We start from the raw sequence: 144,179 nt of genomic DNA, 5'->3' as shown, positions 1-144,179 counted from the left end.
TGAACGTATGTGGGTAGGAGATTTTTAAAGAGCCATGGCAAAAACCGTAGATAAGAATGAAAACCGATGGACTATTTATAAAATCAATTGGGTTTGCCAATTATCAAAATCTACTCTATCAGACAACCAAGGGGTTTTGAGCATTTCTAAACACATTTAGAAGTCAGTGCGATAAATATGAAATGATAGCAAGTGTAAAGTAAGCCAGGTTGTGCGGTTTTCGAGAAAGGGAAAAGCTAAGTTAAATATGAAAAATGTGCTTATAAACCTAAGCAGGGTAACAGTTTCCTTATCTCGGAAGTGTTATGAACTAAGATTGCCAAAGTAGTAGGGGCATAAAAAGGGGAAGTACGTTGGGCAAAGTAGCTTTCGCAAGGAAGGGGAGTTGATGACGTGGATGTAGAGTAAGGATGTTTAGAAAATGCTCATGAAAACATTGATATGGAGCATGTTATTTTATGGCGCGTGAGCATGGAATTTGAGGCAAGATTATAGGCGTAGATTTGAGCCTTTTGAAATGTGGGGGAAGAAGAGGAGAGAAAAGATGATATGGACAGGAAGGGAAAAAAACAAGGAAGTACTAGATATGGTAAGAGTAAATGGAGTGATACATGAGGCTCATAGGCATAAATCCAAAGAAGACAGGGGAGTTGGATGCAGGGAATTTCGATTGGTAATAGTATATTGAAGACCGCAACAGAGGGGATAAATTTAGGCAAAGGAGAAAGGGGTAGTAATAAGGTAGGCATTTCGGCCGTAATTAATAAGAAAAAAGGGCGCCATTGAAGCAACTTACGTACTCGAGTCACGTGTCGATATTATGCTGTGTTATGCTGAGAGAGGAAATTGCGTTAGTGTGTCCTGTTTCTATATATACACACAAACACACACTTCCTTTGTTATAAATATAAATAAATAAAGAAATATGTATATATATACATGTATATATGTGTATATATATACACACAGGTATATATATATATATATATATATATATATATATATATATATATATATATATATATATATATATATATATATATATATATATATATATATATCTATATATATATATATCTATATATATATATATCTATATATATATATATATATATATATATATATATATATATATATATATATATATATATATATATATATATATATATATCCCTCCCCGGACTACAACCTTGACGTGGTGGAAGGGGCTAGTGCGTTCCGATGACCCCTTGAGCTGTACTGGCGGGAGTAATAATAATTGCTCCTGGTAGGGTCACCCATGCCAGATAGGTCGACGGTTCGGAGCCAGACGAAAGGTAGTCCACGCAGCGTCTGTGCCTCAGTGAGGCGGCTGCAATGGCGTCTGACCCCAGTGGGGCGGCCAATAAGTGATGGTGTCACGTTAAAAACACTATTGAGGAAGGCAACGGGAAAACACCTCAATTATCATTCCCAAGATTTGTATGAAGGACAATCCAGAGATTTTGAGTCCTGGCAACTACGGGGCTCGGCCCAATCGGCCGTGTGCCGTGCCCGGCAGCGGGGGAGGCAAGGCTTCCGCGGTCGTCATCCCACGAAACCCTTGCGGGGGAAAACCAGCAGCAGCAGGACAGATGACGCAGGAGAAGAAGACCAAATTAGTTAGAATAGGAACGTGGAATGTTAGGACAATGATGAGGACAGGGAAACTGGAGAATGTTAAGCAGGAGATGGAATGGGGAAAATAGATATTTTAGGTCTATGCGAGGTGAAATGGAAGGATAGCGGGGATTACTGGAGTGATAATTGTAAAATAATATACAGCGGCGGGGACGAGAACCAACGAGGGGTTGCCATAGTATTAAATGAAGAGGTAGGAAGAAGCTTAGTCAAAATAGAGCAGGTAACGGATAGATTATTACTAGTAGAGATAAAAGTAGAACCTACGAACTTGGTTATTATTCAGGTATACATGCAACCGAGCAACCATAAGGAAGAAGAGGTCGATAGGATATACGATCAGTTAGAGGACATAATCTCGTTTGTTCCTGCAGGGAAACATTTGATAGTGATGGGGGATTGGAATGCGACGGTAGGCGAAGGAAGAGATGGTGATGAGGTCGGGGACTATGGTTTAGGCACGAGGAATGACCGCGGGGAGAAAGCAGTTGAGTTCTGCAGGAGACAGGGGTTAGTCATCACCAACACTTGGTTTAGACACCACAAAATACGCAGGTAAACATGGAAAATGCCAGGTGACTCAGAAAGGTATCAGCTAGATTATATCCTGGTTAGACAAAGGTTTAGGAACAATGTGATAAATTCACACAGCTTTCCGGGAGCGGATGCGGACTCAGACCACAATTTAGTTGTGTTGAAATGTGGCATCCGTTTCAAAGAGATAAGGCAGGGGCGGCGAGTTAGAAAATGGAATGTAAAAGCATTAAATGGTTTGAAAAGGAAGGAATACAAACAGGCGGTAGAGGAAATCAGGGAGGATGGCAAAGAGCTAAGTACTATCCACGAAAAATGGGAAAGTATCAAGAAAGGGTTGTCTAAAGCCGCCAAAGACACTATTGGAACGGTTAACGCTTAAAGGACTAGGAAACCATGGATCACGGATGAGATGATTACAAGGATGGATGAGCGGAGAAAATGGAAGAATGTAAATACAGAGTTAGGCAAAATGAAATAAAAAGAATTAAACAATAAATTGAGGCGGGCAACAAATAAGGCAAAAGAAGGATGGTGGAAGACGTAGTGCGAGGATATGGAACTATTTAAATGTTTATTAAAATGTGGGAGGAAGAGGCTATATGGGCTGATTCGTAGTATTTATGAGGAAAGAATCTGGCCGGAAGATTTTGTGAGATCAGTTTTAGTTCCTATTCCGAAAAAGGTAAAGGCTACATCATGTGAGGACTACAGGACGATAAGTTTGATATCACACGCAGCTAAAGTGGTTCTCAGGATCATAAACAAAAGGATAGAGAGGAGTGTAAATGATTACTTAGGGGATGATCAGTTTGGGTTGAGGAAGGGGAGAGGTACGCGTGATGCCATTGCAGTAATGAGATTATTAATCGAGAGGAATATAGAACACAACCAGGAGGTATTTGCCTGTTTCGTAGATTTCGAAAAAGCGTTTGATAGAGTGAATTGGGAAAAAGTAATGAGTATATTGCAAAAAATAGGAATAGATTGGAGGGAAAGGAGGCTAATCCGCAACCTGTATATGTCTCAGACTACTCAGGTGCGAGTGGGGAACAGGGAGTCTGGATGGGCAGTTTTAGGAAGAGGTGTAAGGCAGGGTTGCCCATTATCACCGTTGCTGTTCAAACTGTATGCAGAGGAAATGATTAAAGAGGCATAGGAAGAACTGGAGGTAGGAATGAAGGTGGGCGGGGAATTCGTAAAATCAGTTAGGTTTGCTGATGACCAAGCATTAGTTTGTCAGTCAGCCAAGGGGCTGCAAGCATTGCTTAGTGAATTGGAAATTCAGTGCGACAGGTATGGGATGAGAATCAATATTGATAAAACAAAGGTTATGCGATTTTCTAGAAAGAAAAAGGCTAAGCTTAACATTAAAATAGGAGGGCAAAAACTAGAGCAGGTAGAACAGTTTACGTATCTCGGAAGTGTTTTGGACCAACACGGTCAAAGTAGTAGGGACGTAAGGAGAAGAATTGCGCTGGGCAAAGGGGCTGGAGAAGGTGAAATGGACAGAGAAGAAAACAAATGAGGAAGTACTTGGTATGGTGGGCGAAGAGAGGGGTTTGTTGGGAGAAATCCTATGGAGGCAGGAAAAGTGGATGAAAGGGGTATTGACCGGCAGTGGGATGTTGAAGACTGTGATTGAGGGGAGAATGTTAGGCAAACGAGGAAAGGGAAGGAACAGGATAGGGATGTTGGACGGGATGAAGGGAGGAAGAAAGTACTCAGAGATGAAGAGGGACCTGATGTAGAGTGGGATGTTGTTTTGCTAGGGGCCACAAATTGTTGAATTAGTAATTTTGTCCATCCAAAAACCTACCTTAACCGGTAGATTACCTAATAATAATAATATATAAATATATATAAGGTTGGGAGCACCTAAATAAGACAAACACTGATACGAATAAGAGGAATAGTTACCGAGTTATTCGGAGCTAATAGTAGGGAAGAAAGACGAAGTGTCGAAAAGTAGGACGGAGTGTGGAAAAAATTGAGCTGTTGAAATATTTTTGTAAAGATAACATCCTATGCAAGAAAACTAAAATTTTGTAATTTATCAAAAATAACTACGTACCATAGATACAAATTGATTGATACTAACTGAATATTATAGCTCGCAGTTGATGATAGATTCTCCCACTGCATCTCAATCCACAAATGGATATTACGAAATACATTTTTATTAATTTCAAAAGCAGTATCATTCAATAGTAATATTGATGAGATTTTATGGAATAATATATTTTATTTTTATAGAGAAAGTAACGGATTCAAAATAACTAGTAAGAGAAAAAGAAGAACCTAAGAACTTGGCCATTGTCCAGGTTTACATGCCACCAAGCAATCATAGAGAGGAAGAAGTCGGTAGGGTTTACGACTAATTAGAGGATATAGCCGGTTTAGGCACAAGGAATGACCGCGGGGAGAAAGTAGTTGAGTTCTGCAGGAGACAGGGGTTATTCATCACCAACACTTGGTTTAGGCACCAAAAAAGACGCAGGTATGCATAGAAAATGCCAAGTGATTCAAAAATGTATCAGTGACATCATATTCTGGTTAGGCACAGGTTTAGGAACAGTGTGATAAATTCGCACAGCTTCCCGGGAGCGGATGCGGACTCTATTCACAACTTAGATTGGTGAATTTTAGCGTCCGATTTACAAAGATAAGAAATTAAGGTTTAGGAATGGAATGAAGAAGCATTAATTAAATTGAAAAGGGCGTAGTACCAGTAATTTCTAGATAAAATCATAATAAGGGAAAGGATCTGAATACTATCAAAGAAGACGTATGAAGCCACAAAACGAAAATATGGGAACTGTCAATAGCAAAAGGATGAGGAAACCAGGGATTGCGGATGAGATGATAAAAAAAGATATGAGAAGGAACTAGAAGAACGTAAATGTTGGTAAAAATGGGAGATAGGTAGAGGTAAGTACTCTGTACAGAGTAAGGGAAATGAAATAAGTTCGGAGGAGTAGACAATATTAATGCGGAGCTACTCAACGGTTGAGCAAAATGTAGGAGGGAGAGTTGTTATGGACTAATTCCTAGCATTTACGGGAGAGGAATTTATCCGGAAGAATTTGTAAGATTAGTGTTGAATTCTATAATGAAAAAGGTAAAGAGAAAAACATGAGAGGATTATGTGTAGATCAATAAGTTTGATTTTTCTGAGTACTGTGGTTAATGTGGTTCTCAGGATTATCAAAAAGAGGATGAAGAGCGGGCCAAATACCAACCAGGGGGTGATCAGGTTGGGTTCAGGAAGAGGAGAGGCAAGTTTGATGCAATTGTGATAATGAGGGCAATGATAGACGGAACATGCAACCAGGATGTATATGCCAGTATTTTAGATTTCAAGAAGGCATTTAATGGTGAATTTTGAAAAGTAATAAATATATTGAAGAAAATAGGAGAATTTTTAAGGGATGTGAGACTAATCCAAAACCTACAAATGTCTCAAAATTGTCAGGTGCGAGTGACGGATGTAGCGTCCAAATGGGTGGTGTTAGGAAGAGGAGTTAAGCACGGTTGCCCATTATCACCGGTGGTGCAACGCAGTTTTCGAGGAAATTACTCTCGAGGCAGAGTAGGAACTGGAGACAAGAAAGAAATGCGTAGAACAATGCAGTGGTGCAGTGTTATGCACCAAAATGGTCAAAATAGTAGGGACCTAAGGAGAAAAATTGAGTGAGGCATTGAAGCTTTCACGAGGAGGAGAAATCTGAAGACAGAGTCGTTGAGTAACGATATTATGAAAAAGGCTCTTGAAGACTTTCATATGGAGCGTGGTTTTGTACGGCTCGGAGACATGGTCACCATAGTAAGATGATAGGCGTAGGTTGGAGGCTTTTGAAATGTGGGCGTGAAGATGGATGGAGAAGGTGAAGCGGACAGAAAGGAAAACAAATGAGGAAGTGCTGAGGTATGATGGGCGCGGAGAGGGGGTTGTTCGGAGAAAACATAAGGAGGCAGGAGAAATGGATTCAAGGTATATTGATTTGCGGTCAGATGTTGAGGACGGTGATAGATGGGAGAATATTAGGCAAACGAGGAAGGGGCAGGAATATGATAGGAATGTTGGATGGAATGAAAGTAAGAACAAAGTAGATGGATTTGAAGAGTGGATTGTTTCAGTAGGATATTTGGATGTTTTATTTTATTTATTTATTTATTCAGTATTAGTCCGAAAACAGCACACTTTGGCCTTTACATCGAACTATTAACAACGATAACAATGGACACATTTACAAACACCCAAGCCCTAGATGGAGGGAAGCTCACCCAGGCGGGAATCGAACCCGCGACCCTTGGAATGGCAGACGAGGACGTTACCCCGCCGCCACCGGATGTGTTTTGTTCGTAAAGACGAGTATTATCTGGTATCTTTGTCCATCTAAATCCTAATTCAATTCGGTGATAGCCTATATTATTAATAATAACAAAAATCATAATTTTTTGTTGTGAAAATTTGATGGATTAGTAAAACATATCTGCGAATATTGAAAATATCAATATTAATTATCAATTATTCATTTTTCCGACAAACTATTCGGTTTAATTCTCCAAAGTGGATTTTTTTGAGAAAACTATATCTTGAATATATAATATACACACACAAACACACACACACACGCATATATACATATATATTTTATATACATATATATATATATATATATATATATATATATATATATATATATACACACACATAAATAAAGCAGTACATGGCTTCTACGAGCTATTCCTGGAATAATAAATACGCTGACCAAATAGTTGACTCATCATCAACGCAGGTCCCACGCTTCGATGGGTAGAAAGTGTTTATATATTGCTGGTGTGCTGGTCTGAGCAACACATCTATTATGCTGACATACATTTATCAGAAAAATAAAGCCCAATACAAAGTTTATTTTTCCCGTCATTTACAGTCAAGAGTGAAGTGGTCTCTTTATACGAATATACGCAGCGGTATGATGACAAATTGCCCAAACCGTTTCTTAAAGATTGGATTTTAGTCGCCATTCCACCACACTGTCAAAATTTTTGCTAATCATCCCACCGAGAGCCATTACGGAATCACACATCTTTCTTCCGAGTTCATCAATGTCATTGAATTGTAAAAGATTTAATATTACGTTGCTCATGGTGAATGCGCATTGATTGATGTGATGATTCAGTGAAAAATTCTCAATTTACAAATTGGAAAAATAAAGAGAAGCATGCAATTTCAATCATCATAATGTTAAATTAAAAATCAATGCACCGTTTACTGTATTCGATTACCATTGAAACACGTGTTAAAACTACTATTTTAGTAAGCTAAATCAATATGACGTATATCTGAGAGTTACTGTAGTTATGTGTTTACAAAAAGTCATTACTTCCATTTGTTATTGTCTTCAAGATTTATGGAAATCAGAGCTAAGCTACATAACTGAATTGAAGTGATTTTTTTCTGTAGTTCATCATATTAAGAAAATAGAAAAGGAGACAAAGTATCTTTGGACAAATTCGAAGGATAGGAGGTGAGGTGTCAAAAAAATACTTAACCGGTTTGCTCGTAGTCGACATTTATTAAAATTTTGATTATTTCCCAGATGTACAAAGCAATCTCTTGACAAAGGAATTCTTTTCATTCCCAACTGCAAAGTTGTCCGAGGCGTCAAGAGAGTGAAGCAACCGACCCACCATTTGGATTAGGGAATGAGGGCGAGAGGAAGATGGAATGAGAGAGACGGAACAGCCGAGAGCATTAAATTTACGCCCTTCCGTCACATCTGTTAGTGGTTTCCCTTGATCAGGCAGCCAATGGGAGCACGCGAAGGAAACCGCCATTTAGTAATTAAGATCCATTTATAGAAGGGAGGGAATCTACTGTTGAAACATTTTGTGTCGACGCTGAGCCATGTTCAGGCTGCCAAGCGGCTTGTCTTCACAGCATCCCACACGTCGGCCGCACTGACGGCTCCCGTTGGCGCCTCAAGTCCTCTCTCACTGATCGTCATCTGCCTGTCTCCCGCGTCACTCCCCGACTCTCTTTCTCCCTCCCCATCAATTTATTCTTTCGCTCTCTCTCTATCTCTCTTTCTCCTCTCTTCCTCCTCTTCCAAGAGTTAGTGGCGTTTTGACGGCTTATACAGTGATTGTTTACAATTCGTTACAATTACAATCGCAAACACTTCACTCGTTTCGTGCTTTATGACTGTAAAAATGGCGGCAGGTTCTTGGAAGGATGTATTCAAGCAGTGTCAGTGTGAGCACTATTTCTCCCTTTCCCAACCGAATACAATAACATTTTCACTTTTTAATCATGCCATTCTTTGATTCGATTAAGTAATTTCCTTCATTCACTCTATGCTCGCTCGGTGGTAAATTTTTTCGATAATTCCAAGGAAGGACAATGATTGTTTTGAATTTTTTTTTGAAAATATATAATTACATCATTTCGGTTTTAACCTCAAATATTGTGAATTTAGTTAATTTTCATGGAGATTTACTAAAAATTACGTTAATCGAATTAATTACAAGAAAAAGACGAAATTCATTGATTTTTGCATTCATAGGGACGGATCTGGAAAAATCTGGAGTCGTGTGAAATTTGTGCCAAGACTCCATAAGTGACACCAAAGTAACGGTGAGCGATTTGAGTGGCGAAGAGATGTTAAAAACTGTGGTAGAGATGGAAACGTTAGCTTGGCGAGGAACGGGTAGGAAAATGATAAAGAAGTTGAAAGGAAAGAAGGAAGGACCTAATAGATATAGTCTCCCATTAGCCAAGTCCTCTAGGTCATCGGCACTTTGACATTAAGACGCTAACGGGAACGCTGGAAAACTGAAGGAACCATGGCAATAACAAACTCGGAGAAATTTGGGACCTTGCAGAATTCGTAATGAATAATAATACCATTTCGAAAAACTTTTGGTAATAAGTTTTATTTAATATAAAAAAACTCCATGAGGAATAAATCTACTAAAATATATATAATCTAATAAAAGTAATTTATCACTTATGGAGTCTTGGCACAAATTTCCCTCTGCTCCCTCGCCATGACTAGCGCTTTCGCATTTGCTACTATTTCTGCTCATTACACCTTTTCTATCCTTTTCCACATCCACATTTCAAAAGCCTCCAAATTCCGCCTATCACCTTGCTCCAGCGATGATGTTTCCACGCCGTAAAAAATTCTCCATCTCAAAGTTTTAATGGGTCCTATCTTAGCCAATTTACATTCTTGTCATCAGTGTCCTCCCCCTCATGAAACTTTATTTGTCTAACACAAACTTTTTTCTTATTTGTATATATCCCTCCTACTTTGACCCCAATGATCCAAAACACAGCCAAGAGAGGTTAACTGTTCCAGTTGCACTAATTTTTACGCTCTTCTTTTTAATTGGCTTCCTTGTTCTCAAAAACCACATAACCATAGTTTTTTTAAAAATTGATTCTCATCCCGTTGCTATCCCATTGCTTTCTCGATTCGTGCAGAATTGTTCGCAACCCCTTGAATGACTGACAATCTAAATCTTCATCATTCCTAAACCCTAATAAATTGATGATATCCCCAACTACTTAGAATTTTATCTCCAACTCTTTCCACGCCTCTCTTGCTATAACCTCTAATTTGATGCTGAAAAGCATCGGTAATAATGGACACCCTTGCCTTACTCCTCTTTCTAACACTACCCATACTGACTCTCCATCCACCTCTCACCTGAGCTGTCTGAGAAATGCACAGGTTGCGGATAATTATCCTATTCATCTAACCTATTCGTATATTCTGCAAAACCTTCATGGATTCAACCCAATTGTCTCTATCAAACGCTATCTCGAGATACAAGAAACAGACGAATGTATCGTAATTGTATTCTTTGTTCCTCTCTGTCATTGACCTATGGCATCAAGCGTGGCCCTTCCCTTTACAAACCCTAACTTACGCCTATGTACTCATTAGCCCTTCTTTCCGTTCTATTATTGATAATAATTGTCTCCGCTTAAGCTTGGAGTGAAATCAGAACTATAATTATGAAGCTCCCACATAGATGGCCTTTCCCTTTTTTGAGATAGGAACAGGTACTGATATTACAAAGCTTCCTGCTAAATCTATATCTCTAAAATGCTAATAAGTAACCCTTAAAAACTCTTTATTTCATACAAATTGAGTAGCTTCAGGCGCGTTGTGGTGGAAGTCGAACACAATGAATAACTGATCGTAGAACTTATCCACTTGAAATCAAGTGGAAATATGCTGCGATCAGTTATTCATTATTCATCTTTATTTTATATTTTGATATAAACCGTTGTAGTTGCATGTGAATATTATTATTTCCCAGGGCCTTATATGATTTTAATTTCCTTACCGTCTGTTCTATCTTGATGCTAAGTATGATTGGAATCTCTACTTATGTCATATTCTCTTTATATCTTAATGCTTACTGACTAATAACTATGTAGATCCTATTATATAGATCCTATAGCTATAGATCCTATAACTATATAGATATGCATTCATTCTTTATCTTTTGAATCTATCCTGGTTACAATACTAATTTTCCTGACATATCATTTGCAGTGCGCTCGCAATAGCCTATTACAATTTCCTAGAAGGATTTCAGCTTTCTGTATATCAAAGGATTTTAATCCACTTACGATCGACACGCTTTTTTGGACCTATTATTTTCTCGCCCGGGGTTTGTCTCTTTGTGGATTATAAACCAAATTTCATTTATCTACGAGTATAATACCATTTCCTTACATTTTCAATCTTTCTAATAAACACTTCTGTAATCTATGGTTCCCTTTTCCTTTCCTCCCGATTGCTTCGTTTGCGGCCTTCGATATTCCAGTATATATCTTCGGTATTCCAGTATATATCTTTCTTCTAATGCAACCTTCCCCTGTCCTCAATCATATATTGCTTCCTTGTACTCCTTTCTTTCCCCTATATGGTAATGCTTCTACATATCATTTCCGTAAGTGTCGTTCCTGTTTCATCCTTTTGAATCTAAATTTACATCTCGTTAATAATATAGTGTGGTCTGAAATTACATTCACTCCCGGAGAACAATGAGAGTTAATCACTCTATTCCAAAGTCTACCCATAACCATAATATACCCTTAATGATGTCTCTCAATATCTTTGCTTTTTACATGCTTGCCTAGCTCTATTCCAATTTTAAAACCAAGCGTCCCATTATGATTTAACGCTACTTTCCGGAGAATTACATCGTATACCGCTTTCTCCCCGAGATAATTACTTGTCCAAAGATCGTATTCCCTCACCCCACTCCCATCATTTCCTTCGCCTTTCGCCGTTCTCCAATCCCTTTATACTGTCATTTGTTCCCCTCCAGAAACATTCGTGGTTATGTCCTATCACTGACCATAATTCCTATCAGCTTCTCACTATCTCAAATTACTTGGTAGCATGTAGACCTCAACAATAACCAAATTCGTTGGTTCAGATGTTACTTCAGCAAATAATATTCACCACTTTGCTCTATATTTACGGCTCTTCTCCCTACCTTTTTGTTCAGTATTGTAAAATACCCGCTTTTTCATTATATCTTTACCAATTTTCGTCATCACTTTTCGGATTCGGCATAAAACTTAAATTAGAATGATAACATGTCATCATGCATTAAATTTAATACAATTCAAAATAGCATATTTAACATAAAATGATAGAAATAACGTACCACAATCATATTACATTAATTTCTCAGAGATATATTAAATTTAGAGTAAAACACTTGAAACCATTTTTGGCAATCCTTGACTTAAAAAGTGATAAAAATTGAGTGAATGTGATTAATCAAGCGTTTTCGGCGTTCCTCGTCAGATAATGTCTTCAAAAGTAATTTATTTGTCTATTGAAATATATTGATTTTATTAATGATTTTCCAGACCGTTCATAAAAAATTTCAGTTAAGGTTCATTGTGTGTCAGGGTCATTTGAATGGAAATTCAATTTCTCAAAATCACCAAGCCTATTTCCTTGTCCTATTATGCATTAACTGAATGAAAGTTTCTGAATTTAATTGGGATTACTTGAATATATTTGGTAATATCAGGTATTATCTTACTATGGATAATGAATTTTCCAACCTAATATTCAATGCTGTTTATAGGTTTAATATGTTAACATATTTACTTTGAAAATTTCAGAATAATCATATGTCTACCTATGATTATATATATTATTATATTATGATATGATTATATTATATATATATATATATATATATATGTGTGTGTGTGTGTGTGTGTGTGTGTGTGTGGGTCACGGTAGTTCAGGGGGTAGAGCGTTGGACTACTGACCGGGCCCGGGTTCGATTCCCGGACAAGCCACGAAGGGTACCTGCAGCTCCACCTAAGCTTTGTGATTTTTCGGGTACCAGTTCTTCCTGGGAAACCATAACCGGCACAAGAAAAGGAACTGGCCCCCCTACCCTGATGTGTGAATTTCACGCGCCTTCGGGCTTAATACTGGGTGAATTCTGCCATTACCTACCAAACCGACCTTCGGGTTGATTACTATGTTTATATATATACACACACACACATATCTTTAAGAAAAGTTTCAAAGATGGGAATAACAATTTAAGCGGAGAAACGAGAGAGCGCTAGCGGACAAAAGCAGATACAAATGAAATAAACACGTGCTCGTATTCCGAATTTTCGGTGGGCAAGCCACCTTCCTCTGGAGAAATAAGGCAATCAGGATTTTCAGTCCCTTCTTTCCCTAGAGGAATGTGGTTTGGCCACTGAAAATTTGGAATAGGTGCGCGTTTCATTTGTATGTGCATCTGTGTTTTTTTCGCTATCACTATCTCGCTTCTCCATTTAATTTATATGCATATATAATCTACCGGTCAAGGTAGGTATTGGACGGACAAAAGCTACTAAATAATTTGCTTGCTTTCCCAACAAAACAAGCCCAACATCAAATTCTAAAATAAATCCTTCAACAACTCCATATACTTCCTTCCTCCCTTCATTCCGTCCAACATTCCTATCATATTTCTGCCCCTTCCTCGTTTGCCTAATATTCTCCCATCTGTCACAGTCCTCAACATCCGACCGCAAATCAATATGCCTTGAATCCATTTTTCTTGGCTCCTTATGATTTCTCCGAACAATCCCCTCTGGACGCCTACCATACACCAGTACTTCCTCATTTGTTTTCCTTTCTGGCCGCTTCACCTTCTCCATCCATCTTCACGCCCACATTTCAAAAGCCTCCAATCTACGCCTATCATCTTACTATGGTGACCATGTCTCCGCGCCGTTCAGAACCACGCTCCATATCAATCTTCAAGAGCCCTTTCTCAATATCCTTACTCATTGACCCTGTCTTCAGATTTCTTCTACTTGTGAATGCTTCTTTGTCTTACTCAATTTTTCTCCTTAGGTCCCTACTACTTTGACCATTTTGGTCCAAAGCACTTCTGAGATACGTTAACTGCTCCAAGTTCTCTAGTTTTTGTCATCCTATTTTAATTTTACGTTTAATCTTTCTCTTTCTGGAAGCCTGCATAACTTCTGTTTTATTTATATTTATTCATCCCATTTCTACGGTGCTGAATTTCCAATTCTCTTAGCAATGCTAGCATTCACTTGTCTGGTTGACATGCTAAAGCTTGATCCTCAGCGAATCTGACTGATTTTATGGACTGTCCAACGTCTTTCATTCCTTTCTCCTGTTCTTACTGTGCTTCTTGAATAATATCCTCGACAAATGCGTTGAACAGCACAGGTGATATTGTGAAACCCTTCCTTGCTCCTGTTTCTAATACTCGTCCCCCACTTCTTCCCCCACTCACACCTGAGCAGTCTGAGACATATAAAGGTTTGGGATTAGTCTCCAATATCCCTAATCTATTTATATTTTCTTTAATATATTCAAGAGTTTTTCCTACTTTACTCTATAAAACGCCTTTTTCAAATCCGTTCTGATTGTTTTTGAAGTTCTCTTCTATCGGTGACCTCATTACTGCAATAGTTTCACGCGTGCCTCTCCATTTCTTGAACTCAGACAGATGATCTCCGATGTTATTATTTTCCCTGCTCTATAAGTTGATGATTCTGAGGACCTCTCTTCAGCTTCGTGCGAGATCAAACTTGTCGTTCTGTAGTCTTCACATGTATAACATTTAACTTTTATGAAATTAAAATAACACTGATCAGATTAAGTCTTTTGTCCAAATTCCTCTCTCATAAATACTACGAATTAGTCAATGAAAATTCTTTCTTCTACACTTTCCTAAACCTTTGACTAGTTCCATAGATATGCTGTTTACCCCGTGGCTTTATTTCATTTCATTTACCATATTGTCCTTTCTGTCCTACCAGCGAGAAAGGCTGTACCTAAGCTATCTTCATGTACGTCACATTCTCCTTCTATGTCTAAAGTTGTTGGCCTAATTTCTTTGCCAAAGTTATTTCAAAGTCATAGTTCAAAGGTATCCATCTTTTCTTCCAATATTCTTCTATCTCCTTCCATATTTATTGAATCTTTACTGTTTCACCTATTATCTTACCCGTCTGATCTCTAACTGTTAACGCAGATTTTCCCTTCTCACTTTCTGACAGTGTTTTAACATTCTTGTACAGGGCACCATTTGCACCCTTCCTCGGCAAACTTTCCAAATCCTCGCACTGCCTCGTCTTCCATCTAGTTCCTTTCGCTCAATTTTTTTCCTGTCTCAGTTCATTATTTACCATTTTGTAGTTCTTTCTATCTGTCTCTCTATTTACATTTCCCCATTGCCTTCTCTCCTCTATCTTTCTAATCATTCCATTCGTCATTCTTGGCTTCCTTGTCCATTTCCTATCAACAGTTACTTTAGTTTCTGTTGCGGCTTTCGGTATTCTTTTTTTGATATATTCGCATTTTACCTCGATGTTAATCAGCTTCTTTCCCTCACTCATTCCATTCCATTCCCTCATTCATTTCTCTACAGCCTGCCAATAACCCTTCCTTCTAAATTTCATAAATTCTTCTAAATTCCGTTACCTTAAGTTACTGGAATCCTGGCTAAACCTTCCTTTAACATTGTCTCCGATCTTAAAACAACTTATGCCATCGTCTAGTTGTAATATAGGCAAGCCCAGACTATGTTAAAACCTCTTATAGCATCATAAAGCCCTCGGCTGATTAATGTTAGGGCAAAAGGAAACATTTCGCGGTAGCTTATTGCTCGTCCTGCGTTACTTCCATAGTTGCCATAGGCGAATTCGGCATGTTTGAAATTGCAACTGCTGCCTCTGATGTCAAATTTGAGTCAAACCAATGCAATTTATGCTTCATGAAAAATTAATTACTTAAGCTGGCAAGAAAAAATGATATTTTTTTCTGATAGTTAACTCCAAAAATTAATGTTTGCGGTTTATTAAGCAGTCCTTGTGCATTGAAATTCCTGTATTTCCGATTTTTGCATATTCCCATTTATTTTGGATTGAGTCTTTGGCTGTTGATACTTATGTTTTTCGTATGTAAATTGCACAATGGCTTTTATTTGAATTCCTATTCCATTGATTCGCAAATATTGTTTCCATTATTTTACCGTTGCGTTTAACAGAATTTGTGTCGAGTTTAATTGATGGTCCATGAAATAATTATGGTTTTTTTTTCAATGATCAAATGGTTTTCATGTCACCAGTATGTGAGAAATTCAATTTCGTATAAAATACATGTGTGAGCATTCCGATCGGTTTCCCGCAAAGCCCTAGTTAATAGGAACTCGCACTGCTTGCATTGTGAGATGAGGTCGTCCAAACCAATGACGGACGTGATTAGAATAAAAAGCTCCTCGTTTGGTGGCCGATCAGTCGGCCCACTGAGGTGACTCATAAAATTCGTTTTGCCAGTAATAGTTGATAATTGTATAATTTCAATTTTTATTCGATTTTCGCTGTAGGATTTGGATAATACGTATTTTTTATACCACCTTATGTCTTCATTCCGTATATCTATTACATTTTATTCTAAAACAAGTTGAAAAATAATACAATGTTTGAACATAAACTTCAATACCATTCAATGCCTTAGAGAAATTGGCAACCATCAACCGAATGAAAAATAAATAAGAAAACTATGGACGAGGTGTATACCCTCGGGAAATCCCGAGTAAGAGACAAATTACAGATTACTACATATATTGCACCTATCCAAAAATATATTTTTCAAAACTTCTCGGAAATTTATCGTTAACATGGAAAAGTTAATGCATTTACTTTTCAGTATGTTAATAGTATCGCGACTATCAAGCATCGTTTTAATCATCTTGAAGAGGATTAATATTCTATTTCATTCATTCTATATAAGTATGCATTAAAATTTGACCCAAACGCTTCAGGGAATGATATTTTCTATTTAAACATAAGGTAAAATGTGATATTTAGTAGAAAATGTACGTTCTTTCAGGAGGCGGAGAGCCGTCTTTTAAAATATGGTCATGAAAATTTGTTTCTTTTTCACTTGAAGGAAACCTATGTCCATTTAATGACGACTCAGGCTTAATCAATGCTACAACTCAGTTATTAAAGAAAAATGATTAGTGATCAAGGACCGCGCCTTGACCAGTGTTCAAGCTAACGCCCTTAGAATGTTTTATTGCTCGCCGTCCCTGTCAACGACTAAGGTGAAACTTAATGAGCAGGTGGCATTATTGATGGGATGCGCTCATTAAAACTTTCCACTAGCCTTTCATGACAACCTTTTAACGCTGCAGCTTATTACAAAATAGTTTTATAGACATGGTGATGTGGACAAGGTAAGCCAGGAAAAAATGTATTCTCAAGCAATAACCTGTTTTGTTTCTTGGCGTGACCGTGAAGGAATTGTGGAGTGAGGTCTGAATAATTTGCATTCGTTTAGAAAATTAAATAAAAAGCAGGAGTTTGTCGCTATAATACGGCGAATAAAACTAATTACACCATAATCTTAGATGAATGCGATAACATTTAATTTATGATTTCAAATTAATTTTGTTAGGATTCACAATCATCCCCAATTCCTTCTTCGGAAAGCCAAATTCTTCGTAGTTTAATGAATGTTTTTTTTCAAATCACAATAAATCATTCGTAAACTAATTAACGATGAAATGTCTACTTAACTAGTGATCAGGAAAAATGTTTTATGCATTACATTGTATGAGTTGCACACTCAGTGACTAACTTGAGTTGATATAGCTTTATTATCAATCAATATCATCCGAGGAAGAGTCATTATTATATCCGCCTTAACACGATCATGATGACTTGACCGTAATTAAGCTTACACTCATGACATTGCTGTAATTAATGGTAGGGTATACCTTATAAATCGTGTATGCAATTAGTCGATCATTTTTTTTCTCCCTTTCTAATGTAGTGCGTGAAGGATTTTCCCCGTTGGATCGGCTACCCACACGAAATTCCAGAATATGGCAGCAATGACGCAACTTTCACTCAAGTGACCGCTGGAATATTGTTTTAAATAGCACATGCAATTTGAGTGCCAAAGCAACTTAAATTGCTTTTTGCTATCTGCACAACCATATAAATATTACCTGACTGAGGTGAAAGGGAGAATTGGTGATTGAGATGACGACGCAAAATTTAGAAAAATCAGACAATTAATTATTCGCTTTAATCGTACCTTCAGCATCTGCGGTGGGTCGATAAAATACTCACCTATCGGAGTTGTTATAAATTGCCTGTAACTTGAAAGGTCGCAGTTCAGGTTCCCGGAAAGAGCATAACTTGTTTCAAGGAAATGTAACTCGCTGAATCGGTAAATAAAATTGTTTCTAATGGGTCATTTATTGCCCCTACTCAATATAATGTTCTACTTGCAATTCATTACTGCAAGAAAAGTTTTGATTTGTTATACTAAGCAGGGAAATTATTATCTATTGACCTATTTAACTTTATATTGAAAGCTACTTCATTGTAATGCATGATTTGTTTTAGACTTAAGGAAATTGAGTATTTAGCACGCATTTTAGGAAGTGAAATGAATATATCTATATACAATAAAGAAAGCATTACAGCATACAATATGAACTATGACGTAATCATGTCCTGAGAGTTAAATTTCTGTTATACACTTTGTTTCTACCTAATATGCTTCCTTCCTCTGTAGTCTCAACCTATAAGCCATGAAAAAATTGTATATCGTAAAGAGAAAATTGCGTTTAGAGGTTTGAAGCTGGATTGCGAAAGAAATTTACAATCCTTTTCTCCAGGTTTGTGAAGGAAAAGATACTGCCTGGTTACGCTTACAAGTCTTAAAAATTAATCATTAAGTAAAGTATCATAAGCTGTCACAGCTCATGGCAAGCAAGAGAATAAGCAAAGTTTTTGGCATAATAATTCTCTCGATAAAATATGTGATAAGAACTTCTGACCTCCAAAGATAGAAGGAAAAGACAGCATTGATTTCTTAAGACTCGAGAGATACAATCTTAAAATATAGCCATCATCCAGTCGGTTCAGATACGATCGGGAAATCAGAAATAATCTGATTTATGTGTCAAACGCTCTCTTGCTCTCGGATGTGATCGCTTGAGAAAGCAAATTTTATCGCGTATGTGCTCTTCAGCTATTATAATGACAAGGTATTTATTTGTACACTACTACAATGGCATTTTATTTGTAAAGTATATTAAAATGAGTCAAATGGATTTGAATTCAACTCGAGATATGTGGAATCATGAACATGGAAGCTAATAATGTTTTTCACGTTGATCAAGATTTTCTCTTCCTTAGAGTCAAACCTAATCATGAGTAACGGACCTACGGTATAATTTACATCCCTTCGGATTTGCTAGCATACCTTATGATATTCCATCATTTTGTTAAGTGTAACCACGGCTTTACCTCCGTGAAAGGATATTCAAGACGCATGGCATACCTCTAGAGAGTGGTTGGTTATATATGTTCACGCATAAATGGCTGTCCACTGCTCGTTAAGCAATTATTTCCTTAGAGATTTTATCTTCCCTTCTTGTTGTGAAAACAGGAATTCGTTGTTTGACATTTTTTGCATGTTTGTACGTTTCAATAAAAAGTTGGAGAGGTTTGCGAACGAAGAAATATACACACATTACCATCAATGTCAAAGAAAATATTAATATATGATTTTAACAGCTTGCGCTTTGTAGCATCCAAAGTCATAATATTTATAACATACTACTCCATTATCTTGTTTACATTACGCTGGAATGAGTCCTTGGTTTATAAGTCTTTTATAGATAATTTTATTTGAAATGATTTCGACAATACTCAAAGAAATAGAAATGAACTAAAAGAAAAAATATAATATTTGAATGTAGAATGTTTCTCTACCAATTTCACCAAAAAATATAATACATCTAAAGCAAGTATTAATTGTTTATATTAGGAAGGCACGGAACTATAGCAATATGCAGTGGAGTGAGCTGCAAATGCGTTTAAAAATCGATTCCAGAAAATTAGCTTTAACATTAGAGCAATAATCATAATATCAGACGCTTCTGCCAGCTTAAAAAATAGAGATTTTTATAAATCACTTTTTCCAATCTTTATATCTCCTAGTGTTTGACGTGCGATAATTCAAATGACCTTCGTGCCTGGTATTTCTGCTAAATTTCTTTTCGGCTACAGATGGACGCGTTTCAGTCAAATTCGCTAATGCCAAATTCTTCTTTACAGTGCTGTAATATTTTAGAGTAAAATATTCATTATATATTAGTATCATTTCTGTTATAAACCTCGTATCTTATTAAAAAATTACGTTGAGGCATTATTGAAGAGGTTTATTTGAGACTTAAAGCAAGCCAAACAAAAATCAGTAAGATTTTTGCATTATCCTCATGAGCGATGTGTCTGTCAACTCCATTGAAAGAAAAATGCTGTATTATTTGAATGAAAGGAAAATTATGGCTTCGATATAAATCTCTTTTCATTGAGGTAAGATTATGTAAACAATGAAGTACTCCAGTGTAGAGGATAAGAACGTTATCATTACCACCGTAAATGCGTTATGAATACTTATTATAAAACAAGCCACAATGAAAAACTGTTGTGATTATTTTGGTGAGTAATCAAGAGCCGGAAGCGGACATATTGCCTTAGCAACTACACAGAATAAACCTGAAAGGTAGTCGGAGGTCGATTATTAGTTAATAACGGGAGTATTTTTTTCCTTCGTACCCATGACTCAGTTTAAAATCTCTTTGGTGAATTTTCCAATACCAGGCGAAAATAGACCGTGAACCCTTTTGAGAAATCACTGAGAGTAAAAAAGAAAACAATTTGATTAGCCATAAAGTATATTCATTAGCCATCGAGAAAGGTGAGGGTGCATTTTAGCCTTGTATATGATGTTTTTTCCGTTGAAAACGTTTACACATCTTAATATTGCACAGAAAACGTTCCAAAAGTTAAGACTTTTGTAATCTGCCAGAAACGTTATTGTTCCCATTGATATTTGGATACGACATATGATAAAACCCGATCACATTTTTCGGTAAATCACATTTCCGAGCCAACCCTGTGATTGGTTGCGATTTTCAATAACAAATAGTAGATGTAAATAAGCCAAATTGAGTAAGAAAGATTGATTATGAAGCTGGTAATCTCAGATTATATCTCGTGATGACGAATATGAGGAATAATTAAATACAAACCTCTAGAGAAAATGTTCAGAAAGGCAGATCTGAGATTGAGATTTTTTTCTGGCTATGGATAAAACTTGAAAGAAATGATACTTATACGTGACAAAGAGATTTTATGCGTTATTCGTAGATACGGGAAGGTGTTTGATAAATGTCGAGTGGAGCTAAATGCTGACATTCCTAGTTTTATTTGGATTGAATTAGAATGAAAGGTAACCATGGTAAAAAAATAACAAAGCGAAATTAATCCGTTGTGAAGAGAAGACAAAAGACTAATTATGGCCAAAATTTTAAGGTATAAGATAGGGATGTGATTCCCACGCGCACCGTCCAACATATAATGACGGAGGACTTCACAACATGCGCTCGAACTTAATTAAGTTACTCCATCTCATAAATTACGTCAAAATTGCAGCGACGGAACGAGAATAAATGCTAGGTGTTCTGGATTGGAGTGGATCAAATATTCCAAGATATGTCAAAAAACCAGCTAAAGCAAAATGAATAACCTAGGCAAGCAAAATTGTGAAACGGATGCTGAGTCAGGAGGGAGATAATTTGGATATAAGTTTTTCATTTCTACCAAGTCAGTTGGTTAATGCAATAAATTGACCACGCGATAAGAGATATTAACCTACAGGAACTCAGGAAAATGGTTTTAAAAATGTGATTTTCACAGAGTGCACTGAGAAATCTCTCAGGGCACTCAAAAAATTGTTCATACATGTAAATTGCCCTTGTGCTAACCCCAACTATATGGTCGTAGTACATAAATTTTAGCCCCATCCAAAATTTCCAAAGCAACTTTTGGGTTGATTACTATGGCTTGGATATATACCTGCATATATAAATAGTATATATATATACATATATATATATATATATACATATATATATATATATATATATACATATATATATATATACATATACTTATATATATATACACACACACACAAATATATATATATATATATATATATATATATATATATATCTGAGGAAAATAGTATCAAATAGTAAGTATCCTTTTTCTTTCATAAATTTCCGAGTTTTATAAATATCTTTATAACTGGAGATGTCTTCGTTTTTGGTGGAGTGTATCCATTCCATTACTCCAAATTGATCCATAATACGTAAATATAGATTAGTGCATGTGGTAAGTTCCTTTATACACGACTACATTAAATGAGTAAAACGTTTTTCGGGAATATGTGTGGAAGTTTATCCATTCCACGTTAATAGCCATATGGTGGAAAAAATCTGACGAATGAGGTATCGGTAAAATTATTATATTCCCCCGAGTAACATTAAGTATGGGACTTTACACAAAAATCGAAATATCAGTCGGTCATTCTACGACTGTCACTTGGGACTCAAGTTGACCCTTGACTTATCGGTTGTAGATTAAAATCACGGGGTATGTTGGTCTTTCGGAAAAATATTGAGTGCTTTGCAAAAACAGAAAAGACAGCTGAATGAAGGTCATTTTTCCAAATGGTAGTTTTCCAAAATATCAAATTTTCACGACTTTATATCTCAGGGTGAAATCAGCCGTATAAAGTGTTGCGCGAAAAAGTCTAAAATAGACGAAACCGCGAAATTTGTCGTTGAAAGCAAACATATCGCATATTTTACATGAAAAATAAAAGCTGGTTACCCTCTTAGAAATGCACGCACTACTAGTGATGAAAGTTTTAAATGATTCGCGATTCAGATATTCTGCCGAGCCTAGATACAAAATAATACATACAGAATGTCTGCGGCTAATAGAGAATGAACTTTTCATTATGAACTGTAGTAAACTTCACATTCATTGCAACGCCCTTTAGTTTGCTTTTTTGGGTACTGCTGAAAATCTTCGATCCAATTGCGAGCTCAATGTTAAGATAAATGAGCAAAGAAACGGTTGACTAATCCAATTGGGAAAATTCAGAGGCGGGGGATGTGCAATTCGAAAAAAATAAAAAGTTTTTATTTCCTAAGGTGGTCATTAGTTCTTTAAAAAATGTAAAATGAATTTTTAGATCTAATAAAGCAAAATGCCTTAAAGTTTCCTCACGAGAAATTAACACACAAGCTAGGAAATTATTTAATATACGGAAAAGGAACGAAAGCAATAGCGTTCTGATGTATACAGGGTTTAATCACGAAGAACACTTGGTTTACAAAACACAACAGACATAACAATATATGGAAAATGGCCCGGTAATCCCGAGGGATATCAATTAGACAATATTGTCTTTAGGAACTCATTTAGAAAGAGCGTGATTATTTAGCACATTTTCCCGGGAGCAATATCCTAAAAAGTTAACTCCTCAAAATCAATCCAAATGTTCCCAATTTCCTATTCCATCTCGTTGGTGTTACTGTTGATATTTTACAAGAGTTAGTAATATTTGAATTAGCCTGAATATACTATTCTTCTGTGTTAGAGATAAAGTGATTCAAGTTGGCTTTCGTCCCTGCTCTATTTCATCTAGTGAGAGACCAAATTGTTCAATTCTAATTGAGTAATTCTTTCTAATTCACTTCCGCGTTAAGGTACTCTTGTAGCAATACAACTCCAAGATATTAAAAAGTTTCCATTTCATTTTTTTATGACAACATTATCAGTCAACTTCCAGTGAAAGATGACAGGGAAGCAAACATAATCACTTGCTATACATTCGCAGCAGCCGCAGTCTTTACCATTTACATGCTTATTTTTTAATCATAATTGTCCTCATATTAACAATATTCCTACCAATGATTTTTCTGATACGGTACCCACTAACTAATTTTTTCAGTGTAATTACTATTCTGTGTAAAAAAACCATATAAACAAAACCACTCACGTAAAAACTACCAAGCAAAGTTTGATTTTTTTAGAACTATTCATTTGGAAACATTTATATTTTTTTATATAGTATATTCTTACATTCCGAGGAAGTAAATATACTTATTCTTATGCAGTGTATAACATTTTCGTGCTAAATATCCTTCGGAAACTAATTATATTATAGTTTTACGCTAATACGAGGGTCATCCGGAAAGTAGTACCCGTTCGTGAAATAAAGACACAAAAGTAAATATTAACAAACATAAAAAATTTTATTTGAAAGAGGATACTTTAAACTACTTCTCAACATAATCTCCAAGCAAATTAAGGCATTTGTCATAACGTGTGACAAGTTTCTGTATTCCTGCTGCATAGTCCTTCGCCGCCAGCTCATTGAGATACGCGAGGGACCCATCTTGCACAAATTTTTGCATAATGCAGATGGTGTTTAACAATTTCATGAACAATTGTTCGAGAAACATTGGGAAAATGCTCACAGATGTCATCAATTGTGACGCGCCGATCGTTCCTCACGAATTCGTCAACTGAGCTCACCAGTTGGTCTGTAATGACAGACGGTCTCTCCGAACGCTCATCGTCGTGTGTGTTCCCCCTCCCCATGTTGAAGTTGCGACACCACCGCCGAACAGACGACTCGTCCATTACATTGTCTCCATATACCTCCTTTAATTGGCGATGAATATCACATGGGCGAACGTTTCTTGCATTGAGGAATTTAATCACTGCCCTCACTTCACAACTGGCGGCGTTCTCAATTTTTTTAAACATTGTAAACAATCACAGAAACAACACAGGCAATGCTAGCGTCACGCAACTTGGCTCAGAGAAGGCAGACAAGCCACTGAAGCTATCTGACCTCGTCCAGCGGCTACTCGCGTCGTCAGCACTTCATGCGTCACGAACGGGTACTACTTTCCGGATGACCCTCGTATATCTTATGGCGTTCTGAACTGCTGTGTTAAACGTTGGCTTAAATGAAGGTTCTATATTAAATTATTAAACCATTCAATTATTCCGCATGAAAAATTATTCGCTAAGAGAGGATTAATAGTCCCATCTACTCTCTGATATGGCCCAAGCTAATTCGTATCATCCTCTATGCTAGAGTCTCATTACCCACTCTTGGGTGGACGGCTGGCGTCTTTTTTGTGAAGAAAACAGTTGCCAAGACTTCTGGATGGGTGAAAAAATAACTTGCAACTACAATCATAGACGACTCATGACTCTCATTTTGGCGACGCGTTCCAAGGAAGCGTAATTAAAAAGTGTTACTTCATTGTAGTTGAACCATATCTGGATTACTTGGCAAGTATTTATGATACAAGTAAGAAAATTATAATAAAGATCCTGCTTTGAGGGACATCTCGCTCCATTTGTGTAAAATTACATCGAAGAAAAAATAATCACGAGCATGCTAGAATAATTAGGATAGGATCCTTTTCAGTGAGGGTAAGAATGACATATTTTATGCTGGGAGTATTACTATAATGGGTTCTCATAAATTTGATGGATTCCACCACCTGCATAAAATAATAAGGGTATATAACATTAAACGATTCAATTACTCGTTTTTCCCTTGCTTGATGCTTATCCATATCAAAATCAAACCTAAAATTCCCTTCTTTTTTAATTCAGACAGCAAAATCCTTCGCTCGTGCACATTTATTTTTTTATGATCTGGAATTGAATGAATGAGTTTAGGTTTACATTAATCAATTTCCATGTGCAAATATACATAAATATTTAAGTATGGGCGCATGCTTACGAAATAGCCTGCGCCCTAGGACCCTATCAACCGTCTCTATGGCATCTTGCGGGGGATTATGTAGATGTAGATTTATTTCGTGAGTAGAAGGTCGCACCACGAAATGGCGTACGCAATACACTTCAAAAAGTGTCCCAAGCTGTGGATTGCGGTGCGGCTTGCAGGATCTCGGAAGAACATTTGACAAAATGCGTGAAAGTAGCATAAATGCTGAATAGAGTCTGCACGAAATATTCTTTATTCATCCGCAGCTGATTCCACAATAAAAGGAAAAGTTTCAGAAATCTTTATTATTCCAGCTAAATAATCGTGGTTTACTTTCGATTCAAAGTATTCAACTATGATAGCAAATTTGTAATAATACATTGTTTGGTTTGCTATATTTTAATTCCTGGTTTTAATGTGATAGAAACGTTGAAAAAATACCAATGGTTTTGCTTTAATTTGGTCTGGCTTTAGTTGGTAAACAGGTATTGTAGACTGTTTAATACTTCTGCTTTTAAACTAAGTTTTACCTTCATATTTTATTGTGTATTTCTCTTTGTGTTACCGCCAAGAGCATGCATAACAGCATGTTCTCTCCGGAAATTATAGGTTTTGGTGTTTGAAGTGAGGTGATTGATATTTCGTGGCTATTATTTCGATTGGCACTTGACCGATTAGAGCGGGTTTTGTGTGGACAAAGCCTATGAGAAGATACAGCGATACATTCACTGCATATTCTAAAAAAAATAACCTGGAATCCGAGCCTACAATAAACCCTCGTACAATTCGACAAACTTCTTGTTCCATTCCAACGGACGAGGAGTGGTCAATACCGTGAGAGTAGTAATACTTAAAACTGCGATTGAAAAAATAGTTTTCATCGAACTTCAAAAATATTAATTGTGGTTATTAATGGCTGTTGTTTTCTGCCGTCCTGCGATTTTGAATGGCATATCAATTAATCTACAAGCACTGTTAAGCCGTAAATATTTGCACGGGAAATCCTGTTTTCCGAGTTTTTCATGGAAACCTTCAGCGCTATCTATTTTAATATAATAATTTTTTACCCTGTGAATTTGGTGTTAATAGGTGCAATAATAAGGACGTTAAATGGTGCAGGTACACGGGTGGTGACCTAACACCCCCCGCCACACGCCCTTGTGGCGGCTTGCGGGGTATGTGTAGATGTAGATGAATTACCGAAATCCGAATATTTGGTTTGAACCGAAATGCCCATTTTCTCGGATGCGCCTGCTCCGATTCCAAAAATATTTTTTGTGATAGTGCCTTTGTTTATTGTGTTCATTTTGTGTGAGTTGCGTGATCATCGGTAACCTCGGCCACGACCGGAACTCGAGGTTTAAACTGGATGTGACCGTTTTATCGGTTAGGCTAGCTCCGATTGTTGGAATATTAGAATTTTTTCAGTGTATGTACCTATATACGTTAATTGCTTACCTTTTGTGTGAGTTTCATAAATATCGGAAAACCTTTTTCGGAACTAGAACAATTGGCCGACCGAAAGTGGCCGTTCTCAGCTGCGTCAGCTCCAATTTGTGGGGTATTTTTAGTAAGTGTGTCTTCACATATTGCGGGCCTTTTTGTGCGAGTTTATGGAAAATCAGTTAACTTCCGCAACCGGAACCAATGCTCGAAATGAAGGCCTGTTCTCCTGACCGTGTTATGATCCGTTTATAAATGATCTCTAGGGACTGTCCCTTGTTAGGTTAAGCACATTGGTGCGTTCATGGTCCAAATTAGTGGTTCACCTTTTTAAACCGGATTAAGTGTCTGGTATTTTATATTCTGGGTAATATCCGATGCCGATTCGTATCGACAAGTGATTTTTTTTAAATTTAGGCGTGTTACAATTGGAAATCGTGTGTCAGGAAGAAGTAGTTTGTGGTGTTTCCCAGTGAAGTTTCCTTTCCGAGGCTGGGGATCTGAAACTGGAAGGGGCCGTTAGTTTCTAGTGATGACAGTTAGGGACACTCAGCAGGTATTCGGGAGCGGCTGCTGATCAGGGACGCCATGCATTAACGCAACGTATGCATAAACAATAAGTGCAAGCACTACTCCGATCAAAGAGGATCATTGCTTTCAACGCTTAACTGGTGCATGTGACAATTTCTTGATTGTGCTAGAGGTTTAAGACAAAATGTAAGTGTAAATAGTTATATGTCTTGAAACCTGTATTGGTAAATGGTTAAATCTACTTAACTTTCCTCGGAGGTGGACCAAAGATTCTTTCGCAAACCAGCTCAGTGTTGCGAGCAAGATGCAGTTGTTCCGGTTATTCAAATGCTAACCACCGCTACAATCCCATGCGCTTCGTCGCTGAACTTTGTCTATACGGGTGGGCTACGGCCTCTGTAGCCTGAATACAGCCTGTTATATTGGAGGGCGGTGGAATTCCAAATGGATTGCCAATTATCACCACTAAAAATGATATTCCAGGAGACGATGAAGCAGTTAAGCACCCTTGTTTTGCTGGGAGACTTTCAATTAATAAGAGAGCTGAGCTGCTGGAAAACCTTAGCCAACTGAACAAAGCTTTTGATGAGTTAAACGCAAAAACCATCAAAGCTAGGACTGCACTCGTATATGGACAAGCGAGAAGAACTGCAATGAACTGAAGAAGCGCAAATGGAACTGACCAAGGTGACAATTAGGACGGAAATGGATAAAACTACATTAGTTCACACGCAGCCTTTATCATTTTCGCACGCTCTAGCCCGGAAAAGGAAGGATAACGTTCGGAAGATATAACTTCCGGGGGGACAGACAATTTTGCACCAAAAAGTTCGAATATGGCTTTAGTTTACCCTTACGATGACGTCAACTCTATTGAGGCATGTGTCGATTCTAAAAACGCCCTTTTCCGGATGGTTGACCGAAATTAACGCACTATTCGTTTAAAAAGACAAATTGAAAGCAATTAAAAAGATTGGAAACGTGGTTGCGGAGACGAATGCTAAACGTAAAATGGTCTGATATGCTTTGGAATGGAATAAGGGAGCACTGCTGATAAGGAGAGGGAAGAAACCTGCTAAGAGAAATGAAAACGAGGAAGACATCTTGGCTGGGGCGCACACCACGCTGATATAGCTTGCTGACGAGTCTTAGAGGGAAAAACTGAAGGAAAAAGAGAACTTGGAATGCTTGATGGGATATGAAATGACATAATTTACAGTAAAATGAAAGAAGATGCTCAAGACTGATTTCATTCAAGGATATCCAGCTGAAACTTGTTGGAAGACGGCTCCCCTTCGGAGAGAAAAATAAATAAATAGCAATATACATCGGAGGATAGGATGCCTGCAAGGGGTGGTAGTATTATTGGCGGAAAAGGTAATAAGAATTTTAGTAAATATTAACTAGGTTGTATCAACCAATATGAATATCAGACGCATTTATGAACAGAGTAATCATATAGTGAGTGCTGTTTCCCAGTAGTGGGTTTGGATTTATATCATAATCTGGATCTATAGAATTGTGACGTCAGATTAATAAGGATTAAACATGGAGGATGAATGAAGACATGGGACGTAGAATTATTAATCCGGAAGAGAAGGAAGTAAAAGGAAGTCTGTATTGGAAGACGGGTACGTTAGAAGAAAGATGGGAACACTTTAGAAAGGAAGCATAAAAAGTCGTGAACGAAACATGGGGAAGATAGAACAGGAAAAGAATAGGTACACAAAAGATTGATCATAAGATAATTTCCAAGATTGATGAGATGAAAAAGGGAAGAATATTTACATATTTAGGTAGAGGGAAGTATATAGAGATAAATAATACCTTTAGACCAGACACTTATAGTGTGAAAGACGCATGGTGAATTATGAAATGTAAAGAAAAATATGGAGAGTTAAGATAGAGAGAGTGAATTGAGTGGACTATACAAAAAGATTAAGGTAATGTCGCAAGAAGGGAAAATCCATGTACTACTGACCGACGGGCCCTGGTTCCATTCCAAGGGATGCCTCTGGGCACTCTCAGCTTCACCCAATCTGTGTCATATTTCGGAAACGAGAACTTCCTGGGAAATCATATGAGGCAAATGGAAAGGAACTGACTCCCCTACTCCTGACGAGTGGATTTGGCTTGCCGCCGATAGGCTTAGTACTAGGTGAGCTCTTCCCTCACCTATCAAATAAGGGATCGGTTTCATAGGTGAAAGAAGTACTAAGAATTAGAAGAGGGGAAGAGGAAAATAGAACAACAGAAGAATGGTGGAAAAGCAATGTAAGGATATGGAATGTTTACATTGGAAGTGTGAAATTGGTGCGCTACACAGGAAAGTTAAATGCTCTCATGAAGTAAGAATTGACCATCTGCGTTAATAGTCAACGATAAGCCAGGAAATACACACATGTGTGAGTTGAATCAGAGAGGACCCAAGCGAGGTCGAAGAAATGCATAGTAGAACTGTATGGTAAAGATATTAGACCACTAAGGTTAGACATAGAGAGAAATATATGACGTAGATGAGGATATTTTAGGTCCACGCTTACTCGATGGCAGGATAGATAGGGAATTCGGGGAATTAAAATCTAATAAGGCATTAGGGGTAGAAAAATTTCATTTCAAGATAAGGCTACGTACATGCATTCTTATAATTTTTTATCCACGTTGGCATCTTCTGCGTTATTTATACTCTTCTTTCAGCTGAACCATTTGCTTTGCAACAGGGAAATAAAATATGATAGATTAGATTTCTGACAACGAAAGTACTATGTTTCGCAGTGAGTGGCAGGCATTACGATTTTCAAATTTAACTTGCATTAAAGGTCATAAAATGAATGACTTAACCAACTCCTAAGTTTAAAAAAACTGCATTAAACCTTCTTTGTTATGATTCGGGTCATTTAGAACCAAAACTTTGGAAATGGGGAAACACTTTATGGGACTCAAGCAGAGACTTGAGAGGAATGGTGAAGTACAGTTTTCGCCACCACGTGCAATGAATACATGTAACAGTGGAGCGGAAACGCTGAACGCAAACAGTTGCATTACCTCCTCTCGCTCTTTCCCCAAAAGACTCCTCGTCCTCTTTATCATGTTAAATTTGCAGGATTTACTACTTTCTGCTCATTTCAATAACCGTTACACCATGGGTTCCCTCACTGTACTAATCTTTCGCTGTAATTCGCATCTCTAACTTCCGAAATCCTGTAAAACAAAGCCATTATCATTCACTATAATTGATTGTTCACGGTTGGAGACACTGTGTTTCGCTTCAAAATTTCTATTATCTCCTTTCTAGCAACAGGATGCATGGCCCACATGCCTTGCAGATTTTTGTAGTGTCTTTTTGCCGAGAGGATGACACTGGTGAGGGAAAGCATGTAAATGCGTGAACATATACTTAAAGTTTTTCCAGGTTATTTCATGGGAGTGAAGGTCATTTAAAACTTGATTTCAGCTCAATAGTTGAACACATACAAATCTGCATTCAACTTGGTATCCAGAAAGTCACCACAACGGTGTGTGGTAGGGGCTGATTCCACACTAGGCGTGCGACACTAAACCGTAGATTTGCTTACATGATATTTATAGATATAAATACAAATTAATTCAGAAAACTGGGACGATATTAACCAGAGGTACGCAAACTTCGGTAAATAAGTGCAAATATTTATCTGCGCATGAAAAACGAGCTGCTAGTAGCAAAAAAAACTCAAATAAAGGATAGAGACAAAATAGGCAATAACAACATTCTAGGTATACTAGATTTGAAAAAAATAACTCTTTCTACTCGCGTAGTGAATTTACGTCATATTAATCATAATGATATAGTTATTAAATCCTTAGTGTCATTGATATCACTGATTTTATTCTCATGATATCGCCTACCGTTGCACAATGATACATTTTCCACATGGTCACTGAAGAGACCTACGGCAAATGTATGCAGAGGATTTCATCGGCAATTTATCGTATACTCCATGAGTGATTCCCTATCCAGTTCCTCTTTTTATGTATTTAAGCTACTACATTTATCATGACAAAGTTTTTCAAATCTACCTCCCACTCGCTGGACGCGAGCTAATTTGCCAATCAAACCGGCTTTGTGATCATCCCATATGCTAGCAATATTTTCTAAACGAGGCGCAACTAGAAAATATTTAATGGCTCCCAAACCCTTTTGTTACATTTCTCCAGTGTCCTCCTGATAAATCCGCCTTTCTTGCTAGCTTAGAGTAATGCCTAAGAATTTAGTCGAGTGTGCACTTGCTATTCGGGTTTTTTAAATGTTGTACGCATTAGTGAGAGGATTAAAAAATCCGAGTATAGCCAAAACTTTATGACTACACACATTTTATATTTAGTTATGATTCCAAGGAATTTAAACATTTATCCCCTGAAATATGAATATCCATGTAAACCATTCCGTTGTCGGAAAATAAGCAATCTTTTTATTAGTCACTGGGCTTATGTTGCTAATGTAAAAAAGAAAAATAAAGCGGCCAATGATAAATCTTTGAAGAACACCTGATAGGACTTTCACTGACTTTGAGCTAACAAAATCTATGACTACTTATTTTAACGAGTCCATTTGAAAAGTCTTTTATCCTGCCTCGGGTATTTTTATCCATTCCATACCTTCTTTTTTAGTAGTTTGCCGAGATGCACATTGCCGAAAGTTTTTTTAAGCATTGAAAAAAAACGCGGCAACTGGAACATTACCTCCTGAAAACCGATTAAATTAATAACAGAAAGCTGTTTCTCTTAGTATTCACCTTTGTGAAAACAAATTTAGTCCCTAATGTCTTGGGGAATCGCTACATTTGGCGAGGCACGCAAAATTATTTTTTTTTCTTTTCCTCACGAATCAAGTGATAAATCTTCCGTTCTCTTTTCATGCATCCCATGCAAAAAGGCCAACGTCCGTTTTATAGCTAGTTGTAACATGCCTTGATAGCCACCCTTTCACTATTTGTCATAAATTGATCTTTGATTTATAATACATGTCTTCTGTGTTTTGTCTTAATGAAGAATGAACCCATAGGTGCCAATAGTATTCCAGATTATCGCTTAGTATTTTCTGAGTTTAGTTTTTTGCGTAATTAATTGGTAATTGTATACACTTCTCAACTTCACAATAATGTATGAAAATACAGTCGAAACGTCATAAGACAAAATTGGTTTACAACCGAAATGGCATTCGTCCTGAGGTATTTTTTTTCAGAGTACCCTATGTTTTATAAACACAAAGTTTTTCTGGAAAGGTGAAACTCTCAACCTAATGGGTTACCACGCTTAATTTAAAGAGTACAGAGTTAGTTTGTGCTCAATTCCAATAGAAAATGATTTAAAATATTGACAAAAAAATAATTTTTAATTTTCCGATTCTCATAAGCAGTGTACATTCTCTATTAAGGGTTTTTCAGCCTTATAAATCCTCAATGTATTAGCGACCGTAGGGAGGTGACCGGCAGCAGAGATAATTTGTGCTAGAAGGAATAGGTGGGTAATCTGGAAGGAGTAGGATGTTTAGGGAATGGGGGAACGGTGAAGAGAAACCCGTCGTCGGCATTAGCCTACTGTTACCGAAAGGCGCCAGGGAGTCAACAGCTTAATGTCCTATCCGAAGGACGGCGCACCTCATTTGGTGTGCCCTCGTCATAGTACCCTAAGGTTTCGGGATACCTATAAATGCAAAGTTTGGTAAGGCTGCTGATACGGTGCAATAAAAAAATGAGAATTTTAAAAGTGACTGGTTTACTCTTTTAACTCGAGTGTTAATTGCTATACTCTATTTTCTATTATTATTCAAATGGTAATCTATATCGGTTAGGCATCATGAAATTTATTGAGCCCTCGTAATGAATAGTTTCCGTTTATACACGTAATTAAAAAAGAATAAGGATATCACTGTGAAATATGTTTTCAGTCTTATCAAATTCAGAGGACAGAGAAAATATATGCAGCAAATGTTTGCTCGGTAGATATGGCAGGTGGTATCCAAAGATGAGCGCTAGGTACTCCAATAATATTATAGCTGCAATTTCTGAAATGTAATAAATAAATAAAGCTGATACCGCCAGATGTAGAATGAAGTATTCACTGTAAGTGCTCATCAAGAAAGGCGCAGCTGTTTAAAATTTTGAGACTTTCACAGCAAGTATTTTTACAAAAATCAACGCATGAAACATCGGCCCCATCCCCGTGTTTATTATCAAAAGATAGTTGCCGCGAAACAATAGCCGGTCATCTGGCTTGCGCTGTGTTTATTGTCGGCCCATAATCGAGATCCTATTCCACATCGGCGTAAATCGAATTAATATCTTTGTCTGCTCAAGGATATTCTGGCATCCTACGCTTTATGACCCATGATTTTTCTGGTTAGTTACCTTATGCGGCCGAGTTTAACAGTAATATTTAACGAAACTAATGTTCTATACAATTTTTAGATGATTGACTATTATTTATCAAAAAGCATGAATTCGTACATGGGACTCCGGTCTATATTGAAATTCCTTCATAATCCTGATATACTTATTGTAAGCAATTTAATTCCCGAATTTCAGTGCACACGGACGTTGAGCTATTTTTTTAAATTTTAGAATTCGTAATAATTTGTCAGCCATGTACTAATTGATGTTATGGCTATACGTAATGCGCAGTAAATATTTCTTCCTAGATATAAATAGTATATCCACGAAGGAATTCAATAGCATTTAGTAAAGTGGGAAGAGTTAAATATAGCCTGTAACAAAAACAATGGAAAATATTTTACTCATGTTATAGGCGGGGATGTGGCATATTCCGAAAAATAATTGCAAAGAACTATCTTATGAAAGGAAGCTTTATCGTTATGATAGGTATTAATGTGATTATTATCATTAAAATACGTGTGTCGATATAGTTTCAGGTGGCACACAAATCCCTATCATCACAATTACACTTGAAACAGTAAAATAAAATCAATTAAAAATCTAAACTAAACTGCTACTTATTAAGGTGATCAAAGCAAGTGCAAAGCTATCACAGATGGCCCAGGGTAATATATTGCTTTAATAAATAATAATATGTTAATATATTATTTATATGTTAACATAATTATATTAAATGTTTCGATTTTGTACCGGAAGAATATGTGAGGCGACAGTTATTCCGGCGTTACTTAAACAAATCGATCGATTATATCAGGAATCATCCCTCCGCTCTGTAGTTATTATCGATATGGCACGTGGAAATACGCAGTACCTACTGCATACATCACTCGAGGATGTGCATAAATAGGTATTTTTCGATGTTTTCGTCAAAGAATAATGGCTATTTTGAAAAATTTAATAATTGTAGATTCAAATTTCTCCAGTTATCGTCTCATACCGCCATTCACAAAGTAAAAATATCTCTATTCATACAGTGGTAATTAGGCTTCAGTGCAGGGAATATTAATTGTGATATAGGTACGAGAAGGATTGGAATTTAAAAAAATCATAAATAATAAATTCCACTTCTTAACTTCGTCCTGATCATGTTGTTCATGGCCAGGATCCGCAAAAGATTCCAGTAACTTTCATCGTGGAATTCTGGTTGTAAATTTGTACATATTTAAATTTGATATCACGATTCAATATTTTTTTTCAATTTTTTATACCGACCACTGATTTTAGCATTTGAGATGGAGGGTATGAACTGGAGCAGATAGGATATTCCCTTTGAGTATTTAGGTAAAGTGTTCGACAATTAAGAGCAGCATTAGCTAAATTTGGTCGGGTCATGAAGGGTTGGCCATATTCTTAATAGAGTAATTTTATAAAGATTAGTGAAAACATTAATGGTAGAAAGGTGATGCATACTTCCTAAAACCTGGGCGTTGTGACGAGAAAATAAGTACAAACCATTCAGTTTGATTGCAGGCATTGAATGAAAAATACAGTGGAAGGAAAAGGAAACAAACGATGAAATAATGATTGGTTGGGAGAAGACCATATTGAATCGAATACTGCAGGTATATGAATGCAGGAAATATTGAGAGGCCATAGACTGTGGGCATGTAATAAAACGCTAGATTGCTGATTAAGGGATGGAATGGATAAGACTAAGAGTTTTGGAAGTCATGACGGGAGGTAAAATATATAGGAAAAATTTACTACAATAAATAAGTGATAAACAAATAGTATATTAGCTATATTTGCCGCCAAGGATTGGCATAGTTGACATCAAGTGTATATAATTGATAAAATATCATAAAATTTTTGCGACATGATAATCATATAAATAGGCTGACAGATTCTTTCTACCTAGTTGGAATGCACCCGGGTTGAACAATTATTTCCTAGTTTTTCTCACATACTGAATAATTAGTTTACAATTTCTGACAGAATTGGAAGTTCAATATCACTTAGCGCCTTTCCAAACGCGCTCATGATAAATTCAGAAGAAAGCTGCATCATGTATATTGTTTAATTAAACTACAAATTTATAAATGAATCGTATACTTTTTTGTACGGCAGTTGAAGGAATGAGGACTAAAAAATAATGGGAAGTGTTAGGGAACGAAGTTGAAAAATGGGTGGTGATATACTTCAATGATCAATAAGCCATAAGAAGGAACGGAAAATCATTTGATGAGCATTGGTCTGACGTGGTAGAAATATTGCAGGAAGTATGGTACGTAGTTTATGACTCGGATATTAAGTGATGCGAAATACGTATTCTCCTATATAGAAAGCAAAGTAGAAATCACATTTTAGCAGATAGACTACAATTTGTAGGTGAATCAGGAGAAGGTGAGGGATAGTAAAGACTTGATGAGCAAATGGAGGAGGGAGTATAGGGATAGTCAAGGTGCGGAGTTTGGCCTGATTGCAAATCGATATAAATTTAGGTTGAGACAATGATAGATTTTGTTAAGTCCGATATGTAAGCGGCAATGTTAAAGAAAAGGAGAGATATTTAGTTAAAATGCTGGCCATATTGCTTTTGGAGAAGGCCATATAGCCAATGTAAGTAGATTTAAGTGAATAATTACGAGGAAAATAGGTAGTGCGGAGGATTAGGAGTGTTTTGTTGGAGAATGATTTGGGTCTGTTGTTGGAACTTTTAACTTCTTTATGGTGCACGGATACCGAATATACCCGTTGAATGAGGGAGTGATAGAGGTTATTGAGAAATTTATTGAAGGTGTTAAGATTATTGTTGGCTGCGATTAAAAAGGGGGGTAGGGTAGTGGAGGTATCGCTTTCATTCATTCCTATTACCTGTTTTTCCCATTCCTTTTTAAGCATTTCCCCCAAATGTACTTTGAACAATAGAGGTGACATGAGACACCCCTTCCTTATTCCTCTTCCTAACACAGCCCATCCGGAGTCACCATCCACCGCTCGCAACTGAGCTGTCTGAGACATGTACATGTCGCGCATAAGCCTCGTATCCCTCCAAATGTCTCATATTTTCTGCAATATACTCAATAGTTTTCCCAATTCACTTTATTAAACCCCTTTTCAAAAACTACGAAACAGGCAAATATTGCTGATTGTATTCTATATTCCTCTCTATCAGTGCCCTCATTACCACAATGGTATCACGCTTGCCTCGCCTCTTCCCTGAGCACAAATTGATTATCCCAATAGTTATCATTTGCCCTGATCTCAATCCTCTGATGGATGATCCTGAGAGCCAAGTTTAATGTGTGTAACATCAAACAAATTGTTCTTTTCCTCTCTCATGAAGTAGCCTTTACATTTTTGAAATGGGAACTAAAACAAGTCTGACGAATTCTTTCGGCCAAATTCCTCTCACATCAATGCAACGAGTTAGTTCATAAAGAGTCTTCCTCCCACATTTCCCAAGACGTTTACATTGTTCCATAATCGTTTCCTCTGTTTGGCTAATTGATATATGATACTCTGATAGAATAAATAAAAAATCTTCTAAAATTATTTCTATTTAGAAACTTCCCAAATCATCACTAGAGCTTCTGTGAATAAAAATACTAAGTGAGACCATAAGCAGTAGCGTCACCGGCAAACCTCTAGAACATGATTAATTTTATCGGCTCTCATAAAATCTACAGATTCTTAGAGCCCGCGTCCATTCAAATGAAAGTAAACTTTACATTTCGCATCATTTGCTATACCATTATTAAATAACTAAATTAAGTGTTATTATGAATGTCTATGAATAATCCGAGCATGGAGATATAAGTTCAATGAAAACTGATACAAAATCCATATGGAATCAAAGGCACATGCAAATTGGTGACAAAAATCCTGAATTTAAAATTGAAAAACCCGAGAAATATTCAGAAAAGTGCAAACAAATTAGAATAAATGGTGTGCTTCGTAGCTTTTACCTTTCATGACCAATGCCTCCGGGATATATTCAGCATTAAAACTATGCGTTATATTAGAAACGCTCAGAAGGAAAATTTCTTCAATATAATATTCGATAAACACGAAGAGGGAAATATAATGAAGGATTATTACGATATAATGATTATTGACGCAGAAACACGCTTTATTTTTTATTATCTCTCATTTCATATTAAAACTCTTGTCTTGAGCACATCGACACAAGTGATTGTCAACAAGACTTCAAGGAAAATAATGTGATGAACACATTTGTGAGCTTCCTGTCATGGAATTAGAGCGGTGTCGGAGAAGTACCAATGAAATTGGAAGAGCGAATTGAAGGTGAGCGAAGGCTAATCATATTTGGGAGGGGGATGGCATTTTGAGTCAAAGACGAGAAAGAGAGCGTGGTTATTGAAATGACGTGAACATGGTGAGGCGGAAACGTCTGCTCGAGTCACACCAATGGAACGGTATTACAATAATGGTGTGAGAGATGGATTTACGAGTGAAATTGCGGAGTTGAGAGGGCCGATCGGTAATTTTTTTTTCAATGGCGCAAGGACTCTATGTATCGTAAACCCGATGAATGTTTGGACTTTTTTTCAATCAGATGCTTTATTCTTGAAAACATGATAAAAAACTGGTGAAGAATGGTACAAATTTTAGGTTATCTACTCTGTGAACAAATAAATGTATATTAATATTTTTTATAAATATCTAGAAAAATTTTACGAATTGTTCAATGATACATTTCTTTATATTAACGTTTCGAACCGCTTGAAAATGTGCTTTTTCGAAGAAAAAATTGAAAAAAATTGGTATATAAAGAAAGTGGTAACAAGTTACAAAGGTTTAACAGTCGCTAGCCACATGTTATATGTGAAAAAATATACGCGAATATACGTGATATATGTGAAAAAATATACGCGGAGCATGCAGCTCAGTATAAAATGTATTTTCTCTGAATACAAATTAGTAGCATCTGTTGCACTCCTTATGTACTAGTACAGTGAAGATCTCTCAGGTGAATTTTGTGTTCGTACACATATGGCATCATTATAAGTCACACTGCGATCGCATGGAAAATATTGAACTGTTAAAGAGTTTTCTATTTTGGACTTGTGATATCCATTAGTTTAAGCCTAATTGGACCATGGAATTTAAGGGGGAGTATTAAATCTTACTAGGTAAAGACTTCTGCGATGGAATAGAGGAGGGTCCTGAATTCAAATCCTATGTAACTCCTCCTCATTTACTATGTAAGCAACGTGATTTTCTGGATAAGTACTGAAACTTCTTGGAAAACGCGGGTGGCACAAGGACTGTCACTTAATTAGCCTTAGCTCGTCCTGTAATATCAACTAACACATTAATGACTCGGTATTAAACCAAATTGGAGCAAATTCTTGAATTAATATGTAATGATAAAGAACCTTTTCATTTACTAACACAGCCCATTACCTATTTCTTGATTCATATTTATCACAAAAGAGGCAATGTTACAGGAGTGGGCAATGCTCCACATGGATTAAACATAGATAAATCTGTACGCCGATTTCATAACTAAATAGACTATGAATTACGTTGTTTTTTAAATTTTAGAGCTTGATTTAATGAATACTTGATTTTTTCATCAATAGATAGTTGGTCAAATCATTTAAGGTGCTTTCATAAATCACTGCACAAAAATTCAGACACGTTTACTGGAGATAATAATGCGACATGTTTTAACGATATTTGGCATTTTGAGATCTTAATCAAGAAGCTTTAATAAGATATGAAATGTTCTGGTAAGTACCCAAAAGGGTAGTCAAACTAAATGTACTTCAAAATTAAAAGTAGGATTCAAATCGTGTTTGAAATACTTCCTCTATATTAGCTGTGAAGTTCCAATGCATGGAATGTAACACAGTGTGAGTTTCGCTAGGCATCTCTAGAGGCATTACCCGTGTTAGATTTGCCAATCCTTCAGTCCATAAGGGAAGGTTCTATCCGCCATCTTATGGATGTAGCTGACATAAATAAAAGCCACAGCCAAGGAGCGTTGGTTTCTAAGCCAAAAACTGGATTATAAAAATTGCTCTGACAACTCTGGTTTACAAAGTCCATTTCCCTACGCAGTTGCGTTCTTTGTCATTCTTGTATTTCACAATCAGTACTAAACCCCTTAAGCACAGAAAGATTAAGACAATAGGCAATCTAAGAAATATTTTTCTCTTATTTTGTGTTGACAAAATATTAAAATATTAATGTTTAATGCTATTCATTGTGTTAAATTTACTATATTTAAAAGTTTTCCTTTACTATTTATTCCTGCGTAACGCCCTCTCGTAGGTTTCGTATAGGAGTTATTTTTTTACTTATTTCCATTTGACATAGTTTCATCATTTTCCATAGTTACAATGACAAAGCTAATATTAACTGAGCATTGTAATCGAGGTCAGATCCCAGTATCGGAGAACATGGTGGGAACATCGTTGAAAGTTTTAAATAGGAGGGACAATGTATATCAATCTGTATGTTTTCGTTTAAATCCAACAGGATAGCTTCCCTTCCAAGGGCCGAATATTGCGTAGAAAACTATATTAAGAACGAGATCAAACTTGGATTCAGAAAAGAATCTATTCCTTTACTGGAGTGACTAATTGGAAACCTGTATTGGATGGGGGCGCAGCTGAGATGGCATGACCACTCCTTCCTCGGACTCTTGAAGTCGGAGAGTATAATTTTCAATCCGGAAGGCGTTGAGTACAACGCTGTCAACCCGTGGCACTCATCAAAAATATCCAGCCAGCTTGAATTCCCTTCCGCGACCGCTTTATGCAATTTACGGCCAAGGGAAATAGGGCGGGCCATAGCGTCAGAGAGATCAGCGAAATGCTGGCTGGCTGACTGGCTGGCGGTGATGGCCTGCCCGCTGATGGAGGGAAATGGAAGGCTGAGTGACACTTTAATTTCTTTCAAAAATATCTTCGGATCACGGGCGGTCGGAGGGGCCGGAAAAGGTGCCACACTCCGGAAACAGGAGGCTAAGGTTAATGTTACCTTCATTTAAATTTAACGAATTAAATCCCGAACATGCACGAAGATTGTAGAACCCGCATGATGGGAGAGAATTAAATCCCTACCAATAGGTGCAAATGAAATTTGTCTAAAAGAGAAAATCAAAATTTTTTTCGCACGTTTGGGAAGTAATTAATCGCCATGGACTTGTTGAGCTTTTGTAAGCAGCCTTGATCTAGCTTAACGGTCATCATAATAGAAAATAATACATCATAGATGTGAATTAAACAAAGTAAAAACATGTGCCCAGTCGACCGCGATGTGAGATTATTGTGTGCGGAGATTACGAGTTAATTGTCTGGCGGGATTTCAGTACATATGGTGTCAAATCTCAGAACATGAAACATGTATAAAAAATAATCCACGCAGGGAATTATGATTTCGGTGTTTTTATGTGTGTTTATAGCAAAAAAGAATTACTTAGGTTTGTACTTCATTGCAAGAATTACTTTAATAGAATTTATGTAAATTGAACAAAACTCATGTGTATGATATGTAAATGTTACTTCTAAATGATAACTACTCAGTAAATAATGTTCTTGCAATTTACATAAATTCAATTAAATTAATTCTTGTGCTTCTCGTGCTAAATGTCTGTATATATACATACACACAAACATGCAGAGCGTTGGACAACTGACCGGGGGGCCCGGGTTCGATTCCCGGGCAAGTCACTCTGAGTACCTGCAGCTCCATCCAAGCTATGTGATTTTTCGGGCACCAGATCTTCCTGGGAAACCATAATCGGCACAGGGAAAGGAACTGGCCCCCTTACCCTGATGTGTGAATTTCACCCGCCGTCGGGCTTAGTCCTGGGTGAACTCTACCATCACCTACCATCAACCTTCGGGTTGATTACTAAGTTCATGGTATATACACAAACATCTATGTTTATATGTATATATATATATATATATATATATATATATATATATATATATATATATGTGTGTGTGTGTGTGTGTGTGTGTGTGTGTATGTATATATTCATTGACATGTAAATAGATAGGAGCACACATAAACGACGAAAACAAGAGAGGTGGGGTAGGCGGAATCGAGCAGAACACAAGAGTAAAATAGAGTCTTGACCAGGACTTGAACCATGGACCTTTCGACTTGCCAGGCCGATTTGGCATTACCCACCTCTCCTGTGTTCGTCCTCAATATGTTTTCCTATCATTTTTCCTTATATTTATTTCCATGTGAATGAATATTTGTTGGTCATATGGAGGGTTTTCGTGTTTGAATGTGAATTTGGCCAATGTGGCTTCTCTCCTTCTTCTGGCTAGGTGTGCTACGAAACGTACTGTTCCTTCCCTTTACGACGTTGCATGATTGCTTTCCTAATGTCCTTCCCTCTTTTGTGTCGTCTATTTCTCTTTTGATGGGTGAAACAGCTCCCTAACACCATCTCCTGGCCAAAGAATCGGAGCACTTGGTTGCTTAATCCCCTCGCTAGTGGTTAGAGCATCGGTTAAGTTTGATAAATAAATGAATATATATATATATATATATATATATATATATATATATATATATATTTATTTATTTATTCAATTAGAAAGACATATGAATAAGGAATTTAGAATATATGGTGAATCTCATGGAACCCAGGGGGCTCTTCATCAGCAGAGGAAGAGTGAATTGAGAATGTTCTTTTTTATTTTGGATGGCGCATGTATGGTGAAAGTGAAGGTTTGGAGAGCAGAATGGTCCGGGAGGAGGAGGGATAGGCTATAATGTAACGGGCTGGAGCGAGATTTGATGCCGACATGAGGAAATAGTAGTTCTCATATTAAGAATTCGGCTGATGTTTGGAGAAGAAGAGACAATGGAGTTTAACATAAATTGTCGAGTCCTTTTCGGTTGGAATGACTATAAAAACCAGATTATTGATAATTCCGTACTTCTTAGTTGTGTAATATATGCAGTGATGTGTAGAACGTATCGGTTAGAAACGGAACAAACATTTTCCATTGAATATTTTGAATCTGCGAGGAGAATGTTCTGTGGTTGTAAAAGCGGAAGGGGAGTGCAAGTTTCACCGAAGAAAATGAGGGCCACCGGCCAGTTACCCTGGAGCAGGTGAGCCTTGTTTTCTGAAGTGTAGTTTTCGTTTGATGAATCGGAGAGTGAGCTGGTGGGAACGGGAAGGCAGCGTACGTACTCAAGGGCATGTTTTACACCGTGGCCTAAGAAATGGGTAAGAACCTGGGACTTCGAGGAAGTGGGGCAATTAGATACACATTTGGAGGAGTATGAGCTCTCTTGAAGGACTCCCCCTCTACATCACACCGAGGACTTTGTACTACTTTCAACGAGGAAGGCAGAAACGCAAGCTGTTTCTGTCAACATTTACCTTTTCAATTTATTGTTCATAAATAATTTAATATTTTACGGTGTCACTACTGCTCATCGTTTTATTCCTAAAGTGTGCGTGTGTTTGTGTATACATAACTACTTGGAAATATTTTAACGCAGCGTCCGTACACTTCCCAACTGAAGGAATGGACTTTGCCTTCTTTGCTGTGAATATTGCATTTCTCCATTAGGTGCGGGCATGTGGTGGCGTTTTATATTTTTATGATGATATGACGCCTAAAGCCCTATGGATTCTGCTGAACAGCTGCAATTGGACTAGAAACATGTCGCACGATTTCATTTTTAATCACCTGAGGGCAATCACGTCACCCAGCCTCCGGATGACGTTCTCATGTACATATTTTGTTTTAAAATACACTTTACCTAATCAGTCGAAATGTCTACAGTGTTTGAGTACTGCCACGCCTTCACTCATTAATCATCTATTAATGCCACGGATTTTATCAATGATTACTGAGGCAGGGACTTCAACAGAGCTCCACAACATTCAGCGTCACTTTCGATTTAATGAGCACTCAGCAGATTTTGAAACCATTAATAATCCGTTCGAATGAAAGGCGCAGCTACATTATGACATTATTAAATTTTTTACTAATATCTATTTACTTTTCATAGAATAATTTATGGTCATCACAAGACATTCTGTATCTTTCAGATTCGGAAATTACTTCCTTGTTTCAAACAACCGCTAAACTTTGTAATTGAGCGATTTGGATGAAGCCTAGTGCAAGATTCTTCCAGAAGTGCTAGTGGCGGAAAATAAATCATTTACGCTTCCGTTATGCCATCATTCTGACGTTTCGTGGATTTTTCAAAATGTCCTTGTAAAATCAAGAATTGTGAAAATACAATCGAGAAAAGGGCTTAAGTTTCCGTATGTTGGTGGGAACCTCCACCTCCATTGGTTGAAAAGAAGTTCGTCTCTGCAAAGTACGAAACCTCGCCCTTTCTAATGTAGATGGAAAGGAGATTTTATATTCTTTTAATTTTTGAGTTCATCATGATTGCCAGCTTATATCATATTTTATACTGGATATACGTATACAGATACAATCCATGTTAGAGACAGTATCAAATCACAGAAGCATTTAAAGAAATGTACTCACAGAGTCATTCAATATTTCGTGGGTCGGGGCGCGTTCTCGGCCATAAAATAATGAAGCTCACGGGGTAAGGGGAGAGCGAGTCTAGTGGGGATGGAAACGGTTACCAGGAGAGGAAAAATGGTGACTCGAATCGGAATGGATAGATAGCTAGTGCACCTGTTTTAGGTCTGTCGGTTCAAAAGCTCTCACCAAAACATGAGATAACTCTCAGGTTGTCAATTCAATGCGGTCAACTGATTCTGGGAGGTATCCTGTTACTGCTGCGGTAAAGCAGTCATTAAAAGATGGATTGAGGGAAACTATTTGTTTAGGAAAGGGTAATTGTAGTAGGCTGGACATTTTTTTAGTAACGGTGGTTGTTTGTTCGGATTGAGGGTTGTGGTGCTCTAGCATAAATAAAATGAGGGGATGGAACTTAAAAGAAAATTGAAATATGATTCTTTTCGATGCGCATGTGACCTTTGATGTTAGAGCGAGAGAACAAGCTATGAAACGAAAAGGGGGGGCAGCTTTTACACTTTGGGCGGTTGCATTTTGAAAAAAGTGGAGGAGAGGAAGAACGGTGCGACGTGGATTTTTTCGGATTCTAGCATGTCGCGCAAATATGTGAGATGTTGATAGTAGACGGGATTGGGATTTATGATTATTTTACTATAGGTTCAATTTTTATATAATCTTTCAAATATTGCGAGTGCCGGTGGTATAGGTTGTTATAAGGTTGAGACTAACAGGGCAGTGCGTTTTAGTCCGGAGGTTGCATCTATTAGCGATGAAAAGCGTTTTGTAAATTACTTCCTCATTTGATGAGTAATTTGCTTGGGTACCAGCGTTGAGTGAGGGATTTGTGTGGGGTATATTCGTGTACCCGCGGGGAAGTGACGTGCTTGCTTGTTTGTTGGCCGCAAAAGGAGAGTGGAAGATGGCTCCGAGCTTTTCGTGTGGGATGGCCGACAACTGTGGTTTTGGAATTATTTCGGTGGTGTTGCTTTTTTTGCGGATTGAGTTGGTGAGTGTATTAATTTGGTGGTGAGCGCCATGGTCGAAAAATGTCACATGGTGTCCAGAGATGGAAGAATTGAAGGATATTGAGATAGAAGAAATGATATTTGCCACCAAAGAGGATAGATTTTCCTGCACTTGGAGCCAAACAAGGAGAAACCATCAACGCAACGGGCCCATTAGAGAGGCGTGAGGTTTTAGAGGAAAATGTTTCCGAGGTGGCTCGAGCTTGGAATATGAAGAGATCGTGCAGGTGCCCATGGCGGTTCTACTTACCTGGAGAAAACATTCCTAATTGAAGTTGAAGGTTGTTTCGTTAATACTGTATTTTCCAGGTGAACGAGAGGTATTAGGGGAGAAATGCCCTGATAGAGGTATTAGGGGAGAGATTCTACAGCTTCTATATAGATGATGAAGGTATACATAGACGGAAAAGGGATCGATGGTGGCCATAAGTTGATTTTTAACTTTTGGGAGTGTGCTGGAGTGTAGGAGGCTGAAGAAGTGATGCGATTCCTCAGCGAATGAGAGAAAAGGGCATGGTAATTGGTGATGGTTAGTCAATGCGGAGCTGCGTTAAATATTGAAAACGGTGTATGGAACAAGGGATATTCGTGTTTGCTAGGATTATGTATTTATGAGAGTGCGTAGAGTAGGGGGGGCAGAGGGTTAAAAGCGGAGATGATTGTAAATTCTGTGGGAGAGAGTCCTTCATTGGGCCCATAACTTAAAATATAAGATAGGAATTTATTTTGAAAATGTGCATCGATGTCATGGGTGAGGGTTAAATGAGGAGGGATCGTGTAAATGGCGCATTGGTCTTTGTCAACGTAGGATTTAGACTGAGCGCACGGTTAAAGGGTGGGTGTGGAGGGAGGACTGTCGAAGGAGGGGGCAGAGCGCCAGTTGAGGGGTGAGGCATGAGAGGTGGAGGGAGTGGAGGGGGGAATGGATGTTTCTTAGTTAGCCACGTCCAATCCTGTGTCGGTGAGGTCGCTTAGGGGCAAAATGCACGTCACTTCAAAAGTTCATACAGGGTATTAGGTAGGGAGAAACCCCAAGAATCCACAGCAAAATGCACTCTTCCAAAAAGTCCATCTCGAAAGCAAATATTTTTTAAGTCCCGAGTTGGTGGGTATTTACCTACGCTGCTCCACACTAAACTGGTTGGGGGGGGGCGATAAACGCTGGGAAGGGAAGGATGTCGCCTCTTCTCTTCTTGCCCTGCGGAAGAAGGAATTGTCCAGGAGGAGGCGATTTCTGAAGGGGTTCAGATTTCCGTTTAATGTGCCGCGAGGGGTTTGGCTATGCATGCACTTAGTTCTGCCCAGGGCCGAAGGTGGTTCGTTTCCACTGCGCCCACCTTCGGCGTCCCAGTTTTTCGCAGTCAGAGGAGACATCGGAGATTATAACTGAATAATCTTCTACGTACATGTCGTGCAGCAAAAGAAAATCTAATGATGAAGCAGGCCATCAATTTACTTTCATGGCATCATAAATTTCTTTAAATATTTAAGTGAGTATACACTCAATCTAGGCTTTTTCACAGGCACCGAGAATGTTCAGAGTGAATTTAGTGTGGTTAAAGTGTGGAGAGATGGTATTATAAGGAGAAAGTTGAACGGAGAGACGTGGAGGTGTGTCTTGGTGATGGTGGTGGGGAAGGATTAGCGGCTTTTGGTGGTTAGTGAGCCTGGTCATCCTCAACCTCTTGGAAGGTCTTCTGCAACCAAATAATCACTATCATCAGGGTATTCACCTAAATTCTGCGTGGTTGTTGAAAGTAGGACTTTATTTATGTTAGATGAAGTAGTTATCGAACAGTTAGCTGTGTTTGTATTAGTGTGGTGGTCAAGGGATTGATGTGTTTCGGAATGAGGTGATCCATGATAGCGAGAAATTTTGTTGAATAAACTTGGGTTATTAATGCGAAAGAAAATTATGTAGATACCTTCGTATAGTGAAGAGCAGAAATTAAAACCCTTCCGTTAATATTAAAAAAGTGTCTATTTTGATTATTTTTAATTATCTCTATTTTTAATCATTCATACTTAGAGATATATACCTCTATACTCTTGTTATTTATGATCAAGTTTATCCAATACATATTTTTACAACGCCTAGTAAAGAGTATTCGAGCGATTGGAATGTATGATCTGCTTTAGCGCGGAGGATTTAAAATATTTCTCTCGTATTAATCTTAAAATGACATCCATTTTTGAAGGGTGTATGCTCTCCGAGTGAAGGCGAATTATCTACCGGATTTATTCGAATGAAAAGTTGGAGAGAAAGAAAAAAAAAACCTTCGATTCCTAGGCAGTATGCCATTTCATATTCATTCCATTGGCTGAAGCTGCAAGCGGGTGAAAGTTCGACTCTCATAGGGATACAAAAGATTGCAAATGAGATCATTATTGCGGAAAGACTTACGTAGGTGGCACGTCCTAACCTTGAGGAGTTTCCGAGGCGGAGTGAAACAGCCAGACTTCACATTCCCTACTCTATCGTTTCCGCTGCTGCCGCCCAATAAAAACGTGTGACCTCGGAAGCTGACGGCAAAGAAGGAAAGGCCGGGGCGTAAATATTCCTAATCCCAAAAGCAATGGACGAGCATGTAAACAGGGAGGCACATAAAAATGGGGGGTAAATTAACCCGATGGGACCGAACAGGCATTCGGTGTGTGTTGGCTTCAAGATATTATGGAGCGTAAAATGGGAAGGGAAAATAACCACAAATGAGTCACGGGGGTTAAAGAGGGGCGAAATGGGGTGGGGGTGAGGATTCCTGGGGGGCGGGACGGGAGGGTGGGGAGGGAAGAAGGGGGGGTTGGGTAGCACTGGCGTGCATAACGAGTCAAAGGGCATTTGCCGGGGAGCAGGGGAGTGGGCGCGGGTGAAGGGGGAGTTCGGACGGACTGAGAAGTCGGTTCCGGGGGGGGAGGCGGAGTGGAAGAGCCCTTTGGTGGACAACTGATGATGAAGTGACAATGCGGGCATGAAATTCGACATTCGTGGATTAGTGTAGACTAGGGCGTAATGTGATCTTCCGCCGTGGTGCGAAATTCCTCTTTGATGAGCACGGAGGCGATGACCGTGATGGAAAAGTGGTTTTTAACTTCCCGCCGCGCACCCCCTCGCCGTCGGTGGATGAACCGTCTGGTCGATGAGCGAATATGAGGACGTGAACATTTAAATGGCAGCACTCGAAAATGTGACACGGCGAGGAAAAAATTACCTCTGATATAAAAATATAAATCAGAATTCCCCTGGGATATCTGTTTGAAATCAGCGCATATTGTTGATTTAATTCCGTATTCCGGTTACCTCTGCCCGGCACACAGAATGCCCTCTCACCATGACTGCTCGGTAGTTATTTATAGGAGGAGTCAGAACATTTATTTGATTTTACTTATTTTACGTCGGTAAAAAAGTATTCGGAATCCACATTTGATTGTGTTTAGCACGTTGAATTGAGATAATCATGCGACTACGGCTTTGTTTGTCTCCGCTAACTTTGCAGAGGATTCACAAACGAAGCTGGATCATTGACTATTTTGGAGAGCCACCAATGCTTGGTGCTTAAGCTCACCTTTCACATATTTCAAATTCCTATCGTTTTTACAAATATAAAACCCACAGCCTCCATCAATATCCTAGGACTTTACGACACCTTAACTCTAGTTTGACGAGGCAATATTGCGGACTGCACGGCTCCCCTCGTTTTCAACGAGGCCACCCTCCCCCTCACCCACGCCCCCGATACATCTCAAAGCGAAAGCAAGAACACGTGGCTCTCGCAATTTTTTTTATTTTTAGCATTTCCGTCAGTCGGATATCCCATTGAAAGGAAAGAGCGGAAAATCCCCTCCCAGTAATTGAGGACGTAATGATAGATAGCGGCGGGGGCAGAAATTTGCGTCTCCTCGCGGACGGATTTCGGAGGCGAGGAGAAAGGGAAGGAGGCGTGCGAACGCCTGGAACCGGAGGGGTGGGGCTCCAGAATGGTCGCGGCGGGAGGAGGGGCGCCAAGGGAGGGAGGGCCACGGTGGCAAGTGGGAAGCTTGAGACAGCCTGACAAAAATAAAACAGGCCGAGTGAGGCCGCCATGTGGCACGAGACATCAAAGCGGCCGACCTCCACCCCCGCAACCAACCCCACCCCCACGTCCTCTCTCGGGGGGGGAGACGAAGAGAAGGGGGATGAGGTGTGCTTTTTTCCGAGGGTACCCTGCGATAGCTCGAGAGAGAGAGGCCTATGTGACGCGGCGCAGCTGCCTTGAACAGGGTACTGAAAGCAAGTAGAATGTCTTCTTTTCAGCCCCTTCGCTTTTTCTTCGGCTGCCCCCCGCCGCCGCCCGCACCCCCTCCAGACCACCTCCGAGATTTCGTCCGGCGCGCCCCCTCTCCGTCCCCCGCGTCCTCGCCCCGCCTCCGCTGACCTGTCAACGAGCCGTCATCTCGCCTCTACGTATACGGCGTTTGGATTTTCAGGTTGCTTTATTTCTCAAATTCAAGGAGCCGAGCTAAAGGGCAGAGGGTCAGGCTGGTGTGGAATAGCTTTGGCAGTGATGGAATAGGACGGGCGTGGTATGGCGTGAGGGATGAGAGGGGCGGAAACGCGGGCCGCGTGCGTGCGTATGTGGTTTGTTAAATTTCCAACGGAGCGGGGTGAGGAGTTTCCCCAGAAGAGATGGTGGGGGAGGGCTCGGTTGAAGCCATCAAATGACGGGTCATTGGGGTCACTTTTCCGTCAAAACTTATTTCAGGGGTCATTCTTGACTGAAATGCAGATTTGGGGTTTTTTTTGTAACAAATTCGATCCTTGTAGTGTTATCAGTCGTTTAATGTACGATCCCTTATTTAAATCAGTTAGGATGTATCAGATTGTGTTAACCATACTTCGGTTATAATTTGAGAAGGCGTAAACTTTCATCTCGCGTCTAACTCTATTTCATTTTTGGAATGTTAAAATTTTCCTTTGTGTGTTCTGGATTTCCCACGTGGCGTACGGTGATCTATTTACATTCAGCATGCTGTCTTTTAGATCCGGCGTAAGTATAGTGCGGTCCCTAGCAACTATATTTTACTACGTCTCGCCTACTCTTTTTCTTCATTTCTGTATCTTATTTGTTTATTTATTCTACATGCCTTCATATCACTTAAAAACACCTTTTTGCGTTCCTTCACCGGCTTGCCCACTTATCTAATATTAACCCATGCATCACGGCTTTAAAATTTCCACCACTCATGGTACTGTGCTAGCAAAAGTTAGGTCGTTGCGAATGTTGTTCATTCTTGTCGTCGAATATTTTAAATCACGTGACGTTAACTGTTTTATTTGGAACTTTTTGACTCGTTCGCAAACACATGATAACGGAGGTTGGATCCATTAAGGGTGAATCATCTGCAGTTTATTCTGTACTGTATTGAGCATTGCCTATTAGCATCCCTCGTGATGATTAATTTCTCCGTATATTGGTGATATAATGATGAAAAAAAGTGAAAGTAAGCTGAATATTTGTAAATTTCCTCGTGAAAATTCGACAGGCGCAAAGTGATACGATTCATTAGAGCATAAAAATGCATCAATTATTTAATTTAAATGGTCGCTAGTTTTTTTCTTATTTGCTTAAACTAGCGATGGGGTGAAATATGGAATTATATTATCGTGTAATTTATTCTTGTCATCTAGGAGTCTGTAAAATTTTGAGATGATCATTTAATCAAGTATTAGGATGTTATATTTGCTGTTAATGGTCATCATGTTTTCATTTCGTGTTAGTTTTTCTTACATAATAATAGCATGCTAACAAAAAGAAAATATCATTTGAGAAGGTCAGTAGTTTTTATCATTTGCGTTTTTGTTGAGGAAGAATACTCATGATAGATGATGTTATGAAATTCAATGAATTATGTGCGACAATTTAATTACACTATGATTTACATAATGCTGACTACCTGTTTTTCAATGCAATGTATTTGTGTCATTAATACGCCTACTTTGTAAAATGGCACAAAAGTTATTTTCCTTGATCGGGATTCGAACCAGGAACCAGGTCCGGCCGAGAGATTTAAGACAAAGTCAGTTAAAAAAGTGATTGGTAATATTACGAGGTGTTGAAACTTTAAATTGGAAAAATAAGGAAATAAGAAGCCATTATGGGGAAGGACGTGATACGTAGATAGTTAAGCACAAGGGGAGATTGGGTAGCAGTAATATTGAACGACATGATGAAAAGAATTGTAGTGAACATAGAGCAGGTGAGTGATGCTATATTGTCAGCAGAGCTAAAAGCTGACATTACGAACTTGTTCATTATTCAGGTTTACATGACGATTAGCAATCTTTAGGAGGGATAAGTATTACGATTTTAACATAATATAAAAGAAATTATCACGGTTACCCCTGGAAAGAAACATTTGAAGGTAATATGGTGGGCGAAGAGCGAGTTTAGAGTGGGGAAGTTAACTCTAGTTTGGTAATATTGCATGGGCATGCGGAGAAATCCATAGGAATCTGTAGGGGAAATGGTTCAGTCATAAGGAATATTTTGTTTATACATAACAACACACATTTGAAGGATTATACGAACGTTAAGGGAAGAATTTTCCGCGCTTACTTGCTTAGCATAATAATTGAACGAATTTGAAACGAGTAAGGGAGGAGGTTTATGCGCTGATTATCTTAGTATTATTGAAAAACGAATTTGCATGGAAACCTCCACGGGTCTGTATTAATATCCAAACCATAAAAAAGTAAAAGCAGCTGCATATAAGGACTATAGAAAAGTCGTCACCGTTATGTTAGCTTCCGGATGATTTTGCAATTCGGTCATGTTATATAATGTGGAGTGCAATATATATATATATATATATATATATATATATATATATATATATACATATATATATTTATTGCTATTTTTTCCACATGCCATGATTTTATATAGCCATTTTGCGAACCATATTAATATTACCCTACTTATGTTTAATGTAAAACGGTTTATTATGAAAAGATTTTGGGCCACTGAATATAAAGTTCAAAACTTTAGTCTGGGCCAGGCTTTTCAATTGGGAAAAATGGGCGACGGATATTCGGGATACTGTGTTAAAATAAATACATAGAGGCTGGGCGTATGATCGTCATAGTTGCTAAAAGGTGAGTAATATTTAACCGCATTTAAAAAGATACTTACTCACTCCAGAAAGAGATATCGAGTTTGCCGTAATAAATAATTTTTGGCTTGCTTAGGTTGCTCAGTTTTTTCCTGAATAGCCATGTCCTCATTGACAATGCATGAAATCTTTCACAACGGCTTATCAAAGATCAGTTTCTTGACCCACGAAATGCAATCTGGGACTATGGACGCCAATGGCTGCCGTCTCCTCTGGTTCGCTTCTCACATCCATTCTGCCCATACTGACGGGCTGAAACAACGTTTCAATAGCCTGCACTCTCGTAGCTAGACGACACTTCTTTAATGGACTTCAGCGGTATTGAGACTTCAGTTCAATCTCAATATAAATACGCATCGAGAAATTCAAACAGCTTAGAATGAGCCTGCTCCTGAACTGCACCAAACTCAAAGGTCTTTCCTACAATTAATTGAAAAAATACCACTAATGAAGGCTTATTAGAAGACATTTAAAGTAAAAGAATTATTGGAATCACTGTAATATAAAAAACCACATGTTAACAGAAAAAATGCTGTAAAAAAGGAAATGCAGATATTGATGAAACGAAATAATTCATAACAGGAACAACCAACACAAAAGAAATAACCTGCCTTCCAGAGTGAAATGTGTAATACGCTTACCAACTAACAATAGATTCTAAATAAAACCAAATAAAATTTTCATCATTAAAACCATTAGTAGTAACCACATATTTTCTAATTGTTTCATGAGTGGCATTTTTGACTTGAAAATTACCGTATTATAAGTGATCTTCCCTACCCATCCCCGTGAGAGATTTGCCCAATAAGTGATTTTTGAGGGTAAAGTGTTGATTTGGAAGAAGCGTTTGGTTAATCATAGTAGCAATTTAATTGGTGACATTTTGATTAAACAATGGTCTAACTTGTCGTGGCAAAAAGGTCTGCGGCCAAATATTAGGAGTATGTCAGATAGAAATGTATATAAGTGGCTAGAGAGGTACGGTTCCACCTGCAAAGTGGTGATATTCAATGGCCTGATATCCAGCCAAAATTAAAATTAAATTTTGACTTATAGAGCAGTTTACGTATAGAGCAGATTTCCGTATAGAGTAGGAAAGATGCTCTAAAACGACCAATTCTACGACCTTAAACATTTAAGACAGTGGAGCCACTATGAGAATGCTTCACAATATTTTGGGCATCGTTTCATACCAAGTGATTCGATGCTACATACACACACAGATAAAAATGACGAACGAATGGAAAAAAATCCCTTGTGATAAATTATCCAAATAAATAAATGAAAAATATTCGACGTCTATGCAAAAGCGAGAGATTATAATTATTTCACTCGTATAATTCATTTTGTATTAAATGAATTTCTTGAAATATTGTCAACTTAGTGGATAATGTAAACATTTTTTTTTACATTATCCACTAAGGAGTTTTCATTGATTTGACACCAGTATTGCGTCACCGGTAGCTATTGTAATTTGAAAAGTAATCAGTTCGTCCACTGATACGATGAAGACGGCACGTTGACGAGCATAGCGATGCATTGAAAGTTCACTTTAGCCTGAAAAAAATCGTCAGAGCAGGCGTATACTGAGATGCATGAGGCAAATGGGGATTAAGTCCCAGGGTCGTGTCACCAAATGCTAAAAAAAGTAGGAAGACTGGCAGACGACAGTCACGTGGATCACGTGAGTCTATCGCTGCTTCCATGAAGAACAACCCTAGCGTCATTCCGTGTATCCCCTCCCCTACCACCCCCAGGCACGCCCACTACCCCATCTCGACCGTGTTGCATATGTTAACGATGTTGTTCGAGAAAAGGGTAACATATAAATTGATTGAAATTGCCTTTTTGTACCGCATTCAACAATGACAAAAAAACTAATATGGAAAATCTCAGAAGAATAAACATAATTGTAACATTTTGGAAATGAGCCGGAAAAAAGCAATACATATTTTGCAGGGTATAGTTACGTTCCAGTCATAATGAAAAATATAAATTTTTCATTCTTCTTAATCTTTATGAGAGTTGGAATTTTTTATTTTGAGCACCTCTATTTCACACTTTTTCATTTGTTCCGAAACTTCAAAACTGTGTATTCTTTTTTCTTTAATGAAACCTCTATTCCCAGCACAAATGCGGTATTTGACCTATACAACTAGAGAATGGCGCGCAATCTGCTGTGGTCCTTTTTTCTCCATATATGACTCTGTCAGCTGCAATCTCATTAGGGATGCTGCTTACTTGGGAAAAAAGGTATTTAATGTATCAGAGTAAGAGTAAGGCCCCTCAGTTATCATTGAAAAAAAGGTTTGGTCTAATATATAGGAGGAGGTGACCGGTTCTTAAAACATAAATTGAAGTAGGGAAACATTAAGTCAATAAAATTCATGAACACCAGTCAGGCATCCTGAAAAATAAAAGATAAGCCTGCATTAAGGAATTAGAGCACTCAACGCGACTATTAGTACGAAACACGCAGGTGGCATGTATCCAGTTTTGACAATCAGTACACCCGCTGACGAAGATAAGACTCGGGGAAAGTTCGCCTCAAAGTCCAGTGCTCATCATCCCTTTAAGGCGAGTTGGTGCGATTCTGTTCGCTTCCGGCCGGCCATTTACCCCGGAAAGGGAGGGAAGATGCCTCGGGAGACTACACAGCCTCCCACCCAGGTGCCGGCCACATGCGCATCACCCTGGTCCCCGGCCTCCCACACATGTGCCGACGACGATGAAAAGTCTGCTGTAGGGGATCGAGATGGTGCAGGGGCTAACGTACTGACTTCCCACCCAGAGGGCACGGGTTCAAATCCCGGCGGTGTTGAATATTTTTCAGAGGCATCTCGATCCCTACTTGAGGGGCTTTGTGGAGGGCACTTTGAGTGAGTACGCCGTCCGTCGGATGGGACGTTAAGCGGCGGACCACTTGGCGCATTTCGGAAAGAGTAGGCTAATGCCGACGCTGAGTTTCTCTCCACCTTTCATCCTCTCCTGTCCATCCCCTATGGCGCAAATGACCCCAGCTGTCGGTCGCCTCCCCTAAATACCACTACTATGAAAGGTCTGCGCGAAAAAGTAGATAACAAACTTGACCAAATAAAATATAAACTCGATGACAAACTCGTGAGATGTCATTTGAATGAAGGTAATGGAAAATTTTATGCTGCTTGAAATGGTTAAGGTAAGATATTTCCTAAATATAAAGTTAAAATAAGCGCATCCCTAATGCATGAAAAGACTGCTGATGATCATATTGAGAGAGGAGGCGTTTCATTCAAAATGCCGAATCTAATTCTACAGTGAGGCTTTATCGCTAAGACGGGCGTCAGGGAAATATTATATAAACTAAGAGCAATTAAGAATTCAGCAATTGTATCGATGAAGCTTTGCTGAATAAAAGAGTTACGAAAATAAAACATCAATAAAGTCACCATCACATGAAAACAATTTTTAGGAGTTAGATGTAAGAAAATCATGCGGTACACACGACTACGGGTACATGTGACAATATAAATCCGATATTTCGACATAATATCTTGTTCCTTTAAAGCTCCCAAAATATCGGAGTGTAAGAGGACGCCACAGTGAGATAACTGTCCTTAAACGCCAGAGGATGGACGCATAAGCCTAATTCCCCGGTGCCGGGGGGGGGGGGGTGACACCTGACCCCCTGAGTCCACTAATTGACTGAATCATCCTTCTCACATATTTCCAACGCAATTGCATGGAATGAATAATTGTGGATATTTACCCATGCCTTACTTAACAATGTTTTTGCTGTGACAGCATCACTTCAATGACCGCCCAAGGGAGTTCAGGCGCCTTTGCAGCCGCCTCATTAAGGAAAAATTGCTTCGTTAACCTTTCGAATGATTCCTTCCATTCGACCTATCACGCAGAGCCAGAATGGACCTATAGGTCATCAGAAAATCACACCATGGTTGTAGTTCATCTGGATTGGTAGTTTGAATTCAGCTTTAAATTTAGGAGCTAGTTGAATGAATTAGTAAGAAATTTAAAGAAGTCTAAATCATTAAAATGCGAATTCTTTAAGGACCTATGCCTGTGCTATGCTTACATGTAACCATTTTACAAAGCATTAATTTGATTTTTACAACTGAGTTCGAAGGAAGGATATCCTGGAGATAGGAAATATTTTTCATCGTTATCCCGATCCCTACTTGAGTTAGTGCTTGGAGAGTACTTTGAGTGGGTTTGACGTCCGTCGGATGGGATGTTAAACTGCGAACCCCTTGGCTCCTTTCGAGAAGAGTAGTCTAATGCCGACGCCGGGTTTCCCTGAACCCTTCCTTTCCCATTCATCCCTAATTGCGCAAATGACCTCAGCTGTCGGTCGCCTCCCATAAAAACTACTACTCGAAGGAAGGATCAGAATTCATCTTTGTTTTCTTTTCAAAGAAAACAGACTAGGGCTATAGCGAATTATTCTCGTATACTCCGCAATCCGTAAAAACATGTTATTTTCCTAAAGCTCGTTTATAATGTAACCCATGGTAACTCTTTTGTCATGTTAGGCAGGTTCTGGTTCAAATTAAGAACATTATAATACACCCTAAAACTTCGATTGATAGATTCACATTTCTAGCTATTCCTTTCAATAAGTATTTTATTTCGTATCATTTCGCATTATAGGATATGCTTTTGATTTCACCACTAAATTACGTTTAGTTTCTGCAATAAATCAAGTGCCAACGTCCACGTACTCCAGTTGAAATAGGTGCCGCGAGGATAAAGTTATTAAGCATTCTCTCTCGAAATAAGGCTTTCAAATGTCACTGGCTGTAACCGCAGTTAGCATGTGTACAAGACGCTACCCTTTGTTTTATCGGAAAATCTCACCTCACTTACAACCGCCTTTTCACACGCCGCCTACCCTACTCTGTGCACGCATAAAGGGGACACAGGAAGCGATCTCCATCATACATTAAGTGTTTCTGCCAATCAATGGGTGTTGATCAATAGCTGTTAATTTCAAAACAAGGGACTTTCAACGAGAGCCGCCTTCCCCGTCATGATACAATTACCACTCGCGGAATGACCAATCAAATAGGACCACTTCGTGAGTTTGAAAGTGGAAGGCATACGGATTGTTTTATTCGTGGGCGTGGAAGTATAGGGGCCGGAGGGAATGCTATGGAAGGAGTCTTTTCTCCCCCTCCTCGCAAAAACCCGTAGGATGTACGGTCCAGAGAAAGAGGGAAGGTTGTCTGGTGATTCGAACTCCGATCGTAAAGTGACCTCGGAATATATGCTTTGGTGTTCCTTACAGTCTGGCCGGGAAATTCATGACCGAACATAAATTATAATGCGAGAGGAAAATCAACTCCGGCTATTGCCGTGGTCTGCGATCGATCCACCATTAGGTTTTGATTGGTGGGGCATGAAGGAGCGAGCATTTGAGGGTAGGAGAAAAGAGAGGAGCGGGCGACCAGTAACAAGGGGGGGGTGGGATATTGAGGGCTCCGAGATGGAGGGAGCACTAAAAGGTACTTCAGAGGTGCTGCACACAGCAATGGACTCACGTAAATCCAAGTCGTAAATGTGCATCAAGGCTCCTAGATAGTCCGGCGACGGAGGGAAAGGCGCGGCAGGCTTTCCCGCCTTAAGAGCCTCTCTTTTAATGATCCGTCAATGTCTTTTTCATCGTAACACTCGACCCATCATTCATATAAATTCTCTCACCCATAAACGACGTAAGTTGAAAAATGTTCAAAAACGTCACTTTTAGGCATGTGACTTGGTCGATAATGGGGGATGCTGAAGTGTTCCTGTGGTTCACATGGAGGAAACTCCGCGGGGGAAAATGTACTCTAACATATTTTTGCCTTTAGTGAACAAAGTTTGAGTGAACTCAGTTTTGCGTTTGGCAGTAATTGTTGTTCTTCTTATGCCAATCAACGCTCTCTTTCCTGGGCTGTCTTTCAATAGTGGTTTGTGCTTCAGAATCAAAAACCTTATATGCGCAGTATAAAGCGAAACAATGAACCAAAATATAGTCACAGCGGAACATGACTAAATAGTTTTTGCATGTAATAGTTTTAATTTGATGAATTTCACGTTTCTTGGGTCAAACAATGGACAAAACATTTCAAATTGAAATTACTGTTAAATAGGTATCAGCATTTAAAATAAATTAAGAGAAAGAGTATTCCATAAGAATCGGTTAATGACTAAAAAAAGGCCTGGATTTTATGATTAGCTAAATTGGCGAAAATTTTTTTGGAACTTACGTATTAATTAACAGGTGGTAATTGTGGCAGGCATGCGTATACTGGGTCTACTAGTGCTTTAAACCGCGGATATTTTTGCGGCCGTATATTATAAAGTCAAAATTTGTGTATCGTAATTTTTTCGGAGCTATTCGTATGATAGGTAAGTGATAATTGCAATTTTTTCTGGCAATGAACAATGTTTAATTGTAAAGCGGAGCCTATGAAATATGTACATGTTCAGCATGACTTCTCAAAGACCATAAATTTCTAAGGTAGAATTAAAAGCAGCACATAGACAGAATGGTTATATCGGGAAATCGACGTGGGTAACTTAGTTGGTGCGGCGCAGCCTTAGCCAATGGAACACTTTAAAGAGAAATCAACTTCTAAGACAGTTCATAAACATGAGGGTTGACAGTATTTCAAAAGCGAGGAAAACCGCAAATGACCTTTGGTTTATGACCCATTTTAAGCCTTTATTGTTTAATTTGATGGCGCAAATATTCTTAGAGGAAGATTTATTTTCAATTCAATATATTTGAAATTATTTAACAAATGTCAAATGACAAAGGAATGAGTAAAATAAGGTATTTATTTGAACCCATGTGCGGTAGCTTCCAATTTCACTTTAAAAGATTGCTATTAAATTACAAAATTGTGCACAAGAATATTTGTTTTCTAAATCCATTGAATGACCACTATAAAAGTTTAGCATCCAGGAAGATACAAATAAATGCATGATATATCGTATTATAGGTTGAACCAATTCAGGACTTAAACATAAATGCATCCATAGAAATAATTTTTGCATTTTCATTGAAAGTTCTTCCAAATTTGAGTCCGTAAAAACTCATTTATGGGCAAGATGTCATATTAGAAGCAATTTTTAAACTAATATTTTCATGTTCTCCATCTCTCTCTAATTTTCTATGATCTCCAAAAATAACAAAAATATTATTCACACAAGAAATCCCTCTACTCGCTTTTTCAAGAATTTTTTTTCAATAAATTAATAATGAAACATTAAACATCATTTAATAGAGGTGACTTCCTCCAGTGTGAAGTTAAACTCTAAAATTATACAAATGTATTCAGGAAGATAAATCTAACATTCCAAAAACGGAACTTTTACAACAACTGTAAAATGTAGTTATCCTGTTTACTACACTTACCTATACCACTTGCGTTTTCTTCACCATCAGAAATTCACTCGATGTACACACCTTGGAAATCGGGGGAGTGACATGCAAACGAATATTTTACAAAATTGACATTTTGCCTTGTAATACGTTCTATTATTCTTGGAAGGCTTGGCACAGGTCTATGCTTCTTGGGGTGATCATCTTGATTACCCAAACGATCATTCCTAGTTTTCATTATTTTTTTCCCGAGAACTCTGCGGGCAGACTTGGCTCGTAGCTGAAAATGATCTTTTGTCAGCTCATGCGTCTTCAGGAATTCATGAGGTTTTACTTTATCATTACCATTCCTCAAGTGGGTTATCAAAGAGGCTTTACCTGCAAAAATTATTAAGAAGATAAATGTCAATATGGGTCTTTGTTTAGCATTCAATCGAGTAATATTATCAAATATAACCTTGAACTTAGTACATTTTTTCGGTCGTGGAAGACTCACATTGCTTTTTACAACACGATCATCAACGTAAAATCAATAAGTACGCCAGTATTTATGTCTCCAATTTTTCAGCATAGATGCTCATTAATTTACTAGTAAATATAAATATGCAATTACTTTGCTGGTTTTCGGTTTTAATAATGTGTCGGGAGCTAAAGTCGTTTTGCACCGCAAAAACTACTTCATTAATGGAAAAAAATTATCATAAACGTGATTTAGTAGTGGAAAACCATTTCCTCAGGCACAAAATATGTAAAGTTTTACCAAGGAATATGGAGACTTGTGAGCATGTATCAGTGACTTAAGTTATAGCACACATTCCTTAGCTATTAATTACACATTTTGGAAGACAAAAAATTAAGTAAACGCCTCTTCATTATATAAATTAGTTACGTATTTTTACATCAATTAGCACGCCAAATAGTTATAGCGAATAAAATCAACTTCCATACCAAGATACTATGCTATTAGTAAGGAAGTTACTGACTAGATTGGGTATTAATAATAAATAATCGTTAATGGTTTTAGTTCATTGCATATGGTTTAAAATTCAGGATTGTCACAGGGAAATCCTAGTGGGCACTCCTATTAAAGAGCGCCCACTTTTCTCTGGAAAGGTACCTAAATTAATCAAGTTGCCATGTTAGCAGCAACCTGAGGCATTTGAAGACGACAAATTGAGTTTTAGGGAAATAAGAACCAAGGCTGATTATGAGTCAACATCTAGCGATTAATCGCATTGGTATTTTTTTGGATGAGGGTTGGGATTAGGTATTAGAAAATTTAGAGCATTGAAATTTTGCAAATAAAATAAAAAAGGAGCAAGTCGTATATTTTAAGACGCATTAAATATGAGATCGATTTAATAAATTTGGCAAGTAAAATATTCGGGTTTTGAAGAAGCATCAAACCTTTCACGGTGTATGCACACCAAATCGAGGATCAGCCTTAAAGAAATTAGGTTTCATTATACGGCTAAAATGAAACTGCAATAAAAAAGTGATAGCTGTTACTTTGCTTTAGTTACTCTACGGTTATAATAAGCCGCAAGTGCATGGGGGTCCATGTGAGATAACGTTATTTAAGGAACTGGAAAAGGTGCATAGAAAATACACTATTTTAAAATATCGCTACGAGCAGAGATTAACCGTGAGTCTTAGCCTCGAAAATTCACCTCAAGTAGCATATCGTACTAAGAACTTTCTTGTATGCAATTTTATTCCAAACTGAAGTCAACACGAAATAATTGAATGCATCCAAATTTTCCATTGATTGAGGTAAACTTTTGAGGCATTGGTGACGTTCTGCAGAAACGAAAGAGGAGATTAAAAAAATTGACCCGTCGGTCACTGCCTACAATTATACGAAGAATGGGGCATGAACTTTTTATGCAAGCGGTCCTCTCTCCGTTCCCCACGCAACTTGCCCGAGAGTTTTAACCTCAAACCCCTCCTGTCCCACCCCCTCCTCCTTTTCGTGCCTTACCTTATGCGCGCGATGAAAATGTCAAACACCTCTCTCTCTCACTATGGTGCCATTCATATTCTCTGCGCGGACCCTGTGAGTGGCAACCCTTGAAAAATCAGCCTTTCTCCCCCCCCCTTCCATAAAGCCCTACACTTTCAAAAGAGTACCCCCGGTGTCATGGGTAACCCTTACCTAGAGACACCAGAGGAAACCCTGTAAACCGCATGCCACTTGGTCTCCACTCTCGCAGCCTCGACCACGCGAGGATTAAACCGGGCCACGGGGCAGGCCTTTACGCGACCGAGTGGATTGTCAAAGCAGGCGGGTCAAAGAAACGGTGCTTATCGAAATTGGGTAACGAAACATGGAATATTATTTCAACCGAACTTTCAGAGCATCGTTCACGGTGTCTCCACTCGCTCTCCACACGAGTGTACTCGCCTGACTACAGTTTCCTGCCGACAAAGTTTGATGGAGTCATGTGAATACAGTCCCCCAGTTCCCCAGTCATTTCAATGGGAATAAAAAATATGGATATTTACACATTTTGTAGGTTACACACGATTATTTCTTAATGGAGAGTATTTTACCGTGGATGTTAACCTGGTCCTGCATTTGATTATACATAATGACTATTCACCGAGAACATGCTTCGGGCAAACGCCTCAGCGTATAAAATTCAATACTCTCTTATTTTAGTCTTGATCTGTTTACTTTTGGTAATATTCATCCTGATTTTTTGTTTTTATCTTGTAGTTCTAGTCCGCCATAAGGTGAGCCAAACGGGAAAAAAAATCCGGTGCATGTAATGATTTTAGTTCAATAAGATTATTTTATGAGATGTAGTCAGCAAGATTACTGAAATCTTCGTCTCAAACATAACCTAATGGAATTTCGTTAACAAACTGAATTAAAAGTAAACACTTTGAAATGCCAGACAAATAGCTTTATTAAGGACACGACGTAATCAGACCTTGATGTGACTTGGTCTTGTCCCTAATAAAACGTTATTTGTGTTGAATTACAAAGTACTTGCTTTTTATACAAAGACATACTTAACGGGTGTAATTGCCTTGAAAACGTTTCGCTTTATAAACGCTTATGCCTCAGGCGATATGACTCGGTAAAAAAGCCCTATTTATGTATTTTTTCTCAGTTCCTTCTGTCCGTAGAGGAAGGTGGTCGTGAAACCGAAAATTTCGGAACACGTGTGAGTCTTTTTTTGTGTAATTCTATATATATGTTGTTAACACCATCTCGCTTCGTTTGAATTATGTATATATATATATATATATATATATATATATATATATATATATATATATATATATATATATATATATATATGCTTTCATGGACGTAACACGGAAGTGCCGAATAGTACAATACACAGTAACACACAATATAGAAACACAAAAAAAGAGAACACTCACACGTATTTTCTTGATATTTCGACGGAAACAATCCGTCTTCCTCTGAAGATATGACTGAGTCATTACTTCTATATCTTCAGAGGAAGACGGATTGTTTCCGTCGAAATATCAAGAAAATACGTGTGAGTGTTCTCTTTTTTTGTGTTTCTATATTGTGTGTTACTGTGTATTATATATATATATATATATATATATATATATATATATATATATATATATATTTATTTATTTATATATATATATAATTATATATAAGACAAGGGGTAGGATGCTGGATTTTGTGTTTTATTAGGAGTCACAAAATGTTTTACTTAGTAGCTGTGTCCATCCAAAAAAAACCAACCTTAACCGGTAGATTACCAAATAATAATAATAATATATATGGATAACATAAACACAGTAATCAACCCGAAAGTCGGTTTGGTAGGTGATGGTAGAGTTCACCCAGCCCGACGGCGTGTGCAATTCACATATCAGGGTAGGGGGGCCAGTTCCTTTCCCTGTGCCGGTTATGGTTTCCCAGGAAGATCTGGTACCCGAAAAATCACATAGCTAGGGTGGAGCTGCAGGTACCCTGCGTGGCTTGTCCGGGAATTGAACCCGGGCCCGGTCAGTAGTCCAATACTCTACCCCCTGGACTATCGCGACCCATATATATATATATATATATATAAACACACACATGAATATATAAATATATTTACCATTTACATATATGCATGAATTTTTGCATGTAAAAACACATGTACACCCACACCTAAAATATATGCGCACAAATACATACATATCACTGGGAATTTTCAATCGCTTTCATTTACCTATCGTAAATAAGCAATAAAGTGAGGATCCTAGTTGCAGTAATATGGATACATTCACTTGACTCAGCGAGAATCGCACCAGGGTCCTTGGCTTGGCACCCGTGCCAACGGCTGGGTGTATCTGCCATAAACATGGCATCAAATCGGATTCCCCAAGTTGATGCAAGAGGAGCATTTCACTCCATTTTCATCACATCCCCAACCCCATCTCCGACTCAGCTTAGGGCTCAACACGGGCTCCCGGCATGCACCGGGGCCCCCACGCACGCCGCCCTGAAGCTCGCACCATATTCCCCCTTTTCCATAAAGGCCATTTCCCCTTCCTCCGTCGTGCGCACCCGCCTTCGCCGTCCCTACAAACCTCCCCCCCCCCCTCAAAAGACCACCCGACGCAGGCCCGCTCAACCTCCCCCCCCCCAGGAGAGGACTCCTACCCTCCCCTCTAACCCCCCCTCGCCCCATTCTAGCGGCGACTATACAACGTTATCCACCGAGTGATCGTCACAATCGGTAAACATCATAAATCAGGCTTCAACACGGCGTTCGGTCGAGGAAATTATCACTGTTATTGTTGGGAGTTTAGTCACCCCCATAGTGAGGTGGGGGAGGTGGAGTGGGAAGAGTTTGGGGGAGGAAGGGCAGGGTGGTGTGGGGGGCCGGATCGCAGCCCCCACACCACCCCTCCGTTTCACACACGCGGGGGTGGAGTGAGGGAGCGGAGGGATGGAGCGGGAGCGGGTCTGGGCGCAGGGAGCGGGGGTTTTGCGGGCCTGAGGAGGAAGGGTGGAAATGTAGGGAAGGAGAGGGGTTGAGTGGTGTGCGCGAGTGTGTGTGTCTGTGTGCGTGTGCGAGCGTGTGTGTGTGTGTGTGACGGGGTGGGGATCTGCTCTGTTGAATGGCGGTCGTAAATCGTGGCTGGACAGGCGTTGGGAGGCATGTGGTGAGGCAGGGGGGGGGGCTGGCGGGCGGGCCCGAGTGAGATTAAAACGAGCCCTGTCACCGGCGCTGAATGGGGTGGGCGTCGGGGCTCTGGATGTGGGCGGAACTTCCGTGGACAAAGCTCCGAGGCGGCGGAAGGGGGCGGAAGGGGGTGAGTGGCATGCGGTGGTGTGGGGTCGACGGAGGGGTGGGGGCGGAGGGCTCTCGGTGAAAAGTGGCGGGGGTGGACGTGCACCCCTGTTCGCGGCGGAAGGGCATGCGGAGGAGGGGCAGAGGGTGCTGGGGGCGGTGCCCACTCGCGGGGGACCGAGTTCGAGCCTCCGTAGATAGCTTTTTTTATGAGTTCGGTGCGCGACCGGTTTTGAGGAATTGAAAATTTGCTCTCCTTCGCGAGCGGTGGAAGGATTATTAATAAATGAAATTTATTCCGCCCGCATTGGAGTTGGTGGGGAAAGTTTATTACCGGACGAAAGAAAGGTGTTGGCAAAAATGTCGTATTCATAATACACTAAATTGCCGATTTCATTATTTCCCTGAAGAAAATTACGTCGCAGAACGACCCTCTTTGGCGAGGTAACATTCTGTGTTTGCGCAAACGTAGTAGACTAGTTTTGAAGCGGTTGCGACGTTTTTCATTCAAAGACAAATTCTATTGCGCTAATATCAAATGAAGTATTTAAAATTATGACACCGAAAAAAAAAGTGAATAAATTTTACGCTATTCCTCTCCTAATATTTCGGTCGAGAGACACGCCTATTTAAATTATAAAACAGAAAATAATAATTTGAAAGTATTTACGATCCGAATACCGTAAAAAACAGGTGGTTATGATGGCCCTTGTAAGTCAGTAATGCTACGTCCAAATTAATGTTTTCCTAAAAAGGAATTATTTTAAGAGAAAAATTTTTAAATGATCACGGTGTTGGTGAAGTCGACAATACCACACAAACACCGGCCCATAGTCTTACTTCTTCCACGACCCTCTCCCTTCCCCCACCACCATTACCCTGCCAACGTCTTTACATTCGCCACGCGGAAGCAAGATGCAGGACACTTGGAAAATTTGCTGCGGCTTTCGTCAAGACCAAAGGCCAAGCGTCTTCGCGCCCCTTCACTATTTCCACGGCGTTGTGGGAGAGGGTGGGGGTGGTGACGGTGGGTGGGGGGGTCATTAGATGCGAGGCGACAGGGGGAGACAAAGGGTGGGGAAGGATAGGAGAGGGATGCTGCGGTGGGGCATGGAGGGATAGAAGCCGAGTAGAGGGGGTAAGGAAGTTCGATCGTAAAAACTTCCCTCTTTGTTTCACTGTTTGTTCAATTTGAAAAACATTGAGCGACGGATGAGTCCACTAGACAACCTCAAAAAAATATCTATCTATCTCCGTCCTCAAAAGGCACATGACGGGGAATGAGGCCTCCTGTGGTCCGTGGTGATTTGGGGCGGGGAACCCCCCGCCCTCTCTCTCTCCGGGTGGTTTTATTAGTTTTTCCGACCACCCCTCTTTCCTCCGTCTCCCCCCCCCCGCCACAATCTCTCATCTATAGCTCCCCTCTCCGTCCGCCGCCCTTTCCTTTTGTGCTGCGAAAAAGATATGACGAAGGCTTCCACAACCCGGTCGCCCCATCCCCGAGCTAAAGTAAAATGCTCACCCCTCTCTCCTCGCAACCCATGTCGCCATACATGAAGTAGTCATCTCATACAAGATGTCATAGTCGGACGTTTTGATCAATTACACCCTGCCGTCCCTCATGCTCCTCTCCCTTCCCATCATCCGCGGGGCCACGTGAAAATTCCCCGCCCACTACCCCCCCCTCCCCGGGCCGGGCTCCTCCACCTCCCCAGGGCAACGTCAACCCCCACCCTCACACTCCTCGTCTCCCGATGCCCTCTCACCTCAGCCCCGTCTCCCAAGCCTCGCCAAGTGGCGGCGGCGATTTAATAACACGGGCAAGAAGGGAGCGAGTGTGAGAGGAAAACAGACCTCTACCAATCGAGGGCGGCTCGGCACCAACTCCTCTTGTCCGTCGTGGCCTTTTTATCGCACTAGTAAACGTTCCACGGGCGAATAACTCACGAATGGGAACCAAGGAGGCCGCCCGAGGAGCGTCCGGAGTCACAGCCTGTCGGCTCCTTTGAATAACACGCCGCTTTAAAATAAACGGCCTCCAGGAATGCCGATTTGTTGAGTCTCTCTCTCTCTCACTCTCGCAAAGAGGGATGCTGGTGTGGGTTAGGGAGGTTTTCCGGGCTGGCGTGGGTGTGGGGTGGGGGTGAGGCCTGGGGCTCGGAGGAGGGGAAGAGGTGATAGGGGAACGGTTGGCGGTGTGGGGAGGCGGCCGATGGGGTGGGAGCGAAGAGGATTACAGTAGGCGGGGAGAGGGACCGAGGGGAGAAACCGCAATAAATTAACTGGGAATTTCCTCCAAAGTGTAAGAGTGTGTGTGTGTGTGTGTGAGTGTGTGTGTCTGTCTCTCGTGTGCTCCGGGTGAAATTTATGGGAGGTAGTTTTGTTCGGCACATATACAATGATTTTTCTGGAGGGAGGCCCCTGGGGATGTGACGGGAAGGGCGGCTGGAATGGGAGAGGTTTTTTTCCCGAGGGGAATTGGTGGTCCTAGCCCCGACCCGCACATAGCCCCTCGTGAGGCGGGGGACGAAAGGAACACGCGCCGGGGACCGCGTCCCCCGATCCGCCGCCTCTCCTCGTCCCGGCGGATGCTGCACCGGTAAGGCGGGAGGGAAGCGTGCGCTCCCGCGGAATCGCCATGGCCGTGGCCTCGCGAAGGCCTCGGAGGCCGGCAGCGTCCTCCGAGGGCCTCAGAGGATCGCGGAGGGATCGATAATTCGGACTAGGGAAGGAGGTAGGGGCGCCGCCCCCCCTCGCGGCCCACTCGACGGAGGGGAATATTAATGCGTTTTCATTTCCCTTCCTCCGAATGCCTTCGTGGGGTCGGGACAAAACCAATTTCCCACCGCGCTCCCGAAGAACACGTTTCGGGGATGACGCGGGTTCGGCGGAAGAATGGGTTACGGATAACCCGCGGGTGGGTGTGATGGTGCCTGGGGGTGGAGAAATTTTTTGGTTACCCTCTCCGCCACCCTTGACTGGGCCTCCTCCCTTGGATCGGGCGGAGTGCACACGTTAACCCGAAAACCTTTGCGGCGCTAAGCAAGCAAGCGATCCGCGGGTGGATGTTTAGGGGGGGGGCGACGTCGGGGGTAGTTTTTTGTGCGCTGGCGGGAGGGGGGGCTGGGAGGTTGGGGGTATTCGAGAGAGGAGAGATGTGGGAGTATTTGTGTGTGAGGGGGAGGAGGAGTGGGGAATGTGGGTAGGGCCAGCAAGAGAGGCGTGGAGCGCAGCCCCCCCCTCGACGGTAATGTATCGGTGGCGACATCTGTTGCTGGCAGTGAAAAAGTTGGGATAATTTTTCTTTTGACGAGGCACAAAGAGCGGTTACTTGGGGAGCAGCACTTTGAGTGGTTGGGAGGGCTGACGCGAGGGCAGGTCGGGGGGGGCGGGACGGGAATGGGGCGGAGACCCCCGTATAACAGATCGCCTCTCTCTTCATCTCTCTTCCCGGTGACGGGACTGGGGGCCAGGGAGCTTACTCCTTCTCGGACAACCGCAATTTGTCGCTCGTGAGTTATGGGCCAAGGACTTCGCAGCTGTCCTCGCCCCCACCCTTGCCGGGCCCTCCTCCCTGGCCCTCCCTGTCCCCTTCTTTGCCCCCGCTTCTACCCCCCACCACACCCTTTGTAGCTCCCTCCAAGCCCACTATACCCCTTGATTTTATCTCTCTCCTCTCATCTCTCTCCTTCACCCCTCTCTGTCCCTCTTTTCCTCTCATTCTCCCTCAGGAGACTCCAGGAGTTCGCACACGGCTTGAAATATGAAGCACACAGCCCCCTCGGTAGATGTCCGCATTTCTTTGCCCTCCCCGCCTTTCCACCTTTCTATGTATGAGCTACTTCCTTGCTAAACTTACTATCAGCGCCATCAAATCTTTTTCGCAAAGCGTAGAAATTCATTGTCGTGTTTTCTCCCGTCAAGATGTCCATTGGGAATGATATTTGTAGGAAAGCGATGGTTCCCGCGTGTGGGTAAAGTTTTCGTTTATTTTTACGCCCGGCTCTGGTATCAACTGCAGCAATCAGTGACGTCCTACTTCGAAATAAGTTTTGTGAGCAATGGCATGTGAGTGGGAAATTAAAACAATTTTTATTTTGTTTATTTAATAAACAATAATGGGAAGGTCATATCGCTTGAACTTCGGTAACCGAGATAAAAGCCGGACAAAGGGTACATACATTATGCTCTACCATGCTCATTGATAATTGGTGTAAACTCGGTGAGACTTGGAAACGTGGCTTGTATTGATAATCCCCCAGGCTCTTATTTTGCTGTTCTGCAGAATTACGAGATTTCCGTTGAGGGAATGGCAGGTGACAGCAAGGAATTTCTATCAAAATCGTTGGGGTGCGTTGCTTTGGTTTGTTTTTTTTATCGCAAAATTTATTGGCAAGATAAATGACAAAAAAGTAGTTATTTTTAATCGTCAACTCCGAAGTTTATTTATTTGTTTAATCTCAACTCTCTAATCTGCCAATAAAATGTGAAATGTTAATCTTTTGCTCTTATTCAAAGGTATCCTTGAGAAGCGATATTATATTAGAGTGAATTGGTGAACGCCTGAATTAAACCTAGGGGAGGATTTTAATTTTACAATATTCCCTTTGGTTCCCGCAGACAGTGACGGGAATTTTGACAGCTAAGTACGCGTGGGTCTTGAGTTCAATAGGGGAATGCAACCTAAAAATCTTACACCCACCCGGCATCCAGCATTCCTGATTTTTTAGCTGCGAGGTCTTCCATGATTTCCCGTGGATAAAATTGGATATCGCCGGAAATATCTTTTCTTTAAAGTCACATGAAATTTTTGTATCGGAATGTATCATGATTCCTAGGTTGAATTCAGTAATACCAGGCGTCCCTGTCAAAAATTGATGTTTTATTAACGTATCCTGACTTCCTACTGCCTCCAAAGTAAATACATCACAGTTTATCACGCACCGTTTATAAATCAGCGTACAGATCGTAAAAAAATTCCGGAAACGACCTCCAAAATAAATCTCAGACCCTTGGTAGTCATTTGAAGTTTTTAAGCGTCCACGGTGTCACTCGCAGGCCATTAGGAGCACGAATGATTCAACCCTGCGCACATATTTCTTTTCCACAGCCCCGATGTGTTAGCGTTCCGAAAGCCCGCAGCCACTTCTTCTTCCGCTGCACACTGGCTCGCTATTTTGCACTCCAATCTGCACCTGTCGCGCTTGCCTTGGCCATGCCATACACGCTTGAAGACATTTGGCAGTATTTCAAATCAGCTCCTTGAATGCCGCAACGCCACCCACTTATTAACTTTATGAACACGTACTATGAATTAAGGGAATATTATTGCTTTTGACTCGCGCATTAATGCCTACACGAGGCAAATATTTTTTTCTTCCTTCCCCCAGCAATAGCAATGAAGAAATCGTGAGTCTAATGTCTGGAATGCTCCGTAGAAATATAATTTGCAAGGAAAATTCAGTTGGTGTTTGCCACGAGTGCAAAAGTTTATCCCCGGATGAAAAACAAGGGAGTTTTATGGAAAAAAAGTGATGAAAAATGTATTTTCTCAATATTCATAGGCAGGAAGAGCAGCCAGGTCTAGGGTACCTCTACACGAAAAAAAGCAGAAATTAATTTAGAACGCAATAGGAAAAGATTGTTAGATCTTCAGATTGAAAATTCAGCTTGAAGTAAAATTTGCTAACAATTACTACCTAATGGATGTAGTAGAAAGATGGCTGTTATTGAAAACAATCCTAATATGGGTTATAAATTCTATGAATTGGATTAAACACACCAGTCTGATAGGAATATGTTGGCATAACTATAAAATTATGTAGTTAAAATGTACGATATGAAATTATTTTATGAAGGTTAATTTTAGTAATTGCCTGATTATAAATTGATACCTGTAATTAACATGAATCCCATTTTATATGGCATAGTTGAATTCTTATTCTAAGTCTATTATTCGCAGTTGTCGGAGAAAAATACATAAGTATGATAAAACTACGAGTAATATTTTACGTGGAAACTGCCATTAATCTAATTTTGCGTAAATCTTACCCATTTTATCTTCAAGAATGCTTCTTGTTTCACGTAACAGCGTCTGAATCGGATAGCTTAAATATAATTTCCATTCTGACAAATGTATTTAAACTGATTAAACTGAATTAAAAAAAAACATTTAATACTGTTCATATCTGATCCGATTGGTAGCTTTAACCTAACTTATTATTCCCTAAAGGTAAAGCAGTAGGCAACTGCGCCGTAAGGACGCAATCCATTGATTTTACTTCAAATCTATCATAAACATTTTTTAAAATAACTATGGCTCATCTGCATATTTAGCTTAATATTTAGTTTGGCAATCTATATTTAAGGTAGCATCTGAATGGTATGAACACGTCTACAAGGTGTATCCCAAAAGTAATATGACTTGTTTTTTTCAGATAAATGGGCGAAAGGGCGGCGGTTTCTCTGGATAGGTTCAAGGGAGGGGAGTCCCAGGAAAGGCTCGAGACCGGTGGTAGTTGGCTCCCCACCTTTGCGGAGTGCGGATCATACGTTTACGAAACCTCTATAGCGTGACCTCGTAACGCTCCGTCATGACCGTTTATGGGCACAGCGCTACACCATCAAATTTTGCGTGAAACCGGCCAAAACCGGGAAGGAAACTCATGATATGCTCAAGGCAGCTTATTGTGATAATACCATGGGTAGATCGGGTGTTTTTGAGTAACACAAGTTGTTTCCGGAAGGTCGTTGAAGATGGCATCGAACGCTCAGGACGCTCTTCGATCTCAAAAAGTGACGAAAATATTGCAAGAGTGAAGGCTTTGGGGTACAGGGATCGCAGATCATATGTTCGCATGGTGTCTGATGAACTTGGCATCCCTAAAAGTAATGTGAATCGACTTGTGACCAAAAACATGGGTATGAGAAAGGTGTGTGCGAAGTTGGTGCCACGATTGCTCTCGGACGGACCAAAGGAAACTCGCCCATGGATATACCAAGAGCTTCTCGACTATGTGTGTGATGATCCAAATTTTTTAGACAATGCTCCACTAGACTTTTAAATTTTTCACCGCCTCAAATTTGTGCTGAAAGGACATCGTGGTGGAATCGTTATAACAGGCCGTGACGAGGTAGCTTAGCAGAATTCTGAGTGGCGCATTCCGAAAGGGTATGATGCGTGGTAAACCCACTGGCAGCGGTATGTGGACGCACAAAGGTGCTACTTCGAAGAATTTTAAGTGAATGTTTCAATTTTAGCAGTACATTTTTTTATCGACTCAGCCCTATCACTTTTGTACAGACTTTGTTTATTTCTTAGCTTGGGTTAACTAGTCACTAACTGACACCCCACACTATTCACTTCGGTATTTATTCCATCTGTCTTCATATCGTCTAATATGACCGTTCTTTTCCCAGCCCAACCTCACGTGTCTATCGTTCTACCCTCTACCTCACTGTTCAACATACCATCGCCAATCAAAAGGTCTTGCTGGCAACTCTCCTGACTTTTTTAGATGAACCCTAAAGCCGCTGTACAGTCTCTATCCATCCCGCATAATGTCGAGTTATTCTGTTTTTTTCCTTTGAATCCACCTCATTTTTTCCATCCTTCTACACATCCCTATCTCAAAATTGTCAATCTACACCTCAATAATGACCATGTTTCTGCGTTAGAGCGAAACCACGCTTCTCATCAAAGTTTTGGCAAGCCTTTTCATAACATCCTCACTTAACGTCCGCGTCATCAAAATTCCCTGCTCCTTGTATAAGCTTCTATGCTTAATGCAATTCTTCTCATTGACATAATTTATTTCCTTACGTACGTCCTTACTGCATACACTATTTCGGTCCAAAAGTCTCCCGAGATAGGTACACTCTTCCACCTGATCTGCTCTTTGTCTTCCTATTTTAACGTGTCTCTTAGTCTTTTTCTTTCTCGGATATTTCCTAATCTTTGTTTTGCGTATGTTCTACCTCATTTAAACTGTTCGCTCCCAGTAAAATATGCACAACTTAAGGGTGTCGATCAATTTATTAATGGTAAATAATTAGACGACAATTTGTCGGTGATTTGATTATTAATGCTTCGCGTTAAAATCCCTAAGTCATATTTAACTGACCTACAAAATAAAATGTAATTACTATTTCTAAGTAATTCAGCTCACGGAGTGCAGAATCAGACCACGTGTTAAATATCAAGAGGCGCACGGCAGATTCCTAGTTCCTAACACACCGTCATCACGTCCAATTTTTAAGTTATTTTTTGTAGCGGTCTCTTATTTACGCGAAACGGCAACAGTGGGAAAACATTACGGGCTCAACGACCAGTGTGGTCGAAGCGTGTCAGTAATTCGCAATCAGTCCATGTCGCCATCATGCGAGTGGACGACACTTATATCTCTCCTGCCCCTTGCAGAGAGTGCATTCGTACAAGGACTTTCTTGGGTGCACTGTTTTTCCCCTGGTGTGCCTTTAATGGCACACCAGGGGAAAAAAACACAGGGGCACAACACAAGATCGTCAAGACGAGAAAAGGCGATACCTTATTGATAAATCGTCAGAAAATATTTTTTTTAATCATTGGAATAAAACACTATTTAATTTACTCATTAATTTTCGTCGAAAGCAAGTATTTGATTGGTAAAAACTCAAATATCCATTTTTATCAGAAGACAATTCAGATAATATAATGCAAATAATTAGCTTTTTTCGTTTACGCTTCTCAAAACAACATCAGAAACAGGAGGAAAAATAATTTTAAATTAATTCCCCCGTTAAGGGAGGTTTTAGATGAACGCAACTTATACATCGTTACAATGATTCGGTTACTTGCCTCTTTTTCAAAAAACGATCTAAGTTCCAATACTAAAAGTAAGCTCCTCTCCATCTCCGTATAATTCCTTCCTCCCTTAATTCCGTCGAAAATCCCTATCCTATTCCTTCCCCTACCTCGTTTGCCTAACATTCTCTCCTTTATCACAGTCCTCAACATCCTACTGCCAACCATAATTATTTGTATCCATCTTTCCTGTCTCCTTGGGATTTCTCCCTATGATTCCCGATCAACCCGCACAACGCTTATTAATTGTTTGTTTCCTTTCCCATATGTCCATTTTACCTTTTCCATCCTTCTCCACACTCACATTTGAAAAGCCTCACGCTAATCATACTGCTTCAATGACTATGTATCCGCGCTGCACAAAACTACGTTCCATAACAATGTTTTGACGAGCATTTTCTTAGCACTCGTGGCCATTGCCCTAGTTATTAACTAATTCCCTTCTCCTTGTGAAATCCGCTTGGCTTAGCACAATTCTTCGTCTTACAAGTAAATCAGTGCTCCTTTGATCATTTTGGAGCAACACGTTATTCAGATAGAGACAATGTTTCACCTGTTCTATTTTATGTACAATCATTTTAATATTGAACTATTCACTTACTTGAAAATCGCAAAAACTTTTTGTTTATCATAACTATCATCCCATTGCTACTTCTACTAAATTATATTAATAAACTTTCTTGGTTAAAGCATAGTGACAGACGTTAACTTCATGCACTCTCTCTACTTAATCAAATTCGGAACTCAAATACTCCACAGTACTTGTTGGAATACTTCAAAATGCAAGACCAGGTTCTTGAAAATAAAGCATGAAGGACTAAGAACCTGACTATACCGCAGTACTGAGCGGTCATCTAAAATAAATCATTTACTCTTACTTCTTGCCGCGATTGGAACAAACTCAGTCCAGCCTTGAGGGAAACTCTTTCAATTGCATCATTCAAAAGAGCCTCGCATGGGACACTCCCAAAATCACAGCAGAATTGCAAGTAAAACACTTCAGGAGCTCAAGGTCATATCATATTCGCACAACTATTAGTTATAAATAATCACTTCGCATATTAATCATTGGGAAAGGAACTGACCCCCCTACCCTGATGTGTGAATTTCACACGCCGTCGGGCTTAGTACTGGGCGAACCTATGGTTTATATTAATTTTACTGTTAAAATCTCACTTCTGGTGACGGGTTACAGTTCAATTTTTTTATGATTATTTAATTGTGCTGTAGTAATAATATTTCATTCATTTTTTTCTTTGACATTTCTTAAATATGTATTATTAATCAGTGATTTTATTCAAATTAATTTTTCTCCACATGTATATGTGTTTATCAGTTCTTATTTTGTTCCTTCTCTTATTTTTCATGCATTTCCTTATTTACTTTATTTTTATTTATTTTTTTCATTTGGTAAATTATAACATTAGAAGTATCTATATGTAGGTTTTCGCAGGTTTCTCACACTATCATTCATGTGCGGGTGTTTTCCTGTAGTTTGTGTTTTCGTTAACGATATATAAACTCTTTCCCTTATTCCTTACGTTTTCCCAACGATTTTGTATATCTCTTTACACTATTTTTACTCGTGCATATTCATTGTAAATCGATTTTCACTATCTAGTTCTTTTTTATAGTATTTAGCCCTCAAATGTAATTATATTTTCATTGAATATATTTGATGATGGATTACATGGAAGAAGTGACTGCCACAGTCTCAATCTCGCCCAAGTAGAGACGAATTATTATTACTATTATATTTGCAATCGCATGGAATTTCTACTGCGCAGGCACCACTAGCAACTCGTTGGCTGTCTCTTCAACTAAAGATTACGGATTTTATTTTAATTCCCAACCGACTTCCATCCCTATCTCCATTTATTTACTAACACTTATCTGACGAAGTCTTCTGGTCATATAACTCCCTCACAAATGGTACTATTTATTCCGTAAACATTCTTCGTCCTGTGTGATCCAATATCCCTAAGTCGTCCCGTGGGAAATCAATCTACACACTCCGCCTTATTTGACTTCGATTTCCTTAATAATGTCTGAAACTAAGTTATTTTTATTTACGTCACATTATATTTCCATGCCGTAATTGCAGGCTTGCCATATAATTCCTCTATATATTACCTCCATCTCTCTATAATATTTCGTGGTTTTCAAAATTTCGAATGATACGTTTGTTCAAGAGGATGTTCCCTTTTAATTCCCTGATAGTATGTTTTCACATGTCTTTATTGTGAACGGATTTTATACTCCGTTGGTATATTTTGTATTTCCTTCCCCTTCTTCTTACTCACTCAACCCTGTATTTGGTCACCCGTCTCAGTTCATATGCTAATATTTTATTCTACCTAGATATCTGTTTCCTTCTTCCATTTCATTCTCTTGCTTGTCTTTCTAATCATCACGTCCGCAATTCATGGCTTCCCTGATCTTTCCGTATTCATTTCCGGCTATCGATATCTATTTTTTGATTCGTTCCCATTTTTCTTCTTTAATACACATCACCATTTCTACACTTATAAATTTTTCTAAAGCCTGCTGATACATCTTACTAATCATACTGTTTAATGCTTCTGTTATCCAAATTCTCACCGTTTCCCGGTTTTATCCTGTGGACATATTTCACGTTTACCTACGCCTTTTGTGGTGACTAATCTGAGTAAGATACCACCTCAGGCGTTACTTTGTGGAAGTTTTTTATCATAGGCGCAAATAAAAGTAGACTAGTTTTGATTCCACTAGAATGTCAATTTTTCACTACCATGGTTTCGTAGACGAAACGACGTGGTCTATTTTCCAGGGCAGCACATTGTGAAATTCTGATGAATGCTGTTCTAAAATATATTTAAAAAGTTAAATATGGATTCTGCCCTTGCCATCGTAAGTTTAGGGAACCCTCTCAAAAGTCTCATTTCTGAACAGATTTCATTCAGATTTGATTTGGTGCATCGCAGTTAAACGCCGTCATAGGGTGCAATGAAAAAAAATTGCAAATTGAAAGGTAGAAGAGGTGAAATTGTTCAGGGATATAAAGAAAATCCTTTTTCAGTGTTCATAGCTAAGAAATGAACCTAAATTAAAAATCAACTACTTTTGTGTACTGTGGTAAAGTAAAATTAGCTATCATAATTTCTTTAATTTCGAAGGAGGAAAGAGTAATCGATTTCGGCATATAAAATACGTGTTTTTAATTGTTTTGTTATTAATAATATGTTGCAAGCCTCCTTTATGGCGGTGTGTGGAATATTAATTATTTAATCTCAGCTAATGTTTTGAGTATTTCAGCGTTTCACTTTTTTCACTTTTCCCACTAACAAGTCTCCCTCATGACCGAGGAAAGTTTAATGGTGAAGGTGGTTGGGAATCAGCCTTCATGTAACTAATTACTTGTACATTACTTTAACATTTATTTCCTCAGAAATCTACACGCATACAAATAAACACATCCCTAATTAAACCATGCAATAATGATTTTTCTTAAATCTTTTTTCTTGCTTCACTACATTTTAATTGCTGGCTGGTTTGACCAGTCCCTTCTGCACGCCCTTATCTTAGCCGGGAGTATTACGCATATGGATAAGAAATCACACGATTCTTGTTTCTGCTCATTGACATTCCATCAACAAATAAAAGAAGAGTATGCTAAAATATTAAGATAAATATATATTAAAATATTAGATTTTAAAAAATTTAAAAAGACTTGTTCCCACTTGGAAAAGATTTGTTCTCATTTGGAGTTGAAAATTCAATAATGAGAGTGTTAGGACACTAGATTTATGCAACCTATATTTAGTCGGCAATCATTCTTTAAAGCAGTCATTTAATCTGTTGACTCAAGGAAGCAGTTTATGCGACACATTTATGCTACTAACACTCGGAAATTATCGCAAATATCGATTCAATTGAGGATATACGCAAACAGTGGAAGGGGTTGGGAGAATTGAGAGACTTAAAAAGGTATAACGTTGGGTGTCTTTTATTATCAATGTGGATTTTAATGGTATTATGAAGATACTGCAGAATGACTGGCGGAATTCGTAATTCATATATCCTTCAGTTACCACAATTCAAAATCAAATCCTTGAACTCAAGAAGCCACGGAGTAAACTTGTATATTCTTCCTAGATGTACTGCATGGCGAAGTTGAGACTTTTGTGAGTACCTTTTTTTAGAGTTACTTTTTAAACTCAAAGGCGATAGTAAATAGATGCGATGGTGCAAAGTAAAAGTAGGATCGGCATTAAGGCGGCAAATAATATTACATCAAATTTAGCAATAGAAAGAAAGGCAGGGAAAATAACTAATAGAAATTTTCTTAGCACAAAACCATGGCATTTAAATTGAAAAAGTAAATTTTGGGGCGGATATTTGGAGGATAATGCATAGTCAATGCCGTCTTACGTCAGAGATATGGAGGGGAGGCAGCCTAGTGTGCACTCTCTGAAGGGAGGAACTGATGAGATTGCACCAGGCAGTGTTAGTAAAGCAAAGTACACAAATCATACTTCTGAAACAATAGTATCTGTTCTATAGCACCTGAAGACCAAATATTGGTCACAATAACTTCACAAAAGGGAATACAGGTAGCCAAGCAGATTTGAATCCCAAAGGAGTAGAAACTATTTGACTCTGGAAGAATTAGCTGCAAGATTCTAAAGGGTCCTGACGATGAAGTGGAACCATACGTAGCATATTCATCTCGTTGGCGACAGAAGAATTAATGATATGCGACTGTAAGATTGCTCTCATTATCCCAATCTACAAAGGCGCCGATCGCGATAATTACGGACCAATCTCAAAAGGCAATAGGCTCTAATATCTCATCTAAAGATCCATATGTTGGAGCATATATCATATAGTGTCGTAATGGCCATTCTCATCAGCAGGGACATAAATTTGATGAAGATTTTTCATGGGGCAAAAGAGAGTAGATTTTAAAATTAGCTACTAATAAGAATTGGGCATTTTTATTCACGACGTTCTTAAATCTCGTGCGAAGCACTTGCGTATTCAAATTGATGCACGATTCGTAAAAGTCTCGTCGCTGACGAGAATGCTACCAGATGTACGATATAGTGTTCCCGATCAAAATAAAAACAAAGCGAATTGGGTGATGATGACTTTGTAAGTCGAAACCCGGGTCGTGTTTAATAAAAAATATATGTGGAATAAACAAGTATTTATTTTCTGAAATGAATCGCTTCCACAAAGTGACGCCTGAAACCATTCTATTTTAATGCGCATGCAGATCGATTATAGTTTATGCTCAACCGTTCATGCGCATTTAAATTATTCTGATCGAAGAAGAGCCTCACTTAAATCCACCAAGAATAACTGGATTGAGTCACAGGGTGTCAGGATTGGAAGATATAAAATATAAAGTCTGTCCCAAAAGTTGTTTGACTTATTTTTTCCCAGATAGCCGGCCGGTTTCTCTGGCTGGATTCGAGAGAGATGATTCTCAGGAAAGGCTGAAGGGCAATGGCAGTTATCTCCCTGCCTTTGCATAGTGCGAATCGTTCGTTTGCGAAACCTCTATAGCGTGACCTCATAGCGCTCCGTCATGACCGGTTATGGGAACAGCGCTACATCACCAAATTTGGCATAAAACTGTGCAAAATCAGGAAAGGGACTCATAAAATGCTCAAGACGGCTTATTGTGATAACGCCATGGGCTGATTGGGTGTTTACGAGAGGTAAACGTTTTTTCGGGAGGATAGAGAATATGTTGAAGATGCCGAACGTTCAGGATGCTCTTTGATCTCAAAAAGTGACGAAACTCTTGCAAGAGTTGACTTTGTTGAACAGGGATCACAGATTATGTGTTAGCATGGTGTCTGATAATCTTAACATCCCTAAACGTGATGTGAATCAACTTGTGAAACGTGGGCATTAGAGAGGTGTGTGCGAATTTGGTGCCACGAGTGCTCTCGGAAGAACAAAAGGAAACTCGCGCGCGGATCTGCCTAGAGTTTCTTGACCATGCCTCCGCCACCCTACAACCCTGACGTTGCCCCACCAAATGTCTTCCATCGCATCAAATCCGTGTTGAAAGGACGCCACCAAATCTCGGTGGAAGCGTTACAAAAGGCAGTGACGAAAGAGCTTAGCAGCATTCCGGGAGCCGCCTTCCAGAAGCCGTGCGAGGCGTGGAACACCCGCTGGCAGCGGTGTGAGGACATACAAGGGTGTAACTTCGATGACTTTTGAGTTATTGTATCAATTCTGGCAATCTAGCAATACATTTTTGTATCGACTCAGTCCTACTAAATGTTGGCCTGACCTAATATATGAAATGTCAATAGCAGGTACTCCCGTCTTCATATCGGCCTCGTCGTCCATGACTTGCGTCGTCGCCATCTCTCTCAATCGCTGTTGGTTGAAGAATTCCAAAATATTTGCATCTTCGTGGATTATCGATATTAAACCACGAAGACATACTCAATTGAAATACCCATAGTACTTGGCTTAGTATTTGTAATTCATATTTTTTGAAAAACTTGTATTTTTTGCGGCAGTATTTCGTGGGAGAGAGCGGCCAAGGTGGAAATATACCAGGACAGGTGTCATAAATCATAGCAAGGTGTAATCTTGGCTTTGGGCACAATTGAGCCGCCTCAGACCTCCCCTTGGTGAAAGGTGTTGGGATAGCAGCAAAAAATTCTTTAAGCGTTCAGCGAGATTTACTCGCTAATAGCGATTATTGCGGTGTCAAATAAAATGTTGGTTTTATTATGTCCCTACTGGCTCATTTCTCAATCTTGGAGGCAATGATAGTTGAATAACAATTGAATTATTTTCTGTATATACCTCATCCACGAGCCCGGTTCCTCTAGTTTGTTAAACATGATTTTCTTTCGTGGCTTCCGTCGATTGCCTTTCCTCTCCCCGAACTTTCTGAGGAGACTCATTGATTTCTATTTTTGAAGCTCTTTTATTGTGGAAGCACCACAAATTAACTTTTTTTATTTTCGTAAATTCTCGCAACAGATTTTACATTATTGCGCCCAATCCCATATCTCTATGGAGACCATTGCTAGATTTCAATGTGTTTATTCTGTTAGTCAATTTATTTTTTCAAAAAAAAAGAGTGACTTCCTGTTCGTTTTTCGCCCTGAGTCAGTTGGCTACAATTGATTTTCAATTTAGTTGTGTGTCGCTTCCTTACTATCTGGATTCATACTTCTATATATTCACGAAGGTAAAGACAGAACTGCCATATAGACTGATATATGTATGTGGCAAGCATTCTGCTATTAGGATAAGAAACGGTTAGAAGCACCGTAGATAAGTACCCATGGGGTGTTTGTCGCCAAACCGGCAACCGTGGAACGAAAGAAGGTCCCAGGATGAAGTTTTCCAGGCAGAGGGAGAGAGAAAGCGCCACGACATCTGAGATGCGATGAAGACTTCATTCGGCATTGTGCTCAGAGGAAGTTACTAGCCACAATTTTGCCCATTTGCGGTACCCCGCCGGTACCCCTCCCCATGCATTCTTCCCCGAATTTTAACCCCATTCCACAAGGGCCCATCCCACTTCTGCTCCTGTCAGATACTCCTCCCCTCACACTTGCCAAGGTTCCAGCATGATGACCCCTCCCCGCCCCTCAGTCCCCACCCCCAACAAACCCGTCTACCCCACACCCCAAAAACCTTTCAATTCCTTCGCACGTCCCCCTCCTCCCTTCCCACCAATACCACCCGGACTGCCGCTACCCCACTCCCCAAACTCCCAGCACGCAATAGGCGGGTGGTCTTGGAGGATGGGAGCCTGCCACAAGACGAGTTCTAGTCCCAGCTTCTTCGTGCCGGAAATGTGGTCGACAGGGGAGGAGGGGTGTTGTCGTGTAGGTAAATTGTGGTGGAGGAGAATGCCAATCAAGCAGATACAGTAATCACGCCGACGGCCGGGTAGGAGAGGTGGGGGTTGGTACTGTGGTTGTGGAAGGGGTGGGAGGAGGTTGGGTGGGCGGGTGGCAGACAGAGAGAGAGAGATGGCGGGAAGGAGATAGGGAAGAACAAGTATTATGGCCGCGCGGAAGTTTTAAAAGGCTCTCTCCTCTTGCCTCCCCGCCGGCCCCTACCCCCTGCCGTCTCCCTTCTCGAAGCATCAGAGTTTACCCCATCCGGAGCAGGAGAGGCCTACTACCCCCCCCCCATGCCCCAACGGGAGGGACGGAGGAAGCAAGCAAAAAAGACGAGAGAGTTGTCCAAATAAACCATGCAGTTGGCGTAAAAGCGGTGAAACCGGTGCAAAGACATGCGATGGCTTATCCATGGATGGTGCTTGCGGAATGTGTGCGGCGACGGCGGCGGCCCACTGCGTCGGCGGCCGGAGGTGTGACTCGAGTCGGTGGACGCGGGGCGAGGTGTAATATCTAAGCATGAGGTTGGTTTCTCGGATTTCTTGTTGTAAAGTGGGTATTAATTACGATATGAGGTGTTAAGTGGAGGGAGCAGACGAGGCGTCGCCTTTGAAACCAAGCGTTCATCTAAATCTGCGCGATGCTCCTCAAGTCGCCTCAAGGGCGTATGGTGGGGCGTGTTAGGTCACCGGCCATTCATGCACAAATGTGAGTTTACACGTGCAAATGTGCATGTACGAGAATGTTGTTCAATCAAGTGTGACCATATAGTTTCACTCGTATAATTTACTGTGCAAAAGATTACATTTGTGAAATGTTGTTGGCTTAATAAATAATGTTTTTACTGGCGTAAATATAATACCTCTTTTCCAACGTAGGGTAGAAGAATGTTGAATCGTGGTGTATATTGCGGCGAGGGGTTTGAGCATGTATCGGTGGGGAAGGCGGTAAGGGACGCGGTTTGCTCCAAGCCGTAATTTGTAGGACACGTACGGAATGACATCACACGACGCGGATCCAAAGAAATTCTGTGTTCTTTCTTCAACCTAAATTTGGAGGTCAATCAGATCCCCATGAAGTCAAATATCTGAGTAAATTTAAGTCTTTTAGCAGCTTTTGCCCCGGTTGACTGCGGAAGTGCGGTTTGGAGCCGTATCGAAGGAGTGTATACCATATTGGAATATGTTTTCCGGTGTGTTAGACCGTAATTCATTGACATGCAGCAAGTCCTTTCATCTCGTCGCGGCATTTATCAATAGCCCTACATTATTAATTTTTTTCTTAATAAACCTTATTCATGCGGAAGTTCCTAATCCGGACATGATATCGGATGTAGCGTATAGGTTAGCCTTTCTCTAAGGCTTTAATGATCACTGAACACATCTTAAAAATTCAGAGGAGGTGAACTTAGTTCTACAAAAAAAAGATGATAACAACAAACGTACGAGCTGTGTTGAAAAAGTAACGGGAATACCTGTATTGTAATTTAGCATAATGCACGGCATATCAAGCCTGTTCAAATATTTCCGAACTTATTTATAAAAAATATACTTCACTAACAAACAATTGGTCAGGGTCCTCTTCAAAGTGGCTTCCTCCCCAATGCTAACAGTTACCCTAACGTGGTCTCCACTTTTAGAAACAGTTCTGGAACGCTTCTTCCATTATGCTCATAAGCTCCTCCGTCTAATTATTTTTTTCTATCTCTGGAATGGTGGCATTTTTTTCCCTTTGAGCGGGGTATTTAGTTTTGGGAACAGAAAAAAGTCACATGGGGCCAGGTATGGTGAGTTGGATGGGTGGGAAGCACAGCCGTCTTGTTTTTGGCTAAACGCTCTCGAGTTCTGAGAGATGAATGAACCGGCGCGTTGTCGTGGTGAAGAAACAACTCGCCGTTCCTCCAAAGGTCGGGCCGTTGTCGCCCGATTCACTCTCTCGGGCGTTTCATAGCACGCAGGTAGAACTCCGTGTTGACTGTATGGCCTTCAGATAGGTAGCGTGGGGCACAACCCCTTTAACGTTGAAAAAACAGTCAATATCACCTTGACGTCCGAGCGAACTTGTCGAGCGGGAGGGAAGTTTCACCAATTCATTGTGAAGATTGGACCTTTGTTTCGATGTCATATCCTTACATCCATGACTCATCGCCAGTTATGATCCTGAATAAGAAGGTTTAATCCTCTTCTGCTCGATAAAATAGTTCCTCACATACTTGTACTCGATGTTATTTCTGGTCTGCTGTCATCAGGCGAGACACGAATTAGGCGGCGACTCGATGCATTCTCAATTTCCCCGTCAGGATTTCATACTACGAGCCAATCGAGACGACACACTCTTCTTCAAGTTCCCTGACAATAAAAACTCGATTTACACGAACGAGATCGTTCAATTTCTCAATGTGAAATCATCAGTCGACGTTGATTATCTTCCGGAACCCTCGTCGTCTTCCACTGATTGGCGCCCCTTTTTGAACCAGGATAACCACCCATAACACGCGATAAGTTTCATAACATTCTCACTCAAAGCCTTGATAATCAAGTCAAAAGTTTCCATGAAAGATTTGCCGAGTTTTATGCAGAATTTCACAGGAAAAAGCTGCTCCTTCTAAGAAATCATTTCCGCGAATCCGTAACACGAACGGCTGCAACTAATCAGCCAATCAAGATATCAACAATATGGTTTAAGGCAGGTTTTTGGAAAGTTTCTACAGGCTTAACACTTTCAAGCGGATTAAAAAATTACCAATTGGAGGCGCGCTATTCAAAAAGTTCTTTTCAAATTCAAAAGGAACTTTTCATTGCTGTAGTAGCCTCAATATTCGCCAGAAGTGACCCCGTATGACTTTTTACTGTTCCAAGAATGAAAGAGAGCCTTAGAGAGTCGTCGTTTTACAAGCATTAGATGAGGTTAAAAACGCAACGATGAGTGAGCTAAAATCCATACCCAAGTCCTAGTCTCAGAAATGTTTCGAGGATTGGAGAAAGCGTATAATATCTGATGGGAACTACTGCCTAGGGATAACATTGGTATAGACGAATAAATAAAATTCTTTCCAAATAACTCAAATTTCCGTTATTTATTAAACACGCCTCGTATTAGGCGCCATTCTGTGTCAACCTGTAACAAACTTAGAGTTTTAGGTAAAACGAATAATATCAAATTAATATGATGAGGAATTGATAATAAAATAAAAGATGCTCGAAATATATATGTGCGCATAGATGAAAATAACGTGGAATTAGATTTAGGAGCCATTGAGGTTCTATGCGAAAGTTTTTATCACCTAACGAAAAGAAGGACCGACTCTAAATATATAACCCCTGAGATGTGTTACAAATCATGGCATACTTGCATGGTGGGGTATATCAGGGCACCAGCCCTACATGCAAAAATATTAGAACATCTATGCATTTGAATATATTAGCTCATAAACACACTTTCGTGCACGCATACACACCTGTACATGCATAAATGCATCGTCCGAAATTTGAGGTTTGACTTTATCATTAAATTTTGGCCTTAAAGATAACATATAAGGTGGCTTGGAATCAAATATGATTCGTATAGGGAAATGAAAGAACGTGGTCTGAAATCTATTGTAAACGAAGGGGGTGATCGAATCCAGCCATGTAATTTACGGTTACATTGTTTCCCTCGGTGCCACAAGAAAGCTCTGGTGTTGTCCATATGCCTAAAAGCCGAAGTCTCGCCTGCTCTCTTCGTGAATAAAGGTTCCTAAACCTATGTTTTCTAATATTCTGCTCACGCTTACTCTCTTCTCGTAGCAATCTTTAAAAAACAGCCAGAATTTTGCCGAACAATTTCCAATTTCTCAATTAACGTTTTCTCGCGTGGATCGCGCAACGCTTTCCACACATTCAAAATGTAGCATAAGACGGAATAACTTTATTTGTATCATTTTTTTTTATATTTTCGTAAAACCTGTTAAATGAAAATTAACTTTTCTTTAGATTGATACGTACCTTCTTAGAATCCATGAAAGCTTTGATATTATTAGAAAACTCAGGTTTCTAACATGTTTCTTAAATCGGTCACGTATATTTCGTAGCTATGTACGGCGCGGAAACGTGGTCATTGAAGCAGGAGGATAGACGTGGACTGGAGGCTTTTGAAATGTGGATGTGGAGAAGAATGGAGAAGGTGAAATGGACTGAGAAGAAAACAAATGTGGAAGTACTTGGTATGGTGGGCGAAGAGAGGGGTTTGTTGGGAGAAATCCTATGGAGGCAGGAAAAATGGATGAAGGGGGAATTGACCGGCAGCGGGATGTTAAAGACTGTAATAGAGGGGAGAATTTTAGGCAAACGAGGAAAGGGAAAGAACAGTATAGGGATGTTGGACGGGATGAGAGGAGGAAGAAAGTACTCAGAGATGAAGAGGGACCTGATGTAGAGTAGGATGCTAGATTTTGTGCTTTGTTAGGAGTCACAAAATGTTTATTTGGTAGCTGTGTCCATGTAAAAACCTACCTTAACCGGCAGATAACCTAATAATAATATAATATGTGTATACCAATGGAACCCTTATTCCGAATTTTCTGTGGCCCAACCACCTTCCTCTGGGGCAAAAAGGAAATTTTCTGAAAAGAAAAGTGTTACCACTCTATTATTTTCGTTCGCTAGCGCTATCTCACTTCTCCGCATAACTTATTATCCCTTTTGAGCTGCCCCCAAGCAGCAGTGCTCATTGATTCATAAGGAAGTAACTGGCCTCCTCTAGGTCAATGGTTTAGAGTTCGATGGACGCTATGCCGTTTCTACAAACGTCTTTTAAGGTACTTGGTTGTGTGTGACCAGAGACGCCCAGCCGTTGAGAAGGGATTAAGGCTGTAGATGTTTTTACAACATGAACTGTAGTATGTTTACCTTGGGGAATTATATTCGAAAATAAAAACGCTAATGACTGTGGAGCTAAAGAATAAGTCCTTAATACGATATGCAATCGTTTTACCTTTATTTCTGAGTTTATTTGTTTGATTGCTAGTTCCGGAATTGTATTCAACAGCCTCTTGGAATGCATACGATAAAGGAGACAATGCTAAAATTGCTGCAATCGAAACCAAAGGTTAAATTATAAGAAAAATTACACCTTCACTTATGATACATTTTCTAAAGAAGTGATTGCGACTGTAAAATAACGATCAATTAAACCTAAGGAAAAAGAAAAAAATATGCATTTTATGATTCTGATGTGAATTTATAGTCAGCAGATGGTAGGACTGAGATACTTACACTAGTCATGTTTCAATATAGGCGCCTAAGCTCCATTCCGATTTGCAAAACGATTTCTTTGGCGCTGGTTCCCGCAAAGGCGGCCACCTTTGAATTCCGTATCTCCGCGATCTAAGAAGCTTCGCCGGTCGCTTTCCGTGAGACGCTTGTCAATTGTTTACAGAATAGTAGGATAAATCGCCTTGGCCAGTGGCTTACATTTAATCTTCTTGTATTTGATATGCATCGATTCAAGATTGGAGGGTTACAGGGGCAGATATCGATACACCATTGTGCGTCCGTTACCACCTCTCTCTCTCACGGGGATGGAGCGGGAGACTGTGTGGATGTGATGCAGTGTTTGATCGGCATGTGGGGCCAGGAGAGGTTGGGGCCGAAGGAGTGCGGAGGAGCTGTAGCAAAGAGATTGGGAGAGTGGAGAGAGGGATGTGCGAGGCACACCCACGCGATCGGCCGCCACCCCATCCTTAAAGGCCTCGTCGTTATACGAGGAAAAGCCACGGCAAAGGAAATTCCGCCCCGGACCGGGTCATAATTCAGTGTACCGGGGCTGTTCATTTAGGGGAGTGACGGTTGGCCGGTAGGTAGGCATGGTTGGAGAGTGGTGACGCGAGCGAGAGAGTGGGTGAGGTGGTGGGGTATATGGTGCATTGCAAACACAAGCCAAGGACCGGGCACTGTGAAAGGATGATGATTCACCTGGGAGTTCATCCCGTTGGGTAAAGGGGGAATCAAACCGTACATTTACACCAAAACACTCACAAAAACATTAATCTATGTGTCGTAACGGATTTTGTACAGCCATCCCCTCCTCATCAAAAGAATATTATTCTTAGTCCTGGCAAGCATGATATTATGCTTGTTTACAATCTGCACGCAGATATAATGTCTTCCTCACTCATTGGAAAGGAATGGAACTTGAATGATTTGAAAAAGATGAATTAATGGAACAATTGGAGCAATTGGTATTTTATTCTTCCCTCGAGATAGTTAAAATTATTGCGTTTTATGGCTGGCTACTGAAATAATATTCTTGTGGAATCGTGACGATGGCTCTAGAAACTCTACGGTGTTTATCCTAAAAAGAAGCATAAGAATTAAAAATATAAACAGCGACTCAAACTTGGCCAACGCCTTGGTCATGGCCATCATCTGAGCTTCTCTAGTTTATAATTTGAATAATACTGTTATAACTTCTCCATACCCTGCCTGACTTTCTTCCTATCTCTTGCTCCCTCGGCTGCTTCGACGGGGGATTTGTTTTAAATCTTCTCCCTTTTTCCGATGATGCAGTGACAGTTTTGACGGCATAGGCCGAAGAGATGAACTAATTCTTCGGGGGATTTCATTAATTAATATTGTTGGGTCGTTTTCTTTAAGCTAAAAAGTCCAAAAAACGTAAAACCTACGATGGCCATTTATTTCTGTGGCCTTCCAAGACCACCGAAGATATGTGATTCTTTTTATTTGGTGACATCATAATTCACCGATATTTAACACTTAATAGGACTAATGTCCACAAGACCCATGAAGCTTCGATGCATCTGCTCTTAGTTTTACTACATACATATATCATTGAGTAAACGGTCAAGTAAAAATATCCTGAAGATCCTTCAAAGCAATTATGTAATTAGGAAACCATAGGCGGCACAGTGAAAGGAACTGGCCTCTTAGTTTGACATGTAAATGTCAAACGCTGTCGGGCTTAGTATTGGGTGAACTTTACCACCACTTACAAAACCTACCTCCGGGTTGATTACTGTGCTTACCATTTATATGTATGCTCACAAAAGTGAATATGGGTCAGTTGCAAGCGTGGCGATGATATATTACACTTAGAATCACAAAATAATGACAAACTCTCAGTTTTGGTTTATGACCGGTCCCCCGACCATCCTTCCCAACAGAAGGAAGAAAACCGAGGATACGGGTGATGGGCAGGATCGGAAGGGAATAGGTAAAATTTGCGGAATAGCAAATAAAAAGGTAGGAATATTAAAAAGACACTTGGGAATTATAATGTAAGGGTGAAGAACCTTTGCTAATAAAGGGTAATGGGAAGGTTTGGGGGTTGATGGGAATGAGAAAGTTATACCCCCAAGTGGTCCAGGTTCAGGCCTAAGTCTGAGCAGGCGCCAAGGAGCCAGATGGTTGCCGACTAGAGGGTTTTGAGTTTTAGTGGTGTCTGAAGAAAGAGGGAAGGGGGGCAATGATAGACATATTAAATATTTGTCGAATGAAACATTTTGGAGGGAGGCATGTTTAGACACTGGGGAAGAGGCTGATGAAGAATAAGGTTTGCATGAAGCACGTAGATTGTTGATGCTGATGTGACGATTATCTTCTGAAGGGACCATTAGGTTTCAATTTCGCCAAATAAAGACCTCTATCCATCTATCTTTCTCCTTTCCCATCCATCCTTAATGGCGCAAATGACCTCAGCTGTCGGTCGCCTACCCTAAAATTTATTACTGTGAGATAACATGCATTCTAGCATATGTAGGAACTGATATTCCTGCATGTAGGGATGGTACCCTAAAACCCTCCAACATTTACACCCTTGCCGGGTGCTGTGTAGTCATAAATTCTAATAGGAAAATCACAAGAAAACCTAAGCTTGTTGGGGAGATGATGAGTAAAATAGACGAAATAAGGAAATGGAAGAATAAAAACACGGATATGACGAGTGTGAGCTTGTGGAAAGGTTACAAAGGTTGGGTGAAATTGATGCTGTACAGAACGGTGAAACCATTATCAGGAAATAGGAAGCGAAAAGCCATGCGCAATATTTAGCATGCGTCTACAACATTGTTAAATGGACCAGAAAATATTAAAGATATGGAAAGAATACAAAGAGTATCATGTAAATATTTATACAAATGGTATGATTATTAAGCCAGAATATTTAGACGAGGAATAAGAATATGAATCGGGCGGGGATAGCTTAGGCCCAGGAATTTTTGATGGCGAGGAATAGGGTTAATTAATGTGATTGAAAAAATTAAGAAACTAATAAATTATTTAGAAATAGGTAGAAGGAAGTGATTATATGGGATCATTTATAGCATTTTTAAGGGTGACTCTTTGCCGGAATATTTAGTCAGTACACTTTAAATTCCCTTGGATGTACGAGGGTAATACTATTATTATGTATAGGATGTATTTTTGGCTATATATGTAGGTTGTATTTTTTTATTGATAGATCTCGAGAAGACGTTGCAAAATTAAGGTAAAATTAATAACCGTATTGTAGAAAAAGGATGTCAATTGAAGGGATAAGCAAACATCCGCAACATATGCATTTCTGAGGCTACTCGGATGCGAGGGGCCTTTGGAGGGACAGGAGGAAGCATGCTAGGAAGAGAGGTGAGAAATGAGAATCCATTTTCACCTGCTCCTTTTGACTTTTTCATTAAGGCTTGGAAAAAACTGGAAAATCTATTGAAAGCTGTTTGAAAATTCATAAAATCAGTTTTACTCGTCGATGGTAAAACTTTGGATAGCAAGTCAGTCTAGTCACAATCCTTTTTGAGCGCATTGGAAAATCAATATGGGAGTGTGGGATGGGAATCATTGTAAACTAAGCAAAGGAAATGACCTTTCGCGAAAAGAGGAAGGCTAAACAAAACGTTATAATGAGACTAAAAACTAGATCTGGCTTTGGAGTTTATCTAACATGGTTGTGTTTAGGAAAAACATGGTCAAAGTAGTTTATAGGTAGAATTTTTCAGGCCAAGAAGCTTTAACAACAGGCATTTATTGTCGGGGAGGTCGAGGAGGGATGATAGGAAAAGATTATTGAAAATCTTGATATTGGGTGTGGCTCTGTAAGGTGCAGTATCATTGTTCTTAATGGAAGATTCTAGGCGGAGATTGGAGGTTTTTTGAAATGTGGGCGTAGAGAAGGATGGGGAAGGCGAAATGAGATGAGAGTAAAACAAGCGGTGGAATGCTGAGCAGAGTGGGGGAGGAGAGAGGGGATTGTTGGCAGTAATCTAAAGGCGGCAAGAAAGACGGATGCTGAGTATATTGATTGGCGATTGGATGATGAAGACTGTGATAGAGGGGAGAGTGTTAGACCAGCGAAGGAGGAGGAGGGAAAACATTGACATGCTGGACGGAATGAAGGGAGGAAGGAAGTATGCGGAATTGAGGAAGGGTTTATTACATTGCCGGGTGTCTATTCGAATTCTTTTTCGGGGAGGCTATAAATGTTTTCGGTGTTTTGTCCTTTTTCATCGAAAACCTCCCTTTACAGTTAAAAAAAGACTACGCCTAAGGAAGCGGTCCCCAGATATTATGAATGGTTCAGGTATTTCCGGGACACATAGTTGGCTACATGATAATTTGGCCTGCGATGATCGAAAATGATGCATATAAGGTCTTCATAATCATTCTTATCAGTAACAGTCACCGAGACTATGCCAACGACATATTTATTTTTACATGGAAGAAAGACTTGGATCTTCGAAGCCTTTCGTTTAACGATATGTGTACGTGAAGTGATTTTTCTTCTAATTTACTCGTTACTAAACTACTTCATCAATGGATACTATTATTCAGTATTATTGGAGATATTCAAAATGTCAATGAACTCAAAATTGGTTTCATTATTTTACTTATACTTGATTTATTTTTAGGATCAGTTCAATCTCGCCCCAAGATCTAAATTACATAATATCCTCTACAATTGCTAAGAGACTGACGATCCCAGTAATTATAAACTGATATCTTTAATAGCGATATCTTGAGAATTCCTAGAAAATATCATTATTAGCTGTGCATTGGTCTAACTCGACGGTTGGGGCAAACTCTATCATGAAGAACACGGGTTTAGGAAAGACAGATTCGTGCAAAACATAATTGGGCAATTTTAGTCGTTATGTTCTGATTTTAGGAGAGGAGAATATACCACTGAAATTTTAGATTTTAAATAGTTTCTGACCAGGTTCCACACGAAAAATTGATTTAGGTTCCTAGTGTATTCTGGTATCTATTAGAAATTACCTAATTGAACGATGACCTTTTTATCTAACCATTAATGGAATTAGCCAACGATGAATTGTGTTCATTAGAGGCAGATAGAACTCCAGCAGTGCACATGTTATGGGCACGTCTGCGCATAATGATGTACATGATCGTCCTAGGTTTCCACGTTAGCAGCAAACTGCTATTGTTTACAAAGGACAGAGGCTACGGATCATAGAGAAATAAGGACTCCTAATGTTACAAACAGCACTCAGAAAAGCAGCTGAAGTTTTAGGAAAGAGAAAACAAGAGGGAGATGTACATTATAAAAGAATTTCACCATTCCTTTGTAAACTTCCCGTGTCCTCGCATGCGTCTTCCACCTTCTTTCACTCTATTTGTTATCCACATCATTTCAATATTTAATCCTTTAGGCTCCGTTCTACCTAACCACATGTTTAAATTCTTCAATTTCCTTTTCTCGTCCATATTTCTAATCATCTCGTCCATAATCCATAGTTTCTTTGTCATTTTCCTGATGACAGTTGATACAGTTTCGTTGGCGGGTTTCGAGATTTCTATTTTTATTTTTTCCCATTTTTTCTCTATAATACCCAGCTCTCTGGTGTCGCTCATATTTTTTTCAATAACCTACTGATACTCCTAGCTTTTCATTCCTGTTAATGTTTCCAAGTACCATTTCATAAACCGTCTACCCTGGCTTATCTTTTGGATTCGACGCTACATTTCATTAGTATTAAGGCATGGTCCAACCTGCATCCACTCCCAGGAAACCTCGAATCAATCGTTGTTCCTTAATCGAGGACTAACCATAATATAGTGTAACTGCTACCTTTCTAATTCCCTGGGCATTTTCCATGTATACCTCCGGCTTTTTTGGTGTCTAATACAAATGTTCGTTATAATTAATCCCAGTCTTCTGCAAAACTCTATTGCTTTCTCCCTGCGGTCATTACTTGTTCCTAAACTGTAGTTTCCCACCTCACCACCATCTATCTCTTCCTTGGTCGACCGTCGCGTTTCAATCCCCCATCACTATCAAATCTTTCCCTCCACGAGCCCCCGCGATATTTATCCTCTTAACTCATCATATACCCTATTAGCGTCTTCCTACGTATGATTGTTTGGTGATAGAATAAATCCTTGGCGTGCATTTATTTCAAATTAAAGAACAAAATTCTAAAACTCTTTAGATTAGCACCTTTGTGCATGGGCACACCGATGCCGGCGCCTCTGTCAGTCGCGGTATGCTTCCTGTATGGCTCGAACCCCTTTCGGGCACCTCGTCACGGCATCTTCGATGTTGTCCAGCGTTCCTTAATGGTTGCTCATCAAAATACTTTTTCATTCTTGGCAACAAAAAGGGGTCCGATGGTGTCACATCAGGACTGTAAGTGATTTTCAATACGGTCCAAGGGATCACGCGAATTAGGCACACGAGTAGCCTCGTCCGCGAGATACCTTCCGTTTGACTCTTACCCTCGATCTATCCTGTATGTGCAATACAGCCATGAGCAAATATTGTTTCTCCCGCCAGCACAGCTCGAGGAGTCATCAGAACGCACAAAACATTCAAGATTATAAAAGGACACTAACCTTGTTGATTGTTTAAGCTTGTTTGCTTCTTTCCTAGGCCTTCTATTTAAACTAGATTTAAAAGAAAGACTAAAAGCGTAAACTGTCAGCAATTTCATTGTGTTTATGTGCGTGTATGTATGTATCTATATATAACACTTGGACTATACAATAGAACAAAAAATACAAATAGGAAACACGTAAAGGGACCCTGTAGTGTGCACAGGTCGCTGTAGTCCAGGGGTAAAACGTTGGACTACTGGTGGCCGGAGGGCCCGGGTTCGATTCCCGGGCTCTCTGGACACCTGAAGCTCCACCCAAGCTATTTCATTTTTCGGGTACCAAATTCTCCTTTAATTCTTTCATATCCCTATTAGATTTCATCTATCAGAAAGTTTTCAGATTTTATTGGAAATAATCACAGAAGAACACATATCAACTTCTTGATACTTACGTTAGTAGCGGCCGCATCTTATTAGACTTAATGTATCTTCTGAAATGTTTTCAGTTCGCTCGCTAGACAATTTTGGAAAGTCGCCTTTAATTTCAAATGAAGTACACTAGCTAAATTAGGTGATTTCGATGATTCGTCTCTCAAAGCTCATGCCTACGTCAACCCACTGACAGTTCTCTTGAGATTTTATATTTCACATATACTTGTTCACTCGACGAACCTCATCATCCTGCCCCAATTAACATGTTTCGACAGATTCCTTCTTTTAAGCGCGCCATAATCCAGTACGTGAATGGGCCAAGGAATTCCTACAATTTGGATTTCCGAGAGCTCTTTTATGATAGGCAGAGTGCACACATAGTTTTGCCACAGGTAGCGGAGGGGTATAATGCCGGGTGGTGAATTCTTCCAGCTCTTCGCAGATAGCTAATTATACGTCCTTTGATGTCGTCTTGGAAAGGGGGCGTTAAGGTTCACGAGCTGGTGGCGGGTGAGGCAGGGTGGGGTTGAGGCAGGAGAAGAACAGGTTAACGGAGGCAGGCGGTGAGCGGGTGTAGAGGATTCCCTAATCCGGCTAGTCCAGCACTTATACATCCGGGCGATGCCATTCTTTACATGGGGAACGAGTTGATGTCGGCCGAGTCAGAGAGGTATGGCTGCGCGTTAGCATTTGGAGGCTGGAGAGGCGGGGACGAGGCAGTATAATGATGGGGCCACGTCCACTAGTCACGGCTGAGTCAACACCAAAACCAGCTCCCTGGCTCCGCGCTGCCAAAAGGGAATTTAGCATTTGGATGATTGTCGGATGAATTAAATTCACCTGAAGTGGAAATAGAAAAATGGGGTTGGATGGCGTACAAAAATCTAGTCTGGCTGACAACCATAAGAAAGGGGCTTGTCAGAGAGAATACAAACCTCAAGGAAGGAATTTGACTCCTTTGAGATGAGAGAGCTAAATTGGAAAAGTATTTCATTTCGTCTCCGGTTTTTCTTCCTCGAAAGAACTAAATATCGAGGATACCGAGTGTGGGTCTTCCAAGCAGGTGCGGCAAAACATCTTAATCCTGCTAAACTATGTGACGAACCAGTGAATTTATTTTTGAATGAAATGCTAAAGTTCAAATAACATCGAAAGAATCGAAGAGAGAAAAACAGGAACGTACTTTGAATCATCTATCCAAACGGAACTCTTTATTACCCCGTGAAATAACTTTGGTTTATTGAATATTCTTAAAATAATTAATACAGAGAATAGAATACTAATAAGGATTGGGTCTTTTTCTACGCAATACTCTGATATAGGGCAAAAAAAACGAAATTAGATGCTGCATTCGTAGATTTCTGAAATGACTTAGACAAAGTGTCTCACATTAAATTGATAAACAAATCAACATAAAATGGTACTAACAAGAACGGGAATAACTGGACGAACCAAACCAAAATGGCTCAAGAGCAAGAAAAGGAGGGTGTTAAAGTGGGAAAGAAAAATGCTAGCGCTAAGATGCTAAAAATAATTAAATGGGTTATGTAAGAGTTCTAATGAATACTTCATGAGAGGAACTCATAGAAAATACAGCAAAAACAAAAAGAATAGTGCGCAAAGCTCTGCGCACCATGAATTGAAAAATTTTGTATGGAGCTTAATCCTATGCCATGTGGGAATATTTGGAGTATCACCCTATACCATATTGGACTTTCGTCAGAGATTGAGAGACGTCCAAATGTTAAACGCAAAGATAGATTGTGACGCTGTCGCAAAGAGCGCATGCAAGATCAAAAATTTTATCAATTTCTTGCAAAATGTCTACACTAAAAACAGCCGTGTGTAAAAAAGAGACCTTCAATACACCTGAAGAACTCACGGGTGACATGTTATTATCTCAGCTCAGAAAAAAACCCGCTAAGAAACATAGAAGTAAACAAAGCCCTAGGTACGGTGGTAATCCCCGAATACTGACATAACTTCCAAAAGTGGTCACGATTTAAGTGCATTTGAAAACTCTACGAGTGGGATTATGCGAACCAGCTTCCACTACATAACCCCCCTTCTCATACAAAGGCAGTTGTAGAGCGGATGCCATTAACTATAGATGGATTGTTTAAACATCCCTAACCTACAAAATCTAAGATCATATCATTGTTAGGAACCTAATAGCTTATTTCGATGGTTAAAACCTGGATCTCCAGGAACAAGTATATGAGAAAGAAATGCCGGTTATATGAAGCCAAAACTGAGTATTTTTATTCATGATATCCTTAATCGAGAGAGAGGAATGTACTAGGATAAAAACATTTGATATTTCAAGCAAGTGCTCTTCAAGATAGCTCACGAGAAACTGACAATTTTTATTAGACATTACGTTATTGATTAGATGGTGATCAACATCCTTAGGGGATTCTTATCTGGCCATTAAACAGAAAGAAGCTGATAGTTTAAGTTCACTAGAGCTATGCTTCAGGAGTGCTGTACTGAACACTGGGAAGTGCTATAGGGTATCCTTTTGTTATTGACTATCGACCTAAGTTTTGAGAGTTTTATGGAAGAGATGGAATCCGCACTATCACATTCTGACTGGGACTAATGCTTGGGACAAAATAAAAGTTTAAACTTTGTTTACAGTTATTAATCAACAGGGGAGACATTAATTCTTTAGTACACGCCCGAAAAATATATGCGGGTCAGCCATTAGGAAACGTGTTTTCGTTGGACGTGATGTATTAAAATATAATAAGTTATGCGACTGTTGTTCTTCCACCTTAGTAAGGCTAAAATGCGTGGTAATTAATTGCGTTCCGTGGGAGAAAACGTTACTCAAGGAATTGGAAAAGTTTCAGAAAAAATCGGTTGGCCTTTTTAAAAAGTGCTGCGTGAAGAGAATAAGCGGGACGGGCTATTTGGAGAAAATAGGTTTGTGACCCCTTATTCAGAATGAGAACAAGCAACAATGAGCTTTAGATGGGCCCATGGCTCTAAAATTTGTTTGCGTTACCGAAGGAATTATTACGGCACCAAATATTGATGATAGTCTCGACCACCGAAAGAAAGTTAGCGGGATAAACACTGATACAAAATTCTAATCCTCCTTTCTTCACATGATACGCAGTTGTGACAATTGCGAAGCCAAGCACCCGAATATATTTGCCTGAAGACAAAAATTGAATGATTTAGTTAAGTACTCCAAATGTTGCCTGATTTTCATGTTTGTGGGTGAAAGTGTGAGAGTGTGGTAGATGTCCTTGAATGCTCCAGCTTCTGATCCCGCCAAATTAATATTTTCCTTTCCCCAACTTATAGCTATAAAGTAAACATTAATAACTGGTTACTGATAATTTGCGCGGAGTAACCATTAAAGTTATTCGTGAAATAAGGAAATGCGTTTCACTTGGTAACATTAACATTTCAAAATATATGTGTCCCAACTGAAAACTTGGCCCGCAACGTTCTTGAAAGCTTTTGGAGGAACATTTGCATACTGTATTCAATCTTTTATTGAGCTTATCAACAAAGTATTATTTTGCGAATCTTAACGGGATACGCCCTGGGGGGTTGCAGACTCTGAACAGAATTGTGCTGTTAAAGAAGTTGATGGTATCTGGCTTCTTTCACTGTGGACCACGATCACAACCCGGAAGTTGCAGGACTTTGCCTCTCATTCCCGCCGTCCACTGGGTGTCAAGGGAAAAGTCTCATGTTTCAATCGTCCTTGGAACTCTTTTGACTTTAAACTTGACATTTTGGAGAAGACGTTGACTGTATCTCTATGCTCACATCTGTTCAAGATGTACCCAATATTAAGTATTATCGCGGTGGGACCTCTTCGAAGCCTCTGCGGATGCGGCCCCCTCACGAGAGGGCCGCATCGCGCAAGGAGGCGTCTCTCTCTCCTCCACTGGTGTACGCCGTCCCGCCATGGCACGGTAGAGCGGGGTCCATCGCCACCCCCCCGGCCCCGCTCGCATCGGATTATGACCCCCTCCCACTACACCACCTCGACACTTCCCTGCTGGGTACACGAAACTTCCGGAGCGGTGGGGTTGAAAAAGGGGTGGGAAAGGCGAAAGGGGAGGGTGGGCTATGACGGGGGCTAGGTGGAAGGGGGGCGCGGAAGATTACGAGCGCGCAAGTGCGGAGGAGTGTGTCTCTCGTTTGGCACTGAGTGCACATTAGCTGGATCAAATGTTTTCGAAGAGTCCGTCGGCGAAGTGGTGTGTTGCGGTGGAATGAGACGGGGGGTGTCTCAGGTCGGGGGGGGGCACGGCGGCGAGTGGAGCGGCGGCGAGTGGAGTGGGCGGTTGACGGGTTTGGGTGTCATAGCTCCCCCCCCCCGTCGGCACTCTCCCGAGGAGTCCCCTTTTAATGCCTCCCTCGGCGCGCGCGGGAGTCCCCCCCTTGGCCCCCCCGATGTATTTGTAGTCATCCGTCTGACATTAATCGAAGCCTCGCTCTCTTCTCGCCTCTCTCTCCCACCCTCTCCCCTCAGCCCCTCTCCCGCATCCCTCCTCCCTGTAGCACTCACTCTATCTCTCTCACCTCTCCCCCCCACTCCCCCCGCTAACCCACTCTCTCTTTCCCTCTCTCTTTCTCGCTCTCTCTCTTTCTCCTTTGCAAACGATTTATGAAGATGCAGCTTTATTTTAACGCCGTGTCTCTTCCACTCGAGGGGCGGCGAAGGGGGAAGTGGTTGAAATTAATTTCGTCTCCGCCTCCATTTATTTCTCCACTTGAGTGGATGTAAACTTCGGAGCCTTCGCATGTGAGCAGCACCCTAGGAAGTTCCGAAAGATATGAATTGAGAGGATGGATACTTTCACGTTGGCACTAAGTTATATCCCTCAGCGTCCCTCGTCTGGGGTTAATATTATTTACGTGTGTGTTGGTGTGTGTTTATGGGGTGGAGAGGAAATGCGATATTCGGAGGAAATAATTTCTTTGGATTTGAGCCGCAAGGTTTTTATAACTCTATCACCGCAAATTTATATTTGTACCGAGATATTGGAGAAATCTTGCAAAAATTAATGTTACATGGTATTCCACTGTCATTAATGATGAACTAATAGCCAGCCTTCGTGGAAAAGATAATATCTTCGTATTTAGTTACTTGTCCATCTGCGGTCGTTTGAGATATTTTTTATATCCTGTCAAGCAAAATTTGTAGGGGACAACTCAACGCTCTTTCTCCAACTATTCCATCGGATTGCATCATCATTTTCCTTTTCAACCAAAATGAACAAAAAATAAATTGCTCCGTGCGTTATAATTTTTTTTATGAAAATGCTGAATTTCTCGTTGCAGATTAGGATTGTTTAACGATTTACTCTGTTGAAATTTTCCATCCATAAGTATACAAGAACAATTTTCTAATAAATACAACATTCACGGGGTTTTACTAATAATTCTAACTATTTTCACACAAGATAAATATGACATTGCAAAGCAGATAAACTGAGGCGTCATTAAATATATATTGAAAATATAGAATTTTCCGATAGCGAGATTTTAGTCCATTTTTATTCTATAAATAAACGCAGTTCCTTTTTCTGGACCGTCGCATATCTATATATACCTTTACACTATAAAATACATAGGATCTATCATATTTTGCTAATCACTGATTCATTTTGTAGTTAGTGGTATCTACCTGAATAATGAAATATGTATGTTAACATTTTATAGATGTACTCTTTGGCGTTTAAGACAATGCATTAAACATGTAAAACGTGTGCAATATGTTTAACTATCCCAGCAGAGTTTTATATGATTCGTTAAAGAGATCGTCCACACCGAAGAGAGATCTCAAATGGCGTAAAAGCACAGTGATTCAAGGATCCGGCTACGTAATTCTTTCATCGATCCAAACCGCTCGAGCCCTCACCCCGTACCTTTGGGGAACGGTTATAATGTTTCGTACATTCGTATTCACAGAAGCAAAAAGTGATAGAATCAGTTGCCTCCTTCGTTCTGAAGGGTTAGAAGGCAAGTCGTCAGCTGTATTGACGCGTGCACTGGTGAAAGGTTGTCATAGGTTGGGCGATGACCGAGGAAATAGACTGTTAAAGGTGGTGGCCAAGAGGGCATAAAATCCGGGTCAAGCCAATTACGAAAACACACACTCACATAAACTCGCCCATACACGCACACATACACACACACTCACCCTCGCATGAGAACTCATTCGAATGTCAAATACTCTGCGAAGATTTCTTATCGACAACCTTTGTCGGGATGATTGGGGTCGGGGCGGCTCTCCGGAGTGGGGGGGGGGATGACGGAGAGGACGGTGGGAGTGGGCTGGAGGGGGAGGCAGGGGGCGGGGTGACGCTGCCGGGTTGAACGTCTCCACCCCCTGCCCGCCTCGCCCTGTCAGTCCCCGTGTCCGCCTGTCCAGTCTGCTCTTTGTCTCTGTCAGACCTGTCAAGGTGTGCCCCGAGCCACGCAATGAAACAAAGGCCCAGCTGGCATTTATTTCTTCCCCCACCTCGCCCTCCGCCCACCCCCCACCGCCTTCCCTACGGAGGGGGCGAGGGGTGGGTAGGGGAGGCGGTGGCGATATTTACAGCCGAAGGGACGGCGGCCGGGAGGAGGGGAGAAGAAAGATGGGAGGGACGGGGAATGCGGGCGGGAAGGGGATCTGGAGGGTGGGGGATCTGGCGGGTGGAGGATCTGGCGGGAGAAATAGCTAGGAAGAGAAAGTTGTGCGGTTTAAAGGAGTGTATACATTCACTGTGGGTTTGGTCGTACGACGACTTGGTAATTTTATTGAACTTTCGATTGATATCAGGGATGAGAAAGTTGGGTGTCGTCGTTGTATCTTTTCGGCATCGCATTATGTTTCATATTAGACATCTATGTAGCCTTCATACTCAAGGCACAGGTATCAAACTGTGTGGATATCACTCTCTTCTCTTCCTTTCTCTCTCTCTCTCTATCTCTCAAACTCTCCACCCCTACTTTTGAATTCCTTGAATAGTTTACGCAAAACAGGCACTTTCGGGTATTGGTGACGCTCACGATTAGAAGGGGGTAAAGTAACCTTAACTTCCCCACCCGGGTACAAGCAGCAGTTTATTCGAGAAGCGTTAAATTTAGTGTACATCACGGCGCGGCGCGCCGATGGTTGCTCGCCCGAGGAAAAAAATACACGACGCGTAGAAAATGTTCGCATTTGAGCCAATATTAATTAAGAGCTACTTGTAGATGCAGCTGTGCAAAGTCGCTATTCCTATGCATAGGGGCATGTTCCCGAGAGAAAAACGGAAACGGAAGTTAGGAGGACAGTCATTAGGACGTCGACATATTACTCCGAAATTCTTGTATCAGGGTACAATTATTAAACCATTTCGTCAAAACCGTATTTTTATATCATTCTAGGACTTACTTCATAATATACTCCAGGAAGCAGCCAAAAAAATGAATGGCCTCACTTTTGATTTAAAAGTAGTCTTTAAATGTGAAATGAATCCCCAAGTTTATTATTTTCTGAGGTTTTTGCTGCTTGATACATTCTAATCATATCAAACCTTGTGTTGTGGCTTGTTAAGAAAGCAGGTTATACCTTTCATGGTAACATATCTTAACGTTTCCTGTACTTTAAAATTCTCACAGATGAAGAATACCTGACTTTTCCTGTATACTTTCCTGAGGAAAAAGTACAGGACTTTCTAGATTCTCAAGAAATACGTTTAATATGCGTCTTTAAAATGTTAACCAGAAATTTCTCATCATGCTAACGTGGGTGGTGGCCTCTTGACTTTTTTTTTGTGTCTGATGTTTAGTCTTTCATTTTCCCTATATAATTATTTCCTTAAGTGTTTTTATATCTACTCATAAACTATATATTGATATCTGTCGTTTGAAACATGAGATAATTTATTGTGCTTAGCACGCATAGTGAGCTAGTGGAAGAGGGAGATTCTAGGCGTCTATTGATTAAAGCCGGCGCCGGGTTTCCCTCTACACTTTCTCCATTCCATGAATATCCAAACCCTGCCAAATTGCTCCCCCCTCTCTAATTTCGCATCTGACCATAACTGTCAAACTCTAACCCCCTAATATCGACCACTACTAACCTCTAAGTGAAGTTGGTGGATTTCTTCGGAGGGAGTTACAAAGGGAGCTTCTGTAAAAAGCTATTTTGACTTTTTGGTACCAAAGAAAAACATGGTTAAACCCTTTGGAGCTTTTAGATGTTACAATGAACTTGTTTAGGTCACGGAACATTTACTAAATTTTGTGGCTATTTTCCGTGTATAAATATTTTATCCTCGTCATATGAATTATATTAGTGCAGCCGTGGTTGCGAATTCTCAACACATTCGCCGTTCTTCTAAGACACATCAAACCTTAATCTCTGTCAATAAAAACGAGAACAAATAAAGCCTCCACTACACTTTCCCAGAACATGTCTTTTATAACAGTGCGTATAATTAATTTTAATACTTAATCGAATTGTGTGATTAACTCTGGCAACAGGCTATAGATAGAATTTAACATGCCTTAATTGACGATTTCTTTTGCAAAACCTGTTTTCCTCGGTGGAAACGGGGTAAATGCCAATGAAATAATACATACAGTACAATTCATAGGACAGTGAAGGCGGAATCCTTTTATCCACAGAAAAATAAAAATGCTCAACAAAATTCGTGAGACACAAATATACACATAAGAAATACTCGAATATAATCATTTTTTTTAGAATTTTTTTTTGCATCAGGAAGAATAATTCTAATTCCGTCGCTTCTTCTCAAATGTTTTTCAATTTACACTGAACTATCACTGAAGGATATTACTCGGTAATATATTATAACTTGCGAATTCTTAGTTAGAATTTGTTCATTCTAAACACCGCTCCCTTCTAAAATTAATTGTTGCATTAATCCTTTTCTCCATCATTCGATCTGTATCAGTCCTGGTTAAACCGTGGAGTCACGTCAGCGGTGAAAAATGTTCACGAAATGAGCTGGAACTTAGTATTCGTACGATTCAGTGGAGAGAGCGGAGAAAAATGTGCTTGTCTTAATAAGCGAGAGGAGGCGATAAAACATGTGAATGCGCAAGCACTACAAAGACATGGAAGAAGAGTCTTCGGGGATGTGGGAGGGGAGGGGGAGCGATGGGGAGGAAGGCGCTCCTGGCCGCGTTGCCAATTCTCCACCGGTGGAAAGCGCGGCGGGGCGGGGTCGGGGGAAGGCACGAGGGGCGTACGGCGGTGGTGCTCCCCACGCATCACATGCACAATTCCATGACACGCAGAAGGGAGTACCGTTTGCCAGCGAAGAGGGCAAGGGGTATGGGGGGCTGCTGGTGGAGTGGGAGGCGGAGGGGTGTGGAGCGGGAGGGGACGGACTTTAGCTGTTGAGTGCACACCGTGTCGAGATGGGAAGAAGAGTTAGGGTGGCACTCCGCCGCTTGAAGCCGCCACTGTCTTCTCGACTACGGGGCCTGTCGGTGAAGGGGGGGGGGGAGGGGGACAGGAGGCGGTTTCGCTTGTGGGTTGTCCTTTGGGAGGGGGATGTGGGGTAGGTGGGATGAAAAAGCTGGGAATGGCGTAATAGGGTGTGTGTGGAGGGGTGGAATTGGTTAAGAGGGGGGGAAAGGGCGGAGCGGGTCGGTTTAGAAAGGCGAGATGACATTCTTTGGTGCTTACATTCTCGTTGACGGAAATGGGAAGTCATGTCGATGTCATCCCGACGAGAAATATGTATGAGCGACATCTCATTAAGAGGATTCGGGGGAAAAAATAGCGCGGGAAAGATGCCTCCCTTTTCCACGTGGATTTTCCGGAACGGCGGTCATCTGAAAGGCCGATGGGAAATATATTAGGGAAGGCGTCGGGTGAGGTCGTAAGATGGAACAGTCGACCTGGAAGTAGGGATTATCTGAATAATATTAATTTCACTATCGCATATTTTTATGGAAAAATCAGATTGTATGGATTAATGGTGGCGTATTGTCTTTTTTCAATATTTATTTTTTTCAAATCCGTTGCGTGGCATTTAGTTGTTCAAGACAACTGAGCCAAATGAAAACACCTGGGTAGTGGCGAACTTATTTTTTTTTAAATCTATTGTTTTTCGGCACGTTTTAAAATTTTCAGCCGCAGCATTCACCAAACTCGTGTACACAAAAATGTTTTCACATTGTTTGCAAATTTTTCTTGGCAAATTTTTTAAAAACCAAATTTAAATGTCGTTATTATGATTACCAATGAAATGTTACGTGCTGCCTGAAGTAATTTCAAAATATGCTAAGTAGATATGGCGCAAATGTAATTTGATATATTTAAATGAAAACACTATCCTCTATCGAAAATTATAATTTACCTGAAACATTTGAAAGTGGAGACGACATATGAGTATGTGTATGCTGCTTAGGCGTGGATTTGATTTGGATATGTACCTTGTTCTACATACTCCCTCTGTTTCTTCTAAATAATAATCAACACCTACACCGAACCTCGTAAACGGCCGAAATAGATTGTCGGGCGTGTTAGGGAACCGGCCGTACATGTAAGAACATTAGCCCATGCACGCATTAATACATTGACTCATTAAGCAAACACTATTGGTGTGTTTGACCGAATGCATGTATTTTTAAGTAAACATATTCCTGTGTTTGGGTTTGATTTATTCATTAGTGCGTATCTTTTCCTTGGTAGATGAATATTGACTTTGTAGCTGAACTTGGTGGTAGAAAAATTAGGTTTCCAATGCCTTTTTAAAAGCCTTGATTTTCGTATTCGTGAATACTGGAGTCGCAAACCATATTCCTCCAACATGCCCGTCACGCAAATTATCATCTAACGGATTTCCTATGGCCCATGCACAATTAATAAATAAACTTTTTCCCATGGATTTTAAATACATGCTACTTATTGTATGCGTAGCTAAAAATGTGTAACGCGTATCTCTTATATTTTTATAACGAAACTTAATTAATATGAAACTTAGTTTCTTTGAGGCTACCCCGCATATTTTTCTGATGTATATACCCATGTCTATGTAATACCAAAAGTACATAGCCAGTTATGAGACGCTTATTTCGGTCCCCTCTATTTTATGTTTGCCCTCTTGCCTTTCTTTTTTATTCTAGAAGTTCAGTGCTCTAAATTTTATATTAAAATCTAACCTCCTTTCTTTGAACTACTCTCTCTTATCTGGTCGAAATCATTATAGTGTAGCAAACCACTCCGTCTTCAACAATTAATCCAAGGTAGCCATTAATGTGGGAACTTGATGGTCGAAGATATATATATCAAGAGATAAGTATCAGAAGGAATAATGTCAATATTATTTTGTATCACTTTGGCCCCGTGGTCCTTTTCTTCTGTATTTTTTTTTCTTCATACTTAATTGATGCTCTTTTAAAATCGAACATGTCTTTTATTTCCAAATAGAAAGGGAAATCCCCCTTGGACTGCTTGAAAGCTTTCACCTTACCACAAAAGTGAAATATTACATTCATAAATCCAATTTTTTTTAAGGCTCACATTACTCTCTCCCTAAGATTGCCTTGCGCCAAAAATATGATAGGTAACCGTTATTATGGTAATAGGCAACGCTCACAATACTCATCCATGTTGTAATGTCCTTGTGGCAGAGCTTAAAAAAATCATCTGAATGGTCATTCTTCTTCCATTGTGAAAGTTTACCTTTATGCCGAGGGGTTTCGTTGTATTCTAACTCGTACGCATGTTACAAGCTAGCTCGTATACATGTTGTCAACTTGAAAATAGAATTTTATGTTTATTCGCAAAAGGGAATCTAAATAATAATGAATGATTACCGGGCCGGGATGTCCTTTTCTCATTCCGGTCCCGAAATAATGCTCACCATTTTCACGCCGAATAGGTTCTCATCAAATGTTCGAGTATATCTCTTTTGATCATGGCACCATAGAAACACCACCTCGGCTCATTTCAATGCGTTCCCAAAGATTGATTTTCTCGCTCCACATATGCGGGGACCGATAATCAAAAGGGAGTCGACGAGTGAGACTAAAGGAATGGTGGTAATGATTTAGTTTATTAGCTCAGGAAACAAACAATTCCCCAGAGAAATAGGCGGCCATTATCGAGGGAATGAAAAATCGTCACGGGTCGTGGGACGTTAATTCCTTTCAGTGTATCTCCGTCTCGTACTTTGGAGGGATTGTTTGTGACTCGTCCTTATTGTTCAAGCACTAATTTTCACTTTATATGCGACAGCTAAGTCACATAGCCGACCGCGAGCCAGGGAGTGTTGACGCATCAATCAGCCAGGCGAAAAATCACGCTCCCTCCCCGCCTCGTATATTTGCATTAAGAGTCACCGGCGCTAAGCTACCGACTCGCAAGCATTCATGCTAATCCGAAAATACGCTCAGTGTCCCTGGAACCTCCTCCCTCTCTCTCTATTCCTGGGCTTTTTGCTAATGCTTTCTATCTTTCAACGAAGTGTGCCTTTGGTTTGACTTGGGGTCAACAGGAGGTCAGACACCGAAGGCTTTTGCCGGGGGAGAGAGGAGAGAGAGAAAGAGAGAGAGGGTGTAGAAAGTGGGTTGAGAGCGGGGTGGTTGTCTGACGGGGTGACCGAGAGGGGTGGGTCCGGGAGGCGGCTAGTGTGAGAAGGAAGGAAGGTAACGAAGTGGTGTGGTTGGATCGGTAGCGTAATGGCTTAGCGGTGCAAGATGCGTGAACGAATTCATTAAGTGACTAGTTAATTAATTAAAACCTCCCTGCTTACCTAACCCGTCCAACACGTATGTTCGCCGCCTCTCGCCCGCCATCCCCTGCCCCATTCCCCCTTACCGACCCCCACCCCCCCTCTCCCTTTTGACTCCCACCCTAGCCCCTCTGATCTCTCGTGTGCACCCCCCCATTTCCTTCACCCCCGTCCTCCCGGTCCTCTCCGCGCCCTTCTCCGCCGTTACGCATGCCCCACTCGCCCCCACGGCCCCCCCCTTCCAGCTACGCCCGACCCACTCGACGTCACCACTCAGTCGCAAGGTTACATTAAGGGGAGAAGTGGCCTGCACTGGTTTCCGTTCCACTATGTGTCAGGGGTACATTAAAAGATGTCATGATAAGCATGTGAATTGTTCGGGAAAATGGGGAAGGGGTTTGATGGAGACAAGGTGTTCGGCCCACCCTCCTCTCCTCCACATGCCCCCTACCCTGGTGTCCTTCCGCCCCCTCCTTGCCTCACCTCCCCCGCCTTGTTTTCCCGTGCCGCGGTAACGAATTAGTTTTGTCGTTGGGGGAGGGGGGTGTATATGGGACAGGGGGTGTATGCATGGGTTGAGGGGAGAGATTTGGACGTAGAGCCGTGTCGTGTGGGATATGAAGAGTGGAAACGTCATTTTGACTTTTTGTCCCCGTTTCCTTTTCCCTCATATCGGACAAATTAATGAGTCGTTTGCATTGAAGTGTATCTTTTTAACCGAGTACATGTGGTGAGCTGGTACATAGCACTTTACTGTTGTTGATATTTGTAGTTGTCTTTCTGAAAAAAGATTTGTGGAGAATTTAACTTAAGGATGTGACATTTTGTTTCTACGATGGATTTCTCTTTACCCTGTGTATTTATTACATGTTGTTACCGCTTTGTTTCGGAATCTCTTGATCGTTCATTCATAAATGGGAAGTTAAAATTTAATTTGCAAATTGTGCCGTAGCTTTGACCAATTTTGGCCTAGCTTCTGAGATTTCACAGTATTTGCTATATTTTTAATTGGCATATATTTTCCTTAAGTACAACTCATGTTAAAAATGTAGTACTGAGGTCCATATGATATAGAGTTTTGTTCTGTGAGTTTAGAATAAATTTCTCGGACTTACAGAAATGTTTAATTAATATTATGGACCCCTTCTGTGGATTAAAAGCCATACTAATTTTCATCATTTCATCAAATAAGACTGCTCACATAGAACAATGGTATTTGGTAATGCCCTGTTTTATTGAGAAATCAAAACACCTCTGTATACAAGCGTATAAAAAGTTTATGTAATTTTTTCTGAATTCTCGTGAGTACTGGAAAGGGGTACAAGCACACATATTGATAACTATTCGCATGTTAAGAGAAACGGTAGCACATACATATACGGACATTACACTGGATCGCCTCTTGAAATCTAAGATTAAATTTGTTAATTTAAATTCAAAACATCTCAACAAAGCAATAAATATAACTACTTGTAGACGTTTTACATTAGTGAAACTTCTGCAAATATTAGTACATTCGTCTATATATCTCCTGTGTAAATCACAATTGGCACTATACCTCTCTCATGGTATGATATCCTAGGCGAGGTTAATTTTTTATTTAGTTATTCGTAACCATAAATCTTTTATGACCTTTTTAAATCCACTCATTTGTGGATTTAACCGATCATTTACTCTCAGAATCTGAAATGAGTCTTGTTATTGGTCATTTTCTATTTTCCATAATCTTCTAGTTCCTATTAACGGCGAGAAACGCGTTCTCCGTATTCCTCTCGGCATTAAAATATCATATCAATGTGGACAAAATGTCCATGCAAACAAACACGTCAGTAAAAGGGACAGAGAGAGAAACTAAAGTTTATTCGTATATGCCGTCTTTCTATTTTATTTAAAAAACTTTCTTTAGGTTTAAAACAGCGGAAACCTCCACAAACCAGCAATCAACAACAATACAATCAAGATATTTATGAAAAGCATGTTAAATATAATTTATAGTATTTTTGGGTGTGCATAGGTTGGCAAGTTCAGATCAGAATATTACAAATAACATTCAATAGCCTAAATTTGATTAATGACTCATTCAGTTGTTTTAATGCAAATAAAAAATGACTATAATCACGTTCCAGTACGTTAATATTATATGATAAAAATTTGAGAGTTCATGACTGTTAAACAATTAAATATAACTGACTTTCATGAATAATGTAAATAAAATCATTTTGATATTGTGTTCTTTGTCAAGAATTGTTGTATTTAAGTCATTATGCTCAATTCTGAAGTTTTCAAAACCATACCTTTATAATTTCATTTCTATAAAAATATAACAAAAATCAGTTTTTAATGAAGGGAAAATGCTGTTAGTTCAAGCCCTGAAGACCATTTCTCATATTTTTCATTAAGTCCTCAATAAAGGAATTTAAATCTATTTGTTATTTCAATGGGAGAAAACTTTGCTCTGAATGATTTACATAGCGTAGTATGTAGGATCACGAAAGAATGCTCGTGACCATTTATTACGGAACGACAACAAGTAATATTAAGAAAGAATTCTTAATTTCTGTGAAATTTTATTTGGGGTTTATAGGAATCAATTTTGAGCATAAAAAAAAGGATTGAGTGGAGAAACGGTGGTAGATGCAAGACGTTCAGCCGAGCTAAGAGCGGCACATCTTTTGCAGTTCGTGTGTGTGTCCGGTAATAGTGCACTTGTAGTCTACTTGTACCCATTTGCCCAAAAACAATACAACTAAACGTTTCCCATTATACCTCAAAAGTTTTCATCAGTTTTTGAAGAGAAATCATTCACGGGCGTTATCACGGAGTTTTATACGCTACCATTCCCTCGTTTAAAAAATACATCTGTCCATATCTACTTGGGAATGAAGTATTTATTTCTTCTTTTTTTTCAATTGCGGGGCGAGCAGTCATCCGCGTTTAGGCAGTTAAAATGAAAAAAAAACCTTTTCCCGGCGGCGTGGAGTTCCATACATGGCCGAGGCCACTGAGTACATGCACTCGCTTTTTCCCATTGGCATTCATGAGTCGTAATGCCGTTATGGGTGGAAATAGCGCGCGGGCCGCCTCTCCAGGGACGGGGACTATGGCGGGGTTCACGAGGGGACGGCTTGCGTCAGCCACCGGGAGAAGCCATTGGCGCTCCTCGGCGTCGTAAAAAAATTTAAAACTAGCGCTATATGTGGTTTTTGAAATTAAAATACCTCAGCAAGGCCTATAAATATAGCGCACTAATACATATATAAAACTCGCCCGACTGTTTGCAATGAGCGAATGATATTACACATTGACGATTCATGCTCTCTGCGATGCGAACTGATGGTTCACTCAACTAAAATATATAATGTATTCCTTTCAGCGATGATGCAGTGGGTAAGTATTTTGGGTGCATTTTAAATCCATCCACGCTTTGGTATGCGGGAACAAACGTGGGGTGAGTGTATGTCTCTGGGGCATTAAATACTGCTAATAAATCTGTCGTTAAAGGTGGACTCAACATTTCTTATCTATGCTAGAATGGATGTCATAATATCCCAAGAGCTGACACTTAATTTCCTTTCAGTTAATGTTCGTTCTTTATTGTGACATGATACTTTATTAGCAGAAAGTTTTATTAAAATTAATGGAGTGCTTTTGGCCTCCAAGTGTCACTGATCGTACGTCAAATGCTGTCATTGGGTAGTAAACAATCGAAGGTGATTTTACTCTTGACGTCACTAACTTGTCGAAAGCCTTTCCCAGTAATGAAGAAATACACATTATTTATAGACGAAATAATAGACTCTTATTATCCGTCGCATATTGCTAGCAACATACATGTGCTCTTATAAACTTTTTGCCAGACGTTTGCGTCAAACGGGTTTACTTGCGCGTCCATCGGGTTTAAAATCATGCCTTCTATATCAAGTCGTAAATAACAGTATGAACTTTCTGATAATTTTTTCAGTGTAACCATATATCAAGTTGCTTGCGTAGCGAATTTATAAAATGACGAAACTCTTTATGTGCCATTAATATTACTGGAACGTTTTTTTTGCGGTGCATTTGTGTCACTCAATATAAATATTGATGATAATTTGATTTAAGTGACACTATTGCAAATGAATTTTATTTTTTTTCAACCTCTCTTGGATATCGTGCGAGGTTTTAAAACTCCTCTAACCTTAATCGAGGAAAATCCCAACACATGAAAAGTCGGTCATTTTTTTTCGTGCAATCGAAAGAAGGATTACGGTTTTCAACGAAATATTTGTCTAGAGATATATAATATGTATCTATAATTGTATGCGTGGCAGTCAAATGAAAGCCGAGCACAGCCGCACCTGCAGGAATGGAGGCAAGCAAAGATTAGCAGAGAATCGTGGTTCGTTTTCTGGTGGCTGAGGCTGGAGTAAACATAACAGTTTCAGGCTTAACTTTGTGGAATTCCTTCATGATGAGAGTAGAAAAAGAAACTTTGCCGTTCCAATTAAAGATTCATCACGTGATGATAGTGCGAAGCATCGAAACCATGGTCGTGTGAAGTATTAAATCTTTATGTGGAAGGGCAAAGTTTCTTTTTCTACCCTCATGCTGCTCGAGTATGCGAAATTCATCGTCGCATGTCTGTTGTACATGGTGAACACTGAATATCCCATGTCCATGCGTTCGGTTTTCATTTGACTGCCCCTCATATTTGGTTGAAATGCGAACCTTGGCTATACTTACTTTACGAAACTCCGCGCAAGCCGCCGCAAGTGCTTGTGGCGTGGTGTGCTTGGGTACTATGCACAAATATAAGCTCGTGCATGAATTTGAAAATATATTTATTAGCACAAACAAGCATAATATACATTCACGTATACATTCCTATGCAATAAATTCAGAAATTGGCGTGTGTAACATGATCATTAACATTTGGTCTTCAAGTAAATATTCGGGCTCTTGGGTTCGATTTTCGAATAATTGCGTGCCCTGTAAGATAAGAATGAAATGATGCGTGACGCAAGATAGACACTTGAACCTGTCGTGATAGGATGGGATGCTATAGGATCATTTATTTCGTTTTCTCCAAACAAAAAAATCTTCATTTTGATGTAAATTCGATGAATCTGACTTTCCTTCACTATCGTAACTGATGTAAGTTGCTTTCATTACTTTGGTGTTTCTGAAAAACACTACTTTCTAATGTGCTATCTATTCAAGAGTGCTGGACTTAAATTTCTGTGTATTTAGTTGAATTTAATTGTGAGTGATTTTATAATATACCTGTACACAAGAGAATTTTCATGAATAGTGAAACGGGTTGTCAGTGAGCATAAGATATTATGGTTACAAGAGCTTTCACATACCTTTTTATTTTCTCTTTAAAAAATGTATGTGGGCTATATAATATGGTTAAAAATAATTGGGTATAATTTCCAGGTGAATCGCATATTTAAATGCGTCTAAGATTTGCAGAAACTAACTTACTTAACAACGATTTCCTATTGTTTGCTGAACATTGTTTTTTTGTAAATGTCTTTATCGACGATGAGGTAATTCCATGCGGCAAAAATAATTATAAAATTATTGGATCAAACGATTTCACATTAATTACCCTAACATGGTGGAATATCATAGCAGAGATGTTATTTGTTCACAACCTATCATCTGATGAGATCCGTGCCGTAACAGTTTTAATTTATCACCTATCAACGTATGGAGAACAAATATTAAACACTCGTTTTAATAAACGCGCGTAAAGCTCTACAAATCACCCGAGCTAATTTTGTCGTTCTCTCATTTATTTATATCTTGTGGCCGCCCACCAACTTCATTCCCTTGTATCGGCCATTCCCCCACCCCCACCCCCTTCCTTAATAAAGCCGAAAAATGATTGCGTATCTTAGCTCTCTTTCGGGGCACTTTATAACCACTTCTTAATTATTTCGCCAAAGCCGTCCGTCTGACCGAGGGGAGGGCGGTTTCTGCCGCCGTCAGTCTCCCGGATGGAAGGGCGTGCAGAGAGAAGGAAGATAAACGAAAGTCGAAGGGGGGGGGAGAGGGTAGGAGTGGCGGAGGACACCCGTCCTCCTACGGCTCGCCACCGCCTTTTTTCTTTCCGTCACTTCCCACCTTCATTTTCCCATCATTTCCGTGTCTCCTTCCAACCTGCCTCCAACTCTGGAAGCCATTCATTTCCTTCCACCCTCCGAAAACCCCCTCTCCCCACACCTCCCCCGACTCTCACCAATCCTTTCACATCCTTGGCTTCCTCGCCTTTTAAGACACTCTTCCTCCCTTCTCCCAATCCATTTTCCGCTCTTCACATTCATCTTGCACTCCCTCCCTTTCCCCGCCACTCTTTCGCCTGTTCCCTTCGCCGCCATTCCCGACGCTCTAACCATTTCGAAAATCCCTCCCTCGCACCCCTTCCCTATCCCCTTCCCATTCCCCTTCTCATTCCCCTTCCCATTCCTCTTCCCATTCCCCTTTCCATTCCCGACCCGCCCCGATGCCCATTTTGCTCGGAGAAAGAAGGGGAGCGGACACCATTTGTCATTCCGGGAGCGGCGGATGAAGTACACATTGGTGCTGCGTCTGCCTGTCGATCTCTCTGTCAGCACTGCCGTCCAACAGTCATTAAGCCTCACACTGGTCTCCTCCTCGCTCAACCCAACCCCCCCTTGCAGAACCCCCTCCCCTTTTCTGCCGCGACGGCACCGCAGTGCGGCCCCTCCGCCTCCCACTTCCGCCGGCAACCGTCGACCCTCACCGCTGCCACCTCGTGGTAAAGCCTTCACTCTCTCCCACGGCTAACCTTCCGTCAAGCCCGTGGCATTTAATGTTGATGAGCGTAGAAGTTATTTTCTATTTCTATTTTGTGGAGTACAGGAGGGCAGGTCGGTAGCCGGTGTAACGGGATGATTGAAACAGGATTGTACGGGATGGTGGTGGGGGATAGGGTTTAGGGATGGGGGAACAGGCCAGGAGTATCTCTTTGATGTATCGCTCTGTCTAAGGACGCTTCAACGCAGCGGTTATCCGTTCATATCGTGGCAAATTTGAGCCTTCCCTGTCATTCGTTACTGAGGCAATTTCATTGGCATTTTTAGATTTCGCTTCGGCTGTCAGTGAGGGCTTAAAAACCAGCAAAGAACCTCCATTGTGTAATATAATCTGCCTCGATCATATTGTATTGGCACATATATCGATGATTCTGAACTCGCATTGCGGTTGTGGGATAGTGAAATGTCTGTCCGTGCGATTAAGCGGATGACAGGAGGTACTTATAGCGTGTCAACGTTTCGAAAGAATTTTTAAGACACATCTCGAATCAATGTTATGCAACGTATCGTTGTCGCGAACAAATAATTCACTACCTTGACTGCTTATCCTACACCGAGTAGGAAGGAATTTAAAAAATTATTTTTAGTTGTTGAGCAATCAGAAAAGAATTACTTCCGAAACAATTTAAACACATTTTCTTTTCACCAATAAAATATGAGGCTAGTTTAAAGGTTGGAATGTGTGGTCGAAATATATTCTTGTGCAATGCGTAACTGAAGTCACTTCTTTGTAAACTCTTGGCACAAATAGAGTGTTGAATATATTGAGGAAAGAGATCCGCGAATGAGACGGGACTTGAGAGAAGTTACGTATTTACTGGTAAGAATTAATTGCAATTACGTTAACCGTTGAAAACTCGTTTAGAGTAAAAAAATAACAGGGAAGGCACATCGCGTGAAGGTTTTCACCGAATGATCCTTCTCTTCAATTACATCTTTGAAATTCAAAGTTACAATTTCGTGCTAACTTCCTTCTAGCAATGGGTCTTTTTTCCTCGAGGTCCGAGAACGTTACTTGTCTCTTTTTCTGCTGCCTCCGAGTTAAGTGAAAGAGATGGTTACCTAATTTCTCCTCTCACCGATATGCAGCATCTGCCATCAGATTCTTTCATTTCATAAGGCTTCGGTGCTCTCTTTGGTAAATTCTCCCAGTTATTTTTTCAGGGTGGAGCGGACTTCAAGAAAATACCCGCACTTCTCCCATATTCTGTTATTCCAGCAATTTCAGCTCTAAAGAGAAGTACGAGTACTCGTATTTTCATTTATTCCTTTTTTTAACTCAATTCATTTGATTTCCATTTCTATTGCTTCCCTCATTATAATTCTTTCATCTTTTCCATTACAATCGAATGAGGAATATGAAAAGTCCCTTTTCAGAGGTTTTAATCGCAACTCGATTTGTGTATATTCGACTATTTTTAACACTAATAAGACTTTAGAAAGTGAACACGAATTAACAAAATATAAAGTATACTTTTAAAATGTGTACGGAACATTACCGACTGTAGTGAATGAAACGGAACAGTATATTGATGTATCGGAAAAATGTACCAAAATATTCCGGACGAAAGAAAATAGTATAAAAGTTAGTCATGAAAAATATCTCGCAAGGAGTTAGTAGCGTATTATTTGACTCAAAGGACCTTGCGATATGGAAATAGAATTCCTGCATAAAATATTATGTAGCGTAGCAAAAATTGTGAATAGAAGGTTTTCGTTGTTGACAATTTTATTGGCAGCTTTCCCCATCCCCGGGGAGAAACAAAACGAGAGGGAGAGGGAGACGTGGATGCCGCCGGGTTGAAGGGAAAGAAATGATCCAGAGTTACGGTCGAGGGAAGGCGTTTAATGAGATGTGTGGACAACTCGCCCCAAATCTTCTTTGTAGCGTCGTGAGAGCGGCGGTGGAATAACTTAGCCTGTCTGACGATCCCAACGGGGTACATGCTTTTATGTACCCCACGCCGCATATCTGCTGCTATTTACAATGTAATATAGAGATGTAGAAAAGAGAACTCTGAAACGGCCTGGGACTTGAGAAGAAAGAAAGAAAGATGAGCCTTCACCCAGGGAAAATACATAAATGATTTTTCAGTCTGGCAATCGGCAGTCGTGTTAAAAACCGGTTCTAGCATTGCACGGAGGAAGAAGAGAAGAGGGAGTGAGACGAGGGAGTGCAGGGAACTAGAATGGAATGGATGGATGGACGGGAAGGGGTGTGGGGAGAGTGATCGGGCGGGAGGGAAAGTAGCAGCGATGGGAGAGGGTGGAGAAGTGGGTTGGGGTTACAAGTGGTCGACAGGAAGAGGAGCATAGCGTTATTTCTGTCGAATGATATTTCGATCGATTTTCCTGCCATTTAAAAGCCAATAAATTTTCACAACGATTGCTGCTCATAATAAGCCGAGACCGATGAACGAGCGCTATATGCATGCATAGACCTTCTACTTCATAAGTACAATAAATTACTTGCGCAAAGGCATTACAGTAATATCACAAATTCTAAATATGATTCAAAATGCATACGAACTAAAAATGGTAGTCGATTGGACTTTAGGCGTGTTGAGAGCCAGAGAGAGTTGAGCTAAGTACCAGTATACTGTTTAGGTTTTAGAGTTTAATATGATTATTCACGCTGAAAGGGAATTCTAGAGGAAATAAAACTCGCAAAAAATATATTTTACTAAATAAATTTTTATACTTTAGAAGAGGAATAACATTTGGAGCTCATAGATATAATTATTGGAGAAGCCGATCCATATTCTTCAAATTCATGACATTCACTTCATTTAATGTATTTTCTGATTCCCAAGTGTGAAATGCATACATTAGTAAATGCTATTGTCCTTTATTGCTAAAATTAAATGTTCACCGATTTCACAGCAAGAAAAAAATATACATGAGCCAAGATTGTTTAAGCATTTTTATTTCCATCCCGAACGTTGATTAATAACAGGTTGATTTAAAGTAAATAAAGAAGTGGTAGCCTAAACATTTTGTATCTGGTGAAAGAGCCATGTACCTTCATACTATACAATTATATATATATATATATATATATATATATATATATATATATATATATATATATATATTATATATATATATATATATATATATATATATCCCTCCCCGGACTACAACCTTGACGTGGTGGAGGGGCTTGTGCGTTTCGATGACCCCTAGAGCTGTGCCGGCGATCATTTGAAGGATATTACGTCATTTGCGCACCATACTATATTTCATCATATTAATATTAATTACATGCATGCCACTCAAGTAGTAGTAGTTTTATGGGAGGCGACCGACAGCTGAGGTCATTTGCGCCATCAGGGATTGAGAGGAAAGGATGAAGGGTGGAGAGAAACCCGGCGTCGGCATTAGTCCACTATTGTCGAAAGGCGCCAAGGGGTCCACAGTTTAACGTCCCATCCGACGGACGTCGTACTCACTCAAAGTCCTCTCCTCAAAGCATCATTAGTAGGGAACGGAATACCACTGAAAATTGCCTCTTGTTATGAGACCAATACTCTTCAAACGTAAGAAATAAAAATGAATAAATTCAGTAATGTGTTCTACATAATGGCTATTCATGTGCTAATTTAATCTTAATGAAAAAATAGTTAAAAATAACTATCAAAATCAAATCTATAGCCGTATCGTTAATAATTTTAAGTCTCTGGCACTTATACTGTTACATATTATCAATGCGTACTGCTGTAGGAAGAATCAACTAGAATAATAATGAATTGAATAATGACTTATCATTCAACAGCTCGAGTAAATATGTCAATGGCGTGCTAATATGAAAAAAAACGACAATATTATTTGGGTACATGTTATTAATGCTATTTTTAAAATTTGGAATTAATTAGGAGTCTTTTACATGTTCGCTTAAAATGTAGCCTACAATTTGTTGGGATATTACTTTGTAACAGATTTGTCTACACCCTTAAGAGAAAGTTTTTAAAGGTTATTTTTTTGTGGGGCTGATAATTTAAGTGCCTGAATAAAGACGACTAGGAGGCCATATGAAAGTGGACGAAGGAATAAGTACGTGCTAAGGAAAATAAAGCAAGGGGAGTGTGAAGGGAATAATGATCGCAGAGAGCAAGCCGTGAGTGAATCAAGGCGACGAAGAGGGGAAGCCGAGGGTTTAGACTAGTTCTCACGCAGCTGCGGCGGCAGGGTAGGCGGACGGGACCCGACGGCCTCCGCGAACATTTCTTTTTTGTCGGCATGCCCGATCCTCTCCTCTCCTCAGCCGGAAGGAACAAAGGGTGGAGATTTAAGAGGATCTCTTTGCGGGAAGGTCAGGACACGGGCATGAAAGGGGTGCGTTTTTCTCCGTTCGGATAAATTCGGTTAAATGAAACTCATACGCACATAAGTATTAATTCTTCATCCCTGATATCCTGCAAAATCTAAAAAATAAATGATTGCTCTAAGTATAATGACATCTCTCGACAGTAAAAACGTGATCTTCCATAGCCAACACGAGTGTAGAAGTAGTCATGTGAAACACAATTGGGCATTTTTATTCATTGTGTCCTAAGATGTGGAGAATGTGATAAAAAAAGTGGATTCTTTATCCTTAGATTTAAAGAAATCTTCCGACGAGTTTCTTCACGAGAAATTGATTCACAGGCAAAATGTTATGGTATCATCGAGAGAGTGACAATCCGAATCAGGGACCTCTTATTTTACCGTAAACAAAAAGCATTCGTCGATGGTTCGAGTTCAATAAAGATAGAAATAACTTAAGGAGTGCTACAGGGCAGTGCTATAGGACTCATAGTCTTCGGGGTATGCATTAAATTCCTTAGTTCCCACGTTTGGAGTAACCTTAGATAATTTGCAGGCGACGCAGCTTTACACCGAGAAATAAAGACACCAGGAGGTTGCACGCAGCTTTCTAGAATTTTTGTCCAGATATCCAAATGGCAAAGGTATAGGCGTTTGAGTAGGACATCGGAAATACTCACGACTGATGATTTGAGACAAAAGAAAAGAAAAGGACGCAGTTTATTAAATAAATGGGACTTTATATAGCATTACAGAAGAGGTCAAAAATTTGGGAGTGACTCTGAATTCAATTATTTCACGGGGTGCAAACGTCAAAAAAGCGTGCGGGTCTATCTTAAAACCGCTACGTTTCATGATATCGCTTGTAGGGTAATAGTATAAAAAACCATAAACACAGTAATCAACCCGAAGGTCGGTTTGGTAGGTAGGTAGTTCACCCAGTACTAAGCCCTATACGGCGTGTGAAATTCACACATCAGGGTAGGGGGGCCAGTTCCTTTCCCTGTGCCGGTTATGGTTTCCCAGGAAGATCTGGTACCCGAAAAATCACATAGTTTGGGTGGAGCTGTAGTTTTCTTACCCGGGCATCGAACCCGGGCCCCTCCGGTCAGCAGTTCAACGCTCTACCCCCTGGACTACCGCGACCCACGTTAATGGTATAATGAAATGATAATGGAGGGGTGTTACTTCGCTTTACTTAGGCTGAATTTGGAATGCGCGGTTTATATTAAATGAGGAATAATTTAATTCAGCATTTGAAAATGTCATTGGAAAAATCCGAGGGATTTGCGAAAAATTCCTACGAGTGGTGAGTGAGCATGACGAGAATGTTGGAGGAACAAGATTAGCAGCCCCTTGGTTCTCAAAGAGAACAAGCAAGACTTGATCTTTTAGAAAGATACAGAACAACTGAGTTTTTAGGGGCAAAAAGGGTGTCATAAAGGTAATAAGTTGTTATTGCAGAGTCAATACCGGCGTAAAATAAGAGAGATAGGCAGCCATCGACAGATTCTATATTCGTTCTATTCTCTCATGATGCGCAATCATAATAAAATTTAACCCATGCGGCCGAATATATTTACTGACAGGCGATCATTTAATGATCTAGTGAATTATTTCATGATTTACGTAGGCATAAATGCGTATTTGCACGAGTTTTATTTTATTTGCGTTATATATACTCAAACGCAGCTATGAACTTATATCTTTACATGCATGGCAGTTGCCGAACTACCCTGCGCCACAAGCTGTAAACGTAGACGCACAGGTATGGCCATTTCTCTGAAGCATTCGATATTTTCCCCGTGAAGTTTTATTTTTTCGGGTATATTATATGATACGTGTAACAATTTATGCTAACCTAACCGTTTACTGCGGGTAACTATGCCAACTTATGTAAACGTTTTTTGAAAGGTGTGTGAAGTTCTTGCTATTTTTTTCTTCGTTGCTGACGCTCTATCGTTCTTGTTCAGCATATCCTGAGTTTAAAGCCTTTGTTCACTTGTTACTTTATTTCAATTATTTCTCATACCTAATGGCCATGCCACATTCACCAGTAATTTGCCACACACGTGCATGGGATTTGTCAATATCTGTTCATCTCCGTAGGCTCGTTCATTTTAGTTTTTCGATTGCGAAAATGATGAAAATATTTTCAAATCAGGTTTTTGTGACTGAAACTAATGGCGAAATGTTCATTCTTGGTGGTTTAGCCCCCTCTGCTGCTGGCTTACCGGATATCACGCAAAAGTTAATTCATATTTGAAGATTTTCATTCGCGAAGAGTATAATTATTGAGGAATTAAAGCACTAATTTTGTTGGGGTCCTTTTTTCACTCTTCAGTTGTCTTCGAGCGCTTTCCCATTGCAATCCAGCTCAATTAAAGAACTTCATCAAGCTTTTGATTTACAAGTGGTCTAAAAGTGTTCGGTAAATCATTTGTGGAAATAAATGTTCCTCTGCGTATTAAACCTGCTTTACTAAAAGCGTATCTGCCCAATCTTGTGGCTTCGTGCATTGAAAATGCAACTCTCTACAAATATATTCACTGCTATGCATCCCGCATCGGCTGTAAAGCCCACACTGCTCTATTCCTCATGTGGACCGATCACATAATTTTTAAAAAACTGTTTCATTAATGGAATTCAAAACATTCAAGTCCAACCATAAGTGAACTTTGATGAACTCATTATATCGATCTAACTACTCCTTAAACTGGGAAATATGCCCCTGCCACAATCTACGTTAATTTTTTTTAATCGCATTTATCATGATAATTTTCTGGTTGCAACGTGCGAAGGTAGAGGGTCGAGTAGTTTTAGGGTCCGGCGAAGAGATCTCCCTGAAGGTGAGCTCCAAATGCGATACAGGGCCGGCACGCTCCCACTTTCGGACAAGAAGCCGGCCTCTGGAGGCAGTTTGAGTATCGTCACGAGGGGGGGAGAGGGGGCCGAGGGAGCGGGCGGGCGGTAAGGGTTTTTGGAGAGGCACGGCGGCGTCGGGTCGAGGGGGAAGACGCGGAGGGGGGTGGAGGAGGGAGGAAGGGAAGGAGAGAGGGAGAGAGAGGGGGGGAAGGTAGGGAAGTGGTAAAGAGCTTGGAAGGGAGAGGACGATCTCATCACCGCTAGGACGATAAATAACGCTTTATGGGCGAAGATAAAATAAGCTTATTTTCTTGAATGTACGACATCCGCTCTGCCTATCTACAAGATGCGACCATCTATTCTGCTCTTTACACTCGTAAAGATGATAAAGTGGTCCCTGGCTTCGCGGCATGATGGCGCATGGCGAATGGGAGGCATGGGGGCGGCTGGTGTGTTGGCGGTGGGGAAGTGGGGGGGCGCTCCGTCCGTGGAATGGGGGAGGGAACGGGGGCTGGGGGAAGACTGGCGGGGCGGCGGAGGGAACGCGCGATTTCTGGAAGGGGTGGAATGAATAATGGGGCGGGGGGGCGGGGCTGGGAGGGGCGCCTGGGGAGGGGGCTCGGAGTCCGGAAGAATCGCCTCCGAGGAAAGTTTTGTCAGGGTTTGGGGAGGGGAGAGGAACGGAGAAGGAGGAGTTGGGGAGACGAAAGTCTAGGTTATGGCGGGGAGCGGGGGGGGAAGAGGACGGTTGGGAGGGGGGAAGTGGGGGAATTAGGTAGGGAAGGGAAGATAAGGGTATTGAGGAGGGCCGGGGGGGGGCTGGGCTGGTGTACGGGACAGAGAATCCAGGGGTGCTGGAGGGAGAGTCAGAAGCGTAAAGAATTAAGGCCTAAGGTGTATATGGAGTGAAGGAGCGGGCGTAGTAGTTGGCCTGGAAAGCTTTGTGTGGGGCGGGAGGACGAGGATAGACTTGCGGTGGGAAAGGGAGGATTGTCCTTAAGGAAATGTTGGGTTGAGGAGGGCGATTGCTATTGAAGTGGCGACTAAAGAGGAAAAGAGAGACAAAGAATTCATCTAATTACTTGATCCATCTTGAATCGGCTCATTCCTTCGATAAACAAGGCACACTCCAATTTTTAAAATAAATAAAAATAATCGACTTAACATGATAAAATTCCTTTATTATGAGGAGGACGCTCCGGTTTTGCAGTCGGAGCTATCTAAAGTACTTGATGTCAAGGTTCGAAATGCTGTCAGGTAAATTATTTCACGTAGACGGAGAGGGTGGAGGAAATTAAAATAATTTTTTTCCGCAAACAATTGGATTCAAAGGTGAAGATGAGTTAAAAATCGAGACAAAGAATTGCAACGGTTGTAATGAAAATCTTCCTGACATGAATGAGAGGGCAGTCAAAACGAGTACGATTGTTGAAGTGCAGCGAGGCGATTAGTGACCGGAGGTGGCGGTTCGGAGGTTGCGGGAGAAATGCCTCTCCACTCTAAACTATGAAAGGGTGACGAAGCACTCACTACGTGAGTAAAGGGTATAGAGAGGGTGGAGAGATGGGGCGACATAGACGTCGAAATGCTAGAAACAAGGAATTGGGCAGGGCGAAAGGATTGGGTGGATAAATGAGAGAGATTGGTGGGCTCATTGCATGTGGGGGGAAGGGCGCTCGTTAATCGACTAGAGGAGAGAGACTTGAGCGGCGCAAGTATTTTAAGGAAGGTTTGAGGAAGGGTTGGCTGAGAGTGGAGCTGGAGGTTGAGAGGAAGGAGGGAAAAAGATTTAAAGAGGGAGGGAAGACGGAGAGGCAGAGGGGGCGCTAATGCTTCCCCGGGGATGCGGCGTGGGACGGGCATGAACGTCGAAGTTTCAGGACTGTAGATTTACGCGGGAGCGAGGGTAAGACGGTCCGATGGATGGGGTGGTGCACGGGAGGAGATAGAGGGGGGGCAGGGTTAGGGGGGTGAGGGGGTGCGGGTGTGGGTGGGTGGGTGTGGTTGCGGAGGGGCTGTCTCTTTCGTGGAAGAAGGGGGTGAGGTTGAAAAGCGAGAGGAGGTAGGCAGGTGCGAGTTGGATAGCGGTTGGTGGGGAGGAGGCCGGGGGGGGGGACAGTGGCTGGATGGTTTGGTGGGGGTGGTGGTGTGGGGAGCGTGGAAGCCAATAGTCAGATGGGGCGAGAAACAGGACATTAAGGAGGTGTGTAAGGGAGGCTGGGAGCGAGATGAAGTGATAGTGTGGCGAGAATAGAGCTGCACTGAGTTTCGTGCTTTATTGATGTAGAATGACGTACCATTAAGTTCGAATTTTAATGGAGTATATGCAAAGTGCGTTGCGTCTTCCGTCACGGGGAAGAAGTTATATCGTTGGTCCCAATGGTGCCTTTAGCAAGACCGGGATAATGTTGCTACAAGGTTTCGCGTTCTTAAATGGACTATGACTCTTCTTCCTCGCCATATGAGTTTTCCCAATCCATATTCTCTCTCGCAAACAACTCACAGTTTTATGCTTATTAACTGATGATTCATAGGCATCGGTGGGGAACTTTAGAGGGTTGCACTATATGCTACGGATGGTGGTGCCTCTAGTGGCACTTAGTTGGCCTTCGTAAATTGATATGTCTTGTGATGTATTGCGATTGAATTTGGGATTGAGCTCCTGGCGGAACTTTTACCACCTTTACGGCATTAAAAAGACTGCGGCATTCAAAAGTGACTGACGACCGTACTAGGGTAAACGGTGATATAAAAATTAATAATTATTATTTTTGCAGTTATTGTAAATAATGTGTTGTTAATAGATGATATTAAACTTTAACTAAAAATGGAATAAATTACTCTCGTCAAATGATTACATGGATACAATGATATTCCTAGGTTACCTCCACTTAATTATGGGTTGTACAAGGTAGGAATTGGTGGTGAAATGAGAAATTTCTTCATTGATTATATTTTTTTGAAAGAAAGTTAGAATTTTTTCAAAGCTTTAATTTGAAAATTGAAAGAGCTTACTATTATATGATTGGTTCAAGTGTTGAATTTCCTTATCGAAATTCACCTAGAGTGGTCCTCAGTATGAATCATTGTGGAAGTACTCTTGTTTATAATGGTATTATTGGAAAATATATCTCTGAGACCAACTGGAATTAGCTTAAAGAATTTAGTTTCAAGAATATATGAAATATTTCATGATGATATGTGCTAATAAATATGAAAAAGCGACGTCGAAACCAAAAATCAGGGATTCATTTCCTCGCTGGAGAGAGCTAGATGGGATTAAGTATCTGCTGATGCTGTTTAGCAGTCAGGATCTGTTGTTTAAAATATTAAGATATTAACTTACCAATAAAGACTATTATAAGAATGTACGAGGTGGAGAAATAAAATGCCCTGGGAGATAAATAAGCTAAATGTACTGTTTATGAGAACAGATTTATCAGCTCAAAGAATAGTTTTAGAAAAATCTGGTAGTAAATCAAATCTCTAGCTGGTTAAATTATATCATACAATTTTTAAACGCTAAAAAAATTGGTAAAGTATATATGAAGAAGAGCAATTATTTTTGAGCAAACTTTTACAAAGCGTTGCTTTAAAACTAATCTGTAATGTATCTTCTTGATTGACAAATTTAATTTATAATCCTAGATTCCACGAATGACTAACTATTAATAGATATACATACAGGTATAAACCATGAACACTGAAATCACCCCGAAGGTCGGTTTAGTAGGTGATAATTTAGTACTCCCTCTACTAAGCCCGATGGCGTGTGAAATTCGCACACACATATTCATATATTCGAGGCTGTGTAAAAAGTAACCCCCATTTTCGTGTAGAGCGAAGTAGTGGGGACAGCCGAATGTGTGCTGTTTTGACACAAACACTAGTACGCCTCGAGCTACAGGGTTTGGAAGGCCTCACAGTTCGTTTGTTTACCGTGGCGAGTCAAAAGGAATGTTACAATGGGAAATCCCGTTGAAGTGAAATCAGTTTTGTGATAAGATATATACTTTGCAATAAACTTCAAAGCTGCTGACATTCATCGGTATATTAGTACTGCGCACCAAATAGTAATGGGTGACGGTGTTGTACGTCAGTGACGTTGTTACTTTATGATCGAACGGACAATTGTCCGTCATATCCAAGAACCGTTACTTCATCCGTTACTTCATCTGTCAAAAGTTTAGACTGTCAACTTCGGTCCTCCACGTGAATTATTCTGCGGTCATTTTTGAACAGAAAACGCCACTGCCTCACTCCACCTTCACTCATTATTCTGTCTCCGTACTTTTCACAAAGTTGTCTATGAATTTCAATTGAGTTGTGGTTTTTTCCCAGTAAAACCCTAATCACAGATCACACTAAACTACTCTGGATTTTTTTATACTGCAGCGCAAAGTTTACCAATAGGTAGCGAGCTAAGTAGAAGAACCAAATTCTGCACAATGGTAGAGCAGGATGCTTACTGAGTGCAGGGACGTTTAGACACCAAGATGTATGGTGCCTCTAGCCCTGCTCACCACCAAGCTAGGCCGAAATGTAAGTTACTTTCTTGACAGCCCTTTTATATGCATATATTATCAATAATTTACCGCTTAAGGTATGTATTTTGGTCGACCCAAGCTACCAAACGGTACAGTTGCAATATCCTTGCCTCTCGTAAATTTATCCAAGACTACAATAAACCTCTCTTCAATTCCGCATTATCACATCCTCCCTTCACTCCGTCCAACATCCTTATTTTCATTTTGCCCCTTCCTTATTTGCATAATATTATCCCCTCTATCACAGTTTTTTACATTTCATTACCTATCAATTTACTTTGCACCCATATTCCCTGCCTCGATCGGTTTTGTCTCAACAATTCCCTTTCTTCATTCACCATACCTAGCACGTCGTATATTTTTCCCTTTCAGTCAATTGAACTTTTTCCAACCGTCTCCGAAATTACATTTTAATAGCCTCAAATATATGAATTTCATATTGCTTCAATGAGCTTTTTTCCACGCAGTACGAAACCACGCTCCAAATTAAAGTTTTGAATAGCCTTTTTAATAGTTTTTTTAATAAGGAAATACTGTCGACTATTGACACCCAATATTTAATGCCTAGATGCAAATTTTTAGCACGAGCATGATATATAGAAACACGCAATGAGTTTTTCGCTGCTCTGTTCGCCTTTTTCAGTGAAATAGAGATGAAGTATTTTCTTTTGTCGAGTGATTAGGGGGCAGAGACAGAGACGGGTGGAGAAAAACGAGGGGAAGGCGATAGGGGATAAGTGAGTAAGAAGTTCTCTGGCGTTCTCACCTGAATGATGCTGGCATATTCAGGTATGATTTCATGTATGAGGAGAGTGTTAGGTAAACGAGGACGTGGTAGGAATATGACAGGGATTCTGGATGGAATGAAGGGAGGAAGGCGTGTCTGAATAATAGGAGCTTATTGTAGCATTGGATGTCAGGTTGCGTTTTGTTAAGGAAGGCAGGGAAGTTTTTGCAGCACAGTTTGCTAACCTGTGTCCTTATGAAACCTCACTTAACCAGATTGACATATTACCGATAAAAATGACCAAGCTATGTGGTAGGACATTTTTAGCTACTTCAGTTCTTCAAGAGTAGGGTGAAAACTAATACACACATGCTGGTAGACCACAAACATAATATCCTTAAGAAGCACTCCTGGTGACTTGTGGAAATAACATTCCCACTGAGTGCACATGTGCACGTTTGAGGTCGTTGCGTTCATCCGGTGTATTTCGAGGAGCGGAAGTATGGAAACGTGTTCTAGTACTATGTCAACGGGCATTAAACAGTGTACTGTTATCGAAATTTAACTGTTGAAAAAGTGGCTCCAACTGAGATTCATCGTCAATTAAAGGCTATTTATGGTAACGATGCTGTTGATAGGTCCACTGTTAATCGATGGATGGAAAAATTTCGTGGTTGCGAGCCTGGACAAGCCATAATTGTTGATGAAACATGCAACGGACGTCCGACCACTGCCACAGACGATGAACATCGCATACTCGTCGAAGATTCTATGCAAAATGACCGGCGAATCACTCAAAAGCGTATCGCAAACCATATTGGAATGTCCAAGGAAGACGTGATCCGTGTTAAAGGCAGCCTGGCGCCAATAATCTTTGCAACATGTCAACGCTCGTCCACACACCTCGCGCGCAACCGGAGAGGCTCGAAACCTTATACTTGACCCGATTCCACACCCTCCTTATTCTCCCGATCTTGCGCTTTGCGATTTTTATTTTTTTCCTCAACTCAAGGGACACATCAAGGGTAATCATTACACTCGGACGATGAGGTTAAGGCAGCAGTCAAGTCCTGGATTCAAGAAGAGTTGGAAGGGTTTTTCAGTGATGGAATTGAAAAACTTTTTACCCGTTGGAAGAAATGTGTTAGCTTTTACGGTGACTGAGTTGAAAGATAAATGTATGATTTTGAAAGTTGAAGAATTGTAATTTATTGCACATTTTGGCCGATCTTGCTATTTGTTTTTATTCGTGCTCTACAAGCATGTGTGAATTGCTTTTCATCCTACCCTCGTATCTTTTGGCAGACAGTCCCGTAAAATATCTGCAAATCTACTTCTGTCGAGAATAATTCTGGGCAGAGGATGAAGATTTTTTGAAAAATTTTATCTGAAAGCTTGCGTTTAATAACGGAATGGTGTGGCTGTTCAAATATTTCTGGAGGAAATGGGCGCTATTACCAATGCAATGACTGCAGTGTGAGAGAAAAAAAGGGACAAACCACCTCGCGTGCGATAGTAGGCAACTGCTTAAGTGTATGCATTGTTGCTGGCTTGCTGGTTCAATGTAGGCATAGGCACTGAGCTTTCTGATCTCACGATGCATGATCAGGGTTGTTATGTTGAAGCTAATTTGTAAGAAGTGAAACGTTTTCAATAGAAGGAGTAGAGGATTGAAATAAAGGGAGATACATTTTCTATTGCGTCGAGCTAAGGAAAGGAAATTTAATCGATACTAAGGGCTAAGACGAGAAGTTCTAACATTTGGGATTGGAGAAACGGACACTCAAATTCGGTGAGGAAGAAGAATAACACATGATGGAGTCAATATTGTACGCATCGCCGTGAATTTAATCCATAGACGGATGTAATTGTTTTATTCGAATGAATTCACCATAACTACAAGATATGAACTGTGGAATATGAAATCCTTGGAAGGTGTCTGTGGGGTAGGTCGTTGTTAGAGGCTGTGTTTTAAAATTTGAAACCTTCTCCGTGGAGAATTGAGATAGTGGGAGGTGAAATGAATAGTAGCAATTAGGAACCCTGCGTGGGTGGAATATGGACGGAGTCTAAACGAATAGGAAAGTGATACATGTCTATATTGAAAGAGGGGTGATGTCTATGTTGAATGTCTATATATATGTAACTATGGTCTAATGATCCACGTCTACACAATACCCCTCAAGACACCTCTGGGGCGAGCTGTCCTAAGGACAATGGTAATGCGCATTTGGCCGGCACGTGCGTGGGAGACCGGGAGCCATAGTCACGCACTTGTGGGCGACACCTGCGTGAGAGGCGGGTGAAATGCCATGGCTAACTCTCCTTTCTAGGTAAACGGTCCGACGGGAGCACCTTTCGTCACCCCTCCCCCCTACGAAGGGATAAATTAAAGGGAGCGTTTATATTTGGAGCCGGAAATTTGCATCGGCGGAATGGTCGTCAAAACTTGAAACTTATGGATGGCGTAACAAGGCGTCCTACAAGTGGCCCTAGTCACGTGAATTTTCATATTGCTCAGTAGAGACTTAGTTTTATATTGCGGGATTTCATGACTCGTAATTCCAAATTGCATTGGGTTTTTCGCATCGTCAAGCTTTCAGTGATAATGGTGCTCATTATCATCTCATCAGTGCCAACACCATCTATGATCATGCGCACACTTAACCGACGGCCTGAGTTTAACACTTCTCAAACACGTCAGAAAAAAAGATTTTACCGATACTTTTTGCACACGCCTTGTACATTTTTATTTATACACGATGTGTGTCCCAAAAGTACCCGATCTACGTTCATAAATCCGCACTAGCTTTATTCTTCGCCATCCGGCTTTTGACATCGTTCGAAGTAATCCCTATTCGACTGAACAATACGCTCCCATCGGCGCTTCCACATCCTGAAGCAATTCTGGAAGTTAGTTCTCGGAATGACCGCCGTCCATGCATTCGTAGAAATCGTTTGAATCACCTGTTTGTCGTTAAACTGATGCCTACTGAGAAGAATTACCAATCTTGAGAAGAGGCAAAAGTCGAAAGGGGGGCAGGTCAGGACCGTACGGAGACTGGATATGTGAAGTCTCATGTTTTGCCAAAAACTGTTGCACAACTTTAGATGAATGCACTGGCGCATTGTAGCGTTGAGGAAGTCCGTCGGCACTCACTCGCGCCATTCCCAAATTCTCGGTTAGAATACTCGAATCACAATTTTTTGGAATTCCAAGATCACTTCCTAGTTCGTCCTCAGTCAAAAGGCCGTCTTCAACAATTGTAAGTCGCACACACTTGATATTTTCCGGTGTTCGATTGTGCTCGATGGTCGGCCAGAACGTAAACAGGCATGCAGCAATATTTAAACCACCTGCACCACACTTATGTCTTTGTTTGGCTCATACTATCGTTCCCAAAGGTCTTCTGTATTTTTTTAGTAGTGTCCGCACAACTCTTATCGAGTTTAAAGCAAAAAACGATAGCAATAAGAAAAGGTCGCTTGGGTCTATTGTAGATTGGGAGAGTATGGTGGCTAATTACGTAGCTATATCCATGGATTTGATTGCAGGTCGCGCCGTATTTGCTTCTGTAAAGGACTCAGTATTCGTGGAGCCCAGTATGCTGACCCCTATTGCATGTGTAGTTTTTCGTGAATAATTCTCCACACCCTGATCCGACAAGGATTAGTCTCATTGATTATCATTTGCATGGTTGCTCTTCGTTCTAACAGGAAAAAGCCCTCAACTTTCTTCACTGCGCCAGTGACGTCCGTAAGTGATAGTCTTCCACTGCTCGCATCGTCTGTGAGGGATATGCGGCCAGTTTGAATGTTCCATTTCTACTTCACAAATGTGTCATGTGACTGGATATAACTCCCATAACGTGGATTTGCCGGGCTCTGTACTCTTTCAAATTAAGAAACTTAATCACACTGCGAGACTCTTATCTTCTCCACACTGCGGAATTACTTAAATCTGTGACTTCCAGAAACAAAATAAATCGACATGAATATTTTTAATTGGCAATATTATGTACTAAGGGATCACTTAATATGCAGAATATATCCAGATATCCCAGTTATTTATTAATAATAATTACTTAAAAACGCTCCCCCCACGTATGTTAACCTTTCACTTTTGAGTAAGGCTGGGAAATCGAAACAAACCGCAATTTATATTCATTGGAAAAATATCCTAAATAAAGGACCATATGTCATGATAGGTCACCTGATGATGACGATCCTCGTCGAAACCCGGTCGTAAAAATAAAAGTTTGTGTGGAAAAATTAAGTAATTCTTATTCATTATGAATCGTTTCCACAAAGTGACGGCGGATACTATACAGGACCATATGTCCTTTTTATGAAATGTTTTTCCTCGTTCTTTTTTCCTTTGCAAACGCAAATGCTCTTAGTTGGTTTGTTAGACTTAGCCCTATACTTGATCTCTGCTGGTAATCCCAGGTACAGTCATTGTTGTAATCCAATTACAAGATACAAAACTCTCATAGGTCTTACGTTTGCGAAACTGTTGTCAGCAGGTAGCAACACACGGTTAACCGGGTAGCATGCAGCTTCATTACCTAGATATGTTAAGGAAGACTATCTTATTCTCGGTAACACCGTTTAACCCATGAGTAGGGCGATGGAAAGTTCCCAATAAAAATATAATTTTTATTCAATAATTTCAGAGAATAGGTATCTACCATTATTATGACATCTAATTGAATAATAATTGTTTAGGTTAAAAAAATGGCCAATATTGTCTCATATTGTTTTAATTGACTTAACACCTAACTATTGAATATCAAACCATATAGAGGAGTGATTTAAAACGCCGATAAATGTGGGCGAATAAATTATTCTTTTCAAAACTACAGGATTGATCTCTCCAGGGATGTCTGAATGTTCTGTCTGAAAGGTATGGCTGGTTCAAACTCTCAAAACCAAAAAAACGTGTACTGGCCTTATCACAATGGAGTGCCATATGAGATTTAAATAGTATGGGGCAAGAATTAATCCTATTCTATTGATAATGGAACGTGGGAATTTACTCAATACCTCCGACGCACTTTTGGTCAAGTGTAAATTGGGAGATGCACGATTTTACCGTACTGAGAAAATCCTAGAAAGGTATGTGAGACAAGACAAAAGGCAGTAGGAGGATTAAGCATTCCTACACGGTGTTCCAATAGTAGTCAACCTGACAACAGAGCACGACATCCATCACTTAGAATTCATGGGCACAGAAATAATGGCGGACATTCGAGAAGTGGAGATATGATATGATACTTACCCCTGAACAGAGAAATATTGGCCAGTGACCCAAATAGGATTCATGGGCTCCAACTGTAACCGAAGGAAAATACAATGCCAAACAATTAGGACGGAATTGACTTGCTGATAACAATTTTTATTTTATTTTTCAGTTGTGAAAAATGAGATTACAGCGCCAAATGAACCGATTCAACAACATATGCATTATTTTGAGTGGGATCACAAAAAAAGCGAGAACGACGAGACTAAGCAGCTAGCACTACCCAGTTATCCTCCATGTAAGGTTATGTATTCCTACTAAAAAAGGTCTACAGAAAATGCATAGAGCCGCCGTCTGGTAGACTGCATTCTTTAAAAAATAAGAGGCTCCCGTAGGTTCCGGAAGAGACCACAAATCCACTGTACTAGAGGAAATGGCTCAAGTATTTTCAATATCATAGAAACGGCCATAAACGAACTCATACCTAATAAAGACGAAAGGCAGGACGGTATACCTTTTCATTAGACAGAGAAATCACATTCGCAAGAAGTACGAACAGATTAGAAACCCTTACTAAAATAAGGATCTCAAATATCTCAAAACTACTATCAGTGAGGGGCAATAGAGCGGAAGGAAAATATATGGAATGTAAGATTGGCCAATCTGAGCCTCAAGGGCGGCCCAACTAGGAAAATCACCAGAGCTGGAAGGCCGACTAAAATGGCGATGAATAAGCGTTTACGCCTTTTCCAAGGGCTAAGTACACCGACTGCCATACCATCGGAGAATCAGAATGAAGTAGACTAGCAAAAAACCATAACCTATACTGGAGGACTTGATCTCAGTGATAAAAAATCTACTTAATAGAAATGAACTTAGTCACAATGGAATGCCAAATGATTACCTTAAAAAGTTGCCATGATTCAGCGGGAACTTCATATTTACAATTTCCAAATGACATTAGGCACGGTTATTACCCAAATAAGTCTTTAGTAGAAGCCTTTGCTGAACCATGCTGAGTTAGTACGAATTCCAAAGAATGTCAGGCTAATTAAACTATTTGGCAATCCACGGCCGATTGTACTAATACTAGCATTGGGGTACTCTTTGGACCGTACTGCGACTCTCCACCATCAGAAACATTCTGAAGGAAATACCTTAGGAGCAACTTTGTTTTAAATAGCATCATCTATCATCCGAAAGATACCCAGGGTAATGGAATTCTCCACGAATGAGTTTAACTGAAGGGAGTTTGAAGAGTGCCCCTCGATTTACCTCTGGCCTTTTATAAGGCATGGATGGCACGGTGGACACCTTTATAAGATGAATCTTTTGAACTACCCAAAGTGGACATCCAACTAGACGAGGTCTTATGTTCCCCAACCACATGAAGAGCTAAAAAGCGGTGTTACATTTTACCAGAAAGGTATAGAGAGACAGATTCGAAATATAAAAATAAAGTCTCAGTTCCTGAAGAAATGACCATTAAAATAAGAGGGAAACTTGTTGAAAACATCACAGCTTCAATTGTTTCTGGCTCAACCTTGTGGAAATTCATGTTAATGAAATTAAGAATATTATCTCGCTCTGATAAATAGTGACAAAATAAAACTTTTTAACTTCAATTATATAAAATAAACTTTAAATCGACCCAGGTTTCACTGCGCTGCATTGTCATCGGGCAAAGTAGTTACATTTGGGTCAAGTAAAACCTGGGTCGCATTAAATTTTATTACATGTATGCCGATTTAAAAATTTTTATTTTGTCATTACTCATCGTTGAAAAATTCCGCCAAGTTACGCCTGAAACGATTAATTATCTCGCCCTACCCGTCCGGCTGTCGTGTTGGACCAAAGGCTTTTTGAGGTCTGAGCAGGTGGCTTCCATTCTTCGGTATTCTGGTCTTCTTTTGCTTATTCCATAAGGCCGTGAATTAAATCGATCCAGCTGCATGATGCTCGCCACAGTGCCTCTATAATACGTGATTTTTTACTCTAAGGTGGACCACCTCGCAGTCATTTGTTGCAGTTGCGAGTACCACCTAGCAAGGCGAGCTTGACGATTTTTAAAACCGTACAACCATATCAGAATTGCCTGGTCCGTAATAACATAAAACCTAAGACCTTCTATGCAAGGTTTGATTTTGGTTCCTGAAAAGAGCACCACGATATACTCGCTTTGTGATACTTAATTCTCGCCCCACCGCATTGAACGTATCCGAACAGTAAACAATTATGTCCTTGCCATTAGTGACAAAACGCCATCTACTTCGACATTACTGGCTTCGTACCGAATAAATATAAATCCTTTCTAATCTAAATCCAAAGTTCTTTTATTTAAGGAAAAAGCTGAATGATCCACTTTCTAAGAATATTTTCCGTTTCTTTCACAAGCTTTCACTAAAGTCCAGTCTCAATAGTCACATAATTAGGTATTAACCTCCAATACAACCCAGCTAATCCCAAAAACCGTCGCAATTCAGTCACGTTCGTTGGCAGTGGATACATTTTTCTACCGCGGACAAGGTGTCTGGGTCTGGGTCCATCTCTAGTTCACCGTCGCCCTCCAATCCAATAATCCAAGACCTTGAGACACTACTTTCTGGACATACAGTTATCAATGTTTAATTTTAGACCTGTGATCCGAAATCTTGTTTAACTCTTACTCTAAAGAGTTTCAAAAATATTCCGCTCGCGACAATGATATCATCAAGGCGTTCACTCGATGCAGTAAGGCTCCATATCTGCTCCCAATACTTTGTCTATGAGGTGATGTAACGTTGCCTTCGTCATTGGCATTGCAAATGGCTAAGCACTGAAATGTTAAAATACATTTCCCAGCATAATGATTAACCTTATTTCCAAACTTTCTGGCTCCAGTTCTACCTGCCACTGCACGTTCTCGAGATCAAGGATAGGAGCAAAATCCTTGATCTAAACTGATTTGACATACTTAATTTATATGATAAGTGATAGGAATATTTATTACGAATGTAATTAGTTTCCCGAGGGTAGGCCACAAAACGCTTCGACTCCTACTTTTTTGAGACCAAGAGGAGGATGAGTTGAGTAAGAGCTCAGAGAGGTTTTAATGACTAAGTTTACAATAACTTGTTGCGACCTTTTTGTGCACTTGCCGATAATTAATGCCTTGAGTAACTTGTGGTAATACCTCTGCAAGATGAACGCAATTTTTCCAGCTCGATGATTTTACATTAAACTCGTCCTACTCTGGGTATGCTCGAGACATTTTATTTCCTTGATGAAGTGTTCTAAGGTCTTCCACCGGGTCAGAGGTTTCATATTGGCCAACGCATCGATGCTCGACTCGTGCATTGTCCTCAGGGCAGATGAGGACGATGAGATTATCTACCCTGAGGACGATGCCCGAGTCGAGCATCGATACGTCGGCCAATATGGAACCCCTGACCCGGTGGAAGGCCCGAGAAAACTTCACCAAGCAAATTCGCCGGGAAAGCACCGGATCTTACTGTTTCATTTCCTCATATGAGAAACGCGTTAGAACTGTGTCTCTTATCATTAATAAACCTCGCTACTCCAGCAGGGAAAGTTTCCTAAACACCTACTCCAGGCGTGATACGAGCCATTCTCTCTTTTGGGATTTTGCCTGCGAAGTCCAAAAAAATCGACATACACCCAATTGTCGCAGAGATTAAGTCCTCAATGCAAAAAATCCCGCCATATTGAGTAAAATATCAAGTTGCGTTACTGAAACTGTGCCATTTAATTTCACAGGTATATTAACACACCGAGTAGTATTGAAATTACACCCTTCGGCCAACTCCAATAGCGATTTTCGAGCGGGGATACCTAAAGTTACAATTAAATGTTATACCTTTGGGTTGTTTTCCGATTGATTAGTCCCCGAGTATAGCAGCACTAGTCATTTCCTCCCATAAAAAGTGTCCCAAAATCAGAAAGACTGGGTCGATAAAAAAAATTAGTGCTAGAATTGATACATTCAGTCAAAAGTCTTCCCTTGTGCGTTAACACGGTATTTCCACGCCTTGTAAGCCTTCTGGAATGCGGCGCCCATAATGCTGCTAAGCTACCTCTTCACGATCTGTTTTAATGCTTCCACTGTGCCGGGGTGATGTCCTTTCAACAAGAATTGGAGGCATAGGAAGAGAAAGAAGTCTGGTGAGGCAGCCTCAGGGCTTTATAGTGACTGAGGTACGGCCAATAAGCACTTGGCAGATCCGCATGCGAGTTTCCTTTTGTGTGTCCAACCAAGCCTTTCCACTTGCAATATTTTCATAAATTTTTTAGGCCAAAGAGCGTCCATAGCGTTCGGAGTCTTCAAAGTCTTTTCTACCCTTCCGAAACAACTTGCGTCACTCAAAAAACCCGATCAACCCATGGTGTTATCACCATAAGCTGCTTTGAGCATGTCATGGGTCTCTTATCGTTTTTTTCCAGTTTCATGCTAAATATGATGGCGTAGCGCTGTTCCAATAACAACTTCATGCCGCAATGTAACGAGGTCACGTTATAAAGGTTTCGCAAACGCACGGTCTACACTCCCCAAAAGCTGGGAAATAATTGGCACCGGCCACCAGCCTTTCCTGAGACACCTCTCCCTCGAACCCAGCAAGAGAAAACGCCACCTGTCCTTACGTCCGGCCTTCTATCCGGGAAAAATATGCCATACTTCTTTTGTTAAATACCATTGTACATATCAAGTTCCATGGACATCCTATCCATCAAGTTGAAAAAGGCTCTGGCTCATTTAGCATGAGATTTCCTTCGCGTGGAGCCAAATCTCCAATAACTAATCAGATGTTAAGACTCACCGTTGAGACTCCTACACCTATTGGAAGGCACTCTCGTTGCGTTACCCTAACAGCTGCAATTTTCCGTCATTTATTCTTTTAAAAACATCCGTGACAACCTCTCGGAAGGGCCTCTTCCACTGACGGAAACAATGATATACCGAGCATATTGCGGTAAGTTAGCGTTCTAAAATTTGAAAAGCAGATTGTTGCATAGGTCCCATTTTCCTGCATCACACTCCGGTTTTGCGCCCACTTGTCTGCTTTAATAAAGAGTCACACTCTCTGCCGATGGGTTAAAACTCAAACTTAGGCGCCGTGGAGCCGTTCAATCTAGGGAGAAGGCGTGCAGAAAACACGCCATATCGATTTAATATTTTCTAATTCAGACCCATTACCCGTGATTTTACTTTAAGCTCGATATCTGTGCTGATTAGGCACTTCGCGACTGTGGCATAATGGTGTTCTCTTTCAAAGTCTACATAGTAAACGCTTGTCTTTTCCTGACAAGACAGCTTTACCACGGAAAATAACACATTTGAATGTAATTATTAATTCATCTAGTAAAATTAAACATTTCAATCCAAAAGGCATTTACAGACTGTCTTCATCATGTACAATATGAGTATCAATTGAGATTTGTAGAAATTGGATACTCATTCTGATTCTGCTAAGCCGGTCAGTTGCGGGAAAGCGTCACATCACACTGATATTCTCTCAGGAAATATCCATCCTTTGGCTATAGATGGGGCAATGAGCAACTCGTACGAGAAATCTTCCCCTTCCATACTAAGCACCATGTTTCCACCTCCCGAGAATCGGTAATGGCTCTTCATTCGCCTCCACAAGCGCCAACTCGTCACGTGACTTATCACGCCGATGACTTCGAATTATCGGTGCTGTTTCGGAGACCTATTCCGAGATCTAAGACACAGCCGCTCCCGCATCTACAAGTGTAGGTATCTCGTCAGGAATCCCCGAAAAATATCCTCGTACCAGGGGCACCGATTTGAACCATACCGCCTTCACTCCGATGCTAAAGACTCCTAGGATGCCCTCCACCGCTACTGTGGCATCCCGCGCTTGTAATATTGGAGAACCTACGACGTCGATGCTGTTCGCTACGCTCTTCCCCTTTCTCGTCACGCGAAGCCGCGGAAGTTGCCACCCGAAACAGTGACTTCGTGCCAGAATTCAAGAACTTCTTCCATTGCTTCTGGACCCCGTCTTTGCGTGGCCTCTCTTCCCCTTTGTCTTCGCGATTGTTCCACGCCTACTCACGCGGCCCTCAACACCGACTCCTCCCGGTCCCTCGGTGAGAGTCGCCGGCACCACTGCATGCAGGATGCGTCGATTGAGTATCAAGATTGTTTTCAATGAACTGAACTTGTCGTCTTCTGTTGTGTTTCGCATTGTTACTGAATATTTAGCGATTAGGAAAGTGTGCGTCAAGCTCGTGCCCAAGGTGTTTGCCACGACGCGCTACGAGTCCGCGAGTTCCTGGCCAAACACCAGGTGCCAACTCTGCCCCACTCCCCCTATAGTCTTGATGTCGCCACAGCAAACTTCTTTTTGTTCCCTCGGATTAAGGCAGCCCTGAAGGGAACCCGCTTTTCGTCCATGGAACAGATCCAATCAGTCGTGACGAAAATCTTGCGAGAGATCCTTGAAGACGCCTTCCAGGGCAGGTACCGGTTATGGCAGGGTCGCTGGAAAAAATGTGTAGAGGCCCAAGGACAGTATTTTGAAGCATTTTAAGTGTTTGTGCAAATTTTTTCAATAAATTACTTGAAAATTAATTGCATTACTTTTCGAATGCACCCTATATGCGTGATGTCCGGTTCACGGCTCCGCCAAAAGGCGTCAAAAACCTCCTTCACGGCGGCAACAACTCCGAAGGCGTCCTCAAGGCTGGCGGGTCCCACATGCAAATGTTCCCGTCAAGTCCATTCAAGAAGCGGTCTCGCACGCCAGCCCATTTCAGGCCGAGAGGGCTCTCCGCCCGCCGAGTGAGGCGCCCGGAGTCGGTCGCAAAGGTGGTGATGTCTTCCCCGGTACTCCACGTTGTTCAGGAGAATCGCGCCTCTCCTTCTCACTCGCTTCTTTTGGATCAAAATGCCGCCCTATTGCCTCTCCGTCGGAAAATCGCAATACTTGGCGAGAGCGTTTCCCAAGATACGAAGTCTAGCGTATTTTGCTCCAAGGGCCGCTCATAGAATCCGAATACAATCTTGAATTGTAATGACCAGTCCTCAGAGTCTCCCGCACCACCGGATTTCCCCGGTGTGCTCGCAATATTTGCTATCATCGAACCACACACCGAATTCCTGGATGGGAGCAAAGCCCTACCGACTGCGTCTATCTCACGGAGAAAGTTAGACTATAAACTGGTTACTTTCCGAGCCAATGCACCATAGATTTATTTCTCCTCTTGAAAAGCTTTTCTTTACTAGGACAACCGCCTTTTGTAGTGGTAGCGTCCATTTCAGAGGGGATTACTTCCTGGAGTCCAGGGAATTCCCAGTAGAAAGCACGCCAGGAGACCAAGGCTCCAACTGCGACAACCTACAGTTTATCCTGTTCCGTTATCTTATTTTTCCTGGTCCCGATTCTCGATGATAACACTGCAGACTTGTGTGTCACCTGCAAATATCTGAGGAAATCACAGTGAGAAAGAATCATCGCTTTCTTTACCTCTCCTTTCCGATTGCAAATGGAAACCATTACCTTTTTAAATACCTTTCGTGTTTTTTTATTTGAACTCTATCCACGGTCAACTGTCCTGAGTAAAACCACGACCAATTTAACCAAGGGACTTCGACATAATTGCTTTGTTCGTGGAGACACCCTGAAAATGCTGATTTAATATACTTGCTTTATTTTCACGGTCTATGACAATTTCATCATTCGTGCTATTTAGAGATTAGACTAACCCTTATTTTCTCGAATATAGGACCGAAGTGATTTGAGTTTCTCTCCACCTAGTACTTTACCACTGAAACATTGGAATTTGCCCCTTATCTTCTTTGTTTTTACTTGACATTTTTTGCATGTGTTTTAAAACAATTTTTGGTCGGTGTATCGGCCGATCGAAATATTTAAATATAGGGTGTAATATTCTTTGCCCCCTGAAACTTCGATCATATTGTCACTCAATGCCATATTGGCTATTCGTCATAGCTTAGTAGTATTTATCATAGATTAATCTACGATACATCAGTCAATAATTAGCTTGTTTGATGAATTGACTTTATTTTTACGTGAAAGGTTTTGTATATTTTGGTTCGCTTTTGTTATGATTGCGTTTCGGGCGATTGAAGAACCTGTAATGGAATCTGTAGATGAAGGTGTCTATCAGTCTTTTGATCTAGCTGACCTAATGTAACAATATAGTTTGAGGCCATAAAAATTCTCTCAGTGTCACAAGAAAACTCAGGTGTTCCGTGGTTTAAAAAAATCTTAAATTTTTCTGTTCTCTTTGTAATTCAAGAGAATTCCAAACTAGTGCTTCCAAAATAACAATGAAACCTTCTATCTTTTCATAGTTATTTTCAACAAATCTAGCGGTATTTCTCAAAGTGTAAGGTTACTATTGAGCTCTTCAGATGTTTTCGAGGCTTCATTTTATGAGCTAATATTTATTCTGCGGATGTTTTGAAAAATATTTTTCTTGAATATTGGAGATTTTTATGCTGTTTACCTTTTAAAAGTTCGTCAGTAGCTGTTCATGCAAAATTTTGTTTTTCCTTAGCATTCTATGAGTTGCTCTTCAGAGATCTTGTTTAGATTTTCGTTCTTGCCATTTTAAGAAATTTAAAATTGATGGTAATGCTAATTTTTATCTCTCTTCCGTTGCACCATCTTGGTTTCTTCATATCACAATTAAGTCACTCTAGAACAAATTTCTTTAAGCCATCACGTGTAAAATTCATTTTTCTAGTGTGTTCTGTTAGCTTCGCTAGTATTCAGCCTAAATGTTTGCAGTTCGCGTTTTGATTTCCCTTACACTCATTTAAAAACTTTTATTGATATTTTACCCTTTTCCTTAATCATTTGAAAGTTATTATTTTTCAGGTCTACGAATATAGCAATTCGTATGTTCTAAAATGATCATGATATTGATGGATCGTGCTGTATTGTCGCCAGTTGTCAGCAAGAAAGAGAAATAGCAAATATATTACAAATACTTTAATCTTCTGTCGACGATTTAAATACTTGCTATAACGAGCGTTTGACTAGTAGATTCAGACTTTTTAGAAATTAAACACGATTTTCCCATTTTTCTTGCAAAATATTTCCATCCAATGTTTGTCGACCGTTCAAAATTTATTCGGAGTTTTTGAATATACAGTTGTTATGGATTTTGAAAAGTATGGATAATGCAGCCGTATCCATAAGGGATATTATGGTTAATATGAATGTTGAAGAGTATGGCCATCGAGCTTGATAGAGCATCGATTTTGGAAACAAAGAGTCTGAAGGTAAGCATATTAATAATGTATGCAAATTCTGAATGTAAATATTAACTCTATGAAAACTACGTAATTTTTAGGCATTCAGTGCAACGTTTTGTGGAATGATATATTGTTTCACGGAATAGCTTAACAATTTGGAAACCGAGAATATTTAGAGGATTACCACTTAAAAAAACATGAGGCATGATTAAATAAATACATTAAAAAGCTTCTGTGATTATGATCCATAGTGTTGCATTAAATACTTTCTCTAACGTTATCGTTGCTTCGACAACGCTATCAGTTTTAAGTTTAATGAGATAAATACTCTGTCACCATGCTCTGTTACGTCTATCTATTTGTAGGTGATGAAATTTTTCGGAAAAAATTGCAATACTTGCTAAATTCTATGACCCAAAATTATCTCCGGAGTTGTCAACGTTTATATTGACCAAGCTGTGCTCAATATTTGGTCTATTAATAATGTAAAACTAATTTTAATTTCTTATCATAAAATATTCTACTTATAAAAATATTTAAAGCAATATACTATAAACTCATGTATAAAAGTTCGAGCAGAAAAAATATATATTGTATACTGTTAAAATACATATACAAATTAAAGGGAACCCCTTATCTTTTTACCACCTTAATCTAAGAAATAAGATAGGCATTATCGGAGTGACGTGAAAGGGAGTCGGTTTGCGATGGATTCGGGTTCAATGCAAAGGGAAGGGGTAGAGAAGGGTCGGAGTGACGATGGAGAGGGAATGGTTGCTATTGTGCGTGATTGGTTTAGCCCGTCCAATTAAAATGCCCATTGAAGTAAAACATTTGCCTACTCCCAGGTTCTCACCTTAATAGATCCTACTGATGCAGGGAGCGCTTCCACAATGCCACAGGAGTAGTTATCATAGGATATGATAGTGGGAAGTGGAATGTTTCGCAATTTTGAAGTGCCTGGAAAGGGTGGTATTACATTCGCCAGTATAAAAAGAGGAGCAAGTTACAAGAAAGATAGTAATTTATTTTTTCGGAGCGCAAGTGGCCTTTGAGATTTAATCTCTCATAAGTACTTATCATATATCTTCAATGTAATTTTTCCATTGCACTGAAACCTTTCCTGTGTCAAATAATATTATCTTTTTCTTATCTTTGATAATGTACACAGATTGTGCCTTCTTACATCCTGCTGGCTAGATGTATAATGCCGCAAACAAAATCGAAGGAAGAATTAACAGAAAAAAAGGATTAGCAAAACGATAGATTACCGACGATATAATTAGGAAGATCGATAAATGAAGGATCTTGAAGAATGTTAGCATATAATTCGACAGAAACAAGTAAAAAGAAGGGTGATAAGTGGGGATATTAATATGGTAAAGGAAACGCAGTGGAAGGCGAAGCTCAGGGATGTGAAGAGTTTTAGACAGGAGAGAATCATTGGGTGCATTCTAGTGAAAGGTGAAGACTGCCAAGAGTGCGAGCATACTATTAGAAATACAGAAGGAAAATTGTTAATCGAGTTAAGAAAGATTAAAGGTACTTAAAAAATACATGACGATCATCAATTTTACAAAAGACGTTATTTCACATGCATGCAAAGATGTAATTATATCAGCGTTTTCATCCTACGCCATTGGAAGGTAAAAGCTAACAAAGGATAAGGAAGCAATGGTAAACACACCTAATATTTTACCTTAACCTGCAGCATTTAGTAGCTTGAAAAAACCTACGTTCTAAACAAATTGTGGCTCATTGCCATTTCGTATGGCCTCCACCCCTGGATCTACTAATACATTTCATTGCGGGGGGAATCTTTAAAACTTTACATATCTACATATTTACTTTATGAATGTTCATTCCGATGGGTGGGTTAGGAATTATGACGAAAGAAATGAATTATTCCACGTGATCCTGAACTAGCTCTGTGTCGTCATGTTCCATCTTCATTGGAAAGTTCAAGGCGTTATCTTAATCACACCACACATGGCTATTAATCTCCAAACTGGTTTTTGATTCACCGGTGATAAATTAAGCATTATGGTTTTGTAATTTATGGCTCATGAAACCATAAAAATTGGTCAGCTCTCTTCCGTTGCAATCATATAAAAACAAGCATGTATTGGATGAAATTACAAAATTTGCCGTGACCATGGCAACATTTTTATATTGCAAAATAAGAACATGGATATTTTCTGAGGACGAAGCCGCTAGAGCAAGCTAATATAATCAGGCGTTTTTTGCGACGTATCCCATGGAATTAATGCTGAAAAACCCCTTAAATTTTAGTTATTATTTACATATGAACATTTTCCGTGTAACTTCCATTTTATGTAATCAAATTATGCAAGAAAGGTTTTTGAGCAAATTTAATGGGATCATGGTATGTATAATAATTATAACAAATACGGAATATGAGGAGGCTTTTGCAAGATTTTGGGTGGAAATGTGTTTTATACACAATGTATTTCAGTTCTTAATGAAAGAAAAATTTTTCTTAAACTTAACGCTTAAAAATTTTGTACTTTGCACAAAAATAGGTGTAAATGATTCCTTGATATTATTCTGGGGATGGTGCGAAAGGACCTTGTCTGTCGACTCAACTTTATAAGATTTTACTTCAAGTATAGCCTCCAAGTATAACTCTGCGCGGCTTTTCACCTTCCACAAGGGCATATGTTGATACTCCGTTTATGGCCGTCTCAGCACCGTAAAGTACGATAATGGTCCTGTAACCCATGGACGGATCCTCGTTGCGATTCAAACCTTTTGTCTGGAAATTTCAGTGGCGTTGAGGCGAAAAAATTGATCTATAAAGCTGGACGATAAGTCCGAAGTTTCCTGAACTTCGCTCTTTTGCCTGATGAACGCCGCCAGTTAAGACATAGTATTTACGCACATGTTTAGGTGTATCTCTTCAATAAGTGCCTTTGAGGGACATTTGGAAGTGAAATCCAAATATTGATATTTATTGGATACTAGCTGAATACCCGGCTTTGCACGGGTTAGGGAGAAACAATAATATAAATATACTACATAAATAAAAACAACAAATTATAAAGTACAATAATACACTACTTCATACAAATTTAAGAATCTTTTTTATTTAACACCTGTTTATAAACTACATTTTTTGTTTCATATCCAGGAGAAAGAATATATAAATTTTTAGGCGAACCTACTCTGGAGCAAGCAACATAAAGTTGCCCGTGGCTAAAACATGGCGATCTTAGATCAACACCACAAAACTTTAAAGACTGTCCCTGTGATTTATTAATGGTAATTGAAAAAGCTAGCCGGACTGGAAACTGTAATCTTTTAAAGTTGAAGGGAAGATCAGTTGGGATTAGAGGTATCCGTGGAATAATAATTATTTCACCTTTTCCTTTTCCAGTTAAAATGATTGCCTGGATTATATTTTTCATTAATTTTGTCTCACACAATCGTGTCCCATTGCAGAGTTTTGGTGGATCTAAATTTCGCAATAAAATGATTGGAGATCCTACTTTAAGTATAAGGCGATGTTGTGGCAATCCAGCTGGATCAAGTGAATTTAGGAATTCCGTTGGATAATTGACGGCTTCGTCAGCATCCACTACGGTATCAAC

The sequence above is a fragment of the Hetaerina americana genome, unplaced genomic scaffold, assembly GCF_022747635.1.
Source record: "Hetaerina americana unplaced genomic scaffold, ioHetAmer1.1.p SCAF_13, whole genome shotgun sequence".
NCBI lineage: Eukaryota > Metazoa > Arthropoda > Insecta > Odonata > Calopterygidae > Hetaerina > Hetaerina americana.
The sequence above is the reverse complement of the archived record's forward strand: the minus strand, read 5'-3'. Positions refer to the sequence as shown.